This window comes from Ipomoea nil, unplaced genomic scaffold, assembly GCF_001879475.1.
Source record: "Ipomoea nil cultivar Tokyo-kokei standard unplaced genomic scaffold, Asagao_1.1 scaffold2144, whole genome shotgun sequence".
Taxonomy (NCBI): Eukaryota; Viridiplantae; Streptophyta; class Magnoliopsida; order Solanales; family Convolvulaceae; genus Ipomoea; species Ipomoea nil.
Window position 1 is genome coordinate 4,465,132 of NW_017618572.1, and position 103,606 is coordinate 4,568,737.

General features: G+C 38.4%; 6 protein-coding genes, 3 long non-coding RNA genes and 2 other non-coding genes across 13 annotated transcripts; 6 read left to right on the forward strand and 5 right to left on the reverse strand.

Moving 5' to 3' along the window:
* Nucleotides 1-21,241: 21,241 nt before the first annotated feature.
* Nucleotides 21,242-27,160, forward strand: LOC109148663. Its single transcript, XM_019296396.1, has 11 exons — nucleotides 21,242-21,308; nucleotides 21,416-21,512; nucleotides 21,602-21,726; nucleotides 21,815-21,902; nucleotides 22,273-22,483; nucleotides 22,573-22,794; nucleotides 23,963-24,054; nucleotides 24,144-25,072; nucleotides 25,162-26,379; nucleotides 26,487-26,795; nucleotides 26,880-27,160. Exons 1-11 carry the CDS (start codon nucleotides 21,242-21,244, stop codon nucleotides 27,158-27,160), a joined length of 3,639 nt encoding a protein of 1,212 aa, XP_019151941.1.
* A 33-nt stretch (nucleotides 27,161-27,193) lies between these two features.
* LOC109148664 lies at nucleotides 27,194-27,909 on the forward strand. The gene is made up of 2 exons (XM_019296397.1): nucleotides 27,194-27,764; nucleotides 27,893-27,909. The coding sequence occupies exons 1-2, from the start codon at nucleotides 27,194-27,196 to the stop codon at nucleotides 27,907-27,909; spliced, it is 588 nt and encodes a 195-aa protein (XP_019151942.1).
* Nucleotides 27,910-31,530: 3,621 nt separating this feature from the next.
* On the reverse strand, nucleotides 31,531-34,685 carry LOC109148734. The gene is made up of 3 exons (XR_002048858.1): nucleotides 34,670-34,685; nucleotides 32,468-32,473; nucleotides 31,531-31,649 (listed from the first exon to the last, which is right to left on the reverse strand). It is a non-coding gene; the product is annotated as an uncharacterized LOC109148734 (long non-coding RNA).
* Nucleotides 34,686-39,495: 4,810 nt separating this feature from the next.
* On the forward strand, nucleotides 39,496-41,998 carry LOC109148536. Of its 2 annotated transcripts, none has more exons than XR_002048824.1 (5): nucleotides 39,496-39,927; nucleotides 40,176-40,290; nucleotides 40,357-40,460; nucleotides 40,989-41,040; nucleotides 41,746-41,781. XR_002048824.1 is itself a non-coding variant. In XM_019296274.1 (5 exons), exons 1-5 carry the CDS (start codon nucleotides 39,571-39,573, stop codon nucleotides 41,806-41,808), a joined length of 669 nt encoding a protein of 222 aa, XP_019151819.1. In that variant the 5' UTR covers nucleotides 39,497-39,570; the 3' UTR covers nucleotides 41,809-41,998. The 2 variants fall into 2 exon arrangements, 1 of the variants encoding a protein (XP_019151819.1); XM_019296274.1 differs by having other exon boundaries at nucleotides 39,497-39,927; nucleotides 40,357-40,438; nucleotides 41,746-41,998.
* A 7,872-nt stretch (nucleotides 41,999-49,870) lies between these two features.
* Nucleotides 49,871-70,760, forward strand: LOC109148791. Its single transcript, XR_002048882.1, has 4 exons — nucleotides 49,871-49,882; nucleotides 50,363-50,368; nucleotides 66,305-66,310; nucleotides 70,448-70,760. It is a non-coding gene; the product is annotated as an uncharacterized LOC109148791 (long non-coding RNA).
* On the reverse strand, nucleotides 50,142-58,678 carry LOC109148792. The gene is made up of 3 exons (XR_002048883.1): nucleotides 58,573-58,678; nucleotides 53,552-53,556; nucleotides 50,142-50,154 (listed from the first exon to the last, which is right to left on the reverse strand). It is a non-coding gene; the product is annotated as an uncharacterized LOC109148792 (long non-coding RNA).
* LOC109148790 (protein ABHD11) lies at nucleotides 55,453-61,731 on the forward strand. Of its 2 annotated transcripts, XR_002048881.1 has the most exons (15): nucleotides 55,453-55,896; nucleotides 56,404-56,499; nucleotides 56,632-56,658; nucleotides 56,817-56,907; nucleotides 59,076-59,119; nucleotides 59,224-59,322; nucleotides 59,618-59,675; nucleotides 59,755-59,807; nucleotides 60,030-60,131; nucleotides 60,295-60,360; nucleotides 60,507-60,628; nucleotides 60,897-61,068; nucleotides 61,152-61,243; nucleotides 61,299-61,342; nucleotides 61,435-61,731. XR_002048881.1 is itself a non-coding variant. In XM_019296523.1 (14 exons), the coding sequence occupies exons 2-14, from the start codon at nucleotides 55,765-55,767 to the stop codon at nucleotides 61,495-61,497; spliced, it is 1,125 nt and encodes a 374-aa protein (XP_019152068.1). In that variant the 5' UTR covers nucleotides 55,475-55,612; nucleotides 55,659-55,764; the 3' UTR covers nucleotides 61,498-61,731. The 2 variants fall into 2 exon arrangements, 1 of the variants encoding a protein (XP_019152068.1); XM_019296523.1 differs by lacking the exons at nucleotides 61,152-61,243; nucleotides 61,299-61,342 and having other exon boundaries at nucleotides 55,475-55,612; nucleotides 55,659-55,896.
* Nucleotides 62,447-71,081, reverse strand: LOC109148789 (actin-related protein 4-like). Its single transcript, XM_019296522.1, has 20 exons — nucleotides 70,973-71,081; nucleotides 70,767-70,858; nucleotides 69,996-70,142; nucleotides 69,827-69,900; nucleotides 69,609-69,689; nucleotides 69,225-69,285; nucleotides 68,986-69,035; nucleotides 68,632-68,686; nucleotides 68,007-68,084; nucleotides 67,835-67,888; nucleotides 67,299-67,352; nucleotides 67,156-67,216; nucleotides 66,446-66,497; nucleotides 66,131-66,197; nucleotides 64,397-64,459; nucleotides 64,235-64,297; nucleotides 63,765-63,827; nucleotides 63,476-63,540; nucleotides 62,941-63,009; nucleotides 62,447-62,797 (listed from the first exon to the last, which is right to left on the reverse strand). Exons 1-20 carry the CDS (start codon nucleotides 70,983-70,985, stop codon nucleotides 62,752-62,754), a joined length of 1,308 nt encoding a protein of 435 aa, XP_019152067.1. The 5' UTR covers nucleotides 70,986-71,081; the 3' UTR covers nucleotides 62,447-62,751.
* A 76-nt stretch (nucleotides 71,082-71,157) lies between these two features.
* On the reverse strand, nucleotides 71,158-71,229 carry TRNAD-GUC. Its single transcript has one exon. It is a non-coding gene; the product is annotated as a tRNA-Asp (tRNA).
* Nucleotides 71,230-71,300: 71 nt separating this feature from the next.
* TRNAD-GUC lies at nucleotides 71,301-71,372 on the reverse strand. Its single transcript has one exon. It is a non-coding gene; the product is annotated as a tRNA-Asp (tRNA).
* Nucleotides 71,373-81,590: 10,218 nt separating this feature from the next.
* LOC109148788 (aspartyl protease APCB1) lies at nucleotides 81,591-86,031 on the forward strand. The gene is made up of 9 exons (XM_019296521.1): nucleotides 81,591-82,340; nucleotides 82,690-82,807; nucleotides 83,267-83,496; nucleotides 83,586-83,825; nucleotides 84,480-84,633; nucleotides 84,725-84,810; nucleotides 85,234-85,348; nucleotides 85,437-85,509; nucleotides 85,728-86,031. The coding sequence occupies exons 1-9, from the start codon at nucleotides 81,751-81,753 to the stop codon at nucleotides 85,838-85,840; spliced, it is 1,719 nt and encodes a 572-aa protein (XP_019152066.1). The 5' UTR covers nucleotides 81,591-81,750; the 3' UTR covers nucleotides 85,841-86,031.
* Nucleotides 86,032-103,606: the final 17,575 nt, after the last annotated feature.

Here is a 103,606-nt window from a genome sequence, read left to right on the forward strand (position 1 = left end):
TTCACGCATCTTATATACAAAACTCACGCACATTAATCACAGAACCGCTCACATTAATTTTGACCTTGATTCAAAAATTACAAACTTACCACCGCATTTTTTAAAAAAATTTTGGTAATCCTGGACATTGATTTAAGCGAGATGAATGGCCCAAATTATACCGCACAACCGCACCTGAGCACTCTAACCGCACCAGAACCTAATTCTATATATATATATATATATATATATATATATATATATATATATATATAGAATTAGGTAAGCACAACCTCACGCACATTAAGCACAAAACTCACGCACCTTATGCACAAGATTCACGCATCTTATATACAAAACTCACGCACATTAATCACAGAACCGCTCACATTAATTTTGACCTTGATTCAAAAATTACAAACTTACCACCGCATTTTTTAAAAAAATTTTGGTAATCCTGGACATTGATTTAAGCGAGATGAATGGCCCAAATTATACCGCACAACCGCACCTGAGCACTCTAACCGCACCAGAACCTAATTCTATATATATATATATATATATATATATATATATATATATATATATATATATATATATATATATATATATATATATATATTTATTTATTTATTTATTTATTTAAAATTTTGATTAAGCAATAATTTCGAACCGAATTAATCGTTAACCAAAATTTTAAAAAACCTTTAACCATTAACCGAGCCAAAAAAGTTTAGTTAAAAACGGTTAACCGAACATTGCCGGTTCGGTCGATTAACCAAATATTTACCGAAATTTGCACACTCCTAATCAAGACAAGCATGTGGATCTTACGTACTTTCACAAGATTTCTTTCAAACAACTCAAGTCCGTCCAAGAACACAATAATTTCACTGCAAATCAAACCATCAAAAGATATCATTATGTTCCGAAAGGACTAAAGAGTGGTCAAGTGAGTGGAGCATTATTTGAAGATCATTATAGAGTTCGATTTTTGTCAGCACTCTCTCAATTTTTGTGCACATATAAACTAATGATTGCGAATTTTTCTCGTCCCAAAAAAAAAAAAACAATAATTTGGTGGCGGGAGACATTATCCCAATATCAAATATAATAATAATAATAATAACAACAACAACAACAACAACAACAACAACAACAACAACAACAACAACAATAATAATAATAATAATAATAATAATAATAATAATAATAATAATAATAATAATAATAATAATAAAGTTAATACACATTTTTGCCCCTCTCTTTAACGGTGGATGGATGACAATTGTAACGGAGGACCAAATCGGGTATATTTATAAGTTAGAGGATTAAATTTGGTACTTTTAATAGTTTGGGACTAAATTGCGCATTATCTAATAGTCGAGGGACCAAAATGGGTATTAACTCTTTTTGTAAATATGTGAACTTTGAAGTGCAAATAAATTGTGTTAAAAGTGCAAGTAACAGTTTCATAGAGTGAAACAATAATGTAAGTAAAATGTATTAAAAGTGCAAGTAAAATGTATTAAATGTGCAATAACATAATGTACACTAGACAACAATATTAAGTGCATCTAACTTTATCATTAGTTGCACCAAGCGTTGTCATTTAATGAACCAATGTGAAAGGTAAATTACTTGGACTATTACGTGTAAATGATTGCACTTTTAAACGATTTTACTTACACCCTTTAACTTGCACATTTGCACAAGTTACTTGCACTTTTAATGCATGTTACTTGCACTTCAAAGTTTAATTTATTTATAAAAATGTCACCATTGCACATTTAAAAAAAAAAAAAATTATATCTAATCCGTTAGATCTTTCCAAATGGACAACTATGATTGTTTCAATTCATAGTTCTCTCATGTGCGCCCATTCTAACTAGAGCGCTGCTCTAGAGGAGGGAAGGTTCAATGAGAACACCTCTCCCTATAAAAAGTGTAGACACATCCACACTTTTCATCTAGAGATATCAAAGGCTAGCATATTACTATTACTAAACATTCAAGTTTAGAATAATTATAAAATGAATCCTGCTTTTAAAAATTTTCAATAAATATAATTTTACTTCTTTTACTAAAACTTTTAACTATTAACCAACCCTAATTAACAATTAAGATCAGCCCTCACTTTTTTACAAAAAAAAACTCTTATCATTTGATGTGCCTATATATACAAAACTTTACCGCATATGTTGCGTCTCAATTAACACCTCACATTTATCATTATTTAACATATAAACAAAGTATATGTGAAAGTGTTGGTACGTGGATAAATGCACATGTAATAATGTTGTCTATTTTATGTGAGTACACAGTACCTAGAAGTAGATGGTAGAGGGAGAAGGTGATGTGATAGTGAATGGTAGGAGTAATATAAAGGATGGAGGATTAAATATTGAATTGATGACAGCTTAAGATGGAGCAAAACAGCTGGATCTTGCTAATATGCATTATTATATTACATTATAATATATATAACTAATCTTCTTCAGCCATCACTGATGTTGAAATCTAGTACTGCCACTACTACACTACATTTAGTCAGCCTTCCGTCACACGTCATTTTATTAAGAATGTTCATCTCCCCCGTTCACTGTGGTCTTTAATTTCGTCGTCATTCAATTCGACGACGACGATGAGAATTTGTTGAAATGGTTAACATTAAACAAAAAATGGCGTGCTTTGACTTTTCCGATGAACCCTTTGGCGGCGACCAACTATCCTCTGTCCAGCTGTCCTGTTTTAAGCCTGCCCTCTCTGACGTGGCTTGACGTGTGTTTCCTTGCTTGCCGGCATCGACCATGAGGTCTTTCTTCGTTTCTGATTTTTATTTTCATAATTTTTAGGAAAAAGATTAAAATTATTCACCAAATTATATATTTATATCCAAAAGTGTAAAAATGTGTAATTGAATCATTCAACTTAAAAAAAAAATACAATTAGGTTATGCAATTTTATGAAACTTGACTTTTTCCTCATGATGATCATTTAATTAAATTTATTATTTTTAATTTATTTTAATAATTTTAAATAAAATAAAATTAAAAAAAAAAATCCACCCCTTCCCGTCTTCGTGTTTGACGGGAGATGAAGACCGTGAAGGGGTGAAGTTTTATTTTATTTTATTTAAAATTATTAAAAATTAATAATTTTTTAATAGAATGACCGCCACGTTAATGATGACCTGATTAATAAGTCAAATTACATAATTTTGGATAGTTCAGGAACTTATTTACATTTTTTAGTTGGATGATTTAATTACACTTTTACATGTAGTTTGGCGATTAATTTGAACCTTTTTTCTCATTTGTTTTTTTTTTTAGTTTTCATTTTTATCCAAATATATGTTTGGTTTTGGCAAAAATGTTTTTATAAATTGTTCACATGTATAGGTGTGTGTTTTCAAGCGAAGTATTATTAGAAATTTAGTATTGAATTGTTTTCAAGCGAAATATTATTAGAAATTCAGTATTGAAGAATGAAGACTTGTGCCAATTTCATACGATTTTCTAATAACTTAAAATTATCCATTATGTCCGATTGTGGTAAAATCACGATTAAAGCACTTGACATTCACCTAATGCCTTAAAGCCTTTAAATGAATCAAATCTATCACAAATTTGTTGCGATACAAGTAATGCAATGCCATCACAAATAGCAGTTATACAAAATTGGGTGAACAATTACTTAAAATAATCATAATTAGAATAATAATCAAATTCTGTACCACTTATTGCTCTATTGACAAAACACAAACTACTTGTTAAAGTGCTCTTGAAAAAGGAAAATGCTTGCTTGGCTTGAGGCCAATACATAGAACAATTCAATTTTTTTTTTTTTTTTTTTATATGGGCTTATTTTTTCCTTTTTTTTTTAAAAAAAAAAAATCCTTATTGTTTACCGTTTTTTATAAAAATGGCTAATTAAGGGTATTAATGAGTCATCTTTGAATCAATGTTGCTTCATGAGCCATCCTTCTAGACCCAACACTTATTCCCATCTTCAATCTATTACAATGAAAATATTATCCACAATAAAATTGACATTATTCGATCAATATATTTAAACACTTTTAAGAACTTTAAAAGTTTAGTTGTATTTAATTAAACTTTTAAAAACCCTTTAAAAATCCATCGATATTCGATTCATACTTTTAAAAAGTTTTTAAAAGTATACTTGTATTCGATTCAGACTTTTATAGAGTCTTTAAAAATTTACTGGTATTAAAAAATTTATTAACTTTTATAGACTTTATCATAATAGGATTTCTGTAGACTTTTCATTAACAAATATAAATGGTTGAAATCCAACCCCCAACCCCAAAATTTTCAACTTCATTTATAGACTCTTTTTTTTTTTCTATATCTAAACTACACAAACTTTTCATTTATTCATATTAAATTTTATGGTACATTTCAAAACTTTCATAAATACTCATATACTTTTGATTTTTATCTTTTTATTTTCACACCTATCTATAAAAAAATTATAGCAAAAATTTTATTATTGCTGCAAACAACGACTAGCTAGGTTTTGCTATTGTCTCTTGTAGGCATATTTTTGATCTTATACTAGTTGATTTTTCGTACTTATTAGACTCATCTAATCTTTTATGAGTTTATATTTTTAGTTAGAATAACAATGTGAATTTAGAGAGCGTTTCATAGCCAAGATCAAATTTTATTGGAAATTTGAGATGGAAAAATAATTTCGGAAAGTAACTCTAACTTATGGGATATGATTATTTTTTCCGAGTTGGAAATGTATAAAATTTATTCTTTTATGTATTTGTCCATTTTGGATCCAAGTTAAAAGCCTTTCTTATATATAGATAAACAAAAAACAAAAAAAAAAAAAAAAATCTTTCCTCTCATTATGAAGAATGACTGCGCTATTTTTGAAGGAATTTACTTCTAGATACGTATGACGATGCTGTGCTATTTTAAGTGTTCTTATATTTCAACGTGTGTATGTATACATATAGAGTATTGTTATTGAAAAGTTTTCTATTGTGTGTGTGTGTGTTAACAATTCTGAGTGTGTTACATACACACATAAAAAATACTCTGTATATTATATATTATAAAAGTTTTTGTAACAAATTATAAATAATGTACTAATATAAGTTATGAAATGTTTGTAATGGTGTATTAAATTTAGAGTTTTAATGACTTTTGTAGAATTTTTAATATGAAAAAGTTTTTAAAAGTTTATAAATATTTGTAATGTTAATTTTTTTTTATAATACCTTTCAGCAATAAGATTTACAAGTAGAAAAACAAGAAGGACAAGAACTATTAGCTAGAGCAAGGGACAAAATTGGCATACAGTTGATACAAATTGACAAATCGTATCGTATTTGCATAATTCAATGATTATAAATATAATTCTTCCAAAAGTTAGCCAAGACCCTAACTCCACCACAAAAGTTAGCTTATAAATGGAGGTTTGGCCCCTACTTAAGTATCACTCCACAATCTCCTCTGAAGCCGATGTGGGATCGTATCATTGCCCACCCCTTGAGAAGCCGACGTCCGCAACGGCTCACACTTCAAACTCTTCTCATCAGCACTAGGTAGCCCTTTTCCCCTTTGGATGGCTTCACTCTGAACCATATCAAGCACCAGGTAACCCTTTTCCGGTAGGTCGCCCCCTTCGCTAGGCCGACACCGGATGAGTGGACGGCTTCGCTCTGGATAGCTTTCACTTTGGATATTCTCAGTTCCCTTTTAACCTTATCAAGCACCACCTCTTCCAGGTAGCCCTTTCCCACCACACTCCGGCCTCTCAATGAAAGTACCAAAATGATACAATCGCCCCACGACTATATCAGATTGTCCTATTTCGAATAAGGACACAACTCCACAGAAGAAGAAAGAAGGTTTAAGAAACTGGATAAATTCTTCACACCATTCTCAGGCTTATTACAGATGCTTGAATAAGAAATTAATAATAACACACTGAGATACAACTAGAAAAGCTAACGAACTAACGTGAAATATTAACCACATAATCAGCATAGTGACGTGGCATCTTCCGCGATCTTTCCAGCCTTTTTACCCTTTCACGGTTATCTTCATCAGGCATATCATCCACTTCTTGACTTGGCCCTACAACTGTGCCAAAAAATCAAATAATTTCACTGCTATTTTAGGTTCGTGCATGATTTTTTAGTAAGAGAAAAAAAGGTAGTGGCCAGTGAGTGCACCTCCTGGCATGTCATCTATGCGGACAATTTTTCAGGCCAAGTTTTTTTTTTTTTTTTTTTTTTTTTTTTGAGTGACCACTACCCGAGGATTAGCACTTGGTAAATCTCACCTCGTGACCTTAGCCAACAAAGGATCATAATAAGTAGGGTTATGCATCAGTCGGATACGGACGAATCGGTTTTCTCATCCGTCCATCCGACCGGATTTCGGATTTCCATTCCCCCCCCCCCCCCCCAATCCGTAAATTTTGAAGGACATACCCTATCGGATTTAAAAGCTCGGATTTCAGATATCCGTTGTCGAATGTCCGATTCTAATCGGATATTAATATAAAATAATTCTGAATAATATTTTTTGAAGGAAAAAGTTAATAGAAAGTTAAAACTAAGCTATTCAGACATTTAGCTACTAATCCACTTATCTAATAGCTACTTATAAGCATAGAAGTGATAAAAGGCATAAAACTTAAAGGCATACAACCATAGCAAAACATACAAGTTTCAAACTAACAAGTTACAAATTAATAATTACAGCTTTTCAAAGATTATAAAAAAAAAACAAGTTTAAGTATTTAACTTCAACAAAATAGTTTAAGCAGTTAGCACTCAGCAATACAATTTGAGCACTTATAGTCTTCTACTCTTCTACAATAAACACTAATCTACTCTTCTTCTTGTTAATATAAAAACTTAAAACAATTTAGACATGTAAACAGGAAACAACAAAGAAATTGCTGAAATGGCCATATCAAGTAAGCAACAGACTAACAATACTAGACATTAGGGTTTTTTTCTATATCTAAATCAGACAAACTTTTCATTTATTCATATTAAATTTTATGGTACGTTTCAAAACTTTCATAAATACTCATATACTTTTGATTTTTATCTTTTTATTTCACACCTATCTATAAAAAATCATAGCAAAAATTTTATTATTGCTGCAAACAACAACTAGGCTTTGCTATGGTCTCTTGTAGGCATATTTTTGGTCAAATACTAGTTGATTTTTCGTACTTAATGAGTTTATATTTTTAGTACAGTTAGAATAACAATTTAAATTTAGAGAGCGTTTGATAACCAAGATCAAATTTTATTGGAAATTTAAGATGAAAAAATAATTTTGGAAAGTAAATCTAGCTTAAGGGATAGGATTATTTTTTCCGAGTTGAAAATGTATAAAATTTATTCATTTATGTATTTATACGTTTTGGATCCAAGTTAAAAGCCTCTCTTATATATATAAACAAAAAAAAAATAAATAAAAATCTTTCCTCCCATTATGAATAATAACTGCACTATTTCTGCACTATTTTTCGAAGGAATTTACTTCTAGATACGTATGACGATGTTGTTCTATTTTAAGTGTTCTTCTATTTCAACGTGTGATGTATCCATATAGTGTATTCTTACTGAAAAGTATACTATTATTTGTTACATGTTTCATCTTTTGTCTGTGTGTGTGTGTGTTATACACAGACACATAAAAAAATATATTATATATTATAAAAGTTTTTTAATAAATTATAAATAATGTATTAATAGAAGTTATGAAATGTTTGTAAGGGTGTATTCAATTTAGAGTTTTAATGACTTTTGTAGACTTTTTAATATGAAAAAGTTTTTTAAAAGTTTATAAATGTTAATTTGTCCTAAAGACTTTTATAGACTCGTACAAAGTTGATGAAAGTCTAGAAAGACTCAAGAAAAGTATAAATAGATTTTATGAAACTCATTTAAAATCTATCACTTTAGAGCTCTTTGAAAGTTTATAGAAGTCTTGATTTAATACATCTCCCTTATTCCCATCTTTAATCTATTACAAGTAAAATATTATCTACAATAAAATTGATTTTTATTTTATTATTAAAATATATTAAATAAAAAATTAGTTAAATTATTATAATTTTGTAAGAGAAAATTTTGATAAAATTGAGAATTGCATTTGTATCCATGACCAATTACTCTTCAATTCAACTAATTATGTATGACTGTTAGACAAAATAGAGTAGTTCTTTTACATAAGTGTTTTTTTTTTTTTTTTTTTTTTTAATAATACCTTTCAGCATTAAGATTTACAAGTAGAAAAACAACGATGGACAAGAACTATTAGCTAAAGCAAGGGACAAAATTGGCATACAGTTGATACTTTTGGGGATCCATTTTGTAATCGGTGACAATGAGGGAACAAATTGACAAATCGTATTTGCATAATTCAATGATTATAAATATAATCAAGCCAAGACCTAACTCCACCATAAAAGCTAGCTCATAAGTGGAGGTTTGACCCCAAAAATACCACTCCACAATCTCTTGTGAAGTCAATGTGGGATCGTATCATTGCTCACCCCTTGAGAAGCCGACGTCCGCGACGGCTCACACTCTGGACTCTTCTCGGCACTAGGTAGCCCTTTTCCCCTTTGGATGGCTTCACTCTGGACCTTATTAAACACTAGGTAGCCCTTTTCTGTTAGGTCGCGCCCTCCGCTAGGCCGGCACCGGATGAGTGGAAGGCTTCACTCTTGAGAGCTTTCACTCTGGATCTTCTCAGTTCCCTTTGAACCTTATCAAGCACCACTTCTTCCAGGTAGCCGTTTCCCACCACACTCCGGTCGCTCAATGAAAGCACCAAAATGATACAATTGCCCCACGACTATATCGGGTTGTCCTATTTCGAGTAAGGACACAACTCCACAGAAGAAGAAGGAAGGTTTAAGAAACTGGATAAATTGCAACGTCAACGCGCGATTTGGAAGCCTTTTAAGAAGCACGGACACTATTGGTGTATGGTTGAAAGGAAATCTGTGCCGTGTTATAATAACACTACCTTAAAAGCGTTATTTGCCCGGTAACGGTGCAGTTAGGACCCTGGCACGCTTTCGACAGGCTACACAGACCTACTACGGATAGCTTGCACTAGCAATCACGTAGGTGAACCTCACTATTGCTCAGACGAAAGGAGGAAGAAGGAGAATATATTAAATGATTCGAATTCAAGGTGTGTTATGAAACGATGTTGGGAGCTGCTATTTATAGTAAGCAGCCCCCCCATCGCTTCCACAAAAGTGGAAGGACGTATACCGTCCACAACCAAGCGCAACATGCGCTGTTCACATGAAGTGCGCATGATGAGCTATCCACCCATTCATTTCCACCTTTGAAATTTTTCAACAATCCCCCACAAATTTAAAGAGGAAAGGAAAATGAGTAAGGTCTGAGCAATACAAATGAGTTGATCTTAATGTCAGTGTTTGAGAACTTGAACTGACACGTAGTGACACTGAGTAATTTTCTTCCCGGGAGTGATGTGAATCTTGAACTCACCGGTTAGATAAATTTTGAACTCGAATGCACACACCAACTCAAAAAGCAGGTTCTACAAAAGTCAAACTCTTTGACTTCTTATGAACACCCTTAGTATTAAAGAATGTTACGTCTGTCTCAAATATGGACTTCTACCCTGTCAAAGTCTATCACAAAATAGACTTTTAACTCTAACAAGTCTTACCGCATTACAAATTTTTATGTCTTATCAAGTCTATCTCAATATAGACTGTTAACTCTATCAAGTCTATCTTAGTATAGACTACCATTAAAGGCTTATAGAGTAGTCAAGGACATAAATCAGTTGTAAGTCTTTTCTTTCTATCATAGGCTGTTATTTGCAATGCAAACGACAGTTTGTGAATCACAATGTGGTGAAGGTGTTGGACACCCCCACAATTACACGGTTATCACCATGTTTCTTAGCCACTCGGCTTCTTGGGATAACCCCATTATCTTTCATAAGAGGCGGTTAGCCCTTTTCTACTCAAGTTAGGGATCTCTTTAGGTCTATCTCAACATAGACCATGGTAGCCCTTTTCCACTCAAGTTAGGGATCTCTTTAGGTCTATCTCAACATAGACCATCCCAATTGAGTATAAGGCACCAAGAGCACTTTGTACTCATGTCATTATGCGGTGAATTCATTAGGTTTGTCTCAACAAAACCACCCTTTCTCAAAGAGTTATGAATTCATTAAGAGCTGTAGCTCAACCTCACATGCGGTGAATTCATTAGGTTTGTCTCAACAAAACCACCCTTTCTCAAAGAGTTATGAATTCATTAAGAGCTGTAGCTCAACCTCACAAGTACACACACTGTCGGAATGACCAACTAGTGTACTATTTTGTAACTCTTTTCATGGCTTCGTTTGACCACAGAAGTGGGATCCACCACGAATTCATTACCACTTGGACTTTAAGTCCTTCCAATGAGTCAACGACTAATCCTCATAATTAGCCCTCAAGTAAGTTGATTCTCTTGACCAAACTTACATGCACTTTGACGAGTACTTCGTTTACTCGTAAATAATCCCTTGAGATTTTCATGTTTAACATGAAACATTCTCTTTCACCATTATTCTCAATACCATAGAGAAACTTTTGATGAAAATATAAGGAGTTTATTACCCCCACAATGCAACACTTACAAATATTTTTGTCAAGCGTATTTGATCTCTTACCCAGACTGATCTTTGGTGCCCAACTTTAGCTCCTTTGTAGACTGAGTTTTGCCGATTTGCTTTGTGGAGCATTATAGAAGCTTCGCACTCTGCCTGATACATGCTCAACAGTTGAATATATTTCAACAAACTTGGTTATCTCAATTGATCACAATTACCCTTTAACTAGGAATTATAGGTATTTCAATATGACTCAACCAAGAGTTTAAATAATATATATACAAATGCTCATTGTTAGTAAGCCATAGAAATAATGTTATCCACATGCTACATCAAGTTGAACAACATAATCACAAATTTCACATCATATTCTTATAAGAAATTAATCTCATACAAAAGGAATATGTTTGAGTTCATATTTATTCAGAATATCTCTCAACAATGAGACTTCACAGTTGCCACTAGCACAATTTTTTCCTTCCCTTAAGGAATTTAAAACTCATATAAAGCATTCATAGGATGCAGATCAATATTACTATTGCAGTACTTCAACAACTACTATTGCAAGGCTTTGATTGTAGTAGCAACATATGAAAGTCAACCTCATTTCAAGTAAAGATCAAGTGGCGCTCTAACTAGCCTGCATGATCAACACCCTACTTCTTAAAACTCCCAGGTCGAGTGGTGAAACCGAAGTTTGCTTAAAAACCATCTTCCTAGACAGAGTGTTCAAGAATGATGACTTTTCCATGTTCTCACTAAATTACAATTGAAGCCTATGATATATGCTCTTATCTTTATATAAATAATTTTAGTAAAAAGTTTGAGCAATATCTATGCACGAATTATTTCAATCAATGTCATTAGTATTCAAAATACTAAAGAAATAAGTACTACTAAGTAATCAAAATCTAGACAGCTCAACTAGAATTCAGTACTAAGATAACCATATTTCATGCGAACCCTTAGAACTAGAGCAAACATAGTTACTCAAAATAACTATTTAATACTCATCTTGCTCTGTCAGATTGACTTTTGCTAGTTTTGCCCTTGTGATGGTAGCACTGGTGAGCTCGGTGTCCTTGCTTTCTGCACGCAAAACACCTTCCTCTAAACTTCTTGATTTTTCTACTCCTTTCGTTGTAGACGGTTCTGACACTTTGATTTTCAGTTCCATTGACACCGTACTTTTCTGACAGTGATTTCCAAATGACTTTTGCCGAATCTTGTTTGACATAGATGTCGAACAAATCGTCATTCATTTTTGACAGCAGGTATCCTCTGGCTGCCGCATTGTCATTTCTAAATTGAATCAGAGTTACACCCGGTTCTTGACCCGGAATGTAATCTATTTCAAGACTGCTTTCTCTCGATTCTTCACCCGGAGTGTAATCAGGTTCATGATTACATTTTGTAGCACCAAACGGAGAGAACACTGTTGGAGTAGGTTCAGGTGCAACTGAATATAGCACGTAAACCAACTTTAATTGCTCAAAAAGAATAAGCATTCTTTGAGCCCACCTGCTGTAATTTTTCCCATCAAGCGTGGTGATTTTTGATAGATCCGGTATGACAGAAGGTGCTATAATGCTAAAGGTTGACTGTTGCAGAATAACGCTTTTAACTGTTGGGGAAAATTGCAACGTCAACGCGCGATCTGGAAGCCTTTTAAGAAGCACGGACACTATTGGTGTATGGTTGAAAGGAAATCTGTGCCGTGTTATAATAACACTACCTTAAAAGCGTTATTTGCCCGGTAACGGTGCAGTTAGGACCCTGGCACGCTTTCGACAGGCTACACAGACCTACTACGGATAGCTTGCACTAGCAATCACGTAGGCGAACCTCACTATTGCTCAGACGAAAGGAGGAAGAAGGAGAATATATTAAATGATTCGAATTCAAGGTGTGTTTTGAAACGATGTTGGGAGCTGCTATTTATAGTAAGCAGCCCCCCCCCCCCCATCCCTTCCACAAAAGTGGAAGGACGTATACCGTCCACAACCAAGCGCAACATGCGTTGTTCACATGAAGTGCGCATGATGAGCTATCCACCCATTCATTTCCACCTTTGAAATTTTCCAACAGAAGGAAGGTTTAAGAAACTGGATAAATTCTTCACACCATTCTCAGGCTTATTACATATGCTTGAATAAGAAATTAATAATAACACACCGAGACAACTAGAAAAGCTAACGAACTAACGTGAAATATTGACCACATAATCAGCATAGCGACGTGGCATCTTCCGCGATCTTTCCAGCCTTTCTACCCTTTCATAGTTATCTTCATCAGGCATATCATCCACTTCTTGACTTGGCCCTGCGACTGTAATAAAAAATCAAACAATTTCACTGCTATTTTAGGTTCGTGCATGATTTTTGAGTAAGAGAAGAAAGAAAAAAAAAAAAAAAAAAAGGTAGTGGCTGGTGAGTGCACCTCCTAGCATGTCATCTATGCGGAAAATTTTTCAGGCTAATTATTTATTTATTTATTTATTTTTGAGTGACCACTACCTGAGGGTTTGCACTTGGTAAATCCCACCTTGTGACCTTAGCCAGCAAAGGATCATAATGAGGTAAACCAACCTAGATTGCCCATAACTGACCTGCTCAATCCAAGAGGGCTGGGGTTCAAATTTGTGATCTTGTGGTTACAAGTTTGTATCCTTAGCCATCTTGATTGAGGTTACCCTATCAATTAGATTTTTATTTTTATTTTGGAAATGTATTATATCACAATACACAAAGGTCTTGTTTGGTAAAATAGTTAGCATATCAACCAATTTTGACTTATTTGACTTAATTAAACAACCAATATGAGTGTTTAATTAATTAGCTTCTGTAACAGCTTATTTCTCCAAAACACTAAAATTCAAAAAGTTGCTCAGCTAACACTAAAATTCAAATCAACTTTTTATCAACTTTTTGAGAAAGTCAATTTGTATGTAATCAACTATCGACTAACAGCTAATTTATCAAACATTATTCTACAATCAGCTGACGCTATTAACTAATCAAATTCACTAACTCAATCAGCTACTAAATACCCAAAATATAAAATTATTAAAGCATTAGAGTCCATGGTCATTTTATTGTTCAACAACCATTATATTTTGTCCAACAAGCGGACAAAACTACTCTGTCAGGTGAATCCATCCATTTACCTTCGTACTTCAAATCTTTATCGACGGGCCAGGTACGAGAAGATCCGATCAATCTCCGCCATCCGCATGTTCCCTAATTACATTAGTTTAAACAGATTAGATAAACATTTTCTTTGGTCAACTTAATTAATTCATGTCGCCCCTTTTGATCTCCAGCATCATTGGAAGAACAATGGAAGAAAATTAGGCCTTAATTAAGAATGTGGTTGGCGTTAACTAAAAAAAAAAAAACAAAAAAAAAACAAAAAAAAAAACAAAAAAAAAAACAAATTGCACTGAAAATTGATATACAAATAAGTGAAAGTTTGACTAATGAGAAAATGTGAAAGCATATGTGTTTAATTAATTAAGAAAAAATGCGATTTTGTCAATCAGTAATTCACATTTGTTCATTTTGATTGTTTTTTAGTCAAACTTTACAAATGTCATCCTCAGCTTTGCAAGGTTATGGCAATTTTGGTCTCCTAAGTAATACATTCGATGAACATTTAGGGTGTGTTTGGTTCAAATATTAAAATTGGAATGATAATGGGAATGGGGTTAAGTAGAATGAATCAATTTTTTTTTTTTTTTTTATCGCTACTGACTCTATTATATTGTATCTGTTCAAACATACTTTTTCAACTTAATGAAGCATACAGAGTCAACAACGCCTCCACTGAGGCTCAATCTCATGACCACCCACATGAGAGAGGTCATTACATGCCATCTGAGCACATTGTGTAGTGACTCTCCTATATGGGAGGTCATGAGATCGAGCCTCAGTGGAGGCGGTGTTGACTCTTTGTGCTTCAACTGGTTGAGAAAGTATAGATGAACAGATACTACAATGTAATAGAGTCAGTAGCTTTCAAAAAAAAAAAGAAAAAAAAAAGATATTTGTAAAAAAAAATTCTTTCTAAGGCTATCTTTATCCCTGCAATACTCTATTACTTTCAAAAGTGGATCATACTTTCACATCACTCAATTTGCAATTTATTTACTATTCACACTACATCCTTGCAAATCCAATTAACTTTAAAAGTGAGTCACAATATCACATCAATTTAAAACATTAATTCAAAACTATTTTTTTAAAAAAAGTAATAGATGGCAGCTTTTGATGCCATTTGGCAGCAAATGCTGTGTTGAGCATATAGCCATTAATGTGCAATCCAACTATTAGCTTAGGCTTTTAATTGAGATGGAGCACATGCTTTAATTTGGTATTAGAGCCATGCCAAAGGTCATGAGTTCGAATCTCAGCACTACGTGTTGCTGTGTATGGCATATAGCCATTAATGTGCAATCCAACTATCAGCTTAGGATTTTAGTTGAGAGTTGAGATGTGCAATCCAACTATCAGCTTAGGATTAGAGTTGAGATAGAACACATGCAAGTTTGCTAAAAAAGTAAATTTGCTATCCACTGTGACAATAAAAAAATAATTTTTTTTTTTTACCACCTCACCTAGCAAGTGACAAATTTGCTGGGTTGAAGTTAGCCTAAGTCATTTTTCACTCGAGTGTCATTCATTAAGACAAACATATATTATTTTACTAAGTTCAAACAACCCTTCTTCTCAAAATCCTAATTACAAGTGCAACCAAATTTACAATAATAAAAATTTGAAGTTTGTCATGAATTATAATGGCTAATCAAATTGAAAAAAGATAACCAAATAAGAAATAAGGAAGGATGTGGTCTATTTATACAAATGCCATTTGATTTCAATGTGAGAGTGACATGTGTGCAAAAACTATAATGAAATTTAGCAAATGTATTATTTGCGGATTAAAATTACAACAAGTAATAACTTTACAAAGTTTTAGATGATGTTTGTAACTTTCAACAGTAACTCAGTAAGAGATTAAAACAATCAAATGTCAATAATTGAGAGATTAGAATTGAATTTTTTTCATTAATTAATTATTGTTAACAATCATAACTCTTGGCACTCCTACTTCGATTATGGTCTCAAAATCCCTTTTAAATAATTGTCAAGTGCAAAGTATGTATTTTAGTCTTTATTATATAAATACTATTTACAAAGTAATTTCCTTTAATTCTATTTAATTTATTGTTAGATATTTATATATTTTAATAATATAATTTAGTGAATATATGAATTTAATTCCTCAACAATTTTAATATTGTGAAAATATACTAATCATGTTGAGTATAAAAAATACTCCGTAACAAATTTTTGTTTGACTAGAAAGAATCATATGTGTTGGTTACAAGATTGTGTAGGCCCCTGTGGTACGAAAGTCGGTGCCGGTCTCATATCCTAATATTGACTATGTATAGTACTTTATGCCCATTGTCTAATATCAATATTGTTCACACGTGTATGTCTGTTAAGGTATCATGTCAGTGGTTGTATCATGACCCATAGAATCCACCTTACGGGGTGAACTTTGATTATATATATATATATATATATATATATATATATATATATATATATATATATAGATTCAGGTTCAGGTGCATTTAAGTCGTGCGGTTGTGCGAATAATTAATATGTGTGAATTTTGTACTTGATGTGCGTGAGTCTTATGCTTAATGTGCGTGAGTGTGTAATGTTTAATGTGAGTGAGTTTTGTACTTAATGTGCGTGAGTCTTGTGCATAATGTACGTGAGTTTTGTCCTTAATGTGCGTGAGTGTGTACTTAATGTGAGTTGTTGTGTGAATTGTTGTTGAAACTTTAAAGTGCATGAGTTTTATGCTTAATGTGCGTGAGTTTTGTGTTTAATGTGCATGAGTCGTGTGCTTAAGGTGCGTGAGTTTTGTACTTAATGTGCGTGAGTGTGTACTTAATGTGGGTTTTTTTAAAACTTAAGGTGTGTGTGTTTTTGTGCTTAACATGCGTGAGACTTGTGCTTAACATGCGTGAGACTTGTACTTAACATGCGTGAGGCTTGTGCTTAACATGCGTGTGGTTGTATTTTGAAGGTGTTTTGTTTGTGTGCTTAATGTGCGTGTGTTGTGTACTTTAAATGCGTCAGATTAATGCTTAACGTGCGTCCACCCGCAAAACTGCACGGGAAGCCTCAAATGCACCTGATCCCTTCCCTATATATATATATATATATATATATATATATAATATGAGAATGTGATGACTAATCTAGACCTTTAAATTAGAATGTTGCACGGCTGAGATTAAAAAGAACAAATCACACAGAGTAAAGGACAAATTTCTTTAAAATATTTGAAAATATACAGTTAGGGATAAATCAGTCTTATTAGAAGCTTTGCGTTTCTATACAAAATGGCATATATTTCTCTACCGAACGTCGTGCATCAATAACTCTCTGGTTGTGGATTCAAACACCGCCAATAAACTCCTACAATGGACATCTCCCAATGTCCTACGATGCACCACATTAAGTGCATTAATGCACATCTCACCAGCCTATGATGCATAACTCACAAAATTGGGTTGTACAACCAACACACCCGAACACAACCGTACTATCCAGACATGTGTACATATACACCAACATTTAAATATAGATAATATTATACTCAAAAGAACGAGCAAAAAAAAACAAAAAAATACTAATTGCTTTCCATGGACGAACACTCAATCGATGATAAAGAAATCGCTGCTCCAAATCACAACGGTGATGATCCATGAAAACTATTAAACAAATTTGGCCAAAGATTACCCATGCATTGAAAAAAAAAAAAGAAAAAAAAAAGAAGAAGAAGAAAAGACACTACTACTTCCACTTTAATAAAAAAAAAATAAAAAAAAAATCAATCCATATCATTTTAGGAAATCAAATCTAGCCATCCAAATTAAAAAATAAAAATAAAAAAATAAAAAAATCAACGCACAAGATTTGTCCTCACGTTCTCACATTAATAGTACATTTGGTTGGAGGCAATTTAAATTCCATTCCCACTTAATTCTCACCTAATTCCAAAGGTCACTTAATTCTTTAGTTTGGTGGGAAGGAATTGCAATTCCCTCATTTTCATGAAATTAAAATCCCAACCCACCTTGGGATTTTAATTCCATGGATTTTAGGAGGAAAAAAGATAATGATGAGACAAAATTACACATCCCCTTTTTTAACCTTAAATTGATGCCTAACAACAATGAGAATTGGATTTTATACTACTTATTCCCTTTCAATTCCCATGTATACCAAACATTGGAATTGAAATTCCCATTAATTTTATTCATGTAAACCAAACACTGAAATTTAAATTTCCACTTTATTTCCAGTAATTCATCTCCCATGAAATTGCAATTCTTTTCCCACGTAATTCCCTCCCCCAACCAAACGCCCCATAAGGATGGTTCTCATTTGAACACAACTATATATATATCATTAAAAATTGTAATTGACATATTTTAATATTGATATTTTCTTTTCAATATTTAAAATTAAATTTATTAGTACATAAAGTTATTACTTTAGGTACATAAATTTGGCTCATAAAACATTATTATAATTACATAATTTATTGTTGTATGTAGATAAATTCACTACTATTGATACCATTTGTATGTATTGAAATTGTTTATGTACCTACATTATTAATTTTATGCATATGGATTCACCGTGAAAAGTAAACCTGATTCACAATATAATTTGTCATATCATGTTTGTTGGGTTTATATGCCAACCATGTATCATAAATACAATAATATTTTTAATTGTCCTAGTATTGGCGAAGTGGATAAAATATGATTATCATATCTAAATGGTCACGTCTTTCAAACACTCTCTCAGTTGGGTTCGTCGCATATGGTCTTCCTAATATGGTTTATGTCTCCTATGTGTTTTACAATTATTACTCATGAGCAGGGTTTCTCTTGTTAAAGTGCAAACATATCTACACCATATATCTTAAGAAATCAAATTCTAAGATCTTATCATTATTAAACTTTTAAATTTTCAATAATTATAAAATGAATCATGCTTTTAAAAATAACATCACTATTTTTTTTTTACTTAACCCTCAACCATGATAAATGACTGAAATCAATCTTCACTTCTATTCTCATTCACCTCCACGAAGGCTCGAACTAACAACCTCGCATATGGGAATCCAACCCGAGTGCCATTAGATCACAAGGTCTTACCATTTGATCTTGCCCCTATATATATATATATATATATATATATATATATATATATATATATATATATATATATATATATATATAATTTCCCCCCCCCCCCAAAACTTAGGGGTATTAATGTAAATTCACATATATTCGTCAAATATGCGTGAAACTTAATAAATATTCAAAGCATTCAATATTCCGTGTGATTTGCACCACATTTTACTCCACAATTTGCTCCATGTGTTATTCTGATCATGGAAAGAATAATTTCATACGTGTGTTAATTAATATTAAAAGCATTAAATATTCAGTGTGATTTCCTAGATAATAAAATAATTTCTGATCATGGAAAGAATAATTTCATACGTGTATTAATTAATATTAAAAGCATTAAATATTCCGTGTGATTTCCTAGAGTAAAAAAATAATTAAAGAATTAAATATAGTAATAATTAAGGATTTGCTATTTAAACTCACCATTGTGCTAAACTCAAAGCTCTCACCTATAAATGTATTTCTGCTTTTGTACTTTTTTTTACACAGATTTTCAATGGCAGCTGAACATCACACTGATATTGTTGGTAATCAACTTCGTATAGGACTGCGATGGAATCACATCAAGTTTAGAGTGATTCGTGTCGTTCGTCTTCCAGAGACAAAAGGTTCTCAAACCATTAAATCTATAGAGTGTGTAGTACATGATGTTGAGATATTTTTTTTTACTGTAATATTAATATTAATAATTTGTATTTCTAAAATTTTAGTTGATGCATATGTTTTTTTTTTTTTTTTTTTTTAATTTCAGGGAACTTTTATACATATGCATATTCCACGATTGTATGTACAAAAGTGGTTCAACAAATTTAAAGAAGGCAAACTTTATCGAATGTATAGATTTGAGGTGGTTTATAATGAGTATAAAAACAAAACTTCTAATCTCAAGTATATGTTGATGTTTTGTGATAGAACTATTGTAGGAGTATTGAAAAATGCAGATTTCCCAACACATGTTTATGACCGAGAAGAGTATGATTTCGCTGAAGAGGTGATCTATTGCTTACTTACATTGTATTGTTTTATATATATATATATATATATATATATATATATATATATATATATATATATATATATATATATATATATATATATATATATATATATATATATATATAACTTTATTGACGTTTTTAAATTTTTCTAACTTTCACTATTCTCTGGATGGACAGGTGGCTGAACCTCCGGTTGGAAATTTGGATAATGAGGATTCTGCTTAAAGATGAATAACGACGAATATGTCAAGAATTTATGTTTGTTATGTTATTTGTTATTATTTTTACTCTTACAATTTATTTTGTATGAAATTTCTATTCCTACAATTTATTTTGTATGAAATTTCTATTCCGTCGATATATAAAATCAAATTGCTGAACACAGCTTATTAATTTTTAAGCCCTGTAATTCAAAATAATTACTCAATTGAATAACATCATTTTAAACATATACCATGTACAGTTTTTAAATACCATTGTTTTCAGCTTTAAATTAAGGTAATTCATTAATTAATTTAGTTTCTAATATATATTATTAAATTGAATCACGTGTAGTTATTAATACGGTAATCACCGTGTACATATTATTTTTTTTAGTAATTAGAAATTTCGAATTCTACAAAGAATCATGATTAAGGTAATCGTGTATTGAAAAGTGTGGTTTTTAATTAAGGTAAGAGGCAGCAGGGATGTACTAAAAAGACTCATGATTACCATGTACATTGTTATATATATAACCACTTCGGCCGTTTATGTATATATGCTACATCTCTAGGTCAGAGTTTCTTATCAAATCAGTACACAAATACAATACTCCGATACACAATACTGCATTCTACGGTTGGATTCCCATGGACTCTAATCAGCTTTCTGCATCCGATCTTTCTCTTAGAACTACAAAAAACATCTATATGCCTTAGTTTAATGCGGTGCTATTTTTCTAGAGAATATGAACGCACGCCAGTGAACCACCAAACTTTGGAATGTTTATTCCATGATTATGAGGTATGTATTGAATTTATAATTTATTTACACTATAGTTTTCTCTTTTAGGAAAAATCTATTTATCAATTGTAATTAATCAATGCTTCCCGTAGGGAATATGCATACATCTACAAATTCCAAAAGAATATGTGGACAAATTTGCTACTATTTTGATTGAAGGGAAAGTGTATGTCATTCAAAATTTCAGTGCATATACATCTCGCTTGAGGTTTAAGACGTGCCAACACAAATTCATTATGAGAGCAAGCAGTGACGCAATCATTAAAGTCTCGGATCAACGTGATTCAATTTTTCCTAAAAACATGTTTAAATTTAAGGACTTTGGGTCCTTGAAGGCTCCAGGGGGTGTTGATTGTAACGAATTAATTGGTAAGACCATTGCCATAACTTTTATACATATTGTTATTTTTATTACTCTTTCATATTACTCTATGTCGTTTCTTTTTTCAATCTTCCGATTATATTTGTTTCCACAGATTTGATTGGTCGTGTAGTTTCGATTTATGAGCCTAAAGTTATTCAAGTACAGCAAAAACCTAAAAGGTTGATTGATTTCGTCATTGAGGATTCTAGGTATGTATTTTTGTATAATTGTTATGTCTTCTTTATTTGTAGAAATAAATATATACCCTTCAATACGAAATCAATTTCTGTTAATTCAGGGAAAGTCGATTGAGCATAACCCTGTGGGACGAGCATGTGGATTCAGTGTTGCCATTTTATGATGTTGTTATAACAGATCCATTGATTGTTATACTACAACTATGTAGAGCAAGGTTGACTGATGGTGAGTAATAACACAACAGTAGATTTTAATTTTTTTTAGTGAAATATACGTATTTAATGTGAAATATTTTTAATTATTTAATTTATAGATGGTGAGGTCAAGATTTCCAGTTCCTATACGGCAACTAAAATTTTGTTCAATTACGAATGCCTTGAGTTTTCCAGTTTTAAGGAGAGGTATTGACACATTTCACTTTTGTAACACAATATAATATGTAATCGATAACATCTTCAACGATTACAACATATTTGTTTTAAATAGTTTGCCTAGGTTCTTTACTCCATTGCGGAGTATAAGTTCAAGTTCTAGACTCATTGAAAGCGGTTCAGTTGGAGCTATGTCGATTGAGAATATCACAGTTAGTTCTTTAAAGGATGTTCATGACGAAAATAAGGTCATAATCATTTATACTAAATTTTTAAATGATTACTTTCAACGTTCAACAGATGATTTGACGTGCTTGAAAAAAATTGTGCAGGTTGGACAATTTTGGGTATTTGGAGAAATTCGTGATATTAAGCATGATTGATATTTCACTTCATGTAGGAATAAGAACTATGGGAAGAAACTTCAACAATGTGAGGACAAAATGTATTGTACCCCATGTAACAAACAGTGGTCCAATGGAATCATCAAATATAAATTGATGATTAACATCATCAATGAGGATGAAGATGGTGAACTAATACTTTGGGATAATGTGTGTACGCTTCTACTAGGAGCCAGTTCTAGCGAGTTGAAGGTCAAATATTCTAAGGTTATTGAAATCTCCACTTTGTTTTTTACAATGGTATTAATTTTAGAAGTTTTATAATTTCTACTTTAATGTTTATTTGATTCACATAGGAGGGTTGTATGCCCAATGAGATTCAAGAATTGATTGGAAAGACAATGAAATTCAAGATAGTCACACGACATGATCAATTCAAATATGGTGGAAATGTTGCTTTTACTGTTCTAGGAGTGGAAAATGATGAGAGAGTATGTACTTCAGTTAATAAAGGAGAACAAGGAAGTGTGGTTAGAAAGCTTGCTGATGAAAAAGAGTTCAAAGACAGCAGTGAACAAGTTTGTACTATCTTTAACATATTTTTATACAGTGTTTTAAATGTTTTTAATGCTAATGTTTTTAATTGTTTTCCACCAAGGGATTGAACCACTGCAAGTTATATCATTGTCTAATCTAGAATTGATTTCTCTTGATGAAACCACTCCTGAGCAGCAGTCTTTGAAGAGAATAAATATGGATTGTTCATCATCTTCAAAGAATTTAAAGAAGCCTAAGAATGAACCAAATTCATGATACTCTATGTTGATTTGCTGTTGTCTAATCATAAACAATATAAATTTTTATCTGCTCATTTTAGTTGGTGATTTGTTTAGTTTTTAATATGCTTCATGCTAAACAGATAGTTTATTCTGTTAGCTTTTAGTTGGTGATTATTGTTTTCAAAGTCAACTGTGCCTGTATGGCAAAGTAGTTTTTATTTCAGACTACATTATGATTCTTACTTTTTACACTTTGTTCTTCTAATACTATTCGTGAACAAAGCTATATTACCATGGAACAGAGATAACATAACAACTTACCTTTTACTTATGAGGTGTCTTTCATGATCCAGATTGCAGGTTCATATCCATGAAAGTGTACACCAAGAACCGTGAGCTTGCTGAAAACAATGGCATATAATTTAAAAGCTGAAAACAATGATATATCATCAAGAACGAATGTAAGGAATTTAAAATACCGATTTGGAACATTTTGTATGTGAAAACAACAGATATGGTAATTTTTTTGAACTCACAATTCTTAGTAACTTTCATTTTTATTAATTCACAAATATTTTATGTTCATCTTCATTAAATATTAACTAGTTATATAATTAGATTCCTATTTGGACCTTGGAGATGCTTCTCATTCCTGTAATTATTGTGGTGCCTTATTCTGGCGACATGAGCGCTCAAATCAAAATGTTACGCGAGGATTGCCGAAATACTCAAAATGTTGCTACGAGGGCAAGATACAATTACCTTGCATGAAGGAACCTCCTCCTGTTCTCCAGAGCCTATACTTTGACGATAATGAACAGAGCAGACACTTCCTCAACAATATTCGAAGATATAATAACATGTTCTGCTTCACATCTCTAGGAGGTAGAGTCGATAGGTTAATCAACACCAGTAACTGCCCACCGATTTTTAAGATAAGTGGTCAAAATTATCATTGGATTGAAAGCTTGGTTCCAGGAGAAGGTCCATGCCAAAGTTTGCACAGTTATATATTTACGACACAGATAATGAGATAAAATATCGCATCAATTCTGTTATGTAAGTATCCAAATACATTATACATTTCGTTTCGCTTACACTAACAATGACATATATTGTTTATTTACATATGTTTGTTTCCTATGCAGAAGATATGTTAACTCAGGGGATATCCACGAAAATATTGTTGAGGAATTAAAGAACATGCTGGACGAAAATAATGTTTTGGTAAAATGTTTCAGAATGGCAAGAACTGAAATTCAGTCTAATCCAATTGTTGAGGTTAAAATGAATTTAATCGGCAGGTGGAATACAAATGGAAGGACATACAATTTACCTACCGCTAATGAGGTCGCAGCACTTATTGTCGGGGACCTTGACACATCGATAGGTGATCGGGACATATTGATTGAGAGCCAGACTGGACAGTTGAAGAGAATAAACCATTTGAACCCTGCATATTTGCCCTTACAATACCCTTTGTTGTTCCCATATGGTGAAGATGGTTATTATGAAGATATTACATTTTCTAGTGCATGGAGCCAAGGACATCATGGTGGTAGGAAAAGAATTAGCCCTAAAGAGTATTTCTCATTCTATATACATGAGAAGGTAAATGAGAAGCATACATTGTTATATTCTAGGAGGTTATTTCAACAATACTTGGCTGATGCATATACAATGATCGAACATGCACGTTTGGTCTACATTAGAACTCATCAGAAGGCGTTGCGTTGTGAAGCTTATCAGGGGTTGAGCGATGCATTAACAAGGGACGAATTAGATTCCACAACTCGGGGTAAAAGAATTATACTACCATCATCATTCACGGGCGGAGCTAGGTATATGATTCAAAACTATCAAGATGCAATGGCAATATGTAGGCACATTGGTTATCCTCATCTATTCATACCATTCACATGCAACCCGAAGTGGCCTGAGATTGAGCGCTATGTTGCACAACGTGGGCTTAAAGCAGAGGATAGACCCGATATTGTTTGTCGCGTGTTTAAGATGAAACTTGATGCTATGATTGAAGAGATCAAGACAGAAAAACTGTTTGGCGACATCTGTGGAGGTATTTGATTATCATAAATACTTTAATGTGTCGTAATTAAATCTAAATTCTATGTATAATTTTTTTTTTAATTTTTATTTTATGCACAGTTATCTACACAATTGAATTTCAGAAAAGAGGACCCCCTCACTCGCACATATTGCTATTTGCCAAAAGAATGAATCAGGCACATTCTGCACCGAAAATTGATGCCTTGATTTCTGTTGAGATTCCAGACCCAGATGCTGACAATGAGTACATTGACGCAGTTAGCGAATTTATGTTGCACGGACCGTGCGGACAACTTCGAAAGAATTCCCCATGCATGGTAAATGGTAAATGTTCAAAGTATTTTCCCAAAAAATATGTTAGCCAGACGATTCTAGATAAAGATGGTTACCCAATCTACAGAAGGCGTGACAATGGATGCACAATCAGTAGGAATGGAATCCAACTTGATAACTGTTACGTTGTCCCGCATAATCAACATCTGCTTCTAAAATATCGCGCACATATTAACGTTGAATGGTGCAACCAGTCAAGATCGATCAAATATTTATTCAAATACGTCAATAAAGGAAATGATCGAGTCACGACAGAGTTCATGAGTACTTCTGTGAATGCAGTCAATGGTGATGTGGTTGATGAGATTAGCATGTACTACGATTGTCGCTATATATCCGCATGTGAAGCCACCTGGCGACTGTTTGGGTACGTGATCCATTATCGCACGCCACCTGTCAAGATGCTAAATTTCCACTTAAAGCACCAACAGAATGTTGTGTATGGGGAAGATCAAAGCCTCGACGAGATTGTTGAGAGCCAAACGGTTAAGCAGAGCCAGTTCACAACTTGGTTTGAGGCAAACAAAAAATACGAAGATGCTCAATCGCTCACTTATGCAGAGTTCCCCAGTAAGTTTGTTTGGAGACAAGACTTGCGTGAATGGCATCAAAGAAAGAAAGGATTCTCCATAGGACGATTCTTCTATGTTCCTCCAGGCTATGGAGAATTATACTATCTAAAATGCCTTTTAAATATCATACGTGGACCTTCAAGTCACGAGGATATTCGCACTGTTGGGTGGGTCATTCACAAATCATTTAGGGATGCGTGTTATGAGTATAGATTATTAGATGATGACAAGGAGTACATCGACGGTATTACTGAATCCAGTTACTGGGCATCCTCGTCTGCATTGCGAAGGTTGTTTGCTACGTTGCTCACTTCAAGTTCAATCACTAGACCCGAGGTGGTGTGGAATGCCGTCTGGCAATTTCTTGCAGAGGATGCACAGTTTCATCGTCGAAGGCTCATGCACAATCCAGGTACATCAACATGCAATCTCTTTATTCGACATTATTATTTGCTTTTCATGATTTATACAAAAACCAATTTTTTGAATATGTTTTCGCTTTGTTTCTAAACTATGTAGATTTGTTGCTATTGGAATACGATAAACAACAATTTGCTCTGGTCAAGTTAGACAAGTTACTGCCTTTGTGGGGGAAGAGCCTGAGCTACTATCCAGAAATGCTGATTCCAGAACAAAACAGCATTGGAATGACGGAAAACATGTTGATATCCGAAGAGTTGGTGTACGACAAAGAATCATTGAAAGCAGAGCATGAAACATTGGTAACTCAATTGACGGACGAACAGAAAGTTGTTTACGACTCTGTTATTAATGATATTGATTCTAATGGAGGGGGATTGTTTTTTGTGTATGGTTACGAAGGAACAGGCAAGATGTTCGTGTGGAGAACATTATCTTCAAAGATAAGGAGCCGCTGAGATATTGTTCTAAACGTTGCTTCAAGTGGAATAGCATTTTTGCTATTGCCGGGTGGCAAGAAGGCGCATTCTCGATTTGCTATACCACTCTCAGTGAATGAAGATTCCACCTGCAATATCTCGCAAGGCAGTGACCTTTGCGAACTTATAATCATGAACAAATTGATAATATGGGATGAAGCACTGATGACACACAAATACTGTTTTGAGGTTTTAGACAAAACCATGAGGGATATATTGCGATTCACCATACTTGGGAGTGATCAGAAAACAGTTTGTGGAAAGACAGTAGTATTGGGCGGTGATTTTAGATAGATTCTTCCAGTTATTCCAAAAGGAACGAGACCAATGGTTGTGGGAGCCACTATTAATTCTTCATATCTCTGGAGGAATTGCAAGGTATTAAGGCTCACGAAGAACCTGAGACTACAGAGCTTAGCTTCAAACAAAGATAGACAAACTGTTGATTGGTTCTCAAGATGGATTGCAGACAGAGATGGGATTACAGGGTTTGTAAACAACGGTTTGTTTGAAATCGATATTCTACCAAGGTTTATGTTGAAGTGTGGCACTAATCCAATTGCAACTATAGTTGAAAGCATCTTCCCAACCGCGAATTATGGAATGCTAGAAGAGTCGCACCTAGAAGGACGAGCAATACTCTCACCCACTTTAGATGTTGTTGATCAGATTAATCAGTATATGTGTGACATGAACACTGCTGAAGGTCGGACGTATTTAAGCTGTGACTCTTTGTGTAAGGCAGAATCAGATGATGATAATCTCTCACAAGTACACACTCCTGAATTTTTAAATGGCTTGAGATTGTCTGGACTTCCTAATCATTCATTGACAATAAAGGTTGGGGCACCTGTTATGTTACTGCGGAACATAGAACACTCTCTTGGTCTTTGTAACGGTATGCGCCTCATCGTTACAAGATTGGCGGATCATATTGTCGAAGCAAGAATAGTTAATGGAACGCAGCAAGGAACCAAAGTTCTTATACCACGAATTTCTTTCACCCCTTCTGATACGAGATTGCAGTTCAAGTTCCAACGTAAACAATTCCCGTTGATGCTCGCATATGCAATGACTATCAACAAAAGCCAGGGTCAAACACTAACTCATGTCGGCTTATTGTTGAAAAAAACCAGTCTTTAATCACGGTCAATTGTACGTGGCTTTTTCCCGAGTCACTCATCCTGATGGCCTTAAGGTTTTAGCTCTAGACGAGGATGGACAAACTTCTGTTACTACTACTAATGTCGTCTACAAATAGGTTTTCAACAATGTGTAATTCGAAACAGCTATATTATCTATTCTGCGTGCACCAATATAATAAAATTGTTACATATCTACATATTACGTATATATTTCATTACAAAAATTTCTATAACTAAATTACTACACATAAAGATAATGAGATCAATTAATTCAATTTCGAAACACTCATACAAACCTTAATTCAACGTAAAAATTACACTATCGAATATGAAGCAAATTATAATTCATATATTATAACAAATATATTTCGTGCATCGTACGAGTGCAAATACTAGTAAAATTAAATAAACATTTTATAATTTGAATGCTCAACCTATTTTCGCAAATTATGTTGTGGACTCGTGTCCACAATGCATTGTGGACACGAGTCCAAAACAACGTCGTTTTAAGGGAAAACGCGGTCTTCTAGTTAAAAAAAAAATTTAATTTTGTCACGCCGTTAATGGCGTTAACGGCGTTATTCGTTTGTGACATTATGAATGTACAGTTATGGAATTATGAATGTATAGTTATGGGAATTATGAATGTACAGTTATGGAATTATGAATGTAAGTCATGGAATTATGAACACAGAGCTCTGACATTATGAACTTACAATTATGAACATATAGTGATAAATTATGAACATAGAGCTCTAAAATTGTGAACATAGAGTTTCGAAAATTATGAATTTACAATTATTGAATTATGAATATACAGTTACAGAATTATGAATGTACAGTTATGCAATTATGAATGTACAGCTATGGAATTATGAACACAGAGCTCTGACATTATGAATTTACAATTATGAACATATAGTAATAAAATTATAAACATATGCTCTTATAACAAAGTGGTCTGAAATTTAAAAAATAAATAAATAAAAAATAAAGTGGAAAATAACAATACCATTAACAACATCGTTACCGTGTCCATATTGTATGCTGGACACGGGTCCATAGCATAACGATTGACCTATTTTGTAGCCGAAGAAAATGAATATTGGGCCATAAATGTTTTAAGAATTGGCCCATAAACAAATAATTCCGATGTTGGAATCCAATTGTTATACCATAGACTCAATAGTTATGCTGTGCAACCGTGTGCACCATGCATGGTGCACACAATTGCAAAACGACGTCGTTTTGATTAAAAACGCGCGTCTCATTTAAAAAATATATATATTAGTTTCGATTCCCCTCAACAGCATTTTTGTGGATATATAGTTATGAATTATTGTGGATATATAGTTATGAATTTGTGGATATTTAGTTCATTCATTGTGGATATTTAGTTCATTCATTGTGGATATTTAGTTCATTCATTCTGGGTTTTGTGTTATTCATTCACTGTGGATATATAGTTATGAATTTGTGAATATATAGTTATGAATTTGTGGATATATAGTTATGAATTTGTGGATATATAATTCAAATTATGCACAAAAAAATGCTATTGCCGGGAATCGAACCTGAATTTTTTTTTTTAAAGTGGAACGCGCGTTTTTAGTCAAAACAACGTCGTTTTTGCAACCGTGTGCACCATGGTGCACACGGTTGCACAGCATAATTTGCGCCATAGACTATGGTGACCGTTACATGGAAAACTATTGACATACATATTTATTTTTACTGGATTATATGTTTTTTTTTTAGTAAAATTGTTACATTTTGATACATGTTTATTTTTAATATACTGTAATTTCATTACTATCAAAAAATACAATTGTTATACCATGGACAATGATTTATCTTGTATTGTGGACCATAATCTAAAAAGTATGGTACTTGTAGACTTGTAGTTAACATATTATGTACCTTCAATTAATAAATTATGTGCTTACTACAATTAACATATTATGTATATCTAGTTAACATTTTATGTGTCTGCAGTTAACATATTATGCATGTGTCTATAGTTAACATATTATGTGTATTCACTTTATTTACAGACACATAATTTGTTAACTGTGGACATATAAAATATTAACTGAAAGTATATAGTGTTAGGTAGAGTTGTCAAAACAGTCTTCGCAAATTATGCAATGGACTCGTGTACACGAGTCTAAAACGACGTCGTTTTCAGGGAAAACGCGTCATTTCAGTTAAAAAAAAAAATTTAATTTTGTCTCGCCGTTAACGACATTATTCGTTTGTGCCATTATGAATGTACAGTTATGGGATTATGAATGTACAGTTATGGAATTATGAATATAAGTTATAAAATTATGAACACAGAGCTCTGACATTATGAACTTACAATTATGAACATATAGTGATAAAATTATGAACATAGAGCTCTAAAATTGTGAACATCGAGCTTTGAAAATTATGATTTTACAGTTATTGAATTATGAATGTACAGTTACGGAATTATGAATGTACAGTTATGCAATTATGAATGTACAGTTATGCAATTATGAATGTACAGTTATGAAATTATGAACACAGAGCTCTGACATTATAAACTTACAATATGAACATATAGTGATAAAATTATGAACATAGAGCTCTAAAATTGTGAACATAGAGTTTTGAAAATTATGAAGTTACAGTTATTGAATTATGAATGTACAGTTACGGAATTATGAATGTACAGTTATGGAAGTATGAATGTATAGTTATGGAATTATGAACATAGAGCTCTGACATTATGAACTTACAATTATGAACATATAGTAATAAAATTATGAACATATACTCCTATAACGAAGCGGTCTGAAATTTAAAAAAATAAATAAATAATAAATAAAAGGAGAGAAAAGGAGATAACAGTGCCTAACGGCACTGTTACCCGTATCCAGCATGCAGGCTGGACACGGGTCCATAGCATAACGATTGAACAGTCTTAGCTCGTAAGGTTAACCCATCAGGCTTTGAGATTGTAGACTCATTTTAATGGCAGGCATGACGAGGAGGGCTTTGAAGGATGACGGTGGCCCGTCAAAGTACTAAATTAAAAAAATTATTAAAATTAACAAATGTTACAAATTTACAAAATAAAAACCCTAATATAATTTCTCAATTTCCTTATCTTTAGACAATCTTTATTTAAAATTTAAAGTTTAAGCCTAAAATGATTTTAGTATTTACATATTTTTTTACAAGTAACAAAGATGAGATTATGGATAACCAATTCAATTAACCGTAAACAAAGAATTACAGTCCTATATACAAAGCTCCTATTCTATAGGCTAACATTAATAAGACTAAGTCTCTACCACAGATATAGAATATATAGTATAATAAATAAATACAATTATTTATATTACTAACACACCCCCTCAAGCACAAGGTTGGAGGGTGACAACATTGAGCTTGTCTCGAAGAAGTTGAAAACGCGGTCCTGGTAAGGGCTTGGTGAAGATGTCAGCTAGCTGCTCCTTTGTGGAAACAAAACTGACAATAAAATCCCCAGATGCGACCTTGTCTCGAACAAAGTGATAATCGATCTCAACATGCTTCGTCCGAGCGTGAAAAACTGGATTGACAGCCAAGTATGTGGCCCCGAGATTGTCGCACCATAGTGTTGTCGGCTTGCCCGAGTGGAGTCCAAGTTCACGAAGCAAAGAGACAACCCATGTGACCTCAGCTGCAACGTCTGCCAGGCCCTTGTACTCAGCTTCAGTCGATGATCTTGCCACTGTACGCTGCTTGCGGGACACCCAAGAAACCAGGTTGTCCCCGAGAAAGACCGCATACCCGCTGGTGGACTTCCGACCAATCGGGCAGCTAGCCCAGTCGGAGTCGGAGTAAGCGTGCAAATCAGACGTTGTCGACGGACGAAGGCGTAGACCGTAGTCCTGCGTCCCCTTGATATAGCGAAGAACCCTCTTAAGAAGACTCCAATGATTATCTGTGGGAGAATGCATGAACTGACACAATCTGTTAACTGAAAAAGCCTGATCGGGACGAGTAATGGTGAGGTACTGTAAAGCCCCAACTATACGGCGGTACTGCGTGGGATTCTCAAAAGGATCGGAAGAAGGAGTAGTCGGTTGTGTTACCGAAGCCGGTGTTGCCAAGGCTTTGCAATCTGTCATGCCCGAGCGAGATAGGATATCCTGCATATACTGGCACTGAGAGAGAAGAAAGCTATCACCAATTGCGAGAGTCTCGATCCCTAAGAAGAAGCTTGGCGTTCCCAAATCCCGGATCTTGAAAGTCGTGGCTAAGCGGTGTAGTAAGTTGGTAACCAAGCTCGTATCATTCCCCATCATTATAATGTCGTCGACGTAGACTAGTAAAAAGACGCGCGAATCTCCCGAAGTGTAATGGAATAGTGAGACGTCTGTTTTGGATGCCAAGAACCCTGTGGATATCAAAAAATCATGAAGTCTCTTAAACCACGCACGTGGTGCTTGTTTTAGTCCGTAAAGGGACCGTTGAAGATGACAAACATGATTCGGTCTAGCTGGATCTTCATAGCCTGGTGGATGCTTCATATATACGGTTTCAGCAAGATGTCCATTTAAGAATGTGTTGTGAACATCCAGCTGCCGTAGAGTCCACCTGTTAGAAACAACAAGAGAAAAGAGTATGCGAACGGTGGTTAGTTTGACCACCGGACTGAAAGTGTTAAAGAAATCTTCCCCTGCAACCTGGTTGAACCCTTTGCCTACTAGTCGCGCCTTATAGCGCTCCACTGAACCATCGGCTTTGCGTTTGGTGCGAAAGACCCATTTGCAGCCAATGATGTTCATTTGCGGTGTAGCCGGAGTGAGTTCCCAGGTGTTGTTATGCAAAAGGGCATTGAATTCCTGATCCATGGCATCCCGCCACTGAGGATGCCCTACGGCCTGAGAGTAGCAGGTTGGATCAGTAGTCGCGGTAAGAGCTAAGAACTCTTCATCACGGCCTTGTGTCTTGTGCCGAGTCCGCATAGTATGCGGGACGTGAGGCTTGCCCCGTCCACGGCCCCTATGGGCCGTAGCAGGTGGTCTCGTGGTGACACGAGTTTCTGGTGAAGCTGTTATGGCTGGTGGCTCCAGTTCTGGTGCCATAGGTAGCTCCATGGCTAGGGGTGTTAACTGAGTAGCTATTACAACTGGCCCCGCTCCCCAGGGTGTTGTAGTGGAACTCACTGCAGTTTGAACAGGTGCCTGTAGAGCAAATGGGAAAACGGACTCATCAAACCGAACATGGCGGCAGATAAAGATCTTTCCCGATATAGGATCCATACACCGATATCCCCTAAAAGAGACAGGGTAACCTAGGAAGACACAGGGTGTCGACCGATACTCTATCTTGTGCCGATTGTAAGGCCGAAGATATGGGTAACAGCGACACCCGAAAACACGAAAAAAAGTCTACGGAGGTTGTGTTTTATAGACACGATAATGAGGACTTTCGTAGTTTATAGCAAAAGATGGTAGACAATTAATTAAATAGGTGGCTGTTTCGAAGGCATAACCCCAATATATTTGTGGGGTTGAGCTTTCAGCTAGAAGTGCCAAGCCGGTTTCGACTATGTGTCTGTTCCGGCGTTCGACACGGCCATTTTGTTCGTGGGTATAGGCACACGATTGTCTGTGTGTAATGCCTAAATTTTCGAAGAGTTTATGAAGGCGTCGGTACTCACCTCCTAAATCAGACTGTATGGCTTTGATAGAACGCGAAAAACGTCGTTCGACCATCACCCGGAACACATCAAATATTTTATATATATCTGATTTTAATCGTAATGGGTAAAACCAGCAATAACGCGAGTGGTCATCTACAAACAATACGAAATAACGAGCGCCAGTAGCACTAATTACAGGAGACGGACCCCAGATGTCCGTATATAACAAGTCTAAAATATTATTGCTAGTACTAGAAACCCTATCTAAGGGAAAGCGAGCTGATTTCCCGAGTTGACACGCGGTACACAATTTTGACGAACTGGCTTTATTTGTAGTGACGGGACAGTGTTTTAAGGCGTGTTGTAGAGCTTGATTATGGGGATGACCTAGACGTTGATGCCACACCTCGGAGGATGCTCGAGCGGTAAGAAAGGCACACGGAGATGGTGGGACCAATAACTTGTATAGGCCGCCGGAGGTGAAACCTTTAAGAAGAACCGCCCGAGTGTTGCAATCCTTCACAAGAAACAAATTTTTGTGAAATTCAAAATAAACGTCGTTATCGTTAGTAAATCGATAAACGGACAATAACGGTAGTGTTAAATTTGGAACATGCAGTATTTGTGACATTGACAAACTTTTAGACTGAGATGGGATTACGGTATGGCCTACACGGGAAACACCCAAACCTGTACCATTTCCAATTTTTAGAACGTCACCACCAGTATAGGCTTCAGAGTGTCCCATCATCTGTTCGTCTGGAGTTGCGTGGGATGTTGCCCCGGTATTCGGGTACCACACATCGGGTGTCACATGGCCCGAATTCTCGCCAGAGACCGCTACGTTAGCGTGACCAGCAGGACGGTCATTGTACCGTTTGTTGCAGTACAAAGCCGTGTGTCCATGTGCTCTGCAGATCTGACATCTCGGACCGCCACCCCGGCCTTGCCGGCCTTGATTGCCCCGGCCGCGATTTTGCCAGCCACCACGACCGCCGGAGTGACGCCCATGCGTCTGATCACCGCCATGCCGGCCTCGTCCAACGTAGAACACCGCCGGAGAGCCACTGCCAGCCGCATGATCTGCAACAGAAAAATCATCCTCATGGATGAATTCTTACGCCTGGAGGAAGTCAGAGAGCTGCGCCAACGAGACTGGCGCTCTAGTCGCGGTGAGAGAGTTTGCCATCGTACGGAACTCCGGTCTGAGCCCCCGGAGAACGTACAAGATCTATTCGTTCGGCGAGAGAGGCCTGCCGGCGAGGGATAGCGCCTCAGCGATCATCTGGCACTTCCCTAAGTATTCGGCCGGAGAACCAGGGCCTTGGCGGAGGGTCTGAAACTGCCCGAGCAGGCTCAAGCATCGCGCACGGGTGGAGGAGGCGCATGTCGATGCGATCGCATCCCAGACCTCCCGAGATGTCTGTTTTCCGACCGCGAGGTGCATAACCTCGTCAGATAAGGATGAGACGATGGTGGAGAGGATCGCCTGGTCCTGCTGGATCCAAGCCTCATACGCCGGGTTTGCAGCGGTAATGGTTGTCGTGGTGGAATCGCCGGCAGTGGAGGAGACAACGACAGTCGCCGGTGGACACGGGATTCAGCCATCGATGTAGCCTAACAATCCTTGGCCTCGGAGGAACGGCACCAATTGGGTGCGCCAGAAGAGATAGTACCTCATTGTCAGCCGTGTGGAGACAAAGTGATGAGCCGCCGTAAGGGAGTTGACGGCCACCGGAGGAACGCCGGCGGTGGTGGCGACGGTCCGTTCACTGGAGGAGGAAGTCATGCGTTTGTTACGGGAAAAGTGTATGGTGAACGAAAAAAAAAAGAGAGGATCGAACCTTCGGCTCTTGATACCAGATGAGATTATGGATAACCAATTCAATTAACCGTAGACAAAGAATTACAGTCCTATATACAAAGCTCCTATTCTATAGGATAACATTAATAAGACTAAGTCTCTACCACAGATATAGACTATATAGTATAATAAATAAATACAATTATTTATATTACTAACAACAAATTTAAAAAAATTACAAAGTTAATATTTTGGTGGGGCCCACCATAATCTTATGAGCCTAAGGCGGGTTGCCTTCCTTAAGTTGCAAATTATGCTGTGCAACCGTGTGCATCATGTATGGTGCACATGGTTGCAAAAACGACGTCGTTTTGACTAAACACGCACGTTCCACTTTAAAAATAAAAAAAAAAAATCAGGTTCAATTTTTGACAATAGCATTTTTTTTTTTGCATAATTTGAATTATATATCCACAAGTTCATAACTATATATCCACAAGTTCATAACTATATATCCACAGTGAATGAATAAAACAAAATCCAGAATGGATGAACTAAATATCCACAATGAATGAACTAAACATCCACAATGAATGAACTAAATATCCATAAATTCATAACTATATATCCATAAATGCATAATTATATATCCACAAATTCATAACTATATCCACAATAATTCATAACTATATATCCACAATAATGCTGTTGAGGGAAATCGAAACTGAATTTTTTTTTTATAAAATGGGACGTGCGTTTTTAGTCAAAATGACGTCGTTTTATAACCGTGTGCACCATGCATGGTGCACACGGTTGCACAACCTAACTATTGCCCTTATGCCTATATTATTTGTGGGCTTTTTAGCCCCTCCCTCTGGCCTTCTTTAACAACTATCTACTATACTAATAAGAGCCCAAGAGAGTTAGGCCTATAATGGGTAGAAAAAATGGCGGTCAAATTTTTTAATCAAATGAATGGCTCAGATTGATTAGATTTTAATTTTTTCTTGAGATTTCTTAATTTATCCTTAATGAATATGATTATCCGTTAATTTTTCCGTTAAATATTATCTTTTCCGTTAATTTCTGTTAGTTCACCGTTAACTTACTCATTAATTTCAATAAGAAAATGTCTTAGGTTCGAACCACATCCCAATCAAAGTTGGCATAATTAGTACTCTATGTTACTCTTATTAACTTAAATAATAATTTAGTAGCTACAACAAAAAATAATACATATGCATTTCTTTAATTTAGAATTATGTGTCTACAATGTCTTTATTAAAAAAAATTATTCATTATCAATAAATTAAATAAGAGAAATAATTTCATTAGTTATATTGTCTTTATTTTTCTCCAATATAAAAATTCTTTACATTCAAAATTCAAATCCATCAATTGATAATATTCGCTACATTGTCCCTACAATGTCTTTATTAAAAAAAATTATTCATTATCAATAAATTAATTAAGAGAAAAAATTTCATTAGTTATATTGTCTTTATTTTTCTTCAATGTAAAAATTCTTTACATTCAAATTCATCAATTGATTATATTCACTACATTGTCTGTTATCTTTTTTGTGCACTATTTTTAATTAAATATCAAAGTTATAATACAAAATAATGCTATATATTTATTTACCAAGTATTTTATTAATACCATGAAAAAATTTAAAAATTTAAATTAATAAAGCCAATTATATTAACTACTTGAGGGATTTGTTGACAAAGAGAGTATTCAAATCACACGACAAATTGAAGTGAGAAATTACTTCGCAATGTCCTTGTTTGACAATCAGCAGTTAGCAGTTAGCGTTAGCAGATTATATTAGCGGATTTGACCAGCGAATTATATCAACGGTTGGTAAAAAGATTTTTGAAAAAATTAGCTGTTTAAAATAACATTTAAAATGACATAAGGGTATAATAATAATAATAATAATAATAATAATAATAATAATAATAATAATAATAATAATAATAATAATAATAATAATAATAATAATAATAATAATAATAATAATAATAATAATAATAATAATAATAATAATAATAATAATAATAATAATAATAATAATAACAATAATTGTTTTAATAATAATTTTTTAAAATATAGATGTGTTTTGGGGAAATAATTTTCAAAAACGTTAAGTGAAAATATTGTAAATTGCAATGTTGAATTTTCAGCGGTTTGGAACAAATTGTTGCTTCAAACTGTTGAATAACCAAAACACTTTTTTTAGCATTTTGATATTTGGGTTGCATCATATTTACAATCGTCCAATATCTTTGGGTTACATTATAATTAAAATTTTTAAATTTTTACTAGATCAAAATTCCTTAAATTAGGAATTTCTTTATCCGGTCCATAATAATTTATTCAACAATAATGGTTGAACTAAATGAACACTGAGCAAAACACCTAAAGGACTGGTACCGTTGATTCATTCATTGATCTTGTATATATGTGCATTCATTAAATATATTAGAACCCTTTGCAACAAAAATATTTGGTTACTATTTAAAAAAAATTTAGTAACAATTATAATGAATCTCCTATATTACATTGTATTCATATACTATGAATTACATATTTAAATAAACAAATTAGACATTAAATTACTTATGTTGAACTTCTCATATATAATCTTGCATTTATATACTTTCAAATATTTATTTAATTATAAACATTGGGTAGAAAAAATTACCGTCAACAAATGAATAGTTCAGATTGTTCATATTTTAATTTATCCTTAATTATATGATTATCCGATCGGTTAACTTTTCGATTAAGTACCGTTAATTCACCGTTAGTCTAATATAGAATTATAACTACAACATTAATCTAATTCTAATATTAAAGTCTTAATAGAACTCTAACCACCGGAATCTCCTCAAACAATATTAGTATATATTTAATATTTTATGCTTTAACTTTTATTTGCTCTCCTTTATGTCCCGTATTTGGTTTCAACCCTACCCATACAATTATTTTATTGACAATTATAATCAATTTTGACTATATTATCTTGCATTTGTAAACTTAGAATTACCAATTTAAATACGCAAATTCAACATTCAATTATCAATGCATGAACAATTCTAATATAATCTTGTCTTGATATACTTTAAAATACTTATTTAAGAAAAACATTGGGCATTATTCCAATCGCGCAATGCGCGTAAAAAAACTAGTACATAATATAAATGTTATTTTAGACCGGAGTTCACAATGCAAAATGGATCCTGATCCAAGGTATAATTTTTCCTAAGAATGAATCTGTAAAATATTAAAAGTGATCGTATATCATGATTTGTCGTCGGAATTAAATTGGGCCCTAATGTTTTAAGAGTTGGCCCATAAACAAGTGATAGACAAATTATATCGTGTACCGTGGTGCATAATTGATTATACACCGCGTATCAAAATGACGTTGTTTTATTTAATGAAAAGAAACAGAATTTTCGCAAAAAATAACTCTGTTCTTCAGTTTCATTTTGTATACACTGCAGTTTCAGTTCAACACAACTGCAGTTTCATTCAATATTTATACACTCAAATATATGAAAATATTATTTAATTTTATTTTATATACACTATAGTTTCATTAAAACACAACTACATGATCATTTCAATATAATTACAGCTTCATTGTAAAATATATACTCGAATATGTGAAATGTTATTCAGTTTCATTTTATATATACTGTAGTTTCATTTCATCACAACTACAATATCATTTTGATATAACAGCAGTTTCATTTGATAATATAAAAATAATATGTGAGACAGTATTGATTTAGACATACTGTAGTGTCACTCTGTTATAACGGTAGAAACGACGCTGTTTTAATGCGCGGTGCATAATCAATTATGCACCGCGGGGACGATATAACGCCTGCAAACGATACAGCTTTTAGAATGAAATTGTACCGTAGTCCATAACTACGATCTCATTAAGCCCATAACAGTTGTTGGTTTTTTTTTGTTTTTTTTTTTTTTTTTTTTCACAAAATCTCTCTCACCAGTAATATTTTCTGGCGGTTATTATTCGCGCCATTGGGTTCACCCTCGAGAAGGTTCAGCTATGGCGATGCTGACGACTTCCGTCCCATCTTTCTCCCTTCGTCCTCCCAAAGCAAACCTCTCCACTACTGCCGGCGGTGGCGGTTTTTTTCCCCGTGCTGATAGAGCCGGCGAGTTCTGCCGTCCAGTAGCTAAGTCGATTGTGCGGTACCGCAATCAGGGGGCGGTGCTAACCCCCGCTTCCTCTGTGTCTACTGCTCCTACTATCATCACTGATGAGTTGGAATCGGCGTCGAGCGTGGTGAGGAAATTCTACTCTGGTATCAATGGCCGCGACTTGGCCTCGGTTGAAGGCCTTATAGCTGAGAATTGTGTATATGAAGATCTCGTATTCCCTCAGCCCTTTGTTGGACGCAAGGTCAGTGTTACGAGGGCGGAATTCGAAATTGACATTAAAACAAATTGGTCATTTCCTTTCTTTTGTTTCATGTTCTAGTTCTTGGATACGAGCAATTAGGGCATTGTTAGAGACAAATATAAATAATTAAGAGTACAAGGTTTATATGCTTATGAGTTGTATAGAATGCTTGCTTCTATACCATCATCAGCAACAAATTTCTTTTTATGCTCATGACTTTTAGGTTTGAGCTCTTATTCTTACTGCAGGCCATTCTAGAATTTTTTAGGAAGTTTATTGATTCTGTTGGGCCTGATCTGCAATTTGTGATTGATGATATATCAGAGGAGGATTCCTCAGCTGTAGGGGTCACATGGCACTTAGGTACAAGAAGTCTTTATTGCATCTTGTATTTATTCCTACTCGGCTGATGATTAAATTTATGAACAGAATGGAAGGGAAGGCCATTTCCTTTTAGCAAAGGATGTAGCTTTTATCGGTTGGAAGCAGTAGATGGCCAGAGGCAAATACTGTGAGTATATCCAAAATTTGAGGTAGCTATATATCTAGTAGCTTTGCTAATGAGGTTGTCACTTTTTAAACTGAATTTCCCACTTTCTTGTCTTATGATTCCTGGTATTGCAATGTAAAAGTTTCTTGTACTTGAAATTTCCTGGAAAATTAACTTCTTCACTTAGAGTCAGAATTACCTCCTCCTCCTCCTCTTTCTTCTTTTTATTCCTTGCATCTGCCCCAAATGTTGGGTTGAAACTAGGATATTAAGTGCCTTCTCAAACTTAAAAAGATGTCTATCTCAGAATAATGTAATAATCAAACTGAAAGATGTTTACTTGAAGATTACAATTTAACATACTAATCAATGCATGCTAAGCTGAAGCTAATTTTTCTTTTTCATTTATGTTTTTTTTTTTTTTTTTTTTTTTTTTTGCTGCTTTCTTTTGAAAATCAATATTAAAAGAGCTACCTGAATATGGCCTTACTTCTTAAATGGGAATTTTCTTTTTCTTTTGTTTCAATTATTCTTTTTCAAGTTTAGCCTAAATGTCAATTTTCTTGACCAGATATGGTAGAGACAGTGTTGAACCTGCAATCAAGCCTGGAGAGACAGCTTTGGTATGTATTTCCTATATTGATCTACCTTTCTCTTAAACATGTAACATTGGATTGACATACATGTATATGCATTTAAAATGAGTGCATCCATGGACATTTTTTTTTTGCCTTATTTTTGGTTTTGACATGTTCCTGGGTCCCACCATGGTTCCACCATACCCTAGTTCATACCTAGTCCCTACTTGGTTCCGCCATTATTCCGACCCTTGCTAGGGAGGAGATTTGATCTTGAAACCTTTCGTATGGAAAGTGACAGGTATGCTATCAGACCACAATGTACTTGGCCCATGGACATTATTCATATTAACATACATGTATATGCATTTGAATTTGTGTTGTCTTTATAATGTTATAGTCCTAAAAAATTGAATTTGGAAAATGAGTGTTGGTAGACATGTTTTCCAAACTAAAAACATGAATAGAGAATAGAATACATAGAATGAAACCACTTGGCTAGTAGCTAGTATTCCAATATGCATTAGTATGATGCAATGACAAGCTTGAAACTTACCCTATCTATATGCACATTGCTACATTAGTGTCTGACTGTCTGCTGCACTGTAAGGTCACCCAGGAAGAATAACCTGCTAGATATACTTTCGCACACACAGCTAGTAGGTGGTTCCTTTATCAAGCTACCAGGAACTGATTCTTATGATGCTTTAGACTTAGCTTGTGGGACATGACATCATTTTTAATTGACAGGTTGCTATCAGAGGCGTAGCTTGGCTGCTGCAACAGTTTCCGCAATTGGCAGAACGGCTATAATGGAAACATCGAATCTTATATAAACTCTTGCAGGTAGGCAAAACCTGCTAAATATGGTGGACTTGTGAAGGAAATGATGCTACATACTAGCTAATATTTGTTGTAAAATTATTAATCAGAAATCAGAATAATGAAATTTGTACATATATAATCTGCATCTATCTATATATATGTGTGTGTGTGAAAATCATATCTATTAAGTAGAAGTCTATGAATTATTTATACTTGTACAAAGAGATAAAAATAGGCTACCAAAAGCAACTGTATAGATATGTTCTACAGGATAACAAAACAATGATAAAAACTAAGTCAAAAAAAGTAATCTAAACATTAATCCTTAATGTGTCCCCGCAAGTTGGAGCCCAATGTAGGGGGCCCGGGGCCGTAGTTAGGGGAAAAATGAGGGGATCCCCGAGGGAGCAGCTGGAACCCACCTTCAAGGGGCTATGGATGAAAATATTGATCATACCCCGACCATTAAGGGCCCACAAGTTGTCAGCACACATAGCCAAACACATATATCCATTCCCAAAGGATGGGTTGACAAGATGAATGCTAAAATCGAGGAGTTGGTTCACTGGAAGGAACAAGGTAATTTGCATGTAATCTTGAAAATCGAGATCATCATGCCCTTCACACTGAGAATTATGAACAAGCCCCTCCCCGCTAATTTCAAGTTGCATAATATCAAACAGTTTGATGGGGTAGGGGGCCCTCAAGAGCATATCATAGACCTACCAAGCCACCATGTTGTTAATGGAGTTCGCTAAAGCAGTCATGTGTCGAGCTTTCTTTTCGACCCTAAGAAGATCAACTCAGCGTTGGTTCATGAACTTAATTTGGGGGTGGGGGGATCTATTGACTCTTTTCACGACTTAGCAATGAAATTTACCAATTACCACCCATTTTATGAGGAAGATGAGAACCAGAAAGCATTTTACTTACCTAGCTACGGTGCAACAAAAGGTGAGCGAAACTCTAATTAATTTTTTCGCATGTTGGCGGACCAAAGAGGCAAAGGTAGACGGGATGGACGATAAGTCCACAATTACCATGTTCATAAGGCTTTAAGGGCATGGGATTTATACAAGAGTCTTAGGTGCAAAGCCCCAAACACCTATGTGGCCTTGACAGCCAATGGTAATAGATAAGTCGAGGCCAAGGAAGCAAACTAAGCGAAAGGAAAGGATGATGAAATGTAATACTCCACTTTTTTTAAACTTATTTAACAGACTAAACCTTTAAAGATAAACTAAGGCAGCGGAATAAACTTACTAAACAACTTAGTAGAGGTGTCACCGCCACAATCACCCTTCACCGTGATTGCACAGGCTAAGGATAAACAAACTAAATCATTAAAAGTCTTACTAATCATCAATCAAATTAGGGGATAAACCCCGGTGTCCAGCACCATAAAAAACAACGTGTAGTCAACTACAAGTCTCAAAAAGTAATCCACATCAAGAGTTTAGACTACAAATGCTAACTAATGTTAGTCTAGTCTAACTCGTACTCTCTCTCGCGAACTGGGTCCACCCGAAAGAGGTTAACAAACAACAAGTAGAAAACAAACTCGTTAGCACGAAGCTAAGTATAACGCCACTCAACCCTGTAAAGTACTACAGTATATACTTTTGGAAAACATTTGTTTCACATTCTTAGATCAGTCATTCTCAATCACTCAACAACAGTTAATCATGCTCAACAGGGTTTCTAAATGCTTGCAACCTAATTATCAAATAGGCATGCTTTCACAATTATCTAGCTTATCATCAAGCTCATACTTTCACATACTTATCTCATCTATAATCTCAAGTCTATCTAACATCTCAGTAGTAATCTCATACTATCACATAACTCAATAAGCAATCATGTGCTATCATATAATCTCAAATCAAACTCATGCTATCATATACTCATCATGCAAACTCGTGCAATCATATACTCAATATGCAATCTCGTGCAATCATACTCATTATGCAATCTAGTGCAATAATATACTCGACATGCAATCTAGTGCAATCATATACTCATTACGCAATCTCTTGCAATCATATACTCATTACGCAATCTCGTGCAATCATATACTCAATATATAATCAATCATATACTCATTATGCAATCTAGTGCAATCATTCTCATTATGCAATCTCGTGGAATCATACTTGATCATGCAATGAAAATGAACATGATGCTTTTAGTATAAGTATAGATAGATATACATATACACTCTTTTGCAAAAGAATACTTTTTCTTGTGGAGGTTTCTTAGAGTCACAATGACTCGCTTTCTTTCTCTTGAGTCTCTTGACTCGATTACTTTCTCTTGAGTCTCTTGACTCGATTGCTTTCTCTTGAGTCTCTTGACTCGATTGCTTTCTTTAATCATGGGCAAGGTGGGACTTCACCATAAGGTAAATATACCTATCTGGGCTCGGCATCTAGCCGGCCTAATACTCAACTCGCCTATAGAACCACTCTCTTGGTCCTTTTCTCAAACTCTGTGGAATCAGGTATCGAACTATCAGTGTGCACACCCCCTGACCAGGATTCCAAGCCTGGCGGGCAGTTTAAACCTCGTAACGTGGGAATACGCCGCGTTACATGATATCGGATCGCAATATCCGTTTCTTGCTTTACTTTCTTTCTTTCACTGCTTGTTGGTTCTATTCGATCTTATCTCTTTTCTTCTGAAAGGATATAGTCCTAACGGGCCTCCAAAATACTATTTGTCTCACAATATATAGCATATATATCTCATGCAACTTCTTTACTTATGCACATAACTTCTCAACAATTTCTCAATGCAACAAGAAGATGACTTTCTAAAATAGATATGAGTCTTTGAAAATAATACTTAGGCTCACTTTGGCCATTTATGCATTTTAAAACATGATATGCTCAAATATGCACTTTACTGTAGAATGAACTTCAATTATCTTTTCACTGTGAATTCTCAACAATTCTATAAACATGCTCATAAATCATAATTTAGCAAATCTTCATTTGGCAAACACTTAGCATCTAATTCAACATGCACTTGAACTCAAAATGCTCAACATATTCTTATTTACTGTAAACCTGCTCTGTAAACTGTAATATTCTTGGCAATAATCTCAACAAGTCAATTAGACATCTAGGCATGCTTTTCTAGCAAACTTAACAAATATTGATCATATTTCATTATCTAACATTCATATAATTTCCATGCTTCTCAAATAAGTATCCAAAACCAACACTCAACATTTTCCTTCACTGTAAACATTCACAAACAACATCTTCTATCACATAAAGCTCAATTCTACTCCAAATTCCATGAAATTACTTTCTAAACGTGCGTCGTGACGGCCCCGAATGTCCGAGCCTCAAGGGCCCGCCAGTCCCGGTCCGAAACGACACGTAGCTGAGCCACAAGGGCCCGACCACTGCACAGCTCCTGCTTAGCGGGGCTTGAGGAGCCCTGCCGCCTGGAGCCGCCAAGCGGGGGCCTAGGGTCACGGCTCTTGCCTAGAGCCATGCCCTAGGGCCACTCCTCCACGGCCCTAGCCAACGACTCCTCCCAAGGGTCGTTGGCTAGATCCGTGCCTCATCTGGTGCACACTATGTTGTGCACCAGTGAGCTTCTTCTTCCCATGTAATGCAATATCAAGCAAATAAACACTCCCAAATCATCAACAACACACCATAGCTCAACAATAGATTATTTACTAGCTCAAACACACATTATTTTAGCATTTCTACTTATTTCAAGCACAGAACAATGACTTCACAGAGTCTAAAATAGCTTTGGGAGTCCATGGGGTTATACCTTTGTAGACTTCTTCTCTTAGCTGGAATTTCACCTTCTTCCCAAGCTAGTTACACCCTCCTAACATCTCAAACAAACCACACAACCACTTACTACCAAGTTCTTAGAGAATAAAGCTAGAAGGAGTAAGATTGGAAGGGAGAAAAATGAATGGATGGAAATGAAGGCTAAAACCTTATTGTGATGTTTCTTGTTCTTGCAGAGCTCAAAAATGTGGGAAGCAAAAAGTGGAATCATGAGGCAAATGTCTGATATTGTTCTTATTTATAGAGGCACAAAACCCTAGGGTGATCTCTCATGATTGGTGGAGGGCAAAAGTGTAAAGGCTTGGCTAGAAAGTTGCATCAGACAAGCTCTTAGAGTGGTGTGGTTCACCATACTTCATGGATCATGGTCCAAAATCAGGATTTAAAATAGTTTGGGGTTGAAATTGAATTTCTCAAAAATGATTTCTAGATAGACACTTGATTTAGGCTTCTTAGATTTCTCTCGATTTCACTCAGATTGAATTTTCAGTTCAAAACTTGGCACGCAATGTACCCGAGAATTTAGGATTTTTGTTTCAAATCATGTTTCGGTGTTGAATTTATTTAAAAATGGCTCAAAATATTTTATTCTAACACTGATTCCATTGCAAAAATTTTTATGGAGTGAAAAATGACTATTTTGGGATTTCTTAAAACCGAATTTATAAGATTAAAATTTGGGTTGTAATAAGAACCACTACACATGGAATCCAATAAGGGTCTATAGTGAGCTCATCAAAGGCCCATAACTACATCCTTAAAGAATCATTGGTGGAAGAAACAAGAAGGCCCAATAATAATTCCATTCGATAGAGGAAAGTATTATAGTGGCCCATTTCAAGTGATATCATGGATCAAAGACAATGCTTACAAGATTCGAGGTCAAATCATTTTCAAAAAGCGGAGGATGATGCGACCCAACATAATGAAGATCCATCAAGAGTACCAATTGGGCCAATCACAAGGCCCAAGTCCAAACAATTAAGATAACTCTTCATTGGTGATATTCAAAGATGATGGAAATCCAAGTCAAGCCCATTTGTAAAAGATGAAGAAGAATTCAAGGCTTTTTATAATTGTTTAAGTGCTGATTTTGGAGATTAAATTAGGCACAAATAAGCCTTATTATTTTTAGTCATCATTATTTTAATTTGTATGGCATGAAAGAGAAAACACTAGTTTGTATTTAGAAAGGATTCCTTAAATCCTTTTCTAAATAGGACTATATTTACTTGCTTTCTAGATTTGGTTTATGACTCTTATTCCCATTGTATTTAGGATTACAATGCTGCCCTATACCTATAAATAGGGCACATCCATATCAGTTTTAGAGGGGGCTTTAATTCAATAAAATTCTTAAGTTTTTCTTTACACTTGTGTAAGAAACCTTATGGCTAATTGTGGACTCAATTAGTGGCTAGTCGTGGACTCGACTAGCAAATTGATTCGTGGACTCGAATCAATCTTCCTTTCTTCAACCTTAGATTTAGGTTCGTGGACTCGTTCTTGAATCGAAGGAAACTAGATCCGACTCTAGTTGATTGAAGATTGCATCATCGAGGTACTTGAAGCTACCATGGGATTCTTCTAAGTCTTTGAGGATTCGAGACAAAGGATTTCTCGTGAGGTTTAAGGTATTTTGATCCATCTCTATCTTTACTTTTGAGAGCATTCTTGGGACAATATTTCATCTTTATTTGAACATTGGACTAGGTTCATATCAATTTGGTATTCAGAGTCTAGATTTATCTCATTATCGTTAGAAATTTGTTTTCTTTGGTTCCCTAGGTTTATCTCATTCTTATCTTACATACTACTTTTTTTCGTGTCTTATTCATTTAAAAACCCCAAAAAAATTTCCTTTGCATTCTTGATTATTTTCTTGAATCTTGATACATGTTCTTTAGTTTCTTGAAAACCTATCCCGAAAGAGTTTTCCCTTTTTCCTATCCAATATCAACGACACCTCACACCTCCTAAGCACCATATTACCAAAAATTCAGTCAAGAAAACAATCTCATCTCACCCTTACCTATATCCGAAGCGCATTTACGCGCAATCACACCCTGTCTAGATTTCCGCGTTCTGTGACCAGTTTCAAAGAATGACCTATATCTTGATATCCACTGGTTAGTTTTATCTGAAATTTTGATATGTTGTAGATCTCTTCTGAGGCGTTCTTTTGATATATTATACACGTGCTAATTCCTTACAGTCATTGATATATTGATCTTCGAAGTAAGGGCAGCGTTTCTGTTTTTCTGGGTGATTCTTGAAATTCTTGATTATGTTTTGAAGGGGTTGTGTGGATCTTCTTGGTCCGAAATTTTTGTTGATATTTACAGTAGTTATTTGGAGGTTACTTATAAAAAAATCAAAAAAATCAAGAAATTTGAAAAAAAAAAAAAAAAAAAAAAAAGCAAAAAAGAGAAAGCAATAAAGAAAAAGAATAAGGTTGGGGAAGGAATCTGGTTGGTAGGAGAATTTTGAAGGGAAAAGGAAGGGGAAAAGTATAAGGTTGGAAGGAGTTCTTGATATATTCCTATTTGGTTGTGGTACGCTTGAACCCCTATTACATTCTATTTGTGTCTATCTTCTGATATTGGTCCTGCATATCTTTCTGACATACTTCTTTCTTTGCTTCCCTTTTTTCTTTCAAATCTTGCTTAGTTTCTGTGCTTGTATTGTCCTTTTTCTTTGCTTCTTGCTCTCAATTTTATTACCTACCTCGTGATACACCTTACTCTCAAAGGCTTGTGAAGTTTTCCCAGGTACGTTTTCTTGAACTTTGAGGTTGAATCCATATCAACTTGAGTTCCGGACTAGAATATTTCTTTTTGGAAAAGGGCTTGTGAGAGTATCTGCCACCTTGAGCGATACACGAGTGGAGTGTGTGTTTGTAAGAGTGTGTAGTGCACCCCCAGAGCCATATAATCCACCTCTTAGCCACGAGCTAAGAATAGTGAGGGAGCGAGCCAACTTTTTGGTTTCACTAACGTTACTACTCACACATCTTCTTGTTTTTTAGATATTTTTTTTCCTATACAGATGGCTGAACAAGTTCCAAACCTGCCCCAGACATTAGAACAAGAGATAGACAGGTTACTCAAACGAATGAATAATTTGGAGCAACGCTCACAGCAAGTGCAACCACCACACAATGATGAGCGACACCTGCCACCAGCAGGAAGAGTGGATCCTAGATGTCAAAGGATCCAGCAGCGTAATGCGGAGTTAGGAAACATTAAACATGAAATTCCTAACTTCACCGGTGAGAAAGGACCTACCGAATACATAGAATGGGAGAATGCTATTGAAACTCATTTTTATTTAAAGCACTATTCTGATCTTACAAAAATTAGGCTAGTTGCTAAATCTTTTAAGGGGCATGCAGTATCATGGTGGCGAAAAAGAAATAGAGAGAGAGTTGCTAATTTTATTCCCTATGAATCTTGGGTTCAAGTGAGGGAAGATATGCGCCTAACCTTTCGTCCTAAATCTTTTTTCTATGATCTTGAAAGAAAATTGCAGGGAACGGTGCAAGGAAAAAAGTCAGTTGATGAGTACTACCAAACTATAAATATTTTGCTTAAACAGGGAGACATACATGAAGAAGAGACAAAAACTGTTACTCGTTTCGTACATAAGGTTGTCACAGGAAATGTCTTCTAAAATGCCTCGAATTGAGGAATCACCCAAGCCGAGTGCGAAAGCGATAGATCAACCAGTAGAGTGATATCTTGAACAAAGATGGAGGGTCGTTTCGAAGCCAAAACTCCCACCCCAATTGGGCCATTGAGATTGCACTCATCGATGCCCATAGCACCAATACCTCTAACGTCATTAACCACACAGCCAAGTGAGGTGTTGGCCTAGGTCGGGGAGGTATGATAGGCCCGCAAAGCAAAGTAGGCAGCCTAAGAGAGAAAAAAGGACGATTATGGTTGGACTTATAGGCTAGGTAAGCAGCCTAAAATAGAAAAGAAAAAAAAAAGATATCACTTCCAGTGTTGGGCTTGCAAAGCAAGGTAGGCGGCCCAAGAAAAAAAAACGATTATGGTTGGGCTTGCAGGCAAGGTAGGCAGCCCAAAGGAGAAAATAAAAAAAAAACGATATCATTCTTGATGTTGGGCCCGTAAAGCAGGGTAAGCGGCCCAAAGGGGAAAAGAAAAAAATTGATAACATTCTAGTGTTGTGCTCGCAAAATACGGTAGACAGTCTAAGAGAAAAAATTAATTATAGTTGGGCTTGCAAGCTGGGTTGACAAGCCCGGCGAGAGAAAAAAAAAAGTACATCTACTTTTCTCAGGACTTGCAGGTTGTAAAAATAGCTTGGCTAGCTCGACAACACATGCATGTGTGAAATAACAACATAAAGCAAGAAATGTGGCTCGTCGACATGCATGTAGAGAAGGAAGTCAAGAATCATTCTTGGTTGGCTCGCAAGAAGGGGAGGCGGCGAAGGCGGACTCAAGGAATCATCAAACCTCAATGAGAAAAAACAATCGAATAGACTCACACATAGGGAAAATAGCCCAAGGAAGCCCGCAAGTAGGAAAGATAGCATGGTAAACCTGCATGGAGGGAAGGGAAGGTAGCAGGGACTAAGCTATCCAAAAGAGATGAGAACCTTTCGGCCTATGAGTCTAGGCGTTAAGGTGTGAAGAAGTTTGGGTGTGTTTATACTTTTTCTATTTGTGAAAGACACCCAAAGAAAATGAGGGATATGTGATGGGGCCATGGGCCCCCGATGGCCATTTTAGTGGGAAGATATTAGTTCAAAGAAGTCCATTTTTATTGATGAGGTTTTGTCGCAAGAAGAATAAAAGTCTTGGTGGGCTAAAAATGAAGGAAACATGGTGAGAATAAAAGTCTTGGTGGGCTTAGAAGGAAGGAAACATGGTGGCCCAAAAGGACGGAACAAAATAACGAAAATACTGCTAGCAAAGTTCAAACCCGCAACCTCCCACTTGGTAACACACCTACCAACCCCCATCAATTTAATCACATTGCATATACCAAAGAACATGATGCTCTACTTATTCATGTGAAAGCGCTATAGTGGGGTATTACATGTATGCCTAAAAATTGAGAATAACCAAAGTCGTGCACTTGCCAAGCATCTAGATGGGTCTTCAACACTACATAAGAGGCATCAATGACATCATCCCTTATTTTACTATAATCATCCTAGTCCAATGACTTAGGGTCTTAATTTCCCATTGGAGCACCAGGGTTCAACATTATTATTTCTATTTATAAATTTTGGGCTTATTATTTTGGGAATTGTACATACTTTTTGGGGTCTAGCACCTAGATTTATGGTGGACTCAGTCCCTATAAAACCATCACCCAATAGTTATTGCGTAGACCGTGGTCCACACAGCCATGTGGACCATGGTCAAAAAATGACGTCGTTTTATTTAATTTTATTTTTTCGAGCGTCCAACTGCAACATACATTTTTATAACTCATAATGTACATTATTCTAAAACATAATGTACATTATTTTAAAACATAATGTACATTATTTTAAAACATAATGTACATTATATTACCCCATATGTTTCATTATTCTAACACGTAATGTACATTATTTTAACACATAATATACATTATTCTAACATATAATGTACATTATTCTAACACATAATGTACATTATTCTAACACATAATATTCACGACGATATTTTGGACCGTGGTCCACTATGGACCGTTGCCACCGTCACCTAATAATAATAATAATAATAATAATAATAATAATAATAATAATAATAATAATAATAATAATAATAATAATAATAATAATAATAATAATAATAATAATAATAATAATAATAATAATAATAATAATAATAATAATAATAATAATAATAATAATAATAATAATAATAATAATAATAATAATAATAATAATAATAATAATAATAATAATAATATTATTATTATTATTATTATTATTATTATTATTATTATTATTATTATTGTTGTTGTTATTGTTATTGTTATTGTTATTGTTGTTGTTGTTATTGTTATTGTTGTTATTGTTATTGTTATTGTTATTGTTATTGTTATTGTTATTGTTATTGTTATTGTTATTGTTATTGTTATTGTTATTATTATTATTATTATTATTATTATTATTATATGATACATTTATAGTACATAGCAAAAATAGATATGATAAATTGGATATTAGCATATATAAGCTATTCATGAGAACTTAAGATAGTTTATTACCGAGAACTATTAAAATAAATATTTCACTTGCAAACAGAATAGATCATTTTCAGAAATAATATTCTCGAGAATAAAATGACTTACCAAAGAGCAAAATAAGCCTATTACAGAGAATGTTATTCCTTTCCCAACCTATTTTGTGAACCAAACATATTGTTAGAAATTTCAATGACTTCCAATCAAACTATATTAAAAAGAAAAACACTTCTTAAAAATAAGGGAAGGGAATTGCAATTCCGTGACCAATGTCAACTAAATTTACAAAATATTTTTGATTTTGTTTGTGCAAAAGAGAAGACCCCAAAGCCTGCTAAGTGGCCATTTGCATCACGACCCTTATAGTGTTAGCCTAAATAAGACTACTTAATCGGGCCTAGGGATGATCATGAAATGTAATACCCCAATCACTCGTTTAACCCATGTCAGCAGATCATAAGTGTATTTGTTGCCCTACCTCAAGACATGAGTGGTCTTCTTAATCCTCCCATAGGATATTAGATGTATACAGTCAGCAACCAGAGGAGATAACGCATAGTCCAAGGATGTGCCTTTGAGCATAAGATTAATCACAACCTTCAAGTCGAGTTCCACGATCACCCTACCCAATCCCCTTTCTTTAACTAAATGAAAGCCTTCCCTAAGACCCCATAGCTCCACCATAAAGTTGTTGGTGATCCTAATCTTAACCATGAAACCGATAACTTATCTCCCTTAATGATGATCACGCACTAGCCCTCCAAACACTCGCTAGATTCATGTCAGTCTTCCTAACCCCATCAGTATTTAGCTTGAGCCAGTCTTTACTTGGTGGTGTCCAACTCACCCACCTCAATTTAGCTCCCTCTATCGCCCTTTTTTTTTTTAAATATATTAGCGCGTTTCTTGCCTCGTGTGCCAGCCAGGAAGCTCTTCTCGTGACCTCGTCAGGAGCTCTATTCATACCCTTGAAACCCAATCGTTATGAACTTAAATTTCTCAGAGCATGTACACAAATTTAATATATTGCAAGTTGTTATCCACTAGCACTTCATAATAAGAACAGTTCACTTCGAGCCAGCTTGTAAGTGGACCGAAGTGTAAAGGCATAAAGAACCTTGGGCTCAACATTCTTTTGCAAATCCACATTCTTGGAAAAGGTGCCTTAAGGTCTCGTCTCTGTCATCACAAGTGAGACAACTATTTTTTACTATCATACTCCTCATTGCCCACTCATTGTTCATTAGGATATTACCCTTCACCACTAACCAAATGAACATACACACCCTATCAATGCATTTCGGATTCTAGATGCACGCCAGATCTTCTTCTCCCACCTGACAACACGCAGTCATGTTATAGGAAAATTTAACATAAAAGGAACATGTACCTGATTGCGACCATAAGAGCATGTATTCCTTGTGAGCTTGATATGGAATTGATATGACCCTTATCATCTCCACTTTTTTTCTACGGGAAGTGTTAGTTTCACGAGCATGGGGTAGTCAATTAGAGGGCCAACACTACCGGAAAACTGCTCGAAATATCGACGAAAAATTGTTTTATTGCCTTTTGTGTATTTTGTGAGCTTAACCGTTGCAAGGCCCTAACAACGTATTTATACATGAAGATTAAGCCTCCGGAAAGCAAGAAATTGGTTTAAACTAGGCAAGTAAATCAACAATAAGTGTATACAATTTCTTTCCTAATTGTTATAGGATCTTCTCCGATTTTCTGCGAGATCCGCTCCAAACCGCTTTCCAAATCAAGTTGTTTCCTTTTTATGCTGGAAGAGGAACCAATCCTTTATGGATGATAGACCCGCTATCTTGGCGCTTCTCCTACCGACTCTCGCTCTGAGTCAACTTGGTCCCTCGCTGAATGACTCCCCTTATCCATTCGTCTGTCTACTTCACCTAATCGTCTGCCGGACCCCTCCACTCCATCGGTCTGCCTGACTCCCCATTCAGCAATCCGCCTTATTCCTCCATTTGACCATTCGCCTAACCCCCACATTCGTCCATTCGCTTGACTCTTCCACTCAACCATCTGCATAGCTCCTCGATTCGGCCATCCGCTTAAGTCCCCTATCCGGCCATCCGCTTGATTCCTCCACTCGGCCATCTGTCTGACTCCTCCACTCGACCATCTGCTTGCTTCCCCCATTCGGCCATCTACCTAACTCTTCCATTCAACCATTTGCTTGGCTCCCCCATTTGGCCATCCGCTTGACTCCCCCATTCGACCTTTTGTATAACTCGTTCATCTGCACCTCTTTATGGCATGCTCGTTTGACCCCCCCCCCCCCCAACCCAAGGTGTCACCTGGCTTCTTCACTCAACCACCCACCTAGCTTCCTCCTCAACTAATCGCCCAGCTGCCGCATCTAACCAGGCGCAAATCCTTACCCATCAAGAAGTATGTCCTGCAATTTCTTAGAAGCTTAGCATCGAGAATCAAGAATGAAATCACTAATCTTAGCATTAGTCACCTCCTTTGAGATGCCGATATTCACGTCCAACCTCAACAACTCCGTATCCACCCACCAATTAGACCAGAAATGTAAAGGTTGACCATTCCCTATGGAGTAATAGAACATTGAAGAAAGGACTACTATACATAATTGCTTCAAGGGTTAATGACTGAAATAGGAAGAAGTTAGAAAGCAATGACAAAAATGGGAAGGTTTTAAAAAATGTATAATTTCGAGAAAAACTCATTTGAGACATGCGTTTCTTGTCAGAAACACATATCCCAAATCAGTTTCTTTAAAAATTGTTAAGACTTTTTTTTTCCTAAAAACAACCAGAGACGTAAGTGGTACTTGCGTCTCTCGAGCGTATACGAAATGGGAGTCTCGTTGCCTTGTGTCGATGATTATTCGAATGAGTTTCTCTTCCTCATCCTCGTTTGCTAGCATTGTTCCCCGTTCCACTCTGTTTCGGCAAACACCATACTTCCTTAACCGTTTTGTTGGGATATTTAGGAAATCGAACTAGGAGGTTATTCGACGTGTTCCGACCGTAGTGACGACTTCAGAGACTTGATCTTGCCGAAGTCAAAGAGCTCGTCGACGACGGACAAATAAGCCTTCTCCAACGGCCCGCTAAACTCGAAAAAAAAAATCACTATCATCCTCGACTTCTCCATTAATACCGTCAAATTATGCCTAGACGTCAGAACTCCTGGCTTCTCTTCCCAACAAAACATAATTGTGCCACCGTGGAAGCAGGTGGGGCTGGCGAGGACGCTGGCAAAGTAGGCGCCAAAATGCAGAGGACTCGCGAGACCCATTTCGTATACGCTCCACCTCGAGTATAATATGTGAGACGCAAGTACCACTTGCGTTTCTTGTTGTTTTTAGAAAAAAAAAAAAAAGTTTTAACAATTTTTAAAGAAACTCATTTAAACATTTTGACCAAAAAAAAAAAAAAAAAAAAAAAAAAAACATATACCAAATGAACTTTTTTCAAAATTGTACATTTTTTAAAACCTTCTCAAATTATCATTTTTCTCATTGCCTTCTAACTCCTTCCTATTTCAGTCATTAACTCATTGCTTCAAACACCCACAACCACCAAAGTCTTTGGCGCGTATGGGCAACTCCGTCATTTCCAGTGTTCCGCAATCCGCATAGCCTCTAGGCTCTACCACCGTCATGTCTGGGCGGACAAAAACGCGGTGAGGGACTTGAAAGACAGGAGCACACCACGCAAGCCTTGCTTTCTCCGCCGCCACCCTCTTTGGAACAATCTTTCTTTTTCTTCCACAACTCCCTGCAATTGCATTCCCTATTTTTTCCAAACTTTTCTACTTTCGCTCTAAATTTGCTCTGGAAATCTCTCTATTGTTTAGTTAATTTTCAATAGAGATATAGGTTCTGTACATCGAGGTGATCTTCGGAGGAAATGTCGGCCATATCAAACTTTACGGCTGGCCGGCACGCCTTGACCGGAGCTGCATTGCGAGAGAGCTTGCCGATAGTTGGTTCGGAGAAGCACAGTAGGTTGAAAATGAGAATTTCAAGATCTTTGGACAAGGTATAATGTGAAGACAAAGAGCCAATAAATGAATGAATATGCAAGTACTTGGAAATTCTGGTGATTTACTTGCTGCTTTCAAATGTCAATTCTGCATATTTAGGGGCAACCTTAGGTTGGGGAATTCTATTGCTGTTAGACTCTGCTTCTTGCTTGCTAAATTCTGATTTTCTTTTGTATCTACTATTTAAAAAAAATTGCATCTTTTATGGTTTATTTAGTATTGTCCATATGTACTGCAAGCTCAACCCACACTGCATTGAGTTAAATTCTTTTTCCTTTTTAGTGCATAAAAGCTACATTATAGCATTGCAATGGTAATTTTGGGTATTCCTTTCTTCCTTATGTTGATTTGCTTACTTGATCATCATCATCCATTATTGTACTTGAATCTAAATACTTTGAAATCTTCTCTCTCAGTATCAAATGAGCAGTAATTCACCATATTCTGATGTCACTAATTTATAGCATCTTAGTTTATAATTTTCCACTTTCCAAATTTCTCAGGCAGCTCTTCGCCATTCTAATGGTTCAAGTATCCGGATGACATTGGTAGATGAGAGACTTGCACACAGAAAAGTTGTGATGCCATCTGAAGTTTTGGTATTTGATTTGCATGTTTCCACTTATACTAATGCCTTTTTACTTGATTTTGTAAATATTGAATAATGTGATTTTGATTATCTCCTTTTGCGCCTCAAAACATTCAATTGACAAGGTTATTTCTGTATGCAGGCATATGAACTCGTTCAAGGAGCCAAAGTAAGTATTATGTACTTACTGGGGCATTGGAAAATCTATCACAATTATTAGTTGGTGTTAGCCATAACTGGTTCATCAAGTTAACTGTCATTCTATGTAGTGGGGTTTTATGTTGGTTTTCACAAATGTGATTGTATCTGTGAATGTGTGGTGTATAGGTGAGATGGAGTTATATCATGGATAAATCCTTGCCTGAACCACCTACTGCAGTCCTTTTGCACGGTATTTTGGGCAGCAGGAAAAATTGGGGTAATGAAGCATTTCACTTTATCTAAATACATTTCATTTATTCTTCGTGTGCATGTTTAATGAGTGCAATCTAGCTCCTTAGAGTCGTGTTAGCCACATAATAACAATAGTGAGAAATAGTTACGTGGCTCAACATGTATCCATCCCTAACTGGCACTTCATGTGAGCATCATTGTATACTCTCTAATCCTACTCACATGCAGAAAGTGTGAGATATCTTTGGTATATTTTATTAGTAAAAGTTTGCATGACAACCAGCATTCAAAAAGATGTTTGAATGAAAGTAATAAATTAGTTTAACTAGAACTCAACTGGAATCACAAACTGTCAAATTATAAGCTAGTCACAAGTGAGCCTATGTCAGCAGTTCAGCTTTAGTAGCACACTGATTTAGCAGTTTTTCAGGCTGCAAATGATGTTAACTACACCACCCGTTTGCATACTAAACTTATGGTCTGCCCTTTCCAATTATATCACTTTCTTATTATGGGATGTCCAACAATGATTTTGAATTAAATCATTCCATGTTATGAATATCCAAAAAATTGAATTCATTACAGGAATTCAAACTCAAATTTAGTTTGATTGTTACTATGCACAAGGATGATTTTCTCTTATACTGTACATTCTCTTAAGCTCATATAAATGTATTATTGGCTTCTCCAACTAGACTGTAACTCAGAACCACATAAGGGTGTTGGGATCTGCACTTTCAATATGTTGCCTCTTATAGTGTCTTTGCATGCCCAACTGGATTCATTGTAGATTGGAATTTGTATTCCCAACGGTGGAGTGCTGCAGGAATTTTTTAAAAAAATTTCTTCAGTTAAGCTATGTTGTTGAATGTTGCAATTTCAAATTGTGTTCATTTGTAATCAAAAGTTTCTACAGGGAAAAGGGCACTACTGAGTGTATAATAGATATCAGAGTTAATACCACAAATGGTCCTCTGACTACTAGGGTAGTACTCCTTTTAGTCCTCGACTTTCAATTCAACCAAAACACATACCTCGACTTTCATTTTTTACCACAAATAGTCTTGCATTAGTCTTTCTGTTAAGTGAGTGTTAAATTTAAGGGTATTATCGTCAAATCAAAGTGTTATATTCAAACTTTCGAACCATAAAACAGCTGACTTACCTGCATACAATACCGTTCCTTTTATTATTTGCACCAGGGGTATGGATCCCCCAAACGGTGGCTACGATATTATAATAGGTATGTGACCATCTATTATAGTTCGTATAGGACTGGTTACAAGGATAAGGACCATAAATTCCTTTGAGTCCCAACGGCCACTGGATTGCACATTCCTCTGGGTAGTGAGGTCTGCATCCAGTTTGATAGGCAATTTGGAAGGTTGACTTACCTGGCGAATGAATTATTATTAATTCATTAATTTGGTAATTAATCAACTCATTAATTCAAATGGGAAGGGCGTTTCTGTATGTGATAGTTGGCGGAGGAGTGGCTGCTATGTATGCAGCCCATGAATTTGTGAAGAGAGGCATCTCTCCCGGCAAACTTTGCATCATCTCTGGCGAACTTTGCATCATCTCCCAACGAACTTTGTAGCTCAAATGAACTTATTGTTAACTATTTTAATTTTTTTTCTTTGATTTGACGATAATACTCTTAAATTTAACACTCACTTAACAGAAAGACTAGCGGAGGACTATTTATGGTCAAAAATGAAAGTCGAGGTATGTATTTTGGTCGAATTGAAAGTCGAGGACTAAAAAGAGTACTACCCCAATAGTCAGAGGACCAATTATGGTATTAACTCTAGATATCACATATTAAGATTTAAGGGAGTATTTTTGTGTTGCTGCTATTTGAAAAAATCGTGCTTTTGTAATCAAAAGTTTCTATATAGTAAAGGGTGCTTCTGATTTATAGTACATATCATATATCAAGGGAGTGTTGTTTGGTTGCAATTTGAATCTGATGTTTCTGTTAGTTTTCCAGAGGTGGAACGTGTCCTTTCCCTGAAGAATAGGCCTTTCTAGTTTGTATCTTAGACCATGTTAAGTCCTAAATTTTGTGCAGATGGCTTTTACAGGAGACAAACTTTATTAGTTCAACTTATTAACTAATATTCAAATTTCTTGTGACATAATTTAGCATATCAATATTATTTATATGTCTTGCTATAACATTTGTATCAGGAAGCTTTGCTCGGAGATTAGCCAAAGAATTTCCAAAATGGCAGGTACTGAATTGTTTTACTTGTGTGTCTTATACTCTTGGTTTACTTAATTTGCTATTCTGCATTGTCATGGAAAAGATCTTTCTGTTGACTTCAGTTTCATTCAGTTTCTCTTGGTAGACTTGTGGTGCCATGGTGATTCGACATCAATCAAGAAGAAGGGGCCTCATACTGTAGCTTCAGCTGCCCTGGATGTCTTAAAACTAGTACATGATTCTTACCTGCACTGCTGTGTTTCTAATTAATCAATTTTCTGTTTGACTCCTGATTAATCAATTGGTGTATTTCACATTTTTGGTGACTTGGATTGGGTTTTGTTTCCATTAACAATCAAGTTCTTGATTCATTTGAATGGATAAAACTAAGAAAGTACCAAACACATAATCAAATGTTCTGTGAAATCAAGCAATTCCCCTTCTTTCCCCAGTCACTTGAGAGACTATCGTGAATACTTTGCTTATATGATACATTGTTGAATATTTTTCTATTTTATTTTTGCAGCTTGGGCATCTCAGGCTCACTCCCAGAGTTGTCGTTGGTCACAGTTTTGGAGGAAAAGGTAATCTTAGCTAACCTGTTAGTGTAGGGCTTCCAATAAAATACTTCATGTTTTGATTGCTCTCTTGTTACTAATGCAGTTGCTTTGAGCATGGTTGATCAGGTTGCTAAACCACTTGCACGGCCTGTCAGAGTAAGTTCACTGTACTTGCAGAGTGCTGCCTTAATGTCAAACGTAGTACAGATTTCAATATAAAGAATATTCTGAATATCTGCTCCATAAGTATCTGACAGTTAGCAGAAAAGTTTATAGAATGACTTTAATGAGCCTCATTTACCATTGTGGTCCTTGTACTATCAATTCCCAAATTGTTAACCCTTTCAAGTTTCAACCGAATGTTTTGATGTTTTCTAGGTTTGGGTTCTGGATGCAACTCCAGGAAAAGTAAGAGCTGGTGGAGATGGAGATGATCACCCAGCTGAACTAATTACTTTTCTAAGTGCACTGCCAAAAGAGGTAAGTGCTTTACTTTTATGGTTCACTTTCCATGAGTGAATACTTCTCTTGTTATTTGTGTTAGCATCACAACAATCAAACATAATTATGCTTGAGGAAGTTATCATAAATTCATATTGATCAAAAAATTGATTTTGCATATGGCAATCATTCTTCAAGGAAGGTCTCTTCAAAACGGGATGTTGCGGAGGCTCTTACTAAGCAGGGTTTTTCCAAAGATGTGGCACAGGTATTAATAAGCCACACATTATATTGATTTCCTTAAATAAATGAATCTCTAAGTTGAAATTTTGGTTAATCCTTTTTTGTGGAAGTTATAGATAGCTTACCTCTCTCGTAATTCCCTATGTTTTTACATTTTGGTATGATTTCCAGTGGGTGGTAACTAACCTCCGACAGACCAACCCTTCTGGTACATCCCCAGCAAGCTTCTCGTGGGTGTTTGATCTTAAGGGAATTGCTGAGATGTATCAATCATATGAAGAAACAAATATGTGGTTAGCTATCCTACACTGTTTGGATGTAATCTATACTTTGCGTCATTTTTCATTATTCAATTGCTTGATTGCATAAATATCCAAGCGGATTAATAAATAATGGAGGCACTCTATTTAGTATGTCTTAATGAATAAATAAATGTTTGTCCGATATAGTGGATGTGCATGCTCTATATCATGTTTCTAAGTACAACCTTATAATGATGCATTTTATTCGATCAAGTGTTAAAAGAGGAATTTGCATTTGATAATTTAAGCTTTTGTGTAGGAAAATAGTGGAAGATGTACCCCGAGGTGTACATGTCAGCTTCTTGAAGGCAGAAAGGAGTTTGCATCGGTGGGCACTTGAGGATATTCGGAGGATTCATTCTGCCGAGGAGCAAGCTTCCAAGGAGGGAGGTGGAGTAGAGATGCATGTCTTAGAAGATGCCGGGCACTGGGTATGTTTCGTTCTCTCAACTGTTGGAATATAACTTATATAAGTATCTTCTTACTATTCTCGAGATGCTTAAAATTGTGCCAGCATTTCTATAACAAACAAAATTGAAACTGAGTCTAGATCTGCCTCACCTCTGCAATATCAATTTGACTTGCACAAATTGGTAACAAGAAGAGGTTTTGTTGCACATCATTGAATCATTCATCGTATTTGAACTTTGAAATAATAGAGAGAAAACTAACAAGCCACTGACCACTGTTGATGTTATTGCCCTGGTGACACTTCATCTTGTATACTTTTGTTACCAATCACCATCTGTGCCATTGCCGTTTGCCTCATTGAAGTGAATCATATAACAATGTTACAGGTGCACGCGGATAACCCAGACGGATTATTCAAGATTCTTTCATTCTCGTTCCATGGATTTTAAAGTTGGAATACATTGACATTGATGGTCCTGCAGATTAGGAAAATTACCTGAGCCCGCAAACATCATTGACCTCTTTTTCCAGTGTGGTAAGTGTATCATTTTTTACAAATTTTGTATGAGGGCAATGTGTAAAACCAATATTCATTCAGGCATGAGATTTGTACATTTATTTTTTTTTCTAGAAATTGTAAATCGAATAAGATGTATTCTAAGAGTTATGATCATTTATTTCATGATCCGTGAGATCTCATGAAACAGTTTCACATGAGAGTCACTCTTCATAGGTCAGTGTAATCAAGGTTATCAAGGCGGACTTTCTAGGAGAGATGTCACCAACTGTCTAGTCGACTAGACGATGAGTATTAAATAAATAAAATATATAAAATATATACATATGTATTGAAAATATCTTGTCTTGGGCAGCTTATTTACTTCAAGTTGCCTTTAGTAGATGAATAGTTTTTCCTAGAATAATGAGAAGTTTAGTATTTATTGTGTATATTGAAAATATCTTGTCTTGGGAAGCCTTTTTGAACCCTATTTATTTCAAGTCATCTTTGAGAAAATGAATAGTTTTTCCTAGAGTAGTGAGAAGTCTAGTATTTATTGATAACATGTCAGGGTGAGGTAGTGGGCTTTGTTCGGAACAGGAGGACGACGCCGGAGCCCGAACCGCGCCGCCATCGGAGCCTCCACTCGCCTCCACGCGCCGGCGCGTGAGGCAGATTCCGACGTCTTCTCCGGTTGAAAATTACACCGGTCAACTCGCCTTAGTGTGTAGGTGCTGCTCATGTATGTTTTGTGGGGTTTTGGGTTGTATTTTGCACTTAGGCGAGGCGAGCGGACTAGGTGCAAGGCTGTGACCGCTCAGACGCCTAGGCGGCGCCTTGATAACCCTGAGTGTAATGATTAAATTTATCAAATTTAAGTGCAGTGATTAAACAAGGAATTCATAGAACAAGTTTAAAATAACTTTGAAAATAAAGAATGCCAATTTTCAGTACTGGATAAGGAGCCATGAAGAATTCAAGTTGGCTACAAATTTACTCCTAACTAAAATGGCAGACCAATTTCAGCAGCAGCAGCAAATAATGTACTGGAGTCACAACATTATCTAAATTAATCACAGTTAGCGGAAACAAGATACAAGACTGTTCGGATTAATCTCAACTAAATTTACACAGTTGTCTCATCAAACAAGTGAATGGTCGATCACAGAAATGGCAGACAGGGCCATGCTGCCACTAGTGCAAATTAGGGACATTTTCTTTGAACATATGAAGCCCCATGTTCTTCATACCTGTAGTACAGAAACGACAAATTAAAGTGGCTAAAAGATATTGTAGTGAAGATCTTTGTTGTGACTGAACAAATGTACCCAATAAACTAACAATATGGGAAATTGAATTGCAACTGAAAGTTGCATAGAGAAATAATACTTACTCAGATTTTGAAAACCACATTTGCTGAAAAGAACCAAGTGATGCCAATATACTGCCCCCTATCCATACACTGCATAAACACACATGTTCAGAAAGATGCACTTAACTACATAATAAGGGTTATATTGTTTTCTCAGTCATCATTCTTGGCAGTTGGGAGTGAATTTCTTTGACAGCCAACAAGAAAACAAACACCATTCAAAGAGGTGGATCAATGTAAGCAACTTGAATGAAAATAAAAGGTGATGAGGCTGGGGAAAATTAAAGGATGTGCTTCGTCTCAACTAAAAGCCTAAGCTGATAGTTGAACTGCACATCCCCGCACGTATGCACATCCAATTACTTTTTTATAGGCTCCAAGCAATTGGGTCGAGGCGGAGATTCAAACTCATGACCTCTTGCATGGGGTTAGCTCTGATACCAAATTGAATGATATGTCCCGTCACAACTAAAAGCTTAAGATATAGTTGAACTACACATTTATGTTTATATATTATATATGCCCTACAGGGAAAATGATGGAAGTAAATCCCAACCTGAATCTCCTTTCTGTTGCATTTCCACTTGCCAGTACTTTGACTCTTGCTGCTTGTGGAGATTCCTGCAAATGCAAGTAACAAGGAGAAAAAAAAAAAAAAAAAAAAAAAAAAAAAAAAAAAGAACCATTCAACTGATTAAATACATATATGCAATAAGATTGATTCCTCGAGTACCAGAACATATGGGAGTGTATGATTTTCTCTAGTTAACACACCTATTGAGGAATCACATACTACAAATATATAAATGCACAAACTGAGAGAAAGCCTCAAGGGGCAACAATACCTCAAGCAAATCTTTCTCAAGACGTTCTTTTAGTTGTTGCATTGATGCTGTTCCCCCAGAAAGCTGTATGATATAGGCAGCATATCAACTAATATGTCATCAAAAGTTTCCAAGCAGGATAATGAGTAACATCCAAAATAAAGGGCAGTCATCATATCATAAGTTTTAAATTATAGAAGTATTGTGAATGTAATGATAAAGTATACTGAATCATCTGTACAAATATACTATTAAAAAAAAAACACTTCTAATTCAGATGTCCCAGGACAGCAACAGCTATGAGCTGACAATAGAGTTTGATGTGAACAAGAAAGAGCAAACTAATGAACACAATGCAAGTCCCAACCCATATATATGAATGCTAACTACCATTGGAAAAAAAAAAAAGTGGGGAAAGAACAGAAGAAAATAAGAGCTCCATACATGTTTTAATAAATTAAAAGATCATAGAAAAGTACTCAAAGGTTTACCAATATACTACTATAGAGTTCTCTTCGAATGTCCACATCACACCTACTTATACTCTCAATGACCTGAAAAGTTTTAAGCATCAATTATTTCTCCAAAAGGAAGAAGCAATGTTTCTTCGCTGTACTTATCAAAGATTATGTTGTCAGATAAATAGGACTTACCATTTGTGGGAGACCACGGAGAGAAGTAGCAGTCTCGGCAAAACTTTCCATTCCAGGGATGGTCTGAGATACACAAATAAAAAAGGAACCATCTCAAGAATAATACTCCGTATCTAAATTGCAACACATTGACCCAATAGTGATATAAAGTACTTCTAACCATGACAAAGTGAAAATAGTACTCGTAAGTTCAATATCAAAAAGCAAATGCCATTAAAGAAGCAACAAACCAGTACGGAAAACATTCATATTAAAATCAATGTTGTAAAAATCACTAGGCGCCTAACTAATACTCCCTCCGTCCCACTTTATGTGTCTGGTTCGGTTAACAAGGCTTGACTGAAGTTATTTTTAATTCAATTTTTCAAAATATTAAGTTTAATATTAATATACAAAATTTATATATTTAGAAACTACATTGAAAGTTCTATTAAACACAAAATCAAATTTAAAAATAAGTAAAAAATACTAAAGAAAATAAGCAAAGAAAGAGTTGGTTTGACCAATAAATAGTAAACAAGACAGGTGAAATGGGGCAAAGGGAGTATATATATGTGTGTGTGTTATTTTGTAGACTTCTAGGCAACTAGCAAGTATTCCTCCCATAAAACACAAATGTTCAATAGCACATAATACTCCAACCATAACACATACAATCCATCAAAGTAGCAAATTTTTTTTAAAAAAAAATGAAAAACAAAAAAATAAAAAATGGCTGTCGAGGCCTACTAATCAGCCAAGTGCCGAATTTCCTGTTCTTCCCTTCAGCCTAGGGGCGCCTGATAAGGCACTAAGTCAAGATACAAATGAAAAAGTAACCCATCAATCAAGCATCAGATTTGCAGATCACAAATGGAGCATAACTCATGGGATTGGTGCAGAAAATTAGGGGAAGACAAATCACATAATTTATGCTATTCACTTAATCTCTTCATTGTATGGAAGTATAAATAAGGAGCCTCCCCTAGTGTTGAAGCCATCGAATATTCATTATTAGAAAATAATAGCTATTATAGTTGGGCAAGAATCCATTCTTGCTAGAGCATACTTCACAGTAGCCTTGTTTGTCCTTATTCATTTCAATCCTATGAATCTCCATTAATTCTTCCTCATTTGCTCTTTAGTCTTTACGCTAACAAGTAATGCAGAATTGATAGGATTGAAATGAATAAGGACTAACAAGGATACTGTAAAGTATCCTCCAGCAAGAATGGATTATTGCAAACTATAATAGCTATTATTTTCTAATGAATATTTGATGCCTTCAACACTGGGGGAGGCTCCTTATTTATAATCCCATACAATGAAGAAATTAAGTAAATAGCATAAATAATGTGATTTTTTTTCCCCTGATTTTTCGCTCCAATCCCATGAATTATGCTCCATTTGTGATCAGAAAATCTGATGCTTGATTGATCGGTTACTTTCCATTTTCATTTGTATCTTGACTTAGTGCCTTATCAGCGCCTAGCAACTAGGTGACCACCTAGCCCCTATTTTTACAACACTGATAAAAATGGACAGATGGACTAAAAGAACAAAACTATCAAATCTCAAATGGTTCCCTGAAGCACAAAGGGAAATACACACACACACAGACATACATAAACATTGCACTGACAATCATTGCCATCATTCGAGAATCGAGATACAAAGGCCCCAGGAAGAAATATTGAATCTTATGGACAGGGCAAAACATGAAATCAATACCATATGAATCTTAGTGACACCAACCTGAACCAAAGAAGGATTGAATAAGATGTCAGGGATCTTGAATCTGTCTGCGCCAATTTCTATGGTCCTGGATGATAATTTAAAGCAAAGAGCACAATCAGAAGACAATTTAGTAACACTAGTACCAAAGATTAAATAAATAAATAAACAGCACTGAATTCATTTGTGGCACAGAGCCAAGTGGCCCTAAATGAAACCAGCTAAAGATAAAACTAAGACCAAGGGGAAAAAAAGGATCAAGAGGCTCCAAAGTTTTTGAGTCAAGAAAGATCTCCAAATGAATTGATAGGTCATCCTCAGAGTTCATGAACTTACTGCCCATCAGGAAGCTCATAAGGCGTCATTGGAATGTTTGAGTATGAACTATCTGCAGGATAAAAAGTATCAACATAATTTGAATGTTGTAAGAGCAAACAAGCTATAACAAATGTACAAGGAATTTAAACCAAACCGACCAAACCAACTAGCATGATGGAGAAAAACTGGTAATAGTAGATCAGTTAATATAGCTAAGTATTCATGCACTCTCCCAACTAGGTTACAATTAAGGCTTAGTTTAGTTGATAAGTATACTCTGAATACTTTGTATAATTTCTCCCCCTTTACTCCGAATTGCTCCAAACACCTAGAAACCTAAAAAGAGACTTCCCCCTTTCCATTTTGTTATTTATCAATTATAGCAGCTCATCATATGTCAAAACTGTCAAATAGCATTATTTTCAACTTAGTAGCACACTAGCACGTATACAATTGCATAGTGCCACTAAATTTCTCATATTTTCTTCCTTAAAAAGAGTCAGAATGAAATGAGAACCATATAAAACATGGCAGCGAACTTTGATATTTCCACTAGGAAACTGCGAACTATGATGTGATTTTATTTTATCACCAATAAAGGGTGCACCATTGGTTAGAGATTAGAGAAGTAATCATGGAAACTTGTAGAGAAATGCTTTATCACATTCAGATCAATATATAACAATGTAAAGAAATTGGGAAGAATCCAACATAAGAGGAGCACAGACCATCATATGGAGTATCTGGAGCTCGGCTCACACATTCTTTGATGTCACTGGCAATCACTTTCTGTGAAAAGAAAAAAAACATTTGAGTACAGGAATGAAAGGTTACAATAATTGAACATAAAAAATTCTAACAAGAAAGTTACCTGGCAGTAAAGTTTGTAACTTTCAGTTGTATTAGGAAAATCAAGATCCACTATCTGAATGTAAATTTTAGAAGTATTGAAGTTAAAAAGGAAGAAAATGAAATGTAGTGATAACACCAAGCACAAAAGTAAAATAAATAGTGCATAAGTTAAATACTAGCATTAGGTTACACAAACTTCAAAATAATAATTTTTGTTCAGTGCAATTTCCAAGCTCTCAACTACAAACAAAAGTGCTACTCCGTATTTCTTAAGTCTTAACTACACAGTATGATGGTCTCAGAGTCTGAATATAAGTGTACACACTCTTGAAAAAAAAAAACAAACTAGGGTCTCAAGTTTTCTTTCTTTATTTGAGGACAACAAAGAACTTGAATAGTTCACTTCTAGCAGAAAACCTTCACAGTACAAGGCTAACATTATGAAGGCACACATAAAGAGAAACCAACCTAAACTTCAAGGATTACAGGAAAATAAAGCAAATCATGATAAAAATAATATAGGTGAAGTACAGAATTAATCATTAAGCTAATAACCTGAAATTCTCCTGGCCGGATTTCTTTTCTTTTGAAAGAATATCGAGGTTTTATCTGCAGTTCAAGGACAAGGAGAAAAAGGAAATGAATGATCATATTAAGAAATATCTGAAATCTGAATCATCTCAATTAATCATGTCTTAGGATGCACATTGAAGTGAAAGTAACTCACAAATATGCCCTTTTGTTCCAGACTTTTCATCAAGGCCTCAGTAAGCACTTCTCCCCCTATAGGAGATGTAGTAACAGCCTATTGTCAAAGTGTGAAGCAATAGCAAATTAATTAAAAGGAAACCTTGAAAAAAGAAACAAATTACAAGCTAGGGAAATAGATTAATAGTATCTGGTATGTTATAATTTAACATTTATAACCAAATGCAGTCTCAAACACATCAAAATTTCCAGCTTAATAGACCTTGTTGAGCACCCTCCATTTCCACACATGATCATATTTTTAATTTATTGTTTTAATCCAAATTTTATTTATGAGAACAGAAAAGTGTACATGATTATCAAAAGAAATTATACAGGTGATAAGCATAGTGGATTCCTTGATTCCAACCCTATCCTTTAAACTTTTTCACATTTCATAAACCAATAAACATGGCCAGATGTTCATTTCAGGATCCATGAACCTTTTTCTCCATCTTCAGGAAGCCATGTATCAGTTCCTACCCTGAATTAAAGTTGTTCAGTTTCAACCACATTTCCAGGACTTTAAACCCCACATCAGATTCCAAGTTTTCAGTCAGTAAGCAGCCTATACCCAATACATTTACATATTTAAAGGGAATTACCTTTTGAAGAACGTATCCATCATGCACAGGAGCAATGGTAGTTGATCCACCACCACTGAGTCAATTAGCAGCAGGGTGCAAAGCATTAGAACTTGTTTAAGCAAATATACCATAAACTACTGGTAAAGTTGTAAACTGATGCAAGCAAGAAACTCCATAGCTAAAGAAGTTTTTGCGTTATATTTTTGTTGGTGAAGAATTGAATTAGAAGTTTAACACGTCATATTTTACGATATTTTTTCAGCCTAGTATTTCCAAGCAAGTTTGATTGTTTGTTTTAGACGAACTTATTTGTAAATAATGTCCAAGAAGTAATCAGAACTGATTTTTTTCAAGAAGTGAATAATCTCCTACCTATCTACGACCAAAGAAGTGGCGCGTCCTGATGCAAAAGATGTTAGAACCTGGCATTAAAAGAAACACAACCAGTCATTTAGCAATCACACACTCAATCACAATCTCATAAAATAGTAAGCTAAGATGAGAAAAGAAATGATCTTAGGTCCGAGACTCTGAGTCAATTTACATCAAAAAGACAAAAACAAAACCAGAAAAAAACAAAAACAAAAAGGAGGATAGAAGTGAGAACTCACAGCATTTTTGGCCAAAAACAAAGCAGGGACTTGGTATTTTTCAAACATAAGCTCTGCAGCCCTGTAAAATTAGTTTTCAGTCAACTGCAGTCTTTTACTATATCAATAATAGAGTGTGGAGGAAGTAACCGAAGTATGTCAAACATTAGATTGTTTTGTTATACAATGTTCTCTCTCTCAGCGCTTCATAGCATGCTTTGTCTAAATGATTATTTGTTACATCTAGTTTATAAGTTCAGGTATCAGGAATTTACAATGTGCAATAACTACCTGAAGTATTGTTCTTGAAGGTAAGAACCCTTTCAGTTAATCATTGAAATATTACAATGATGACATTGCTCATATATTGCATAATGAATGAAATAGTTTTGCCTGCATACTCACTTTTCTCTCTGTTGTTGAGTATTGGAACATGGCTCAGCAAGTAGCATTGGATGCTCTTTAGGATCAATCAGCAAGCATTCCCTACAAGTGAAAAAAGTCAAGAACCTTGTGTTTTAAGAAGGAACTTAGACTACCATTAATTTTCCAATGCAAGTAAGCAGTTAAAAGTTGAAAAACAGAGGGAACCTTTCAAGGAAAGAAAAGAAATGGTCTAGTACCTGAAGGCATGGTCCCATATGTTTTCAACAATTTCCCAGTCCGCAACTATTCCATCCTTAATGGGTGAGAGTGCCTGAGGAAATAGAACGTTTGCCATTCATATAAATAATATAATTAGAAAAGGTGAAGGAATAACATCTCAAAAGCATTAGAGCTTTGCAAACTGACCTCCATGTGATCCCGGCGGAATCCCAAGGATTGAGATCCTACATACAATTTTCGCTTGCCCTTGGACTTAGAGTCAGGGGCAGATCCAGAATTATTATCTGGATTATCAGGATTATCAACTTCCATTTGATCAATTGATCCAACAATCTTCACAGAAAATCAAAAAGTTAACATGAGCTGAAGCAAAACAAACATATAGGAAAAGACAGCTCATATAACTGAGAGTCTATAACATACTGTCATACTTCTAAAACTTACAAAACCAAAACAAAATCAGTAACAAACTGGGGACCAAAACGAAATGCAATCATTGTACAACCCATAATCCATGTTTCAATGGCTATTTTTTTGTATGATGAGGGAAACCCCACAACCCTTTCGAGTGTGAGTAAACCCCCGCCTTGTGACCCTAGCCGGACCACAAGAAGTAAACCAGTCTAAGTTACTCATAGCTGACCCGCTCAAACCAAGGGGGCAAAGGATTCAAACTCTTGACCTTGTGGTTACAAGTGTGGATCTCTTGCCATCTTGGTTGGGGTTACCCCGTTTCAATGACTATTTTAACTATAATAATGCAAGCCAGACTTTGAAGTAAACAAATTTGTATATTTTAACTATAATGCATAAGTTTCTATGACCTCACTGGCATTGCTAAACCCTATCACAAGTTACCCACGCTCCCAAGTTTGAAACTTGGCCAGTTTCAAGATTCAGAAAAGTGAAGGGAAAAACGTAAAATTGGTTGAGAGAGTAAATGTGGGTGTAACTTACAGAAGGAAAAACGGCTTTGGGAGCATCTTCGCCAGCGTAACCAGCCTTGCAAGTGTGAGAACCCAAGTCTACGACTATCGCAGAGACTTCATCTGCAGAATGTAAAAAAGACAACGCCCGATAGATAGATTTAAACAAAAACACAGACAGAAGTGCCGAATTTTTGTACGAATAAGTGTATAGATGATAATTTCTGAAGACTTTACCTCCTCCGTACATGATTGAAGAAGAAGTGTCTGAGCTTGCAGAATGCCAGAGGGATTGAAAGGGTTTTAGGGGTTTTCAATTTTCTTCTCGCGGTTCATGTCCAGAATATTCAATTCATTACCGGTACTAAATATACGACGACGTTTTATAAAATTGAAACGGAAATAATAAATTAAAATTTCAACGCCGTTGCCGGGGATCGAACCCGGGTCACCCGCGTGACAGGCGGGAATACTCACCACTATACTACAACGACTCGAGTGTTGACTGGTCACTGATAAATATATAGAAACATTTTCATATTAAAATGAAAAAGATTTAAAAACTCGCCGTTGCCGCGGATCGAACCCGGGTCACCCGCGTGACAGGCGGGAATACTTACCACTATACTACAATGACTCAGTGATGTTGTTTTTAAATAAACTAGTATTTAATGAGAACATCCATCTTTTTATTTTTCCATTTCCCAAGTATAATAATATTTTCAAATTTAATCCCCCAATATCTTCTTGAAAAACAACATAAAAACAAATTATTGCAAAATAATTAAATCTCTAATACAAAAAGGAGTATGTGTATCACATAGCCTTAATATAACTATAAAAGTATGTGTTACCTAACTCGGTAATCTACAAATATGTCTAACCAAACAAAACTTAAAGACTTAATCAGGATAAACAATCTAAAATAGCTAATCATACATAAGAAATATCAATCTATGCACTATTTAATTTAAGACAAACGTTTGAATAGTTTAGATTCCAATACAATGTTATTTAATCCCTTGCTTTTGATCCAAGACAAAGCCTCTTCGTATGCCAATGCTTCAGTGAGAAAAGGCTTCTGAATGCAATGCAAATCACCATTATTAGTTGTTATGAACGAAGAGGATAGCCCCATAACCCATTGGCCATTGTGCATGTGCCCTAGAATATGGTCACATCAACTCTACACAAAATAAAACCCGCTGGTGCAATTGCATTGTGTTGCTAAGCACCTATCGAAGCATTGAGTTTGTTAGTATTGCCTCTACTACCAGCATTGATTCATCTATTATGTTGTGAAGTTGCATCATTCATAGCTTGACAAACTTCCTATTCATAACCTAGGCTCATATTATCAAATTTGTTCTTTTAGACTACCAAGATGTGACTGTGTCACAAAATTATAGAAGGAAGGCTACCAATCTATCATATACACATTACTTTTTTGTTATTTTTGGAGAATAATTCCTAAAACCATTATGCTAACGTAATGTCAACATTTAACAACTCAACAATGCGATAATTATGCCGAACATGTTGCAACCATGTGGCAATCCCTCAACGCGTTCTCAATTGAATTGGGGCTACTATGCATCAAGGACAACTCACATCACTAGCAACCCCTACCCCCCCCCCCTGCCTAAGCATTAATCTAACCGGCAAACCCCCTTCAAACATCTCCATAGAAAGTTACAAACCTTTAGGGGTTACTTTGAGTCTCCACAAATCATTACAATTTGAGAAACTAGTGGGTTATTGCGAATTAGATAAGTCTCTTAATATCAATTTGATACATTAATTAAAACCACAAATATTTAATTCAATGATCTTCCATCACTAGTGGTTCATGATTGTAGACATTTTAAGGCAACTCAATACAAATAATTATTTATAAAAATATATACTACCCTGTAAAGAATCATGAGTATTTCAAAAAAAAAATTATAAAACAACATACTTAAATATGATTACTCATAGCTAATGACCTTGTGGTTTAGTGGCACGAAGTGGTTCTCTCAAATGGGAGGTCATGGGTTTGAGCCCCAGTGGAGGCGGTATTGACTATTTTGTGCTTCAGTAAATTGAGAAAGTAGTTATAAACGATCCAATCACTTTTGGAGGCTTCAATACTCTTTAGAAGATAACTTTATATCTCGGGAAGGCTTGGAAACAATATTTCTTCGTGGACTAAAGGAATTTTTCTATGTTCCTCAATTCTTTTATTGTTTATTTGATTTATTTCATTGTTGCCTCCATACTCTTTAGAAGATAACTTTATATCTCGGGAAGGCTTGGAAACAATATTTCTTCGTGGACTAAAGGAATCTTTCTATGTTCCTCAATTCTTTTATTGTTTATTTGATTTATTTCATTGTTGCCTCCATATGTAAAGACTAAACTAGTAGTACTTGAATTTATGATAAACCTTAGGACGGGCCCTTATTTTTAATTGTTTTCTTGCCTTAATGCAATTGTTTATCAGTTGACCCAATCATGTTGTTTATCGTTCTTGAATTAATAATGGCTAACTTCTTAAATTTATGTTTGATACATGTACTTGTGATAGAGGTATCTTTTGTATGTGTAGATTCCACACGATTAGAATGAGTGGGATGCAACCATAAAGATAAGATGACATCAATCCTTTGTGTTTCAGAGAAAATTGTTTAATTGAACTCATAAATTTTTAATGCAACCTTTGAAGGTTGAATCCCCAACCCCCCCCCCCCCCCCCCCCCACACCCCGGTCTGATATAGTATTTGGGAGGATGTAAATTATAGTGACTCTAACTTAGCAGACATGCATGGTCAAATGCCGATGTGCACAAGGGATCTGCCCCACTTTGGGCATAATCACCACACTCTTTGCCGAGGTTCGAACTTTGCTTTCTTCTCTCAAATATTACCTACTGAACTAATGAGCTAAGCCCGTGCGGGCAAGAGATTTTGATTAATCAACATAGGGATTAGTTGTCAATACTCTTGAGAAATATGTTAGCATAAATGAGGAAATTTCAGGGTCTCAGATATAAGCAATTGTTTTAGACATTTATTTATTATGGTTAATGATGTCCCATGGGATTCATTAATTCAAGCACCCTTAATTCATTGGTTGATTTCTTAAACTTTGTATTAGATTATTCTTGATTGCCTTGGTTGTTGATTAGTTTTTTTTTTTTTTTTTTTTTTTTTTAAATGATTCCCGGTCATATATTTAGGCTATATAATAAAATCTTAATTAGTACAAATACTCGTACTCCCTATGGGATACAAACTCAACTTTCTATACTAAAAACGATAGGTGTACTTGTCTAATCGAATTTGTATAGTTGCAAACCGAGTATCACAATACGAGGTCCAACCTCGTCTATTGTTTAATGAATAGGTTTCTTTGGTCAAGGTCAATGCCTTAGCTAAAAAGTCACTTAGTATTCCGTAGAGGCAATATGGTGTATGGTCTCGCTTAACGCTGAATGAAAGAGCTCATTCTTTGTCAAGGTCAATGCCTTAGCAAATAAAATTCTAAGCTTTCCCTAGGGGCATTACGAGGTCTAACATTGGCTAGCGCCAAACACGAAAGTATTCCCTAGGGGCATTACAAGGTTTTACCTCTCTGAATGCGAAACACATGAACTTGTTTTTGGCCGAGGTCAATACCTTAGCCATGAAAAGCTAAGCTTTCTCTAGGAGCATTGTAACACCCCCGATTTTCATGCCAATTAAAACTTAAATACGTAACTAGTAGATATCATAAACAAAAGCAATAGCGGAAGTTTAATATCAAAACAAGAAAAACCAAGGAGTGTTATGCCACGTTCACCCCAACGTGAACGCACAGGCAAGTCTACAACCATCCATCTAAATGTTCAACAACTGTGGCACACAGGCCAAAACACTAACTACAAAGCTCAGGGGATCTATACTAGCAACGGCTAACGCTCTCGCCAAGTCTACTCAGGACCTGTAAAACACATAAAGAAAGGGGACGACGCCCGGTCAGCGAATATTGCTGGTAACCCATCAATACGCGTCCAATAACATATATATAGATAGTTTAATACAAAATCATTTTCGAAATGGAATATAGTATATATCAGTTCAAAACCGTAAAGAGAAAAGTCAACTGCAAAGACTCTATCTCACTCTCAAAAAAACAAGGGAAATCAACATCCCAAGACAACATCGAGATAAGAACAACACCAATACAACTCACACAGCTCAAGATATAATCTACTGATCACAAAGTAGAAGACATCAAGGCAAAGACAACATCAATAACCAAGTACATCTCGAGGCATATTCTACTGATCACAAAGTAGAATACCACTCGACATGCTCATCAGAAAAGGATAGACATTCACACATTGGCACTACATGTCACAGTGACACTTCATGTCACAAGTTACAACCTTATGCCCGGTTCCAACCTTATGCCTACCCCCGACCTTATCACAGTTCCAACCATTACCTCCGAGAACCCATGTACTTCTGAGTCCAACCTTATGCCTCCGGGAACCGTCGTTCTCCCACCTACAACCACCAAATCATCAACCACCGATTTCAAAGTACACGAGGGTATCGTTCATTTCAATCACACAACCACCAATCACATGAGCCTGAAGCCCAGTTTACAATTCCATAATATCATTTCATGGCCACCACGAGGACCACATCTGTACCTTGGTGATTAATGTCCCATACCATTAATCGTGCCATCCAGGTACAGTCAATACACACACTCATAATTGGAATCAATCAATAGATCACAACAAAGATATGAAACCATACTCAATCAAGGAAGGATTACAATTCGACACCAACGATGATCAACACAAGTTATCATCCACAAGAGGAAAGAACAAACCACACATGCTAGCATTTCAACATCAAACTAGCATGCTTATCAAACGGGTAAACAAAACATAGTTCCGAAGAACATTCAAGACTCATCATGGTTCAACGAATCACAAGGTTGAACACTTAGCACGATTTAAGACATCAAATCCTACATGGATTCCTACCATTACGTTCTAAACATACGAAACATCAAGAAGACACTCAAATAGCCCAACAAAAGAACATCGGGAAGTCAAAACATCAATTACCGAGTCAAAAGAATCACGGGGAACAAATCCCCAACAACCAACATCATGTACCCCGCGGGTACTAACGGCCACGAGTGGTGTACCCCGCGGGTGGTGCACTACCCGCCGTTCAGCCCGCGGGTACATCCCTGTACCACAAATAATCCCTTCGGGGATTTTCAACACCAAGTCCAAATTCAAGTCCAAAACACCCAAAATCTCACAAAATACAACAACATGGCTTGAATCCAAGAAATAGCCAAGCAATGGCATGCAAGAACCCTAATAACAAGCTCTAGATATGCATTCTCACAAGACAATGCATCAAAACTCACATTTCATAGCAAAAGCACAAGTAGAAGTCAAGAAATCATCATATAGGTAAGAAAATAGATTTTGTAAAGCATGAGTTACCTCTTGTAGCCTACAACTACACTTATCACACCTTTACAAGCTTCTAACAAGGCTCTCCTTCAACTTCTAATTCACAAACACACCAAAAGACAACAAAGATTCCATCTTTAGAAAAAGACACCTTAAAAGGTACTAAAAACACTAAAGGACCAAGGATCTTACCCTCCTATATGCTCAAGGTTAAGAAAGTTTGAATCTTGGAGACCAACTTGAAGAATCTTGAATTGCCCAAACTTGGCTTGAAGAAGAAGCTAGCTATTTTCTAGAGAAAAGGAAGAGCTTTTCTTTTTAGGGTGTTAGGGAAAAGAAATGAAAGATGACTCTAGGTTAGCTTGGGATACAGACATAAGGTGAAAAGTCCTCTTTACCCTTACTAAAGTGGAAAAGTGTAAGGATACAAGGGAACAATTCTTTAAGCTTAGAGTACAACTCCTTGACTTGGGTTGACTAGTCAATTTCTAGTCCCCGACTATTGAATTTTCAAGATTTTTGGGAATAAACTATCAATTAAGTTAGGATTAATTTCTTAATTAATCCTTAAATAGAATTTGGATTTACGGGGTGTCACAAGCATTATGATGTCTAACCTCGCCTAGAGCCAAACAGGAAAGTATTCCCTAAGGGTGTTACGGTGTTCGACTGCATCTAACGTAAAAAAGAAGAGCTCATTCTTGGCTTAAGTAAGTTCCCTAGAGGCGTTATGAAGTCTTTTATTGCCTTTTGTCGAACGAAAGAGTTCTTTTGACATGAGGTTCAACCTCAACTAACACCAAATGGGAGTCTTTTTAGGCAAGGCCAATGCCTTAGTCAAAAGTGACCAAGTATTTTCCCAATGGTGGTACGAGGTGTGACCCCGCCTACCACCCATGTCCAAAGTTCTAAACTGAGTTCACGGTAAATGCGGATACCATTAGATATTGTATAATAGGGACTAGTCGAGTTGGTTAATAGGCAATGGTGGTGTGCCTTGGATGAGTTTGAAGGAAGAAACATGAAACCAAGCACCTGCTTGAGTCCAAGCATGTGGTTACCTTAACCGAGTTCAAATACAAAGTGAGGTCGGCAATTGCACCTGCACCAAGATGAGCTCGGTAAAAAACAACCCAATGTGTGAGTAGGCGCATATGATGTTGCAGAGTTGGTTATAGTAGGGTTCAACTATCATGTGGTATAATATTAATTACCTACAATGTTGCAGGGTTGGCCGAAGTTAAGGTTACTCAGAGTTTGTATGCGCTTGCAATGCTGCAAGGTTGGCCATCACGTATCATGTTGTTCATTGCCTACGATGATGTGGGGTCAACTATCGCGTGGTGTGTTGTTCATTGCCTACAGTGATGCAGTTTTGATCGAGGTTGAGGTCGGCCGAAGTTGAAGAGTATCCCCGCACGATATGTTAGGGTTCGACCTCTTTGTGACACATTAAGGCTAGTTGTCGTACACCGAGGTCGTTCGTTACTATCGAGCCTACGATGAGCTAAATGTCAATAATTTGAAGTTGGTTATCATAAAATGATGGAAGGAATTTTGGGGTCAGCCGTTGCTTAGGGGGTATGTTATTGCATGGTATTTTAAATTAAAATTGATCATCACAAAATGTGATTAAGTGAATTTTGGGGTCGGCTTTTGCTCATGGGGGTCATCAATCATAATTTATGGAGAGTTCCAAGGGGAAGTGACATATGGGAAACTCACATCATTTTGAAGATTAGGGAGGGGGTGGAGTCAATGATCGACTAGGGTCATCAAAGGTAATAGTGGCTAACTGAAGTTAGGGAGGATGCCATCGTGGAAAATGGAAAATTAATTCCCAAATATTTTGTTCATATTTGACCTAGTTTGACTTGGGTTATGATTGTAGTGTAAATTGACAAAATTACTCCTTCTCGCTATCTAAGTATCGCAACTCAAAGGCGAACTAACCTAAAGAGCGAATATCACATCTATGATGGCCCGATGTTGAGGTAAGGTGTTGCATGATGCATTGAGGTTGACCGTCGCATGGCATCTTGGGTTCAACCATTGCATGATATGCTAAGGTCCGACCTCTGGATTCAACCAAGGTTATGACACATTTAGGTCAATCGTTGTACATTATGATTGCTCGTTTCCATTGCGCTTATGATGATGCAGGGTTGCCAAGGGTTAAGGTCAGTTGTTGCATGATGCACCAATCGGAGTTGAAGTTGGCCATTACATAGTACACTAAGGTTGACAATTGCATATCTTAGTGAGGTGGGTCATTGCCAAGTGACATATTGATCTTGATAGCTTAAAAGAATTTTGGGGTCGGGCGGGGTTGAGGTTGAGAGTTGCATGATGCGCAGAAGTCGAGCGTTGCATGGAATCTCGGAGTTAGCCTTTTGCTTAGAGAAAGTCGGTAATCATGACTTTTGGAGTCTAGGGAATACCAAAAAACAAATAAAAATTCAAGCAAACTAATTTCAAATTCAAGAGAATGCAAATGCCAATACTTCATTGGGTTAACCAAATTACATTGTTTTGCACGTAGTAGGAAATTAAAACAAAGCAAAAGATCTAGCAATCTAAAACTCATTCCTCATTGCCCGATTCGGCTATAGGGGGCTTGTCACATCTTTCACCGCCCTTCAACTTCGCGAGGTCAACCAAGAATATCTCATATTTATTAATGATGATTTGTTCCAGGGTGGTGGTGGAGATGAGGTCAGGGCCCCATCTAGAAGTATTAGGAGGCCATCATTGGTGCTCGAAGAGGCAGTCATGGACTTGAGTGGGGATGGCGCACCGGTTAACAAAACCAATGACAACACCGACGGTCGACCAAGATTTGCGACATCACCAACTGCCAACCGGAGCAAATAAGGGTGATGTTGATAAGAGGAAAAAATTTATTCTCTTCACATTGTGCCAACCGAATCTTACTCGGGGCGTGGTTGTCGTTCAAATTAGCGTAGCTACTCCCTCGCTCTCACTGTCAAAGTCTCGCAACTTGGGGGGTGGAGGTTGGTGATGGATATATTGGATCAAACTTAAGACTTTTAGGCCCAATAAACTATAGCACAAAGCAAAAATGCTGACCTTGGGGTCAACCTCTGAGGGTCGGGTCAATCCAATGACACTGGCTCAGGTCGACACATGCGATAAGATAAATGGAGTCAATTGATAACAGTTACAACTCTTATGAGTACCATCTTCACTCATGAAACGTTTAAGTCATGCTAAGCGTTAACGAAATCATTAAAACTCATCCATGTATATATGGGCCGGTATTTACCTTGTAAGGACACCTTTTATCTTATTCATACACTTATCATTGTACTTTCAAAGCAATATTACCCAATATAACAAATTTCTTTGTGTTTTACATTAAGTATTTCCTTTTATACTTATCTTAAAGTCAATTTCCTCCATCAATTAAGAATGCTTAAAATAAATTAATCACAATTTTATTCTGATGTCGTCTATTTCATAGCTCAACTTGATGTGATGAGTATTAGTATGGATACACTTGTATCACATAAGAAATGAAGAAGTTGAACAATTCCAATTATATTGTTGTGCAAATTTCAACTCAATTCATAAGGATCTAATTTGGAACAATGGGTACAATTTCCCAAAACAACTAACCCTTTTTATTTTTAAATTATATTACAGGGACCAAAATTTCAATAATTTGACAATTTATTTATATTTGTTTAATAAATAATTTTTATTAATGTAGAGTGGGTTGGCCAATTCATAATAACCAATTAATAAAAATAATATTACTATATCATATAATAAGAAAATTGGTTAAAAAATTGATATTACTAGCAATATCCTTTATTTATTTATTTTATAGACAATTTACAACTACAAGGGGAGTAGTTAGAGTGGAAAAGCCATACTGTTTTCTTGCTCCAATTGACGTGGACAGCTAACTTTTATTTATTTTATTTTATTAACCGTCACTTTTTAACATTTAAAAACTATATTGTATTTCCAAAAAAAAAACTCTATATTGTAAAATATAAAATTACAACAAATTAATATTTATTTGAAGTTAGATATAGAAACTATTATTTACATTTGATGGCTAATATTTTCACCCGATTCAAAAATAGATAAATGATTTGACTTATATAATGGAACCAGTTAAACTAATTGTTGAAAAATTATCGATGCAAATCAAAATAACTTTTAAAAAACTAATTTTTTTAAAGAACTTTTAAAAAACTAATTATGTATAATTTATAGTGGAGTCAACCCACTCATACGTCAATTAAAAAATATATAATTTTTTTTTAAATTAATGCTGTGTTAGTAATCCATATTTTGTAGTGATTTTAAAAAAAATTATTTGAGCTTAATATTAATTAAAAATATAAAAAATATATATTTTCTATTTTCTATATTTAATTCTTAGTTATAAAGAACCATTTCTTCCATTATTGTTATTATTATTATTATGAGTTAATTTCATTTTTGGTCCTAGATTTATATGTGGCAATTCATATTTAGTCTTTTTTTTTTTCAAAACATCAACTTTTTGTCCTAGTATTATTAGGACATGTATAAACAAAATAGTTTAAATACCGTTAAATACAAGGGCATTTCAGTCTTCAATTATGATTTCTTTTTTCAAAAAGATAAGCATAAAAGATATAACGGGTCAAACACACTTTTTATTGAAAAGATCAAAATGTATTTGTATTTAATGACATTTTAACGATTTTGTTACTAAAGGACCAAAAATGGTCATGTCACAATAATATTAGAATCAAAATGAAATGCTCTGATAAAAAAAGACTAAAAGTGGACTCTCATCTATAAATTTAGGACAAAAAATTAAATTAACTCTTGTTATTATTATTACTTCACCCGTTCAATTTTATGTGCATTGACAAGAGTTATTTCTAGTTCAATTTTCACAATTCCTTCATTAATTTCAATGGTGTTTAATAAAAAAGATTGACATGGTTGTATTAATGTTTTGAAATACATTTATAAAATTATGAAGTTAATTATTTAAATTCCATTTATCATGAAGGTTAATAGAAATGATCTTGTACCTGAGATGAAAGGGATTATGGACAAGAAAGTTATATTTAATATTTATGATTTGAAAATTCTGATTTGTGATAGAAAGAACATTCAAAGTAATTCAACATCAAACAAGAAACTTACTATAACTCTGTCTCAAAGTAAAGAGTAGAATTTGAGAATCTATTCTTATGTTTATGTTACTATAACTCTGACATATGTTTCTATAATTGATATAATTAGAATCATTTCCAATCTTAAAGGTGATTGGGTTTTTGTTTTGTGTTCAGATTCATAGTGGGGCCCTGCCCACAGGTGTTCCTGGAAGCTTCGTTCTGAAGACTGATGTATGAACTCAGATATAGTTTCTCTGACTTCGTCCGCGTTCGGTCAATAATTTATTCAGTATTTCTCAGTGTCTCTGATCTCCAGTCATCCCCTGAAGATACCAAACAGGGAAAGATTTAAGAGAGAGAGAGAGAGAGAGAGAGAGAGAGAGAGAGGAGGGAGATGACGGAGACGGAGGGCTCGCCGCCGCCGCAGCAGCTGACCGGAGTTGTGATAATAACACTGCCACCGCCGGGTAACCCATGTCTAGGCAAAACAATTACTGCCTATACAATCTCCGACGACTTTTCACCACCCACAGAACTCCGAAACGACCCAGTATGGCAGCCGCCGCCGCCACCGCCGCCGCAACAGAACCAAACCCCTCAAGTCTCTGTCTCCCACTTCCAGCGCCAAAGGAGGGTCTTTGGTCGCCCGATGGGGCTTCTTTCAGTTCTGGGTATCTCTCTAGTTGCCTTGTTCGCCTGGTTCTCGCTTACCCAAGAAATCGTGTGGGAATTGGCTGATTCTTCTGACGATGATCGCAGAGCCAATACCACGTTCCTCTTGCCCTTGCACCCCAAAACGGGTCTTCACGGAAATTCCGATTTGGAGGTTAAATTGGGCAGGTTTAAGAAGCTTCAATCTGATCTTGTGATGGAAACAGTGGAGAGTACTGCTGGAGTTCATGGAAAGATTAGGAATTCTGTGGCCGCAGTTGCAAAGCTCAACTCAACTAGTTTTCCCCTCAAGGGCAACATTTATCCTGATGGGTATATTTGATCATCTTTGCTTTAGTCAATTCACTAGGTATTATTATCCATATTTGATTCTTGTTGCAGTTTGTTTCTGTGAGTGCTTAGTTCAATTATTTGAGAATATTGATAGACCCTTAAGCCTTAATCATGTTTTAGTAGAATAGTTTAGAACCTTCAACCTTTTATAGTCTTTCTGAAATGAGGATTGAGTGAGTGAGATATGAGGATTCATACTTAAATTTCTTTCTCAGGACAATACTTTTATTGGCAGTTCAGGATGATGTATCTAGGATTGAGTCAATGACTTAGTGTCGAGAAAAACCTCATTTGCTCTGACTTTAGTGCTGTTCCATTTCCCATACAGGTTATATTACACTTATGCGCTCATAGGGAATCCTCCTAAGCCCTACTTTCTTGACGTGGATACCGGGAGTGATTTGACATGGATTCAGTGCGATGCTCCATGCACTAGCTGCGCCAAGGTGATATTTTTGTCCTTTCTACTTTTCTTCTTGCTGCTACTCCGATTCTCGTGTTGCTAACTTTCCAACCAAGCTGCATCCACTTATTAGACTGTTGAATGAGAGCGAGCAGACAATAATTGTTGGCACAGTTGTTCCTCTCTTTTGATTTTGAAATAGTAACACAATATAACATTTAGCTGCTTCATACACTTTTAAATGGATGGAATTCTCAACCTCACTTCTACAATCGTACAATTTGTTTTGTTAAGAGTCCCCATTGAAAAAATAAGAGAGAACATATGAGTTTATAAGGTGATGGGTTAAACTAGCTAACTGATTGGATTCAGTCTTTTAGTGTGGTTTGGCCCATGTCCATTATAGCCCAATTGAGTGACCCTAGCTCACTTTGTGTTCACTCAGTTGTTTCTTAGATTATAATCTCTTGGATATTCTGACATAATAGGAATGTTCATGTAGGGAGCTCATCCTTACTACAAGCCTGCAGAAGGCAACATCATACAGCCGGAGGACTCGTATTGTTTTGAAGTTAAGAAAGATCAAGAAAACATCTATTGCGAAACTTGTCATCAATGCGATTATGAAGTAGAATATGCAGATCGTAGCTCTTCATTGGGGGTTCTTCTGAGGGATGAAACTCGACTAATGGTTGCCAATGGAACATTGTGCACATCAACCATCATTTTCGGGTAAATTTTACCTCAAAGTCTACCCCTATGGTTTCTGGTCTAATATTCTTCCTCATATGGACAGTAATGTAATGCTGTTTTATTCCCAGATGTGGATATGATCAGCAAGGCTCTCTTCTAGACACATTGGCAAAGACAGATGGAATCCTAGGACTTAGCAGAGCCAAAATTAGCTTGCCTTCACAATTGGCAAGCCAAGGGCTTATAGAAAACGTTGTAGGACATTGCCTTTCTAGTGATGCAGCTGGTGGAGGCTACATGTTCTTTGGCAATGACTATGTCCCAGATGGGAAGATGGCATGGGTACCTATGCTTGATGGCCCTTATGAGTAAGTATAGAAGCAGTTATCTCGCACACTCCAATACCTTGGATCTTGGTTTAATTGATGCACATTCATTTTTCTAGCAAGCGTAATATTGCCTTCCCTTTATTGGATCTCAGCGCTGCACTATGCTTACTTCCCAGTAAGTCACCCATCCTATATAAGTCAAGCACACTTAACCACGGAGTTCTTTGGTTATCTGGTTATCATATCCTTCTTAAAACCAATTGGTGATAAGTAGGTGGAGTGGTGGACATTAACCATTTAACTACATCTTTTTATGGTAAGCCACAACACCACGTCCTGATTGAGCAGGGGATGAACTTGGCCAACCTAGCCAACGCCCACCCAACAATCTTCCCTTCTCTCCTTTGTTCTTTTATTGGCTTCATATTATTACGTAAAATGCTAATAAAACAAAATTTCAACTGGAGCTCTAGGCTGGATGAAAAACATTAAGCTAAATTTATCTTTACTTTATCCATGTGTCTAATCTAATGCACAAGGTAATATGCTTAGAATGTTGAGAAGCAGATCCATTATGGTTGTGCTAATATCTAATATATCATAGTGTCCTAAGAGGAAGATGTACGAGTAAAAATATTTGTACGGGCTGAATTATTTTCAGATGCTAGTATTCTAATACTTTGTCATGTTCAGGAATCTTTATCAAACAGAAGTACTCAAAATGCGTTATGGAGGAAAGGATCTATCCTTGGACAATCCGAGTGGAGGGCAGGGAATTGTAATTTTTGATAGTGGTAGTTCTTATACATACTTCACCGGGAGAGCATACAAGGATCTAGTTTCTATTGTAAGCAGTATACCTATAGTTTCGGGCTGAAGTTTATGAATTTCTTTTAACAGTTTTAACAGGTAAATTAAATTCTACGCCTTTGTTGCAGCTTAATGATGTTTCTAGTAAAGACCTTGTCCGGGATCCATCAGATACAACATTGCCCATTTGCTGGAAAGCTGAATTTGCAATAAGGTATTATGTTAGTAGCAAATGGAAAATAATTGGCAAAGCTGAGAGCGTGAAAGCAATTTCACATAGGAGTTGCTGCAAATATATATTACTCCTTCTGTCCCATTTTACCTGTCATGTTTACTAGTCATTGGTCAAACCAAATCTTACTTCTTTGCTTATTTTCTTTAGTGTTTTTAAATTTGATTTTTTTTTTAATAGTACTTTTAATGTAGTTTCTTTGTATATACTAATACTAAACCTAACATTATGAAAAATTGAATTAAAAATAACCTCAGTCAAGTCTCGTTAACCGAACCAGACACATAAAATTGGACAGAGGGAGTAGGTTGTTTGTAAAGAAAATATGACTTCTAGTTGATAAATAGTAATGGGACATGAAATGGGTGTCGTTTTTTACATCTGTTTCATTTTGTGTTCTTGCAGGTCTGTATCAGATGTAAGTCGGTTTTTCAAACCGTTAAACCTTCAATTTGGAAGCAAGTGGTGGATAGTGTCGAAAATACTTCAGATTCCTCCAGAAGGCTACTTGGTTATAAGTGTGGGTTTTCTTTTGCCTTTACTCTGTTTCCTTGGTTGTCGTTGTTTTTGCTTGTCCTATCTGCTGACTGTTGCTCGTTGTACCGCAGAAAAAGGGTAACGTGTGCTTGGGTATACTCGATGGAAGTAAAATAGATCACGGATTTACCTTTATACTCGGAGGTAATTTTACTCTTAGTTGTTTAACATATAAGCTCATTCTCAATTCTCTCGCCCCAGTCCATGTTTTGTCCATAGAGTGAAAAAGTAATTGAACTCGCTCATTTCACTCAAACGCGATGGAATTTAGACATCTTATGCATTGATGTAATTCACCTTTACCGGTTACGGTTGAATCCGGTCTATATCTTCATTGGTGTATAAATGTTTTGGAAATGCAGATATTACATTGCGGGGTCAGCTATTTGCATACGACAATGTGAAGCAGCGAATCGGATGGGTAAAATCAAATTGCGCCTCACCAAAAAAAATTATGAGCCTTCCATTTTCTTGAGGATCTTCATAGTGGATGGTTGTGTGAGATGGGATCAGAGGCATTGCTTTTGGGTTTTGGATGCATAGCTTACAGCTATGTTTTGGTTATAAGTATTTGGGGAGTAAATACTTAATGTAACACGAGTAGGAAGTTGATGTACATATTGGACACCTTCATAATGTTTATGCTAGCTTTTTATAATTGCATTAGTTCTTTGAGTGCGGTTGTTTTGTCACGTTTAGTTTTAAACTTGTTTTGCCATGTTTAGTCTTAAACTTTCAAGTTTTTTTTTTTTTTTTTGAGTGACTTAAACTTTCAAGTTAATCACTCACAGTCTTTCAACTTTTAAATTTGAATAGGTTGTAGTCCTTTTAGAAATAAAGTAAGGGCAAAGTCGTCCTTTTAGAAGGATCACGACTGGTTAAAATTTAAAAGTTGAAGGACTACGGCTAATTAAAAATTTGAAAGTTGAAGGATAACGGGTGGTTAACTTGAAAGTTTATCTAGCAAACAAAATAAATAACTACATAAATAAATATAATCCTCCTTAAACATACATTAAATAGGTCATTGAACATGCATAGGGGTGTTAGCGAACAGAACTTTAGGAAACAAGGGCCCAGACCCTTAGTCGTTTTCGTGAAAAAGCCAAGAGGAGTCGCCTCGACTGAGGGACTCGGCGAGTATATAAAGAAACTATGGGGTACTGACCCTAAACGTTTCTGAGAAAGAAAAAGCCTAAGGGGTCACCTCGACTGAGGGACTCGGCGAGAGAAAGTTAGGAAACAAGGGCCCAGACCCTTAGTCGTTTCCGTGAAAAAGCCAAGAGGAGTTGCCTCGACTGAGGGACTCGGCGAGTATATAAAGAAACTATGGGGCACTGACCCTAAACGTTTTTGAGAAAGAAAAAGCCTAAGGGGTCGCCTCGACTGAGGGACTCGGCGAGTATATAAAGAAACTATGGGGCACTGACCCTAAATGTTTCTGAGAAAGAAAAAGCCTAAGGAGTCGCCTCGACTGAGGGACTCGGCGAGAGAAAGTTAGGAAACAAGGGCCCAGACCCTTAGTCGTTTCCGTGAGAGACTAAAAGGAGTCGCCTCGACTGCGGGATTTGGCGAGCACCCGAAGAGTTAACAAGGCCTCGATCCTAAGTCGTCCCTCAGGGTTAGCAGGGCCTGATGCCTTAAGAATATTTCTTCGATTTGCAGAACCATTAAAGGTTAAAGAAAAAGCGTCGAGTCCAAGATAACACGGAAAGAAAGAGAAAATGGGAATTTCATTAAAATTAAAAAAGGCCCGAGAAGGAGGCCCGCCTTTACAAAAGGGACTATCCTAAAAGAATAGCCCTAAACTACTGGGGAGGGGGTGTCGACATCGACCCCTTCAACTTGTGCCCCCGCCGTTGGTCCAGCTGGAGGAACAGAAGAAGGGTCCTCTGCCTGAGGGGAGGACTCGGTAAGATTGGGAGGAGCCGCCGCAGGGAGAGCCGCCGGATCAACAGCCGCCGCCGGGAGAGCGTCTATAACCGGCTTAAGGCCCCAGCTCTCGGGGGTAAAAGAGGAGTCGCGGACCAGCAGGGCGGAGTGGATTTCTGTCTGCGCCTCGCGGAAGCCGAGGCGATAGTCGCGCTCGCCCAAATCCAGAAGGAAGTCGCCACCTTCCGGCGTCGCCAGCCACGCCTTGGCGATCTCCTTCTGCCGGGCCTTTATCGCCGCCTTCACGTCTGCCTCGAAGGACGCCGACTTCTTGTAGTCTTCCACCGAGGTCGCGGCAATGGTCGCCACCTTGTCCCGCTCCTCCTCCCACTGACGAGTGACCCTCAGCATCTCGGAGTTATGCACCTACACCGCCTTGGCGTGCTTAGCTTGCTCCTCCAAGAAGGCCTCCTCCGTTTGGTGCACTCGGACAACCATAGACTTCAGCCCGGTCTTGTACTCCCTCAGTCGCCTACTCATCTCCATTTGGAAGGTGAGGTTCTGCAAGGCAAACCAGAAGTCAGATAGTGAAAGAAAAAAGAATAGAAAAAGAGCCGAGTCGGAAACACTTACGCGGTATGATTGGCGTAGCGAGGCCTCAATGATGACCTCGTCCCCCAGGCCACCAGTCACCGCCACGTCCTTGGGGAGAAGGACGTTCGAGGCCCACTTGCGGACGGAGGAGTTGCCTTGCCAGATCTGGGCATCCTCGTCCACCTCGTGGCTCAACCGGATCTTCTTCGGAGCCGGCATGTCCGTCTGCTCGGCCGGCCGTTTTGAGCTCGGACTCTCAGATTGAGGAGGAGGCGGTTGTCGAGTCGGCGACACGACGGGCGACGGCGTCAGGTCGACCACGTTATGTGGTAGTGGAGGAGTCAACCTTGGAGCCGGCGACGGTTGGGAGGAAGAGGCAGCAGCAGTGCCGGAAGCGCGCTGGGTCAGCCGACGCCTCATCTTTTCAGCTCTGTCCGTCATCTCTGGAGTCGGTTCGGCAGCCTCGTCGGAACTGGAGGAATCGGAGTCGTACGGACCTGCGAAAGAAAGGAAAGTTATAAGTATTCCGAGTCTGAAGGAGACAGAATAAAAAGAAGAAGAACGAGAGGCAGTGAAAACTACCTACGGTGGCCGCACCCTCCGGCAGCAAGCCACGCTTAGCCATGGCCCGAACTCGGAACCAGTACTTGACGGAGTACGGCCCAAAGCCCTTCAAGAACTCGCCGCCGTGGACCGCATCGTTGGTAGGGACGGCACGCCGAGAGCAAGGCTTGAATAGAGTGGCCGGCCACAGGGTCGAAAAGGTGAAGGAAGAGAAAGCAGGTCGGACAAAGAAATAGAGGAGCTTCCAATCTTTAATGGAGTCGGACAACCCCTCGAAAAGCTGTCGCCCCGGGCGAGCGGCAACTTGAACAAAGCCCAGCGAGTGTGAGCCGACCTTGTTCACGGTAAAAAGATACCAGAACAGGTCTAGATCCGGCTCGCACAACCACCAGTGGCAGAGGTTGACGAAGCAGGTGAGGAGTCGGTGAGAATTGGGCACTAATTGGCCCGGAACTATGTTGTAATGGCGATAAAAAAGGGAAAGGAAACGACACGGAGGAACTCGGAAGCCAAAGGCAACCGAGTGCAAATGGATGCCGACATAACCCTCGGGTGGGTCGTAAATTTGCCGGCCTTCTGGGGCGAGGACTATGGCTGAAGGCCCAAGAAGATATTGGGCCATTTTCAGGTCCGCCGCAGTAGCGACGGACGGTGGCCCGGAAGGACGGACGATTGAATCGAACTTGCCCCGCGGCCGTCCGGTGCCGCCCGGCAGAGCCGCCACCGTCGTTAAAGGAGCGGGGCTCATCGGAGTAACCACCCCCGAAGAAGAAGGGGTCGGAGGAAGAGAAGACGTCGATGGAATGTCTGCCGGAAATTCCATACGACGGGGAGGAGAAGAAGAAGACGAAGAAGGAGAAGAAGAAGAGGGGGAAGTCGCCGCCGGGTTGTCGACCGAGTAACGACGGGAAGAAGAAGAGTGCGAAGAAGAAGACATTACCTAAGTTGGATGAGAGATCGGAGGAAATGCAGAGTGGCCGGAGAAGCTCGAGTTGAGGTTGAAAGGAAAGACTGGAGAAGAGGATGGAAAGAGAGACGAAGTGGCTATTTAAAGGGGGAGGAATTCCAAAGGACGGCCACGTGCCACCTTCTCGTTGGAGGAAGTGGAGGTGACGGGATGTGAAGGGACGCCGCATTTAATGCCTCAAAAGGCGGGGCGACGGTTCAGGCCTAGGGTTAGCCTGCAAACGACGCGTCTGCCCTAGGCTAGGATCGGACGTCAATGACCCGGCCTGCTAAGCCGGAAGCCCATAGTAGGCCATGGCCTCTGGGCCCACAGGGTACGAGCTGGAAACTTCTAGAATGACCCGGTAGAACTCGGCCCATCGGATGATATAAGTCAAGTTCACGAAGAGACTCCGGTCGCGAGGTCGGCAATCAGATTCGGCGACTCCCTCGCCAAGAGGGTCTCGCCGTAGCAAGACTAGGAATCAGTCCCGCAAACCAGAGGTCAGTCGACAAAATATAAGAAAAGGTAGAGTCGGACACAAAAGCACACAGTTTATTTAATAAGTACGGAGATTACAAGGCCCAGAACTCGGCCGATGCAAGTTACAAGAGAAAAACAGGTCAAGGCTTGACTTCTTTCTCTGTCGACTGACGAGCAGTCGGAGGGCCTTCCAGGAAGTACTGAGAGCGGAAAGGTAGAGGACTCGGCTCAGGCTCCGGCATTTCGTCCAGATACACGGCTGGCTTCCCGTCATCGATCATTTGCAAGGGCCTCTCCAGAGCGCTCGGCGACATGGCGACACCAAAGAGGGGAGGAGCCTCCCACTTCTCTTCCACCACTGGTTCTGGATCCTCCACCACAGGTTCCATCTCCACATCGATAGGCTCCCTACACATCAGGTCCAGCATGTCTAGGGGCACCACAATGGGGTCTGAAGCCGAGTCGCCCACCAAACGACCTCCATTAGCCAGCCTCTTCTGCCTCAACTGCTCCAGTCGAGCATGCTCCTTGTTGCGAATGGACCAGCGGCGATCACCATCTCTGTAACTCATAGCGTCGTGCTTTCGCAAAATGAAGAGTGTTGCGATTTGCATCAACTGTGAAGGGTCTCTATATAGCTCAGTGAAAGCGAATATCTAGTTGATAACCACGGAAGAGATAATGACTGACATAACTGAGCCGGATTAGACGGATGGCGCGAATCTCTGTCAGAGATTAGTTCCATCAAATCCGCCCGGGAAGAGCAAGATTCGCACGTCACGCAGAGAAGATCGGATTCGCCCGAGATACGGGGAATCTTGCAGGTGTCAGACTGAAAAGGGCCTGATGATGTGACCGACTCCTTGACCAGTCGTCCGGATGGGTACGCGACAAAACACGAAATATAACACAGGGCGAAAAATAGCATTTTTATTAAGAAGAAGGGTACAAGCAGTAAGGAGCTTATTACAATAAGGAAAATGAAAATGCTCCTAAATAAGACCCCTCGGCAATATGAGGCCGACTCCGGCCAAGACGATCACTCGCCAGGCGAGGAAGAGCCGCTCCCGAAGGATCCCCCTGATGGTCCAGGTGGAGATGGACAGAACGAGTCCCAGAAGGCTGGCATAAGTGGTGGCACAATCGGCTCCTCATCATCCGGATACGTCTCCAGGTAGCGGACGTAATTCTCATCATTCATTAGGCCCGTAACCGGCCCGTCCAAGTCATCCAGCGGGATGGAGAAGGTCATGCGGAAAGTTAGCTGCTCTGGAACGGCCACTTCAACGATGGACCCGTCCTGAGAAGTCACTCTGGCAGTTGTGGGAGTAGGCGGATGGTGTGACGACGGGGCGACCTCGCGTCGAGAAGGAGTCGGCGGCTAAGGAGCCAAGGGAGTGGCGCCGGCAGGAGACCTTTGAGAAGCCGGGCGAGGAGTCTTCTTTTTGTGCTCTCTTTCAGGACGAGTCCGCTTTGAAGGTAGCGGACGCCAGGGAGACCCAAAGTCAATTCGTTTCCCCCTCAGAGGTGAACGACCCATGTTGGACTTATGTATGAGAGGAAGAAAAGGGGAGGATTTTTATAGGTGCCAAGTCAAGCTGGGAGGATCCAAACGGTCCCACAGAATCCGGGAGAAGGGCAGAGAATCCAGGCGTTACAAGGGCTATTCGAGGCACGGATACGGTGATTGAAGGAGACAGACAGTTACTACTTTTCCAAACCCAGGTTAGCGGACCGGGTATGGAAAAGTGAGGGACTAGTTGATGGGGTAAGGACCCCGGCCCAGGAAAGATTGGCCCACAGAAGAGAGCCCAAGGCAAGAAAGGTGGGCTAGCATTGGAAGAAGCCCGGAGGGTGCTTGGGCCGAGTCCAGAAATCGGCCCAGGCCCAAGTACGGGGACCTAGCTCAGGATTGCTAAAGAAGAGCCCAGCAGGAGCTTGGGCCGAGGGCGAGGAGTCGTGTAACACCCCGTGTTACGACCCCTAAAACCAATTAATCCTTTAATCAATTACCCCAAAGAAAGAATTAAATTATAGAAATTAATTAGGAAAAAGCCCACCATAGTCCGTGGGCCCCCATCTCTAAACCCAACCCCTAGTCCTAGAAGGATTAGATCCTAAAATAAGACCCTTAGATATATAAATAGGGAACCTAGAGGGCACCTAGAACCCCCACAAGAATAACGCCCCACCACCCCAAAAGAGCTCCAAGAATCCCCTTAGAAGAAATCAAGAAAGCAAGAAAACTTAAAGAAAGACCCTTCATAGCCAAGGAATTAATTAAGGGTAAGAGGTAACCCATGTCTCAACAAAACCTATTTTTATAGCTATGATTTCCCCCGTAGGATTTCCCTATATTATCGTGTATTGATGATTTGTGATATTATTATTGATGATTGATGGGATAATTCCATGGGTGATCTTGATATTGGGAGATTCTTGATAATTATGGTGTTCTTGATGATCATGTGGAGTTCTTGATGTTTATATGTCGTTCTTGATAATTGTATGGCATTCTTGATGCTTATGTGTTATTTATACCGAATCTTGTAATTAGAAGACGAATCGTATTCTTGTTGGTATAAAAGTGATTAGAACCCTAGGTTGTATCGTATGATATTATTCTTGGTGTATCGGGTGGGGAAAGCGCATGTTTGGGTGTCGATTATGTTTAGAAAAGCATGATAGGTTATGTGCCGTACGTTTCTCGTATTTGATCCGTTAACTGTCTACGTGTTGATCGTTAATTGCGTTGTAAAGTGTCTAAGCATGGTTTCGGGTTCCACAATGGTTCCCGGGGCGTTTTGTGTATAAAGAGTCAGTGGGGGGGTAGGGGACCCCGCCACCTACCCGCGGCCAGAAGGGACGTCTCCGGCAGCGGGCAGCTGCCCGCCGGCGACCCGCTGCCCGGAACAGTGCTTACCGGCGGGCAGCCGGCGGGTGGCCCCCACCCACCGGCTACCCGCTGGAAATCTCCCCCATTCGGGACCCCGGCTTCCCCGTTTGATGTTTCCCCGATCCCCGTGGTGTCCCAACGGACTCCGTTCATCGTGCCGTGTCTAGTTTGATGTTTCGGGTACCGTTCGTAGGTTATGAGTCTTATATATTGCATGCTAGTTGAATTGGTATCCCGTTGACCTAGGTGGAAGAAGTATGAACCCCTTAGGACCATTCTTAGTATGTGAAGGATCATGCATAGGTTTTGTTATACGCTTTCTCCCCTTCCCAATGTGTTAATGTGGGTTGCATGTGCTTGCTATGTGTTATGTGTGCATGACACCCCAATTCGGTTGCGATCGGATTGGTTATTCCTGAGCTGCGGTTCAGAAGCTGGCTGCGGTTAGATTTACACTCTTGGGCTGCGGTCCACCGTTTGGTTGCGATCAAACGTTTCTACATGAGCTGCGGTTCATACTTTCCTGGCTGCGGTCAGATGACATACTCTTGGGCTGCGGTCCACTGTTTGGTTGCGATCAAACTATGATGAGCTGCGGTTCATCGGTCGGTTGCGATCGACCCCTCCGTGTTGCGATACGGGGCAGGGTGCTGCGGGGCCGTGTCAGAGCTATATGCGCTGACCCTCATGTATGGGCATGCGATTGGTCCTGTGGCACCAACAAAGTGTGCTATGTGATGAGATATGGATGAGTTATGAGTATCTTGGGGGATGTGACTATGGGATTTATGCTGGGGATTGTTTATGTTGGGTTATGTTTATTAATTGTGCTCAGCTTTATCTGTCTTGCCTGTTGTGGATTGTATACGCTTGTTATAACTGTTGCTTGTGTCTAGCCTTATCTGTCGAGTCATTCCCGGTTTTAAAAGCTAGAGTTCGTAGAATATATCTTCATGCTCAAAATGGTTTTCGTATATCTATATATATATCTCTATATGTATTGTATTTCAACGCGTTGGAGTGGGTTACCAGCATCTCTCGCTGAACAGATATATTTGGCTTTCAGGCACAGAAGAATAAGTCACTGGAGCGCGCTAGAAATTGGAGCGTAGAAGTAGATAGTTTCCCTTTCGGCCTGCGTGCCATGCTTATGCATTTACATTATCAAGGATATTAGTTAGTCAGTCTGTGCATCTGAGTTCTCTGGCTCAGGTGTGGCATAGCACCCCGTACTCTTGTATTACGTTTTGGGATTTAATGAGATTCCACCTTTATTTTATAAGTTTTAAATGTCTTGAAATTTCGGGGTGTTACAAGTCGGCCAGGCCCCCAAACCCAGAGAGAGACTCGGCTCAAGGAGCCGTTGGGATCATCAAAGAGACTCTTAAACAAGGAACCGTTAGAGCATTAAAAGGCTGGACTTGGTCCGGCTGTTACGAGCTTGAGAGAGCCGTTGGCCGACTCAGTAAATGCGACCAACGGCTCGATACTTAATTAGTCTTGAAGTCGGCTAGTAAAGGCCTTCAAGTCAGTGGGGGAGGAGCCGCTATATAAAGGCTCCTCCACTCTTGTAGAGGACAGACACAAAAAGAGGACCCGGAGAGGGAATAGAAGAGATTCTAAGCAAGCACTTTCTTTCCTTTGAGACACTCATTTTATTGAAAGGTGTATCCTCCAGCTAAAGGTTGTGTTGGACCTCCTTGGGCCTGAAAACCCAAAAACCATCATATATATATATATATATATATATATATATATATATATATATATATATATATATATATATATATATTCTTACAAGATGTTGCAATAATTGTTTCTAATAGTGACTAAGGTTGTAATTTAAATTTAAGAGTTTAGGAGTTTAAATAGATTTAGGAGTTAAGATAGATATAGAAAATTCGATGGTTTTTGTAAATTAAAATTTAAAAATTCATAATTATAAATATAATAATTTAGAAATTTATTTTTACATATCAATTACAATTCTTAATTTAGAATTCTTTAATTTTAGTGTCCAAAAAAGAATATGAATTTATTTGTATATTTGGTAGGGAATACCCCGAGCGACATGCCTTGTCCTTTTGTTCTTGTTTGTGCAGGTTACAGGTCGGATTTCCTAGAAGAACCCGGTCGGTTCCCGACCGGCGTGGTTGACCACCGAGCGGTAGCCCTTAGGCGAGAGAGCTGAGAAGGGACACGTGGCAGCGCAACGTGTTGATAGGCAGGGCACCCGGGAGGACGACACGTGGTTGCTACGTGGGTGACATGTCGGACGGCCGGACTTGTGTCTCCGGCTTCGCGGCTATAAATACCTGCGACAGCTACAATGTGATGGACTTTTGGACGATCGATAGGTTGTTATCAGAGCATCCCGACCGCAGTCAGTCGGTACTCGGAATAGCCATTTAGATTGTACTTAGGGCCTTCACCTTGATCAATAAAAGACGTTTATTTGCTTTAATTGGTCTTGTGTTAGTTTATTTACCGCTTACGTGGCAATTAACACTATCATTTTGGCACCGTCCGTGGGGACCCGTGCAACCAAGCCATCATTTGACGAGCACTCTCCCTTTCTTTCACTATGTATCCATTCGCATACAACCTCTTCGGCGACGATCAAGCGGATGCGGCCAGTTCATCCGATCATCAGCCGACGCAATACCAAGGTCAGACCGTCGACCTCAATTTGAACCTCTCACCGCCTCACCAATCAACACAGTACCCGGCCGCCCAACAGCCGGTTAATTATATCCAACCGGGATATCCAACACCCGGTCAGCAGCCCCAGTTCCCCGGGCAGTATCCTTACCCGGTACCGCCTCCTCTATACGGATATTGGCCCGGTCAGCCGATGTTCTACACACCACCGGCCGGCTATCCCCTTTACACGCCTGCGTACACGGCTCCAGCCGCCACCCCTCCGATATACCCGACTGCTCAAGTAGAGCCGGAGCATCAGCCCACTTCCCGGGCTAGACGCTCGGCTCGTTCGCGTTTGGGGTCGGTGGGTGCCGAAGCGATGGAGGTACCACGGCAGGCTCCACAGGTACAACCGGACACTCGGGCCCAAGTGGAGGACCCCGAAGAAATCAACCGGGCGGTAGCTTTTGAGCGCCTCCGACCGGCGATGCGACAACGATTGGGACCACAAGACCCGAGCCGGCGCTCGGGAGATGTACAGATGCAGGAGGCTAGACAGGAGGCTTCATCCGGACACAGTGGGTCGACATCTCACCGTCGACGACGCGTTCGGGAAACAACCCAGGCCCAGGCGGCTGAGCTCAACGAGACCCGAGGACTGCTCCATAACCTTCAGGCGGAATTCGCTCGATTCCGGAACGAGCACGCTGTTAGGCCCCCGGTCGACCAGTCGTCCTTATTGAGGACACCCTTTACAGCGGAGATAATGGCCCAGCCATACTCGCTCGACCTGCAGGTCCCGGGGAACAAAGGTTATGATGGCCGTACGGACCCTGAGGTCCACGTCAATGACTATTACGACAATATGATGATGATGGGAGTGTCAGACGCTGTGATGTGTAGGGCTTTCTACTCTACGCTTTCCGGTCGGGCGGCGGAGTGGTTCCGAACATTGCAGCCGGGTTCTATTTCTGATTTTCCTACCTTGGCTATGAAGTTTGTAAGGAAGTTTATCACTTCCAAGACGGTGAGGAAGCCCTACATGTATATGGAAAAGGCCAAGCAGCTTGAAGGGGAGAACTTGACCGATTTCCTTGTTAAATGGAAGGCCGCAATTGGGGAGGTCGAGCCAATGGATGACGCCACCGCCACCCACATGCTCCACATTTCTCTCCGGGCGGGTTATCTCTATCAAGACTTCATCCTCCAGCCCCCGACCACGTATGAAGAGGCCCTCCGAAGGGTCACAGATTATGCCAACACCGGCGAGGCGAATGCCGTGAAACACTCGCAGGAGGTCGGGTCTTCATCCCGTAAACCGGCTGGCCGGGCGGAACATCGATCGGGTGATGACCATCCCCGATCCCGCACCAGGCCTGGTGAGTTTACGGCCCTGAACCGATCCGCAGCGGAGGCCATGCAGTACGCGCAGTCCTGCAATCTCATCAAACTCCCCCATCCCGGACAAGACGGACCGGACAAGAGTAAGCACTGCGCTTACCATCGATGTGCTGGGCATGACACTGAAGAGTGTACCCACTTACACCAGCTATTAGAAGATTTGCTCAGTATTGGAAAGCTGGACAAGTGCGTGGGGAAGAGAGAAGAAACGAAGAAGAATACCGATCGGAGAGATCATCGACGTTCACATCACCGCTCTGATCGCTCCGATCGTGGTGAACGTTCAGACCGGTCGGGTCATGACCGTAGGGATGACTGCAAGAACGACCGCCGGGACCCTGACCCTCCATCGAGCAGCCGACCGGCTGGCAAGCCGACCATCCACGTAATTTTTGGTGGATTGGATGATGCTTCCCGACCGAGGGAGAACTGCCCGGTCGCCATCGTAGATTCCCGAGACACCAGGAAGAGACAGAAAAAGGAGCCAATAACCTTCTCCCTTGAAGATCAACCTAGCAGCGGTGACCACGACATGGAGGCTCTCGTGGTCACTATCGACGTTAACGGGACGGACGTCCATAGGGTTATGGTGGACACTGGGAGCAGTGTCAACGTTTTTTATTTGGACGTGTTTGAGAAACTTGGACTCGACAAGAGAGAGCTGATTCCGTTCGGTGTACCATTGTCGGGATTTACCGGGGTTCTTATTCGCCCTGAAGGAAAAATCACGCTCCCAGTGGAGATCGGCACCCCGCCGAAGTCAGTAAAGACCGAGATGGAATTCGTTGTGATTAATCTACACTGCGTCCACAATATCATCATGGGCCGGCCCGCAATCATGAAGATCGGTGGATAATTTCAATGCCCCACTTGTGCATGAAATTCCCCACCCCCAATGGGGTCGGTGTAGTCTGCGGCGATGTCCAATCCGCGCGGAAGTGTTACACCCGGGCAGTCAACATGCGGGATTCTGGTACGTCCTCTCGGGTGAACACGATCGCCAAGGAGGTTTCCAACGACCGGAAGGAGCAACCCGAGCCTTCCGAGGAAATTGAAGAAGTTCCCCTGTCCGAGGATCGACCGGACAGGAAGATCAAGATTGGCCGGACCCTCACCCCCGAGCTCCGAGCAGAAATTCTAGCAATCCTTCGGGAGTATGCTGATATCTTCGCATGGGGGCCCGAAGACATGCCTGGGATTGATCGAACGATTATTTTTCATAAGCTGGTCGTCGATCCCGCAACTAAGCCGGTCGTGCAGAAAACCCGGCACCTTTCATCCGATCGCCGCGAGTTCGTCAGAGAGGAGGTTAAGAAAATGGCGGCGATCGAGCACATCCGACCGGTGATTTATCCCGAGTGGGTGACCAATATTGTCCTTGTTCCTAAGCCCCTAGCTTGGAGGATGTGCATTGATTTCACCGACCTCAACAAGGCCTGCCCGCTCGACCCATATCCGCTACCGAGCATCTACCAGATGGTCGACGAGACGGCTGGGGCCGAGTTGATGAGCTTCATGGATGCATTCAAGGGGTATCATCAGATCATGATGCACCATGAAGATGAGAGCAAGACAGCTTTTGTCACCCCGGACGGGCTGTATTGCTACCGAGTGATGCCGTTCGGTCTACGCAACGCAGGAGCCACCTATCAGCGGATGGTTAACATGCTATTCGCCGATCTATTAGGCCGAACGATGGAGGCATATATTGATGATATGCTGGTCAAGAGTCGGGACCGGTCCGACCACACTCGGGACCTCCGGGAATGCTTTCAGATCATGAGGAGGTATCGGTTGAGATTGAACCCGACCAAGTGCACGTTCGCGGTTCAAACGAGGAAGTTTCTTGGCTACATGATGACGAAGAGGGGAATCGAGCCCAACCCGGCCAAGGTTAAGGCAATTCAGGACATGCAACCACCTTCTACCGTTCGGGAAGTCCAGCAATTGACTGGTCGGTTGGCCGCACTCAGCCGGTTCCTCTCCAAATTAGCCGAACGCGCTTTGCCATTTTTTAAGGTATTGCGCAAAGTGAATGGTTTCGTCTGGGACGACGAGTGCCGAGCAGCCTTCGACGAGCTAAAAGAGTATCTCATGTCACCGATTGTGCTCTCGAAGCCCGAGCTCGGGGAGGAGCTAGACGTATACCTCGCCGTATCTGATCGAGCAGTAAGCACAGTATTGTGCCGAACTGATCCGGAAGGGGTCCAGCGACCGGTGTACTATGTAAGCCACGCGCTACATGGTCCCGAGCTTCGGTACTCCTGGCTTGAGAAGGTCGTCTATGCCTTATATATTGCCGCGAAGAAGTTGGCTCCCTACTTCCAAGGTCGAGCAATTCGCGTGTTGACCGATCAGCCAATTGGGCCAGTCTTCCGCATTGCTTCATCATCCGGTCGCCTAGTCAAGTGGGCGTTAATGCTGACCCAATACGCGATTGAATACCGACCAAGACCAGCCATCAAATGTCAAGCTCTTACGGATTTCTTAGTCGAGTGCACCGCTCGGGATACCCGACCTCCGGAGGTCGCCGACCCCGAGGCCGAGTGGTGGTCACTGGCTACCGATGGGTCTAGCAGCAAGAAAGTGGCAGGAGGAGGAGTGGTAGTTACGAGCCCGGAAGGATTCAAGGTGTACTTCGCTCTTATGTACCAGTTTCACCCGACCAACAATGAAGCCGAGTACGAAGCCTTTGTCAACGGCTTGCAGTGTGCTCGGGATTTGGGGGTTGAGTATATCCGGGCTCAAACAAATTTTGCGCTCGTGGTCGGGCAGGTCCTCGGCGACTACGAAGTGAACGGTGAACGATTACAATCATACCGGGACCTTGCAATGGAGAAGCTTGCCCTGTTCCGGGGGAACACCGTCCGACACGTACCCCGTTTAGATAATGCTGATGCGGATATCTTGTCCAAATTGGCTCAAGACGTCCCGGAACACATGTCAAAGATCGCTCGAATCTTGGTGATCCCGAGACACATCATTCATCGAATGCCGGTCGCACCTATTCAACCGGCAGAAGACAACTAGATCACCGATCTAATGGAATACCTTGAGCACGGTCGGCTCCCAGACGACCCTCAGCGCGCTCGGAAGGCCAAGCTCAGGGCTCCCAGGTTTCAGATTCAAGATGGTCGTCTTTATAGGCAATCATATGGGGGCCCGCTCATGCGTTGCTTGACCGCGTTTGAGGTGGATCTAGTGATGAAGGAATTGCACTCGGGCATCTGCTCGTCACATCAAGGAGGCCGATCGTTAGCGCGAAGTATCATGTTGATCGGATATTATTGGCCGTCCCTCAAGCTTGATTGTGAAAAGCTCGCTCGGGATTGTGAGATGTGCCAATTATTGCCCGGATGCTCGGACGACCGGCCACCTTCTACCACCCGGTCACGACTGCAATTCCTTTCGCAAGGTGGGGGGTGGACATTTTGGGACCATTTCCTCAACTTGCCGGCCGAAGAAAGTTTGTCATTGTCGCCATTGATTACTTCTCCAAGTGGATCGAGGCCGAGCCGTTAGCCACGATCACCTCTTAACAATGTGCTCGGTTCTTATGGCGCAATGTGATCTCCCGCTTTGGTGTGCCCGTGCATCTCATCAGCGACAACGGCCGCCAATTCATAAGCCAATATTTTCAGAATTTTTTAGCCACGATTGGGACAACCCATATCCGGTCATCGGTGGCTTACCCGCAGGGAAACGGACAAGTGGAGAACGCCAATCGGACAATCCTGGAAGGTCTGAAAAAGAAGCTACACTCGGCTGGTCGTAGTCGGGCCGATGAGTTGCCCTATGTTTTATGGACTTATCGGACGACCCCGTGAGAAGCGACTTTGGAGACGCCGTTTGCCCTTGTCTACGGAGCTGAAGCCCGACTCCCGAACGAGGCATGGATCCCGACCGCCCGTGAGCGAACATGCAATGCAGAAGAAAATGAACACTCGATGGTCGTGGATCTCGACGGGGTCGAGGAAAAGAGAGAGCTAGCCGCTCGGCGTATGGCCGAGTATCAGAAGAGAGTCAAGAGTACAAAGGATGTCCGGGTCAACCCTCGGTACTTTCAGGTCGGAGACTACGTCCTACGCCGACGGGAAGCCAGTCAACCTTTAGAAGGCGGGAAGCTAGCTCAAAATTGGGAAGGGTCGTACGTCATCAGCGCTGTAGTACGGCCGGGGACATACCGACTGGAGACGACGACTGGTCGGGTGATTGAGGGGACTTGGAATTCCGAGCACCTCGTTATGTTTAGGCATTAGCCTATTTTTTGTAATTTTAGACGAAGTGGGGGCTCAACCTGCGAGTGGGCTCTATTCGTCGGTTAAATGTTTGTAGATTATTTGTTTAAATATTTCTAACCGTCTGCGAACGGGAATTTCCTAATGTAAATACGATCGGTGATTGCTCGACCGTTTGCATACGGCGGCCCGATCGGTTCTCTAATTCTATAGTAAACTGCTTTGAATCTACTTTCACAACCAGTATCTACCCGATCAAGTTCGACAACAACAATGAAGACGGGCTTTTCGCTCAACCCAACGCCTCTCCCTCGGTTCCTACCGATAGGGGCTTGCAACAAAAGGGCTCTAATAGCCCTCAACCTAACTGGCTCTAATAGCCATCTCTCGAATTGGCTCTAACAGCCGTATACAACCCAGTCGGGCGAATTGATCGACCGGCTAATGCGCTCATCTTCGGCGGACACTCGGGTCACACCACCGATTGGGAAAGCCAGAGCTACATCAAATGTTCCCGATCCGTCCAACTTCTTTCCACTATTGCACCCACTCGTGCCTCGAGCGCACAATAGTGTGGGGGCTAGGATGAAGGAAGTGCTCAAGGCCTAGTGATCGGGAATACCCCCAGTTACGAGGCCAAACTTTTTTCGAATTCTCGACAAGGCCTGAAGGTCGGGAAACTCCCGAGCGGGCATGCCACTAAATGCCGATGTCTTGGCGGGCCAGTAGGCCATTCGGTTGGAATGTGCACGATTAGGCCATAAAGTCGTGGGGTCGGGCATTAGACGATTGACACACACGCAAACGGAAATAAAGCGTAACAATTACGAGCCACTTAAGTTTAATAAAAAACAGATTTCGTTAAAGTTTGAAAATGTGCCCGGTACAAGAGCGGGACCGGGCTCCCGATCGAGTTCACTTAGCAAAAACAACGAAGAAGAAACTAATCTACTTCTTCGCAGCATCAACCCCGCTCGGTGTGGCAGCAGCAGCCCCACTCGGTTCAGCAGCCACTTCGTCTTCTCGGCCAAACGGGGCCTCACCGGGATCGGGGACAACGGTCGGGAGAGTTGTAAGAACCAGTCGGAGGTCTTCGCCCTCAAGCGCCTCCTCCATGTTCCTTTGGGTTTTCTCCCTCATTTTCCGCTGCACGGCCTTGAAAGCCCATCGGCCGAACTCCCACATCAATTCGTCCCCGACCAGATTTTTCCGCATTTCTCGGACGAACTTGATGCCCGACTCGACGTTTTGGAAGAAGAACTTGGCTATCTCGGCCGGGTTCTCCATTCGGGCCGTCAGGTCGGCGGCATCCTTGAGCGCCTTCTGCGCCATCTTCTCCGCCAAAGCCCGGTCTGCCTTGGCCTTTTTGAGCTCGACCGACAGATCGCCTACCTCCTTCAGCTGCCGCTTGGCGACCTTCTTCAATGCCGTGGCCTCGTTGGCTAACAACGCTTGGCGTTGAAGAGCTAGACCCACCTGGGAAGCTTGCAAAACCGAGTGACTTAGCTCGAGCAGCAGCAGTTAAGCAATTAAAGCAAGATAACAACTTTTACATACCTCGACCAAGTCGCGGCTGAGCTTCTCGGCCAGTTGGGTCGGGGTCATCTTCGACACATCAGATGGAAGCGGCATGAGGTTGCCAATCCGTGTCAGGAAGGAGGCATCAACCGCAATCTCCCCGACTTCGGGGGTCGGGCTGTTTTGCCAACGCTGGCGTTTCAATGGGGCGGTTTCTCCGGCGCCCTTCTCGACCGTCTTCTCCTTACCCTTGCGGGTACCCACCCGAATGATCAGGGTGTCGAATGTATCGACCACACCCCCTTCGGCTGTGGTGATTGTGGTTGTCGAGCCTAGGGGTCGGGCGGTCGGTATCTGCTCCCCTCTCGATGACCCAGTCGGGGTCTTGTTCTTCCCGAGCAATATTTTTGCCCGGGGGGGGGGGGGGGGGGGGTGATTGTGCGCCTTCATCATCCAAACCTCTCGCAGCCATTCCTGCAAATAAACGCAAGTTGGTTAGGCCGAGAATAAAGAGCGTTCGGGGTGTTAGGGTCGGGGATGATTGGTTAGTGTTAGACCTTTATCCTTTCGCTTGACCCGAGCGGGCGCCTTTGCGATCGTTACGCCCATCGGCTCGGGCTTGTATTTCTCGGTCAGGTTGTAGATCGGTGCGGGTAGCTGGGCTGCGTCGTAGCTCTCGGCCGTCCGAAAGATCTTGTATTCGTAGATCTCGCTCAAGATATTTGTGACCGCATCCCGGAGAGCTTTCGTCTCGGCTGGTGTAACTTGCTTTCGGAAATGGGTGCTCCAAGTCCTCTCGACCGGGAGGATCCATGGGTCATACTTGACCGAAAATATCCTGTTCTTCCACCCACGGTTGTTCCCGGGTAGACTCTCGATCGAGCACATTTCGGCCCGGGATTGAGTCATCAAAAACCCGCCTCCGTGTGAGGCCGAGAGGACCTTCACTTGGTAGACGAAGTTAAACAGCTCCATTGTGCAGGCCACGTCGTGCCGAGCGCATATCTGAGGGAAGCAGGCTATCATCCTATGCGCGTTCGGGCAAATTTGGGCCGGGACGACTTGATAGTAGCTTAGGAACACCGT

Coding starts and splice junctions, on each gene's coding strand:
- LOC109148663 (XM_019296396.1), top strand. CDS start 21,242: ATGTTTAAATTTAAGGACTTTGGGTCCTTGAAGGCTCCAGGGGGTGTT. Junction 21,727..21,814: donor TAGAGCAAGGTTGACTGATG/GTGAGTAATAAC, acceptor TTTAATTTATAG/ATGGTGAGGTCAAGATTTCC. Junction 22,484..22,572: donor TGAAGGTCAAATATTCTAAG/GTTATTGAAATC, acceptor TGATTCACATAG/GAGGGTTGTATGCCCAATGA.
- LOC109148664 (XM_019296397.1), top strand. CDS start 27,194: ATGGTTGTGGGAGCCACTATTAATTCTTCATATCTCTGGAGGAATTGC.
- LOC109148536 (XM_019296274.1), top strand. CDS start 39,571: ATGGCGATGCTGACGACTTCCGTCCCATCTTTCTCCCTTCGTCCTCCC. Junction 39,928..40,175: donor AGCCCTTTGTTGGACGCAAG/GTCAGTGTTACG, acceptor TTCTTACTGCAG/GCCATTCTAGAATTTTTTAG. Junction 40,439..40,988: donor GATGGCCAGAGGCAAATACT/GTGAGTATATCC, acceptor TTTCTTGACCAG/ATATGGTAGAGACAGTGTTG.
- LOC109148790 (XM_019296523.1), top strand. CDS start 55,765: ATGTCGGCCATATCAAACTTTACGGCTGGCCGGCACGCCTTGACCGGA. Junction 56,500..56,631: donor TGATGCCATCTGAAGTTTTG/GTATTTGATTTG, acceptor TTCTGTATGCAG/GCATATGAACTCGTTCAAGG. Junction 60,132..60,294: donor TAAGTGCACTGCCAAAAGAG/GTAAGTGCTTTA, acceptor TCTTCAAGGAAG/GTCTCTTCAAAACGGGATGT.
- LOC109148789 (XM_019296522.1), bottom strand. Junction 68,085..68,631: donor ATGGATACGTTCTTCAAAAG/GTAATTCCCTTT, acceptor CTTTGACAATAG/GCTGTTACTACATCTCCTAT. Junction 66,498..67,155: donor TCCAGATACTCCATATGATG/GTCTGTGCTCCT, acceptor TTTATCCTGCAG/ATAGTTCATACTCAAACATT.
- LOC109148788 (XM_019296521.1), top strand. CDS start 81,751: ATGACGGAGACGGAGGGCTCGCCGCCGCCGCAGCAGCTGACCGGAGTT. Junction 83,497..83,585: donor ACATCAACCATCATTTTCGG/GTAAATTTTACC, acceptor TTTTATTCCCAG/ATGTGGATATGATCAGCAAG. Junction 85,349..85,436: donor AAGGCTACTTGGTTATAAGT/GTGGGTTTTCTT, acceptor GTTGTACCGCAG/AAAAAGGGTAACGTGTGCTT.